At 23.7% G+C, this 110,321-nt stretch overlaps 14 protein-coding genes across 14 annotated transcripts; 8 read left to right on the plus strand and 6 right to left on the minus strand.

The window, feature by feature from the left end:
* Positions 1-2,612: 2,612 nt before the first annotated feature.
* Positions 2,613-3,058, plus strand: Bm17748 (Uncharacterized protein; the record flags this gene model as incomplete). The annotated part of the gene is made up of 2 exons (XM_001895771.2): positions 2,613-2,657; positions 2,909-3,058. The coding sequence occupies 2 exons, from the start codon at positions 2,613-2,615 to the stop codon at positions 3,056-3,058; spliced, it is 195 nt and encodes a 64-aa protein (XP_001895806.2).
* A 2,143-nt stretch (positions 3,059-5,201) lies between these two features.
* Bm1487 (Uncharacterized protein) lies at positions 5,202-6,925 on the minus strand (the record flags this gene model as incomplete). Its single annotated transcript, XM_001894632.2, has 5 exons — positions 5,202-5,417; positions 5,684-5,870; positions 6,044-6,237; positions 6,484-6,669; positions 6,824-6,925. 5 exons carry the CDS (start codon positions 6,923-6,925, stop codon positions 5,202-5,204), a joined length of 885 nt encoding a protein of 294 aa, XP_001894667.2.
* A 6,969-nt stretch (positions 6,926-13,894) lies between these two features.
* On the plus strand, positions 13,895-15,426 carry Bm17749 (Uncharacterized protein; the record flags this gene model as incomplete). Its single annotated transcript, XM_001894631.1, has 2 exons — positions 13,895-13,957; positions 14,224-15,426. The coding sequence occupies 2 exons, from the start codon at positions 13,895-13,897 to the stop codon at positions 15,424-15,426; spliced, it is 1,266 nt and encodes a 421-aa protein (XP_001894666.1).
* A 12,791-nt stretch (positions 15,427-28,217) lies between these two features.
* Positions 28,218-32,292, plus strand: Bm1861 (Aldose 1-epimerase family protein; the record flags this gene model as incomplete). The annotated part of the gene is made up of 8 exons (XM_001896829.2): positions 28,218-28,413; positions 29,179-29,336; positions 29,677-29,766; positions 30,157-30,282; positions 30,884-30,965; positions 31,234-31,333; positions 31,551-31,722; positions 32,209-32,292. The coding sequence occupies 8 exons, from the start codon at positions 28,218-28,220 to the stop codon at positions 32,290-32,292; spliced, it is 1,008 nt and encodes a 335-aa protein (XP_001896864.2).
* A 1,478-nt stretch (positions 32,293-33,770) lies between these two features.
* Positions 33,771-34,215, minus strand: Bm5916 (Uncharacterized protein; the record flags this gene model as incomplete). The annotated part of the gene is made up of 2 exons (XM_001896830.1): positions 33,771-33,932; positions 34,132-34,215. The coding sequence occupies 2 exons, from the start codon at positions 34,213-34,215 to the stop codon at positions 33,771-33,773; spliced, it is 246 nt and encodes an 81-aa protein (XP_001896865.1).
* A 1,313-nt stretch (positions 34,216-35,528) lies between these two features.
* Positions 35,529-36,312, plus strand: Bm10866 (Uncharacterized protein; the record flags this gene model as incomplete). Its single annotated transcript, XM_001896831.2, has 3 exons — positions 35,529-35,612; positions 35,814-36,011; positions 36,265-36,312. 3 exons carry the CDS (start codon positions 35,529-35,531, stop codon positions 36,310-36,312), a joined length of 330 nt encoding a protein of 109 aa, XP_001896866.1.
* Positions 36,313-37,949: 1,637 nt separating this feature from the next.
* Positions 37,950-43,862, minus strand: Bm10865 (Uncharacterized protein; the record flags this gene model as incomplete). Its single annotated transcript, XM_001896833.2, has 13 exons — positions 37,950-38,056; positions 38,303-38,352; positions 38,502-38,601; positions 39,305-39,413; positions 39,615-39,806; positions 40,058-40,192; positions 40,704-40,877; positions 41,454-41,523; positions 41,934-42,136; positions 42,486-42,641; positions 42,806-42,923; positions 43,015-43,105; positions 43,514-43,862. 13 exons carry the CDS (start codon positions 43,860-43,862, stop codon positions 37,950-37,952), a joined length of 1,854 nt encoding a protein of 617 aa, XP_001896868.2.
* A 1,397-nt stretch (positions 43,863-45,259) lies between these two features.
* Bm18175 (Uncharacterized protein) lies at positions 45,260-49,499 on the minus strand (the record flags this gene model as incomplete). Its single annotated transcript, XM_043081541.1, has 5 exons — positions 45,260-45,358; positions 45,612-45,732; positions 46,167-46,290; positions 48,938-49,044; positions 49,447-49,499. The coding sequence occupies 5 exons, from the start codon at positions 49,497-49,499 to the stop codon at positions 45,260-45,262; spliced, it is 504 nt and encodes a 167-aa protein (XP_042937475.1).
* Positions 49,500-51,068: 1,569 nt separating this feature from the next.
* Bma-try-4 (Uncharacterized protein) lies at positions 51,069-54,899 on the plus strand (the record flags this gene model as incomplete). Its single annotated transcript, XM_043081542.1, has 7 exons — positions 51,069-51,077; positions 51,741-51,794; positions 52,374-52,474; positions 53,093-53,225; positions 53,801-53,984; positions 54,316-54,473; positions 54,711-54,899. The coding sequence occupies 7 exons, from the start codon at positions 51,069-51,071 to the stop codon at positions 54,897-54,899; spliced, it is 828 nt and encodes a 275-aa protein (XP_042937476.1).
* Positions 54,900-57,388: 2,489 nt separating this feature from the next.
* Positions 57,389-58,966, minus strand: Bm13334 (Uncharacterized protein; the record flags this gene model as incomplete). The annotated part of the gene is made up of 3 exons (XM_043081543.1): positions 57,389-57,535; positions 58,238-58,356; positions 58,873-58,966. 3 exons carry the CDS (start codon positions 58,964-58,966, stop codon positions 57,389-57,391), a joined length of 360 nt encoding a protein of 119 aa, XP_042937477.1.
* Positions 58,967-61,213: 2,247 nt separating this feature from the next.
* Bm13579 (Uncharacterized protein) lies at positions 61,214-62,664 on the minus strand (the record flags this gene model as incomplete). Its single annotated transcript, XM_043081544.1, has 3 exons — positions 61,214-61,394; positions 61,646-61,758; positions 62,560-62,664. 3 exons carry the CDS (start codon positions 62,662-62,664, stop codon positions 61,214-61,216), a joined length of 399 nt encoding a protein of 132 aa, XP_042937478.1.
* Positions 62,665-68,865: 6,201 nt separating this feature from the next.
* Positions 68,866-73,702, plus strand: Bm7979 (Uncharacterized protein; the record flags this gene model as incomplete). Its single annotated transcript, XM_043081545.1, has 9 exons — positions 68,866-68,978; positions 69,550-69,673; positions 69,786-69,834; positions 70,130-70,171; positions 70,599-70,681; positions 71,431-71,516; positions 72,083-72,164; positions 72,343-72,441; positions 73,538-73,702. 9 exons carry the CDS (start codon positions 68,866-68,868, stop codon positions 73,700-73,702), a joined length of 843 nt encoding a protein of 280 aa, XP_042937479.1.
* An 11,237-nt stretch (positions 73,703-84,939) lies between these two features.
* On the plus strand, positions 84,940-88,847 carry Bm6399 (Uncharacterized protein; the record flags this gene model as incomplete). The annotated part of the gene is made up of 7 exons (XM_043081546.1): positions 84,940-85,121; positions 85,651-85,791; positions 85,963-86,170; positions 86,778-87,008; positions 87,428-87,583; positions 88,379-88,504; positions 88,749-88,847. The coding sequence occupies 7 exons, from the start codon at positions 84,940-84,942 to the stop codon at positions 88,845-88,847; spliced, it is 1,143 nt and encodes a 380-aa protein (XP_042937480.1).
* Positions 88,848-98,732: 9,885 nt separating this feature from the next.
* Bma-lgc-39 (Uncharacterized protein) lies at positions 98,733-108,109 on the plus strand (the record flags this gene model as incomplete). The annotated part of the gene is made up of 14 exons (XM_043081547.1): positions 98,733-98,873; positions 100,708-100,751; positions 101,137-101,247; positions 101,873-101,964; positions 102,184-102,251; positions 102,458-102,678; positions 103,295-103,377; positions 103,985-104,140; positions 104,647-104,861; positions 105,463-105,507; positions 106,210-106,332; positions 106,542-106,670; positions 107,095-107,212; positions 108,024-108,109. 14 exons carry the CDS (start codon positions 98,733-98,735, stop codon positions 108,107-108,109), a joined length of 1,632 nt encoding a protein of 543 aa, XP_042937481.1.
* Positions 108,110-110,321: the final 2,212 nt, after the last annotated feature.

The raw sequence follows: 110,321 nt of genomic DNA on the forward strand, positions 1-110,321 counted from the left end.
GACGGCAGAATAATAGATTTGCAGGATAAAAATTGTGAATTTTTGAATCGTTATAGAAGTATAAAATTCCATTTTCTTCAATCAAAGCAAATGATTAAAAACGTGGTAACTGCTCGCTTATACAAGCAAAGAGAAGCAATTATTTTACAAAACCAAACGCAGCTTTTCACTGCTAATTCTAGCACACACACACACACATACACACACACATACATACGTACATACACATACTCACACACACACATATACATACATACACATACTCACACACGCACATACATATACACAAGTATGACTTTGCAATTGTTTTGTCAGTGGAATAGAGAACATTTTCAAATACCAGAAGAGAATGTTTAGTCATTTTAATCATTAATAATTAAAACAACAAAATTTTATTCAATTTTACTACTGCAATGAGCAATAATTGTGATATTTCTGTGCTTCCTCTTAAATTCATCAATTAGACCAACAAATAATACTCAAAATAACTTACCTTAGTAATATGTAACACAATTTGCTGGCATTGGCGCATATACGTTCAATCTGCCAATTCAATATTTCAGACTATTCTCTTCACTTTTAATGCTGTTAAAAAAAATATATAGCATCTTGTATGTGTATCTGTGTCTGTCTGTGCATGTCTCTTTGTCGGCCTATATGTATGTATGTTGCCATAATTAATTACATATATAATCAATTGTAAGATCAGTTTGATATTTTCAATTAATTTCTAAACTAACTTTTTTTTACTATTGAAATCGTTAGTCGAGATTAATTAAAAAACTTTTCTGATAACAGAATTATCAGTTGAAATATTTATACAATATGATAATCTCTTTGCTTATCAATCATTTACATATACTGTCGCATGAAACCTATTTCTATTACTGTTACCTAGTAGATTTAAAAAAAAGAGAAAGAAACAAAATATATCAACTTATAAATAAGATTAATAATAAAGTATGATTATTTTGATATAGCATTTGAAATACTTTAATTAATAAAATATCAATCTCACAACTCCAACATTACATGCTTAAACATTTTTTATTTTAATATTTCCAGTTAAATTAAATGATTTAAAATGTTAGAACACGAATAATCAAGTAATTTAATTAAAAAAAGCATGAATAATAATAATAATTCTTAAAACATGAATAATAACAATTCTTCTTCCATTAACTTGCAAAAAGATGTTAGAGATGTTAGAAATGTCAAAGATGTTAGAAAAATATAATTCATTTAAAAATAAGTATATTTGGAACTTGATTGATAACTTTTATTTGCATTGTAGTTGATCAGCTTACATTCTCTGACATTTTATGGAAAAAAAAATTAATTTTTAAAACTTTTTTGAAGCAAATTTTCAATGTAGGAATTAAATGAATTTGCAATTATAAATTATTATAAATATATTTTAATATTGAAATTAATTTTAGTAACAGTTCTAGATACGAATATCTAAGAAATTTCAACAATTTTTAAGGGTTTTTATAAAACAAATATTAAAAAAAGTTCTAATTTTTCGAAATTCTGTTTTAATTAAGTTCTAAAAATGCTAAAAAAATATAATTCATTTAAAAATAAATATATTTGAAACTTAAATGATTACTTTTATCTGCATTATAGTTGATCTGCTTATATTTTGTCAACGATTTTTGACATTTTATGAAAAAGAAAAGTTTTAAAAATTAACTCTAAAGCAAACTTTCGATGCAGAAATTAATTAAATTTGCAATTACAAATGATTTCAATTATTTTTTAAACACTAAAATTAATTTTAATCACAATTCTAGATAGGGTTATTAAAGAAATTTCCACAATTTTTAAAAGTTTTTATAAATTAAATGTTATAAAAGTTTTATTTTTTCTTAATTCTGTTTCAATTAAATTCTACCAATGCTGGAAAAATATAATTCATTTAAAAATAAATATTTTTTGAACATAATTGATTACTTTTATTTGCATCTTGATTGATCTGCTCACATTTTATCGACTATTTTTAACATTTTATGCAAAAAAAAAGTTTTAAAAATTAACTCTAAAGCGAATTTTCAACGTAGAAATTAATTAAATTTGCAATTATAAATGATTATAAATATTTGATATTGAAATTAATTTTAATCACAGTTTTAGATACGGATATTTAATAAATTTCGACAATTCCTAAGAGAAATATTCAAATGTAATTTTTATTCATTAAAATTTACTCATCGAAAAATTTTTTGCAGGATATTTTTCTTATTTTTGTAATTATAGCAATACTTCCACAGTTTATTTCTTTTTCCACTGTAAAATATAATTTTTGTTACAGTGAAAATGGTAGTTGTTTAGATTAATACTTCAATACTTCGGTTCTGATTTAATGAAGCAGAAAATCACTGAATAAGTTCATGTGGAAATTTTGAGAAAGAAATTGCACTGGGTTTAGAGAAAATAAAAATGTAAAAATCAGATATGTCGTGAGAAAAAAAGAAAACATTTATTGAGAAACATTCATTTCTGGTGCTGGAGCAAATACTTCAATTGTTGTTTTAAATTTTGGAGAAGACTTTGTTTGCTTTTCAGAAGGTCTCTAAACATAGACTGTTGTTGTTGGAGGTACTGCTGAAATGAATGCTGCTTCTGCTGTAGTTGTTGGAGAAGTTGTTGTTGTTGTTGCATAAGTTGTTTGAATTGGATTCTGGCTTGCAAAGTTGTTCAAGGAAATTAGAAATTTGCTGAAGTTCTAGAAGTATTTATACAACAAGTTGTTTTTGATGCTCCATAAGCTGTACTAGAAGTTGTTGTTGTTGGAGGAGCTGCTGAACAAGTGGTTGTTGCTGTTGGTATTGTTGAAGAAGTTGTTGTTGCAGCTTTAGAAGTTGTTGGAGAAGAGCTTGCTGTTTTTGGAATTGTTGCTGGATAGAAGGATGTTGTTGTAGTAGCTGAAGCAGTTGCACTTGATGTTGAAGCTGCTGAAGCAGTTGTTGTCCCTGTTGTTGAAGTTTTGCAGATACATTATGGTGTTGCTGGAGCAGCTGAAGATGTTGTTCGTGTTTCTGAATTTGATTACTAAGATTATGTTGATCTTGATGTCGAGATTGCTCGTGATTTTGTTGCACTTGTTTTTGAAGGTCAAGCGCTTGTTGTTTTAGACTTTAGCTTATATTGGTGCTCAAAGGGAATACATTTTTATATTTTTTCAAATGTTAACCATTTACAGAAGTAATATGACTCATTTGTTTAGTTTTTTTAAATTTTCTTAAAAAAAAAAGAAAAAAAAAAACTTAATTTTACGTAAGGTATTGCTAACATTTTTAAATAACAAAAAGTAAATACAATCGCTTTCTATTAGAACTTTAGATACTACCTGTAGTGCAGTACAAATACTATTTTTAAGGCTTCTAATTTCTTCCTTCACATTTAACTCTATAAAATATCCTTTCTTCCTACATTAATTGGTAAACTTTTTTCTTGAATCACTTATTACTGAAACGATAATAAAATAATTTGATTAATTCCTCGATCTGATCTTTATTGATGTATTCTGCCAACCCTCTTTATCAGTTCTTTCCGCTCATCGCATCATTTTTTCTTTTCCTGGTTCATCTGTTCATTTCATATATACACAATATGTCACATGGCCATGTAATAAATTTCAATTATTTCTGTTTTTTGGTTTTTTTGATTTGATTTTTCGCTTAAATTTACTAATTCTATTCCATTTAAATTATTTCTGTTTTTGGGTTAAATTTATTAATTCTATTCCATTTCAATTGTTTCTGTTTTTGGGTTAAATTTATTAATTCTATTCCATTTCAATTGTTTCTGTTTTTGGGTTAAATTTATTAATTCTATTCCATTTTTCTCCATTTAAATTATTCCCGTGCGACAAATTTCCAGTTTTGGAAAATTTTCATTTCACCATTTGTGAGTGAAAAAACAATGACAAATGTTTTGCTAAACATTTACTTGAAATATATTTTTATTTCAATTATTACCAATACTTTTTTTAATTGTTTAAATAATCAGATATTATTTATTTTGTGCTCAATTAGTAAATATTAAAGATAATATTTTCCCATCATGGCATCAATTACTTATATACACATTTTGAAATGAAATGAAACGAATTATTTCGTATAATTTTCTTCTTTGTGGTAATTAAAATATTTTATTTAATATTTCAGTACAGTAATTAGTATCTTTGTAAAAATAATAACGCTTAAAGTATAAACTATGCAATATTCTCCTATGTACAACTCTATCTTTATGAATTATCAATCATATATCTTTGATTTAATGAAATTTTTCTTGAAATCAAATCAAATTTTTGAAATCATCGACTGATTGTAATTTTTTATGAGATTAAGTGTATGGCACTTTTTTTTGAAGCATATATATAAATTTATGTTTATAGTTGAAATGCATAGCTATTTTTTGAAATATTCGTGGAAAGTCTGAACTAAAATGACTAATTTAAAAAAGGTGTCGCCAATTTCTTTCTGATAGCAACAAAGATAGAAGATTGTTTCGCCTCTTTCATTCTTTTTCTTTGTATCTCAGACCTTTATTTATGAAATGGTTAATACAACTCAATTTCAATGACAATTTTAGTGACGATGTCAGTAATAGGAAGAGAAGTGTAGAGACTACATCGGTTATTCCAACTAACCGATCCGACCCTTAGGATCTTAGAAAAAGAATATGATGGATCCGACTGTACACTACACGATCACAAGTAATAGTATCTTTAGAAGGTACATCAGCGCTCTCTATTAACGCAATATGAAATGATAAAGCATTCTATGACTTAAAACAGTGATAATATCTGGCTGTAAGTAGGGGGAATTACTGTTTATTTGTTTCACTCGTAGTAAGCAAGCAAAGGTAAATTAAGCTGTACCGTTGGATATTTATTATGAGCCTATAAAACAATAAATCAAAGTTAATACGAAATATTTTAGTTGTTGAAAGCAATTTCTGATATTAGAATTTTATTCAAAGCGAGGAATAACTTCGCCATTGGAAAGAATGAGAAATATTGCAATGAAATGATAAAAATAAAAGATAAAAATTTTGTTGAAGCATTGGTACTTTCTCTCATATTAATTAAATTTGAATTAATAATTGAACATTCGAAAATTTTACAATTCACTGGGAGCACTACTAACAACCAAATATTGTCAACTGTTGAAAATTTTTGACAGCTCAAAATATCATTTGCGAATTTCTTTTTCCCACATTTGCTCGATAATTTCGATGTGTCGTGGGCCTACCAATGACTGACTCGTCTGTTCTCCTACTTTATTAGATGGACCGCATCCAAAATGAAGTAATCGTTTAATTGTCTTATTATGCATCTCTTCCACTCTGATGATCAACAGAATCGATATGGCATTGATAAATAATATAATTACAGAACTTAGGATTTCCTGTAATCAAATGACAAATATTTTAATCATAACTAAAAACTATAACGAAAGAAGTTAAATCGAATTTAATAACAATATAATTCATTATACAAAACTTTTTTTGGGTCCTTTGTTTGTTTTGTTTTGATAGAACAATAGCTATTGTTAAACAGAACTAGCCACTATTTACAAAGTAAGACAGTGAACCTCAGCACTGATGTTGAATACTTTACAGAATTATATACGTTTTTTTTTAAATTTAATTGTAATATCCAGCAATTATTTACTTTGAAAATTGCAAAATTCAAGATGTTAGACGGAGGAAAATATATCAGAAATAGCGTTCCAAACCGATTGAGGAAAGAACTTATGATAAACATTATTGTTGCTATAAACATTGTCTTCGACGTTTTCATATTTTCCCAGATTTGATATCGTGATGATAACGTATCAACTGATGCTCGCATTTGAAGACTAAATTAAAAGATAGTATGTGAAAAGAAGATATAACCACTAAGTTACAAATTCATAATTATAAACAAACTTGGAAAAAATCAAATTTGTTACATTATGCAATCTTTCTGCATTCTTTCTTTATTGCTGATTAGGTAACAGTTAAGATTTCAATTCGTAAAAATAATTCTAACATCATTTTTTTCTTGCTGATGAAACGTGTTAAAAGAAGCAACAGTAATATGCCGATTAATACTGGTATTTCCAACACAAATTTCAGATATGGAATAGGGCTGCTGGTGATCGATGAGCAGTAACTTTTATATGTGTTCTGGCTTTTGTAGAGTATCAACACTATACGTCTGATGCTTAATGCTATTTCGAACCACTAAAAAAGAAAGGATTAATTTTTAAAATTCAATTCAATGTCTATTTTGCGATTTCACTTAGTGCTCCATTCCACTGACACATTTTATAATTTTTTTTTGAAATGCAATTCATTTCTTTATATTATCTTATTTAACAAATTAATAGTTTTTCACAGAATTTATGTGTAATTTAACAACTCAGATGGTCACTTTAAAAAGTTAAAAACTTTGCAGATTTCAATATGAATATTTGAAAAAAAAAATACCGTAAGCGGTATAAAAGCAAGGGCAACTGGATATTTCCATTTTTCATAATATTGGTAGCAGCACATAGCAAGAAAACGCTCAATCGTAATCGCAAGAAATGCATATCGAAGGCACCTTAGAGGCGATGATCCAAAACTGCTCAGAATGAAGCATTTAACAGAATCCATCAAAAAGAGACATGGATCCTAAAAATTGTGTGGCTGATATGAGTTTTATCTGATTGATTTCTTGTTTGGAAATTTGTTTACGGAGCTAATTTGTCACAGAATTTTAAAGCAATTGAAGATAGAAGGCATAAATGCAAAATTTGATTCGTTTTAATTTCGAGATAAATGCAACCTTGTAAGCCAACATACGATAGATAAAAGATGAAGATCGAAAAATGGTTACAAACGATCGGAAAAGCAATAAAGCCAGCAAATTTATCAGTAAAATTCTCATATTTATATGAAATATCTGAAAGAACAAGTGAATCAAAATGATCAGTTTGAAATGTTCACGCTGCTGTTTTTTTTCTATTGCATGAAATCTTATTATTGCAGGTAATTCAATGTTAGCTCAAAATTATTGCTGGTTTAATCTTATAAATAATAATTGAAAGCTATAAAATTTTAATCTAATCAAACTGTAACTAATTAAATGTGGGATGAATCACAAATTAATAATGTGCAGAATAATTCACACATCATTCTGCCAAATTAAGATTACAGTTTAAATTTTTAGTGCCACAATTAAAAAAATGAGCCAATTGCAATCTAATTAGTTACAATGTAAAAATAAACTTTGTGTAAAAGTTTGACCTTTTTTGTGATCATATTGACAGAAATATATAGCATAAGAATAATTCCTGTAGTAGTGAAAAGGACGAAAAAAAACTGAATCGATTGGAAAAGAAAATTCGTTTGTAAATGGTATGCTTCAGCACAATATTCTCCATATGTTCTATTCATTTTCTGCAAAACCAAAACGTATCTTTATGAAGTGAGCAAAATTTGAAACACTGAAAGAAACAGAATCGTACAGGTAAATAAAGGTAAGCATTTGCAGCGCGTTGGAATGATTTTCAGATTCTGAAGTTGCATAGAATACAGTATTACAGAGGGTAAAAGCATAAAAACAAGCAAATAACGTTTTTGTTGAATTTATTGTGTTATTTAAGCAAAATCGTATATTGTCAAAAATTCATAAATTCGAAAGACTACCAGCAAACTATTTGACTATAAAAGGAACTTTTTGAAAAAATGATCAATTTCTCTTTAATTTTGTATATTAAAATTCCAAGTCAAATAGATTATCAGGGAAACTGAGTTGTTTAAAACGACATTTCTTACTTCAGTGTCACGTTATTAAGTGAGTATTGTTTATGGGATTGAAAAAAAAAAAATTAATTACCTCAACTATCAAATTAGAAGTTCAGCGATAGGGATTAAAAATTTAATTACCTAAATTATCAAATTAGAAGCTAATTTTTAATAAGCATGAAAGAGAAACTACATGGATGTTTTTGATATGGTTGCCACAGAAACATATGCTTTCAACGATATTAAAGGCATGGTAAGTGATAAGAGCGTTAAAATCTTATCATCAGTATCAAAATAGAATTATTTTATTGCGTCTAAGAATTAAGATGTAACTTCGACTTGCTTTTTCGCATATGAAAGTTTATAAGTGTGTCTACTGAAACTTCATTTCAAGCATCTATTTTACCAATCCAAATGGTTTCAAATTCTCAAAACGATCAGTCAGCCACAAGTCAAAGAAATAATTATTATTCTTTAAAATTCAGTGCTCAATTTTTGGGTTATTGAAAATTATAAGATTCTCGCATGAAAATTGATTGTTAAGTTATTAATCGCAACAAACAACTAAGTTGTCATATGGCTTCATAATAATCATAGTACAGTATAACAATAATGTGTCGATTATTATTATTACTATTATTATGTCTTACACTTAATCATCACAGTTTCCTGCTAAAACGACTATTTTTCCAAATCACAAATTGATTCTGCGAGAAAAAGAAGCGAAAGGAAAAAAAGCGATAGCTGTCGAACAATAGACTGAATGAAATTATAGGCTTATGAAGCTGTTATGGGTAAGCCATCAGTCGATCTGTTGAAATTCTCATTTGTTTTATTTTAACAAATTTATATGTTAAAAAAACTGTTAAAATATCTCCCCATATATATTTCTTTTTAATTTCAATTTACGCAAAGACGAAATTGCAAATTGATTGGAGTAAACACCTATAATTAGGGGACTCAGCATATTGTAAGGCAAGCAGCTAATTACTACAAAATATTGTGGGCAGCTAAGTTGATTTGCAAATGAGGTGTTTGAAGGATCAATTATAGCCTGTGACAATGACAAGAAATGCATAATTTGGTTAAGTCCTTGTTGCTGATTACATGGGCGGAGATAATGGGGAAATATCGGACGGAAATTTTATGACAATTCATCTCGATGACATAAATAACATTTTATTGATATAAAGTCACTAAGCACTTGTTAGATTACATTGAGTTATTTCCAAAAAAAGAAATTAACAAACCTATAAATCTTTTGAAAAAACAATCAACTTCACTGAACACAGTTTCTCTCAGTTTAATTTATTCTGAAATTGTAGTCACTAAGTAATAAATTGGTATATTTTTCGAGCTTGCGCAAAGGCTTTTTTAAGTCAATCGGAGAATGCTCGAAATGGTTCAGAAAGATTCAAAAAGATTGGACGACGGCAATGAAATCATCAGGTGTAGGTCTCTTTAGAATATCCTTTTTCGAATACCACTTCCACTGCCAGCATAACTAACAACTTCGCAAAGGCATGCAAACTCTTCTCCACCTCTGAAATTATAAGTCACTGCAAGTGATTACGGTATCAAGTGGCTACAACAGCAGTTGCTGTAAATGGATACAGTATCAAGTGGTTGCGAAGTGGTTACAGTGACAGGTGGTTGAAAGTGGTTATAGTAACAGGTGGTTCCAACTAAAAGTATTCACAAGTAGCAACGAGTGGCTGCAAATAATTGGAGATGAATAATATTAATAATATTTTTACTAATTTTACGTTTGTTGGAATTAGTCGTGCTTCAGAGTAAGCAGTTATAGTGTCGTTGTTTAATTTTGGTTTTTTCTTTTTTTTTTTTAAATTTGGTTATATAAAAATGTCACACTTGGGAAGAAGTAATAAAAAATGTGGGCCATAAGAAAAGACTGAACATTAGCGAAGAGACATGTTTTAAAATGAATTAAAAAAGGAAGGATTAAAAAGTGAAAAGAAGTAATGTTTAGAAAAAAAAACTTTCATGAATTAAGATTTAATCAACAAAAAGCATAAAATAAGTGAGCTTTATGAAAAATATAAAAAAGAGATTTTGCGAAATAACAAATATAATAAGCAAATGTAAAGTGGCATGAAAAAAGAATTTTTTCCGAGAAAAAAAGTCAGTGATAAAAAGGAAAAAGGTGAGTTGTAAACAAGAATTATATTAGTAATGTACAAAAAAAAGGTAAAAAGAAAGAACGAGAAGGAATGACACTGAAAGCTAAATAAGAAAATAAACCATAAAAACGAAAAGTAGATAATAAATGGGTTCCATAGACTATTTTGACACTAATATGCCATGGCACAAAAATATAAATACTAAGGAAAAGTTTTAGGTAAATAAGAATATGTTTAAATCATTGCCTTATAGCTTTAATTAAAACTTAGTTAAAACTTAAATATTATAGATAAAAATATCGATATAAAAGTTAGAAAATAGAAAAATGTCAAAGCATCAAAATCCCCGCCGAATATTTATTCAGTCAATAATACCCCTATAGTATTTGATAAGATTAAAGTATCCATAATATTCCAAGTGATCACCAATAATCACTCTTTTACTTTTGTCATTAAAATAATATTCGCTATATTCTCTTTCTGTATAGTATTTTTGTCGTTCACACAAAGTTATTTCGCATGTGAGATTTCTTTATTACCAATACCCACTTTAATCGCATAGCATTTTTAGTTTTTAGGTAAGAAATGAGTTACTCAATTTCTAACATTTTCTGTTTCTTAAAGTTTTATTCGATTAATCAGGTTTGTTGAGATGAATATTCGTTGAGACAGTTACGTGTGATCATCCTATATCGAATTGTGATAGTAATGTTTCGTTTCAATTTTCGGAACTTCTGGATTTATTATGCTAATTTTTTTCACAAAAGTAAAACTCTTTTATCTTTTGATCATCTTTAATCAGTTGCTATGCTATTCATTATTGCTTCCATTTTTTCTTTATTTAAGTTTTCAGGTGTTGGATGATAACTGGTATCGTTATTAAAATTATTGTTGAAATTCTGGATTCGTTGTTGTAACAAACATTTCATAAACAAAGATTTAATTACCTGAATTTGAGATAAGAAAAGAATCAAAGAGGAGAAACAGCCTTCTTCTATCTTTGTTGCTATCAGAAAGAAATTGGCGACACCTTTGATTGTAAATTCCTTCGCTATTTTTGTCGTTTGGTATCGATTTTGCGTGGAATTTGACTTTGTCGGTGCTTTCTTATAAATTTTTCTCAATTAACAGCGAAGATTCTACAGGTTAATATCCGAAAAATTGTGCATTATTATTCATTCGGAAAGAGCGACTGTAAGCGATGAATAATGGTTTGTTGAATTTCTCTGAAAGGTTGCACGAATTGGCGGTAAAAGGTAGTTGGAGTGGCGGTAATTTTTCATTGGTATAATACGGACATTTTTTTTTGAATTATTGCCTGCTTTTGTATTCTTAATTTTTGTTTCTTTCTTTGTACCGTATTACTGTTAGCTATTTTGTATTTTTTTGTTTTTCAACAGTCTTAGTTGTGATAGCATATCATATGATAATTTATATTACTAAATTTGTGTTCTTGATTTAGCTTTTTTTCTTGAATTACCCACTGCTCTTCTTTGTTTTACTTTCCGTTTGAAATGAACTTATATGTTTTGTTCTACAAAGATTTTGTTGCCAAAATTCTTTGAATTTAAAATTTCAATATCATATCCTACTGACATTTCAGCGCGAGCCGTATTGCTAATCAACAATTGTTTTCATAAGTGTTAGAACTCATTGACAGTTGAAAAATATATGAAAGGTATGTGCACTTTTTATGTATAACATTAGAGAATGAATAATTGAAGCATTGCTATAAATAAAATAAATTATTTTATGCAAAGTTAAAAATTATTATTTTTCCTTAAGTTCTATTTTAAATAAATTCCGTTTGTCTACTTTCTATTCCATTTATTATTGTTATTTTTTCTGCTTTTCATTCTTTTCATAATTATATATATATATGAATTGATTTTTGTACAAAACCTCACAATTTACTGAAATGATTTTCTTTTACATTTTCGATGTTACAAAAAATAATAATAATAATTCAAGCAGTGGCATTAATAATAGAAATTTTGATAATAGCAACTTGTGGATCTAATTTAATAAATATTTCCGGAATATACTATTAATGGAAAAGTTGCTCATATCAGAGCTTCAATTTTGTTCGTATCTTCATATGATTACTTTGGTCATATTTCTTAGCTTTGCTATAATTTCGTTCAGAATTAAATTTTTTCATTAAAAAAAATAAAAAATAAAAATTGGCAAATTAGCAATAAGCAACGACTGATAACATAATTTAGCAAAGAATAGTTAACAGAAACTTAGCGAATATTATGCATCGTTATTACTGATTAATTAATTTAAATCAGTTTCCATCAAATATTAACTCGAAAACTTATCATTTTTCAGTGCAAAAAATTACTTTCATTTGATGAAAATTAATTCAATTTCGTTGAAAGCAGTCGAATTGTTTGAAGAATTCACGCAAATTATATGTAATGATGAAATGTTTATTGTTGTATTTATAACAAAAATTTTTTATCAAGAAATTTTAATTGGAATCATTTTTCATTTAAACAAACTGAAGCAGATTAAATGGTTTATCTAGTGTTTTTATCACATTCAGATGAACTTATCATTAATTTCTTTCCACTTTATCATTAAAGCTTAAGCAATCGCCAACTAATACAAAAGTTATTTAGTTTGGCAAAGAATTCCTTAGAATTTCTCTTAAAAAATTGCCTGTATAAAGAGGGAAACTGTTTCATTCATATGTTACCTTTATATAATGTCATAAGCTGTTTGAAGAACTAAAATCATTTGTTAGATTGAAGAATTAAGTATGACGAGCATTAATTTAGAGGACCAATTACTTAGAGGATCTAAGTAATTAGTCCTCTAAAAAGTAATTCACCTCCTCTCTATCAACATATTAATCAGTGGAATGATTCAGCAAGTAGTAAGTATCGGTCATTGCAGCAAATGAACTGGAAAAAATGTTTCAAATGACAGTACATTAAGAAAGGAAAGAGTTTATTTTATCACTGATTAGAACTGATGGCTGAAGCTTCTCAAGGAAACAAATATTTTTTTTTTTCAAACTTTCAATTTGTGTAGAGCACATCGCCCATTTCATTTCCAAATCATTAGTGACTTACGCACAGTTTAATAAATCCCAACTGTCCGCAATAAATTTTAAATATTCAACTGCATGCAAGTATGCAAACACTTATGTAATGCTAATGTAATGTGTATGTGCAACACTACTTCAAAATTAGCAACCTTATTCCACCTTTAACAGTCGGTCGTTGAAGTGCCAAAATTGGTGTCTAATCGTTTTTGGTAATACCTTTAAAGAAAAGAAAGAGGCGGAAGCATTGAGTAAGGACAAAAACCGTTTTTCAATATCAGAAAAGTTTGTATTATAACAAAATAAGAAAACAACCATTCGTTTAATTTATTTTATTGTATCAAAATTCATCCATTGAAATAGAAAGAACAATAATAAGGTGAATCTTCTGAAAGCAATGCATGTTGTCCCCAAGTTTTGAATGAGAAATACAATTTCGAACACAAAGCTTTCAATTCAATTCAATTTCCATTTCAACTAGAAAATTCTGTAGAAGCAGAATGAAACAAGTAACACACAAATGTCTTTAAATTTTACAGCACAATTCAAACTGTTCAGTGTGGCAACAATTCCAGGGCTTTCCTAGTGGGCAAAAATTAGAAAACTTAATGCTTCTTCAAAGGTTGCATAAGGAGAAGGTTCTTTTGCAAAACGAAACCCTTTTAGAAATATTATGCGTTTCTGGAGGGAGGATTTCACTGCCATAGAAAGTAAGAAAAGAATTTAACTGAGATTTCCCGAATCATAAATTGCTTGATGCTTGATGCTTGGTAATCCATGTAGCACACTTGTATTGTTGATTGTCAATTAATGCTTAAAATTCTATACTCGATTAAAAAACTTTAAAAATGAAAGCATATAATTTTGATTCACATTCCATTACTTTCTTTTAGTTCAAATTTGATTAATCGAGATGGTGAAAATGAAGAAAGAAATTATTTTCCTTCTTATCATTGCTTTTTCATCCTTCACAAAGGTATTAAATTTGTTTCAATTTGATAGCACTCGCTATCAGTCTATGTTACTTGAAATAGCTTTAGTCAATCAGTAAAATTTCTACTAACATCTGAGTAGTTGTAAGAATGATTCGAATGAAATATTTCTTTATGGGAAACAATCTGCTTCTACTGAGATAGACTCTAATTTCAGTCGTTCTATAGGAGATCGAATTGCCTTTTTGTGAGTTTCTGTAAATTAACATTTTCACTATTACAAATTTTGTAATTTCTGGTTTTTTTTTAGGCAACAACTCCAGGAATTACGGTAGTAACAACAGCCTTTTTCACATTAGCTCAGACAATAATAGCAGTTTCTTCTTCAACAACAATGACAGCATTGTCAACCGAAAATAAGAAAAAATCCCCTTCTCAACCACTCCTCACACAACAGCAACTTGTCCAACAAATAGAAAAAGAACAGTCTCTTCTCGAGGAACTTCTAAAAAAACAAAACTCGACACCTTACCAACTTCAACTTCAACTTCAACAGCTGCTCGAACAACTACAACAAAACCAGTCACACTTTAAGCACCGTCTTGAACAGCAAGAGAATGCTCGTAAGGAACTTGAACGGAATCATAGCTGCGAAAATAAACAAAAACTTCTTCATAACCAGCAGCTTACCCTTAAACTTCTTCAAAAACAAGAACCACTTCTGAATCAATTTCAGCACCAACAAGGAGTTATTTTTCAGCAACTTCTTCAGCGACAACAGACTCTCGAATCTCTACTACAAAAACTGCCTTATCAACAACAACTATTTCAAGAACAACAACCTATTCTTCAACAACTTTTGCAGCAGCAACTGAATTCTCTAAAGCAAGCAACGCAGCCATCGACTGTGCAGCAACAAACGCTTCAAAAACAAATTCAACAAAATCGCGAGCAATCTCAAAATCAGAAGCAACAGCAACATCTTCAACTCCTTCAGCAACGCCATACTGCATTAAAGCAATTTCAGCTACAGAAACAACTACTTCTTCAGCAACTTCAACATCTAGTGCAACTGCTTCAGTTACAACAACAACAAAAGCTTTCTTATCAGCAACTACAAAAACAACCATCTCTTCTCCAACAACTTCTACAGCTACAACAACTTCTTCTTGAACAATACAAACAGCAACAACCACTTATTCAGCAGTTCCTCCAACAACAACAGCAACTTGTGAAACTTATGGAGCAACAACAACAACTTGTTGTACAAATGCTTCTAGAACCTCCGCAAATTTCTAATCTCCTTCAACAACTTAGCCAGCTACAAGTCCAATTCCAACAACTTGTGCAACAAGAACAACAACTTCTTCAACAACTACAGCAGAAGCAGCATTCATTTCAGCAGTACCTCCAACAACAACAGTCTATGTTTAGAGACCTTCTGAAAAGCAAACAAAGTCTTCTCCAAAGTTTAAAACAACAATTGAAGTATTTATTCCAGCACCAGAAATAAACGTTTCTCAAACAACTAAGCATCAACAATAAATGATTTCTTTTTCTTGTGAGAATCTGATTTCTACATTTTCATTTTCTCTAAATCAACATGTCAACACACCGCAATTCACAATTTCTTTTTCGAAATATTCATATGAACTTAATCAATGATTTCCTGTTTCACTAATTCCTAACATAGCATCAAACTGATCTAAAGAACCACTAATGTTTATTTGCTAATGGAAAGAAATAAGCAACGTGTGGAAATATGGAATTTTTTTGATGTAGAAAATATGGTGAAAGCAAAATTACTTTTGATTGTAATTTTTAGTGTGTTGTTTTACTTTAAATTTAAGTTTATGCTTTTGGAGCTGAGCAACAAACTTTGATGCCACAATTAACAATAACTGACAGTTTTATTCTATAACTGCAAAGATCATTTGTACAATTTAATTTGTTTATTTAATATCATTTTTGGTTCAGCAATTTCAGCACAATAATTTCATCTAATATCACAGTATCTCGAGCTGATATAATTGATGAGAAACTTTGACTATGAGTAAACCAACTAAAAATCAGTTTAATCCTAATAATATGAATATTGGAAATATACTAAGTAGTTTGGTTATAAAAGCAAAAAAGGAGTGTTTTTTGTTTATTACTCTTTAGTTAATCATTAAATAATGCAAGAGTTATTAAATAGTACAACAAATTAATAAATTAGTAAGGAATAGTTGGAAATAATTTCTTTTAAAGAATTTCTTTAAAATCATATGTACTGAGTACTTAGATGGCAAACAAAAACTAAGGGAAAAACAAAACCGATTTCAAACAGTTAGTTTAATTCTATAAGATAGAAGTGTACATGCTAATAACCAACAATTGTTCATTTTAATTTGTGCCATGAATAATACCAAACACTTTTAAACTTCAATGAATCCTAATGCATTGATGGAATACTCTAAGACTGTCATTACGACCAACAATCTATCATCTAAAGATCTGTTGGAACCACTATCTGCGGTCAGTCTTTAACAACAAAATCTTCCATTTGACTTGTCTTAGTACTTCCATTCTACCGAAATAATCTTTGACTTAGAACCACATTTCTCTATTATAAATTTGATACTGTGTAATAATCCTAACGTCGAACGATAAAGTTTTTTTTTCGAACATTCGTTTGTGTCAATCAACTAACTATACAAGGACTTTATCATTAACTTCGAAAAATCCAGACAAATTATTTGGTGTCACAAAGCGAAATATCTGTCAAAAGCCGCAACGCGCAAAAAAAAAAAGAGTTTGAGAAAACTTTTGGATGAAGTTAGTAACTGATACCCAAATAGTCAGCAGCATCTCCAAGAAAGTCCCTGACTTCTGTAAACCAAGAATTAGATTCGACTTCAAATTTGTCGCCAATTCCTGATAGCAGCAAAGACTGAGATGGTTATTTCTGCCTTTTTGTTTCTACTTCTTCTTTCATTCTCGGTATCTCAAAGTTGCAGGTAAACTTTATTTTGATAAGATGGTTAATACAACAACGAATTAAGCAATTAAAATTTCAATAAGACAATTTTAATGAAGATATCAGTAATGCAGAGGAATTCATTCTTTTTTTTTTTTCTTTAAGAAGAAAGAAACGAAACTGAAGTGGAAATGAAGAAATAAAATATATGAAAGAAGCAAGAAAACACCCAAATAATAATTACCATTCGTAATAGAATGGAAAATTGGAAATATGAAAAATTGAAGTGAAAAAAGCTAACCTAAAAAAATTGCTTAACGAATTTAATATTCAAGTTTTTATTCCTCAAACAGTTACCTGCAATATTCCAGTTTCACAAGCAATTACCTGTAATATTCCAGTTTCAGAGACAATTATCTGCCAATTCCAATTTTTCAATTTTGATTAGTTGGTATAATTAATAAATCATGTATCATTGCATGAAATGTGATCACATTATATTACATTGTATTACATTCATGCTAACTAATCAGTTCTTTATAATATTGAAAAGAAATAATCCTTCATTTCATTATGTCATTAATTAGTAGATCATCTTCAAATATTTCAGTTAATTAGGTGAAAAAAAAATTAAACTGTATCATAATCAATTCCATCTACGAATTTTATGAATTTTATTCAATCTATCATTTCAGTTTTCAAAAATTTGCCATCTTTCAGTTACTTTCATCATTTCCTTTCTATTATCGGAAATCTTCACGAATTTCTAAGTTTTTCCTGAAAATGTATTTACTAATTGAGCACAAAATAAATAATATCTGATTATTTAAGCAATTAAAAAAAGTATTGGTAATAATTGAAATAAAAATATATTTCAAGTAAATGTTTAGCAAAACATTTGTCATTGTTTTTTCACTCACAAATGGTGAAATGAAAATTTTCCAAAACTGGAAATTTGTCGCACGGGAATAATTTAAATGGAGAAAAATGGAATAGAATTAATAAATTTAACCCAAAAACAGAAACAATTGAAATGGAATAGAATTAATAAATTTAACCCAAAAACAGAAACAATTGAAATGGAATAGAATTAATAAATTTAACCCAAAAACAGAAACAATTGAAATGGAATAGAATTAATAAATTTAACCCAAAAACAGAAACAATTGAAATGGAATAGAATTAATAAATTTAACCCAAAAACAGAAATAATTTAAATGGAATAGAATTAGTAAATTTAAGCGAAAAATCAAATCAAAAAAACCAAAAAACAGAAATAATTGAAATTTATTACATGACCATGTGACATATTGCGTATATATGAAATGAACAGATGAACCAGGAAAAGAAAAAATGATGCGATGAGCGGAAAGAACTGATAAAGAGGGTTGGCAGAATACATCAATAAAGATCAGATCGAGGAATTAATCAAATTATTTTATTATCGTTTCAGTAATAAGTGATTCAAGAAAAAAGTTTACCAATTAATGTAGGAAGAAAGGATATTTTATAGAGTTAAATGTGAAGGAAGAAATTAGAAGCCTTAAAAATAGTATTTGTACTGCACTACAGGTAGTATCTAAAGTTCTAATAGAAAGCGATTGTATTTACTTTTTGTTATTTAAAAATGTTAGCAATACCTTACGTAAAATTAAGTTTTTTTTTTCTTTTTTTTTTAAAGAAAATTTAGAAAAATTAAGCAAATGAGTCATATTACTTCTGTAAATGGTTAACATTTGAAAAAATATAAAAATGTATTCCTTTTGAGCACCAATATAAGCTAAAGTTTTATTCAATTTAAAATTACATGAAATGAATTTAACAATGATTTATGTTATTTGCTCAAGTCTAAAATTAAATTAACTTAAATCTAAGCTTTAGTTCATACTTTAACTTTTAGTAAAAAAACATTTTTATTATATAAGGTGGTACAAATAAATAATTTAAATATATCAAAAAACTGTCCTACTTGAGCACATTTTAAATGAACAATAGGAATTGATAAATCCCTCGTAGCTAATGAATAATTCTAATACATTTATATTGCATACAGGTAATGTCTAAAAGAGTGAGGTTCAACAGATAAAGTCTTCTTGCGGTGAAAACATATTTAAGTGAACATTGGAGGTTGGCGCTATTGTCACTATTGAAGTAATAAAATAAAACATCAAACTGAAATAATAATTTAATGGAAATCAGATTTATCAATGAATTCGGAAAATCATTTATTTTGTATACTCAAAAGGTATCTCTCAAGGAGCATATCACAAAATTAAATAGGGATTTCAATCTTCCATAGATTAGCAGAATTTCACCTAAAAAATTGAACAGAAAAAAAGAAATTTATATGGAAATAGTAAATTTGAATAATTTTTTTCAGTTATGAAAAATAGAATAAAATTTTAATTCCCATTTTTCACATTGATATATTTTTTAGTTTTACACCAATTTGATATGATAATAGTGGAATGAATTTGATAAGAAAAACTCAAATAAAAAATGCTTGAATTTTATTCAAATTAAAAAGTGTTCATGAACAAGCTATAGCTGAAATTTTTGTAATAACAAAAAAGATTTGATGGTAAAAATGGTATTTGCAAATGACGTAGCGGTAATGTCACATTCTTTTTGTACTGCACACGTGTAATTTTACTGAAGCGAAAAAAAATAATTATTAAAATAAAATAAGGAAGGAATAGAGGGTGGATAAGATATTTGCGTATTTAGGAAGAAATATTTTATTGACTGATTTGATCTTCTCGTTCATATGTCATCGCGATCGGCTTTTCGGGACATTTCTCAATCTCTTTCTTATTTGAGTAAATCGATGAGTATCAAAGTTATAGGCCTTACTTATTTTACAAAATGTTAGCTGTTTGATAGGCTAACTTCAAATATTATCGATCGATTAGCAGTTGTATCAGTCTAAAACTTTATATTACTTTTACAGTTTAAGCTGTACGACTATACGAATCCTTAAATTTTGCTCTTTTCTTTTTTCCCATCTTCTGTACTTCAACTGAAATTTGGATATAATAATTAAAGAACATTCAATTGCATTACATAATTAAAATATGATAAAGTATTTTCATTATTTCATTATAAATCACAATAGACAATTCACTTTAGCTCATTGTCTCAATTCATTAGTGCAGTTTTCATCTATTTCAGTCCATTAAAATATTAATTTACTTCAATTTAATTCCAAAATTTCAAACATTATTTGATCACACTGCTGCATTCTCATCAAGACTGGTAGATTGTCTCGTCAAGACTGGTAGATTGTCTCGTCAAGAATGTGAGGACATTTCTTTAGTCAATCACATGTCATCGTGGCATGCATATGTGTGTCAATAATACGTCGTCGCGATGAATAATTAATTTCACAAATTGGGAAAATCTCCAAATGAAAGAAAAAGAGCCAAAATGAGTGGAAGGAGTAGTAAATTCCATCGCCCAATCCCAAATAATTTCATTTATACAAGCATACACACACATACGCCCGCGCACATACACAACCACGCACTCACATTCACAATATACATCACCATCACATACCTGCATACATCACACATACATAACCACCTACACACCCACACACTCACACACACACACACACACATTTGTCATTTTTTAATGGATTCAATTCATTTGTTATTTGTGTTTGTTCATTTTTTCTCTTCCATTTTCATTATTTATTATGAAATTGGCTAAAAATTGAACTCAAATAGCATTCCATACTGTGCTATGTTATTTTCAGCTTTTGTCTGATAATCTGTGCTTTATTTATTAGTGTAATTCAAAATTGTTTCTTCAAGTCAAAATGACGTATTTGTTTTTTTTTTTTTCTTACAAAAAAAAGCAAAGGAAAAAAAATAAAAAGAAGAGGATTTGAATTAATACTTTTAGATAAGTAAATTTATTTAATTCTTATTTAATTCGTAGAAAAAAAATTATAATTAAATTTAGTTCCTTAACCATTCAAGAAATGAAATTATTTAATTATAAATGCAAACGATATATGTTCTTCCTTTTTTTTTTAAACATATCAATTTTTCAGTTATATTTTCTGGTCATTATATTCTTCGACATTCTTTGACCATAATACTTTTTGATCATTACATTCCTTAATTATTTCATTCTCTAACCATTACATCCTGCATTTTTGTTTTCTTCATAAATAGATTCTTTGAATACTACAGTATGTGACAAAATTATCCAAAATTTTTTTGGTTTTTACTTTTATTTCTCTCAGTCCTTTCTATTTTTCCGCGTTTGCGAATAATTTTTCTGCGAATTTTCATTCTTTGACCATCACATTCTGTGACAATATCATTCTTTGACCATCACATTCTGTGACAATTTCATTCTTTGACCATCACATTCTGTCTGTGACAATTGCATTCTTTGACCATCACATTCTGTGACAATTGCATTCTTTGACCATCACATTCTGTGACAATATCATTCTTTGACCATCACATTCTGTGACAATTGCATTCTTTGACCATCACATTCTGTGACAATTGCATTCTTTGACCATCACATTCTGTGACAATTGCATTCTTTGACCATCACATTCTGTGACAGTTACATTCTTCAACAACCACATTGTTTAACCATTACACTGTCTAGCTGTCACATTAGTTATCCATTACATTGTTTGACTATTACACTCTTTATTGACCATTATACTCTCCAACTGTCACATTAGTTATCCATTACATTGTTTGACCATTACACTCTTTATTGACCATTATACTCTCCAACTGTCACATTAGTTATCCATTACACTCTCAACTGTCACATTAGTTATCCACAACATTGTTTGACCATTACACTCTTTACTGACCATTACACTCTCTAACCACTCCATTCCCTGACCATTGTATTTTTTTTCTTGCAGTCACTATTATTTTGTTTTTCCCAATCATTCCTGCTTTTTTTCCTCATTTATTGAATAATTTTCTCACGAATTCAATCTCTTTTATTTTTTATTTCTTGACGACAATGTTGACAGATTTTTATGTCTTTCTCCTTTTATTAAATGAAATTACTCATCAATAATTATTCCTCTCAAATGATATTTGCTTCTGTACAATGTTTGTTCGCTTCTTTTTATTCCTAATTATTTCAATAAGTAAAGAAATCCAAAAATTTACTTTTAGTCGAAGTAATTAAAAACCTAAATGAATAACAAAAATAATGATAACAATGATAATAATAACATCAATAATATGATAAAATGTGTTTGTTATATTCTGTTGACATTTCCTTTAGAAAATACTTACACAGTTTTTGTCATCTCAACAAATGTGATACTTTTTTAAAAAAAATATTATTTACTTGATATTAATCATTTTTATATGTATCCATTCTTTTATCATCGTACATTTCTTTTCCTTTTTATTTAATTCAATTCAAAAAATTTGTTTCTTTTTAGAATAATTTTGTGATTAATTTATGATAATCTTCACCTATGTATTAGCAAATAATCATATATAGTAATTAATCATTTATATTATTGCAATATTTGAAACAAACATTTTGCAATTATTATATTTAGATTTGGATATAAGATTTATTTTACTATCATGCAATTACATATATGTTTTTAAAATAAATTTGCCCGAATTTATTATGTATATAATCAATGAATGCAATTATTAAAATGAAAAAATTACCATAATTTTAGCAAATTACTTCAGCTTAAATACGAAAATTATGATTATGATAATGTCCCATTTTATTTAGTATTCTATCATCATATTATCATATCATTTTATTTTCGCTCCTACTGTATAATGAATAAATGATATGATTCTCACATGATAATGTAAATAATCATAAGGTTATGAGCTAATAAATTTAATTAAAAATAGTAATGTAAGGAGCAGGAAGCTAAGCATGGAAAAGTTGACATAATAGTAAATAAAATTGATTGAAATAATTTCGAAAAGATGAAAAAATTTCTTCTAAATAATTATTGGAGAATGGTAAGGGCAACGTTTTTGGAACTGACAAATTTGTTATCATGAAAATTTAATCTATAATTGTTTTTATTTCTATTTTTTTAGCATAATTACAAAAATCCATTTCTAACTTTTTTTTTTTAAACTGAAGCAGATTTGGCAAAAAAGGTTGGTTCAGTTTGCTAATTTGATTTTCTCTTTTTCGAAATTTTATAAATCAGTTTATGACAAATTTTAATTTAGATTGTATCTGAAGTTGATTTCATTTTTTTCTTTTTTTTTTTAAATAATCTTACGAATCATTTGATGTGAAGTTTCAATTTAGGAAGAAATATTTAGGACCAATGCCATAATTTCCCAGATTCTTATCAATAAATACTTCTCGTTGGCACCTGAACATCTGCTTGTTTATTTGTGTTGAACAATTTAGAAGTAGTAAAAAAGCATTGACTTAAAATATTTATTGTAATTTTATATCGATTTGGATATGCTTTGTCTTTTTTTAAAAAAATTTGAGGGATCAAATTTATTTAAAAAACTTTTTTTTATTAAAACTTGTTATTTTTACTTCAAAATTTCTTTTTACATTAACACAGAAATTAAATGGAAATTAACAATAATTAAACAAATTTTACAATAATTAATAATTTTGTAGTGTATTACTATTGAATAATAATAATAATAACAATAATTAATAACTTAGTTGAAATTTTGCTTGCATTTATATATTTTTTCCTTCATAATTATTTCATCAAAAGAAATAAGAAAATCAACTTTTCTTTTTGTTATTTTTGCAACTTTCAACATTCTTTATCACACTGTTTTATTTGTCTTTTTTTCTTCATATTAATAAATTTTAAAAATAATTGCAAGTGCTAAAATATTTTAAAATTTGAACTGAAATAAAAATAAAAAGAGGTAAGAAGTATGAAAAAATTTTGAGGAATGAAATTTGGAAGAAATTTTATGGAAGTGATTAATTGTAGGAAAGATTATTTGATAAGATATTACGTAAAATGTCATAGCATAAGCTTTTGAAAGCTATATGAAAGTTTGATAGTTTTGATAAATGATAGTTTCCATGTTTGTTTATTTTGATAACTATTTAATATTTTGCTTATTTTGATAAATTGTTGTTTTGCATTATTTGATTTATTTGAAATGTATCATATTCCAACTTTTAACCTAGTCATAAAAATCTTTTAAAATATTGAAATCTGTAAATAGTGGTGAGAAATGGAAAAAAATGAAATTGGAGATAAAAATTTTAAAAAGAATAATCTTTATTTTTATATCTTTATAAGCACTTTTTACTTCCCTATTTCTGAAATGACCGACATTTAATGTTAGGACTAATATCAAATAAAATTCAAATTAATTAAAAATACTTAAAGAACTGAAATCTAAAAATTAATGAAAATATTTAATGATAATAATATATTCGTGGTGAATATCAATGTTAGAAATATTTGAATCGATTGGAAAATGAATTTTTATCTTCGCAATTATTGCACTTTCATTGTACTTCGACATGATTTTCAATTTCTTTTTTTTTCCTTTTTTGCTCTTTTTTGTCAGTAAAATTCTTTCATAAACAAAAAAATAAAAAAAAAGAACGATAGACAATCAAAAAAATGCTAACAATTAATAACTATTCATATTTTAATTAGTTAAATAAAAAATATTCGGTGCAAAATTTTAGCAAATGAAATGAAAAAATCTGGTTTGGTAGGCAAATATATTTGTCAAATTTTGATTAGATAATTTTCAAATATGAGAAGAATTTTTTCCTTTCTTTCTTTCAACATGATTTAACTTTCTTGTTTTCAATAAAAAAAAAAAAAAAAGCTATAAATTTTCCGTTTTTCCTATTCCATTTTCTTTGTTCCAATTTTATCAATTAATATCTTATTGAATAATTGAGTAAATATTTGATTAGCATATTTTAATAATTAAATGAGTGAAATGTTACTAAGTGATAAATAAAATGTAAAAATTGATTGAATAAATTAGATTATATTCTTATTATCATTTTTGTTTAAATCACTAATTAATATATGCACTGATCAATATAACACACACTTTTATCAATATCAGTTCAATAATTTATTAATCCGCGCCTTATCACTTCACTTCTTTGCTCTGTGATAAATGAATAGTTCATTAGTTCATTGCTAATCTCTTAACAATTTGCAGTCTGCTTTATAGCAATTTGATTCACGTGCAATCACGTATGCTACGTGTACCCGTATCACTTAAACAATTTATCAGTTCCATCTTCCTGCCCGCCTCTTTTGTAAGAACATTCCACAATCAGTGATAAATGTTGAGCTCATTTGATAAGTGAATGAGTTCTCATCGATTTGCACTTTTCCCAAATATCATTCCCTCCCCGCCCAAATGTCATTTCCTCCCTGTCCAAATGTCATTTGCTCCCCGCCCAAATGTCGTATTCATGATCCTTTTGCTCCAAGCAGCTTTTGCTTCTCATAAAATGAATCCATTTTGCGCTCTTTTCCATTCCTTTTCTTTCGTCAAAAAGAAAGAAAAAAAATGTTATTTCTTAACAATTTTCTATTTTCAATTATTATTTATTCATTTATTGCATTATTACTTTGTTTGTTTATATTTTATAATTAAAGTTAATCAAAAACAAGAAGTAACCTTTCTTTTATCATTTTTAAATTTATCTTAAAATAACCAAACATTAATTATCATTTTGGAAATGGAAACAGTCTAAACTTTTTCACTCCATCACTATCATTATCATATCATCAGTGATTTTTCTCATATATCGTTTGATAATTCTTGCCAATAAATGTTGTGATGGGAATAAATTTAAAAAATGAATAATGTAAATCAAATGATTTTGAATAATTTATTAATAATTTGGAAATAATTCATGGGAAAAGAAATATATAAAGTGAGTACTGCATTACATGGTAACTAGAACTAACAACTTTTTGTAATTTAAATTTATTATAGAATAAAAAAATGCTCTAAAACATATTTATTATATGGCGTAAAAAAAAAAAAAAAAAAGAAATTTAGTGATAGCATAAAATTGAAAATATAGTAATTTTTAATTTGTTTAGGAGTAATTTAATAATTAATAAAATTTTGATACAAGGATTAAAATAGTGCAATAATAATTGAGAGGAATAAATATTAAAAATTAAAGGAAACAAGACAAATATTTTAATGATTAATTAAATTGATATCAAATTAACAATGCAAAATAAATATTTCGATGCATAATTAAATTAATACCAAATTAAGAATGAAAAATTCTCAGTTAAATTTATATCACTTATCATTAATGTGATAATTAATTATCATTTTTCCCACTGAACTAAACTATCTGATTGATTCTTTCGATCAATAAACGACGCTGTTAAAGTGTGTCAGTGCGTTGTATTTCTCAATGTGGTTGTTCAAATGTACAACTTATCCCACTTATATATATATATACTTGCAAGTTTGTGCTACTTTCGTATTCGTATTTATACGTACGTACGTGTATACGTGTGTGTGTGTGTGTGTGTGTGTGTGTGTGTGTGTGTGTGTGTGTGTTGTATGCTTGTAACGATATGCTTACAACCGTTGTTAAAAAAATAGCAGAAAACATTTTTTTTTTTCTAAGTAATTAAGTAAATTGTTGTCATCACAGATTGATTGAGTAAATATTATTATTTATTTAATAATAAGTAACGAATGTTTAATGTTTAATGAATTTAATTATCTATTAAAATGATTATTTCTAAAATAATGCACAGAAATTGAAACCAAGTGAATATCTGTCTAAATTTAACTTTTCGTACTTTTTTTTTTAAATGAGAAAATTGTAACTAAATGGTTATAATACATTAAAATTTCTTATTATGAAATTTTCCTTCTTAACATCGAATTTAAAACATTTAATCTTTTTTTATTGATTACTTCCTCTTTCATTTTTTACTTGTTGCATTTTTAAAATCATATTTTGATCTATTCAAGAGTATTACTGCTTAATTAATGATGTTTTGGTGTTGGGATTACATATTACTACAATATTGATTACTTTGAAATTAAGAAAAAATGTATACAGTGATAATATTCTCGACCACTATATAATTAATAATAGGAGAGTATATATAATTAATTAGCACAATATAATTAATTGATCTTGATGACATAATGATATTAGTGATTAAGAATATAAGATAAATATACCGGAGTCAATAATTGAAGACACTGATAAGCATAGCTGTGTTAATACTGTTAACACTGAGACTGTCATAACAACAATATTAATGATATATTCATATTGATAGATATGAATGACAGATAACTGTAATACTGATAAATGAGGATATCAGTTACTTTAATATTAACAATGTATTATTATCAGCAATTGGGAATATTAATAAAATTATATTGTATAAAGGAGTATATCACCGATGGCAATAGCATTTCTTCATGATTAGATTTATCAAATAATGATTGATAACGGTTAAAAAGAAACAAATGGAAAATGTGAAATAATTATTTTTGTAATATACTGTTTAAATTTCAATTATTTCTTCATCTTGAAGTAATTTTTTCGTTTAAATACAGATCGTTCAAATTAATTTTTCCTTTATTTCATCTTTTTTTTTTTGCTATTGAGTCCAGTAAGCAAGTTAAAAATTGCAAAACAATAAAACTTATTGAAAGTATTTCTAATAAGTTTTATATTTTATTTGATACTGCTTACTTATTCGATTTTATTACTTTGAAATTAAAAATTTTTTGATTTTTTATTTTGATTTCATTACTTTGATATTAAAAAAAAAATTCAAATAATATCAGCAATGGGATATTGAAATATAAAGTAACTTAATGGAGTTTCAGTACTTTTTTTCCATTCATTTCCTTCTTTTTTTACAATCCAAATAGTTTTAATTGATAGAAGAAACGAAAAGTATTTGATTACTTCTATTTATTGCTATTGATAGAAGTTTAAGTAAATATTATTTATGTATTTCCTTTCTTAATTTAATACTATTTTATAAATTTCTTCCTTTTTCCTAAGCATAAATCATTTATGCATTTCATTTTTTGTTGTCATTCAATTTTTTATTTTATATGGCACTTATTATAAAGTTGTATAATGTACTGTACACATTTTTGTTTATCAAATTTGTTCAAATTTTTTTTTTTTTTTTTTTTTTTTTTTTTTGCAAAATTAAACAGTTAATGAATTTTTGCTGAATTGAATTGAAATTGATTTTCAAATTTTTATTTTTTAATTACTTATAGAAATATAATTTTCTTCAATCGCTTAATTGTTTAGCAATTTTTTTTCTAAATTCAATGACCGATATAGTTAATTATTAATTAGAAATTGAAGCAATGCTACGACTAATTACAATTGAACAATTTGGTATGACAAAAGCAAGCGAAGAACGCGTGGTGAAAATTTCATTAACAAATAATAATGGAATGAAAATTGAATTATTAAATTATGGTGCAATATTAATGAGTGCTTTGGTGCCCGACCGTAATGATATTCTACGAGATATTGTGCTTGGATTTCGAACACTGCAAGGTTTCTTTTTAATTTTTAAAAAGTTGAATTAAGTGGAAAAAAAGAAATGAAACAGAAATTATTTAAAGCTACCTTTTAATAGCCTTTCAATATCATGTGCTATTATTATTTGTTTTATTATTTTTATTATTATATTATTAATTATCATTATTTTGATTTTCTTGTCTAGAAAGTATCCATTTATTTATTACCACTTTTTATATTCTAATATTTCATTGAAAATTTTCATTTTCTAGTTTGTAATTAGCAATAATTAAGCGGAAATAATTAATATTCATGCATTTCTATTAACCAGTTTTGCTAGCAAAAACAAAGGAAATATTTCGTTTAAAATCTCTAATTAAAAAAAAAAAAAGCTAGTTATGACATTAGTAAATAATTTCACAAATTGTTCTATTTTATAACCAATAGCTAATATAAATGGGAGAGAGATGACAGATAAGAGCCAAGTTGAAAGTGAAAAATAGTGACTAATTGTTATTGTAGCAAATAAGATATGTTAGCCTCTTTTTATTTGCTACTTTTGTTTTACTTTTATTTTCTTCAACAATATATAATACATAAATTTAAATTGAATAGGAATTCAAGTTTAATTTATTTCATTCGTTTTCTGATGCTATTAATTTGAACCAAATAATGAATTTTAATTTGAATTATTGTGTTCGTTTATTGGTGATGTAAATTTAAATAGAACAGACAACGAATCTAAATTTAAATTATTACATTTATTTACTTATAATATGAAATATAAATATAAATTTATAGAATATGAATCGGATGCTTACAATATTGGTGCAATAATTGGTCGTGTTGCTGGACATATAAGTAATGGAAAATTTGCAGTGGACAGTCGAGAATATGAACTTGGCCTAAATGCGCCACCACATCATATGAATGGCGGTAGACGAGGAAGTTTATCGAAAGTTAGCATTGAATTTCGGACTTTTTTTCCCAAATAATTTGTAAAAAACTTTTTTTGCTCAAAAACTTGAAGGCATTGAATTCAATAAATTAGAAAGAAAAAGAAAGAAAAGAAGAAAGCGTTACAGCAAATTTTGACAACTCATAGCTAAAAACTAAAAGCTTGGATTGGTTCTTTCTTTTCAAATTTCAAAAATTTTTCATTTTTTTTTTCTCAATTTTTTGACAACTTATAACAAGAACTGAAAATTTGAATTGATTTTTTTGCTTTATTTTCATTTTTCTCATTTTTTGAATTAGAAAAAATATAATAATATTTATAATTGGAGGAATAAATTATAGAAATTATGGAATTATGAATTATTAGATGAAGGAAATGGTGTATGTTTCACATGTATTAGCCATGATGGCGAAGGAGGATATCCAGGACAGGTTAACTTAAATTCATATCAATCTAACGAATGTAATAATTTAAATTAGTTATTTTTTTGGTCGAAATTTATGCTATCAGTAAATTAATGTAATAATTTAAATTTAAATTTATAGCATCAGTAAACAGTTTAATTATTTAAATTTAAATTCATTATTTGATTAATTGCCACATAAAATGTTCGAATAGCAGTTGTATTTCTAACAATTTATCATCCAACAATTGTTAGTTAATCTTTTATCAACAAAAAGGAAAAAGAATAGCTGACCTTTGATCTATTCAAATTAATAATAAAATTACTCTGAACAATGCATATATAATAATTTTATGATATTAATTTATTTAATTACTAATGTTTCTATTTTTTTTTTTCAGTTTTTACTTCTTTTCAGGTGCATTTAGAGGTTACATATATATTAACAAATGAAAATGAAATAATAATTGATTATCGAGCTTCAACTAATAAATCAACAATATTAAACATCGCAAACAATGCTTATTTCAACTTAAATGGCGAGGTATATTTGTCGTGCGCAATTTTATTGCTTTGCAAGAAAGCATTTTAATTTCAAGCTTAATTAGCTTGTAAACAAACAATTGCAAATTGACTTACTGGACGGTGCAGCATTAACAGGTATTAACTGGAATCCAGTACTAACTGAATATCATAAAAGTCAGTGCATTTTCTAATCTAATATATCTAATATATTCTAATATATTTTATAATATTAGCTAATTAACGTTTACTTCACTTATCTTTTATGCATGGTTGTTAGCAAATTAAACATTTTTATTTACGCATTAATAATTTAAATTTTATAACAACATGATGAATTGAAAATACAACATAACAAATTGTACATCAAAAATTAAATTATTAATTGAATGTTATTTAAAATTTCCAGTTAATGTTTAAATTAAATTTATGCTGATTTTTCATATTTGTTGGTCCGCACCCAATACAATAAAAGTTTAAATCACTGCTGATAATTTCCATTTTTTTCTTGATTTAATTTCCAAATTTTTAAAATGGTTTCCTAATTTCTATTCAGTATTTTTAGCAATTAAATCACTAATTAGTCATTAATGCAAAGTTTTGTTTATTTAATTCTTTTTTAGGGAAAGTCGTCATTAAACGATCACATTATACAATTGTGCACTCCAAATTATCTTCCAGCAGATGAGAATGGTTTTGCAACAGGTAATTTCATATGATAATGTTAAAACAAAGTTCAGCTGGAGAATATTTACTTATCTTGAAATTAAACCATAAGTTATTTGAAATTACTTTTGAAAAAAAATAATCCAGCTTTTAATAATAAAGTAATAAGCTAGCTTTAAATAATAAAATGCCTACCTTATAATTTGAAATAATTAAAAACCATTCTATATTATTTTTTTCTTTTCATGAACAATTACGAATGTTAATGATAGTCGATTTAATTTCCTTGTTGAACGTAAAATATCAGATTTATTGGATAATGATAACAATCAGTTAGATTACAATCACGATTTCTGTTTTGAAATAGATGAATTAAATACATCTCGGAAAATTCGACATATTGCCAGGTTTTTGAAATTTTTTTTTTTTAAATTATATTTTGCAACCTTCGTTTTCTTTTTTTTTTCTTTTTTTGCCATAACAGAAAAGAAAGAAAAAGAAAATTCTGTTTAATTACTAAATGGTTTTTTGGATTTTTACAATTTCTCTTTTTGCATTTTTTTTTTTTTTTTGTTTTGCGAGTGTTAATTAATTAGCACTAATTATGCCTATAAGTAATTATAGTGTCGCATCTACTTCAAGTGGCATTAAGATGACAGTTTCTACGACATATCCATGTGTACATGTTAATATGGGTTCCTGGTTGAATAATCTTACCGGTAAAGCGAATCACGTTTACGAACGTTATTCGGCTTTCACGTTACAATGTCGCGGTCTAAGTGATGCAATAAATCAAGTACGTTAATTTTGCAGTATAAATATTCATACAAACAATTAGAAGAAATAATTATATATGGAATAATTATATTAAAAAAGTTATATTAAATTAATTTATTGAAACACTTATCAATGTATAATAATTTCTAATTACTATAGCTTTAATTATTAAGGAAGTATTGTATTACATAATTTTAGAAATATTTTTTAATAAAATTTTATTTTAAGCAAATAATCTTTTACTTCTTTGATTTAAATTATTTAATCTAATTTGTTAATTAAGATTTGACATTTTTTCATGTTACATTTATTTTAACTTTATCTAATGTTAAAATGTTAAAAATAAAAATATACTTCTATTTATCATATAACAGTTTGTTATGTGAAATAAATTTTAACATTCTCACTACCATTATTCTATTATCACTACCATTGTTATCACGATCATTATCACTTAATATTATCACTAATATTATAACTAGAATATCATTGTTACATATTTCAGCCACACTTTCCCACAATTATTTTACGACCGGATGAACTGTACCAACATCTTACTGTTTATCGATTTGGACTTGTTGACGAATAATTTCTACGACCATATTAATTGATCTCATCATTGTTTATTTATCTTATATTCATAGATTATTAATAAAAAATATATGTTCAAAGTTTTACTAAATTTAGTATAAAATTGTAGTTTGAAATGAAAAGTTTAGATCAAAGTATACTTAATTTCGATTTCAGCTACAAGACTGGCAAGAAATTAACTGTCAACTAATTCATTAATTCGATTAAATCAACAAATTAAACAATTTTATAATTATTTTTAAGTCAAAATGCATAAAGAGTATTGTTATCGAAACCGAAATGTGATGTCACTAAATATGCATGCCGGAACCGGAATGATGTGTTGTTTGTTAAAGTTAAGTTGATATAGCGTAGTAATCGTGACATTCAATGCATTGCATTGATACATTAAGCATAGCTAAATTACTAATTCGGCAAACTTGTTGACATTGAGAAGAAAACATGTTATATCATTTGTTCTTTGATCATTTGGATAACTGATTTCAAGTTTTTAATTTTAAAGGATGAAAAAAAAGTTTAGAAATAAATAAAGCAGTTGAAGATTGATTTCCTTATTCAATATTTTCTTCATATTTAATTTCATAACAAGTGAAATATGAAAAAGAAGACACAAAATAAATAATAGAAAAATAAAAGATGAACTGTTTCAAATTTGTTTCCCATCTTTTACAATTGAAATTTAAATATTTTTCAACAAAAAAAAGTAAATCTATTTGAATTAAATTTTTTATCAGTTAATTACTAGAAATTTAATGTTTTTTAAAGAATACTTAAAATGTTCTGCATGAAAAGCAATTTAGGCGAAGTGCGATTTTGCATGCAGAGGAATTTTGCATGCAAGGCAGCAATTGAGCATAAAATCCCATTATTTTTGTTACGACGAATTTTGTTTATACTTTAAAATGAATTGCATCAAATCATTTGTTCTAATAAAAAAAAATTAGAATGATGAAATAAATTGACAAAATGAAGAATTCATATAATTTGAGCTATTTTTTTTAGGATTTTTACAAATGCTAACGCTATGATTTCTTATTTTATATTTACAACTATAATTATTGTTAAAAATTTAATCAAAATAATTTAATTTTATTATTTTGAGTAAATTTTAAGTTATGAAACTAATTTGGATTAATCACGTTGAAATTTATCTATTTATAATATCGTTTATACTAACGCTTGCATTTGAAATATCACAGTAACGTAAAAATCTCGTAATGGATTACTGCTATACGTTCTATCTAACACGTATGTATTCATAATAAAGTGTATATGAAAGAATAATGTACGTAAGTATAAAATTTAATACAACTTTGAATGTAACTTATTAAAAATTTAATACAACTTTGAATGTAACATATGAATGTAACTTATTAAAAATTTAATACAACTTTGAATGTAACTTATTAACTTTTTTTTTTAATACAATTGCTAGGCAAAGACATATACATTTAGGTACAAAATCATGACAATCAATCACACAGGCATTGGTCGAGCATGGAACTGAACTTTCTTACGAATCACAGCAGCAATTTGTGCAATTCCTTGGTTTTCAGCATCTCGTCCGAGTACAATCAGCGGATTTTGAAGTTTCACTTCTTTCCCTTCAATAATGTGATAGCCAATATGAAGTAAAGCCTGGAAAAGAAAAATATTCAATTGCTTACTTTATTCTACTTAAGTTGTAAGTGTTTAAGTCATGAGTGTAAATGTCCCATTATAGCTTTTTTTTTTTTTTTCAAAGATACAAATTCTGGTAGTGAGATAGTATAGAATTTAATACAACTTTGAATGTAACTTATACTCTTGAACTCATTTATTTGGAAAAAAGGAACACTTTTTTGTTTTCCCATTTTAAGCTACCAATTCGTTGTCTTACAAGTATACCAGCTGACTCTAAAGTCCCCTGTAATTCAATCATTGCCCATTCCGCGATGCCATCTCTGAAAAAAAAAGTTCTATTCTTGTTCCATTCATCTTTTATCTGTTTATTCTATTATAATTACTTTAGTCAACGTAAAAAAATTTGTACTATCACATTATTCGTGTAAAAAGATTTATTTTTGCTCATTATGCTTTAGCGGGAAATAAGTCATAGGCTGTCAGTATTGCAAACATGCTCCCTTGGAGAACGGTGAGCTGAGTTTTCCGCTCCCCTCTCCTCCTTCTCTCCCCTTTCTCCCCTCTTCTTCCCTCCCTCTCCTGTCTTCTTACTCCTGCTTCTCCCTCTTCTCCTCTCCCTCCCTCCTGTCCTCTTACTCCTCCTACATCGCCCTCTTATCCTTCCTCTTCCTCTTTCCTTCTTCTCATCCCTCCCCTCTTCTCCTCTTTCTTGCCCTCTCTGTCTCTTCCCTCTCCCTCCTCGTCTCTCACTCTTTCCTCTCCCTCTTTGCCTTCTCTCCCTTCTCTTTCTTCGCTACTCCCTTTTGTCCTCTCTCTCCTGTCTCTCTATCTGTCCCCTCTCCCTTTTCTATCCTCCCTGCCTCCTGTCCTCTCTCCCTCCTCTTCCTCACAAGGGAGAGGGAGAGGCGGGAGTAAGAGGACAGGAGAGAGCGGAGAAAGGAGAGGAGGGGAGAAAGAAAAGAGGGGGAAGGGGAGGGCAGGAGAGAGGACAGGAGGGAGAGGGGAGAAGAGGGAGTGAGACGAGGAGGGAGAGAGGACAGGAGGCAGGGAGGGTAGAAAAGGGAGAGGGGACAGATAGAGAAACAGGAGAGAGAGGACAAAAGGGGAGTAGCGAAGAAAGAGAAGGGAGAGAAGGCAAAGAGGGAGAGGAAAGAGTGAGAGACGAGGAGGGAGAGAGAAGAGACAGAGAGGGCAAGAAAGAGGAGAAGAGGGGAGGGATGAGAAGAAGGAAAGAGGAAGAGGAAGGATAAGAGGGCGATGTAGGAGGAGTAAGAGGACAGGAGGGAGGGAGAGGAGAAGAGGGAGAAGCAGGAGTAAGAAGACAGGAGAGGGAGGGAAGAAGAGGGGAGAAAGGGGAGAGAAGGAGGAGAGGGGAGCGGAAAACTCAGCTCACCGTTCTCCAAGGGAGCATGTTTGCAATACTGACAGCCTATGACTTATTTCCAGCTAAAGCATAATGAGCAAAAATAAATCTTTTTACACGAATGTGATAATGTGATAGTACAAATTTTTTTACGTTGACTAAAGTAATTATAATAGAATAAACAGATAAAAGATGAATGGAACAAGAATAGAACTTTTTTTTTCAGAGATGGCATCGCGGAATGGGCAATGATTGAATTACAGGGGACTTTAGAGTCAGCTGGTATACTTGTAAGACAACGAATTGGTAGCTTAAAATGGGAAAACAAAAAAGTGTTCCTTTTTTCCAAATAAATGAGTTCAAGAGTATAAGTTACATTCAAAGTTGTATTAAATTCTATACTATCTCACTACCAGAATTTGTATCTTTGAAAAAAAAAAAAAAAAAGCTATAATGGGACATTTACACTCATGACTTAAACACTTACAACTTAAGTAGAATAAAGTAAGCAATTGAATATTTTTCTTTTCCAGGCTTTACTTCATATTGGCTATCACATCATCGAAGGGAAAGAAGTGAAACTTCAAAATCCGCTGATTGTACTTGGACGAGATGAATCTTTGATCAATGAAAACAGGACATCAACAGTAGAAGCAATGCAAACCTCTTTCGATCCTAAAATGAATAGTGTTATTCAGAACGTTCGATCAAAAACTGCCGATAATTTTAAGGTTGGATTTTATAGTTCTGTTAAATTTGTAAAACATCTGGGCTTTTGATAAAAAATCATTGTTCAGGGGGGAAATTTAAAATAACCTTTTCAAATGCTATAGTGATATGTTGATTTTCAATATCAATTTATATTCTTTATTTTTTTTTAAATTTTTCAGAAACAAAAAAAAAGATTTTGGAGCTCGAATGTTTTTCACAGCACTGATTTGCCAATTCCATAGTTACTATTTGATTTTTTGCAAACTTTTACAGGTATATCGAAAATGTGTTAATGGTAAGGGATCCTACCATTGCTGGTAGCTACCGCTATGTTTTAAATCGATTACAATCATCTTTAATAGGTAAAGCAGGAGAATAATGCGTTGGTATTATTTGCTAGATATAAAAAGTTAGCAAGTGTGCGTGGTGAACTAAAATAAATTTTGTACAAATCTTGTCAGGTTTTGTAATTTCTATGTCATATTTTATTTTGTTCTAAAAACAGTAATGATATGTCAAAGATATCACTGTAACAAAGCAGTCCTGATCTATTGCTTTCGTTCTGGCTTTCCAGGTTTAAGCGTTGTATTTCCGTAAATAGGATTCTCTCATTCTCCTACATAAAGTTTATATATTTTTTGGGATAGTATGCGGGTTGAGATCCAGTCGGCCAAAAAATGTGTTAATTAACAATATGCTTGCCGTCTAAGTTTGAAACAATTTTCTTTATCATCGACAAGAATATTTTGAAAGACATTTTTTAATCGAATGTCTCAAAAAGTATATTTTATGTATGATTTTTTTACAGTCTGTATAAAAGGTAGGCAAAAATTTATGTGTGATTTCACTTTATTATATACTGAGGAAGTTTGGTACAGCAGAGAAACCAAATATAGAAGAAAATCAAGAAAACATCAAATAGAGAATACCCTTTCTAAATTATGATCGCATTTCAGTTTTCTGTTCGTAACGTATATACGTCATTAGTTGCGAACATATTTTTAATATTTTACAATATTTAAATGTAATATTTTCAAGAATTCATACTGAATAAAAGCCAAGAAAAAAAAATAAAATGAAAAAAATGAATTTTTATCAGTTAATAATTAAATATAATAAAAATTATAATTTTAAAAGATTTCTTTTTGTTTTTATATATTGGAAACACAGCAAATTGCAATATTAAATTTTGATGGAACAGAAATTAAAAAAAAAAAAAGAGAAAAACATTGTATTTCATAAATTGGATTAATTTTGATTCCCATCTCAGATCAATAATTTTTTGTTTTTCATTCAATTTTGTTTAATATATTTTTGTAATTTAGGTAGTTTAAATTTTGTAATTTAATATCATTATTTTACTTATCATAATAAAAAAATTAGTTTGTGCGAATGGCAAAGTGCACTCAATGCAATCATCAAAAGAATTTAAAAGGAATTCATAGAATATTTGTAACAAATTAATATATTTATTATACGAAATAAATTCAACACAAAATCAATTAAAATTAGCCAGCACAAACTTTTACTTAGAAAAATTTGTCATAGAATCATAGAAAACATTTTAGACATTTTCACTTACTCTAAATAAATTTATAATTTCATTTAAAAAATATTTTGTTGAATAGGAATGAAATTAAATGAAAGAAAAAAAGAAAAACAAAGGAGTTTGACGAAATAATTTCCTCCTTCTTAAATCTAATTATTCAGATAAATTTGAAAGTAATACCTCAAGATTAAGTCATAATCAAATAAATGCCAAATTTTTATTTTTAGTTTTATTATTTTTATTACTTTTCATCACTTTTAATTTCATATCGTCGATAATAGCATTAATTTGATTGCTGTCAAATTTTAATAAATATTTAATTAAATTAAGCTCAATGAACCAACAAAAACAACAACAATAAATTTATTGTTCATATCGAAAAGTTTTTCATTCGGATTTTTTGCGTAAGTTAAGCGGAACTTTCCTTACGTGGGATTTGTTTCAAATTGCCTCTTTTACGATTAAGTTGTTTCACATTAACAATGACAAGTATTACTGACAGAATTGTAAATATCGCTGAAATAATAATAATTTGTAGATTTACTCAAAGAAGATCATTGGTGTTTTGTAGGTTGTGAAAATTTAAATTATGTTTTAATCAGACTCCTTTATTCTTTCCCTCCTCTAAATTCTCTACTAATATTCAAATTGTAAATTTATGTTTTAACGGTAATGGAAAATCAAATTATCGCTGCAACCTGTGTATTAGTAAATTATGTGCAAATCAAATTTTTAAAGCAAGTCAAAATCTTTAAAATTAACCAAGAATAATAACTGCCCATGTTGTTGTCATTGGATCATCTTTTTCTAGCCTGAAATTCTACTTACTTTACAGTCAGAGTTATCAGTATGCTTTACTATATAATATTTATAATAAACTTAAGACTAATGCATCGAAAAGAATATTTGGAGAAAAAAAAAAAGAAATGAGCAAATAGTAAATAAGCCAATTTTTTGATACTTTGTAAATTTAAGTATAATTTTGAAATATGCATCGCTACCATCTTCAGCCATAGTTGCCATTCCAACATACGGCCATCGCGTATCATCCTTATGAGCGCCTTAAAATTGAAATCGATAATTATACTTATATGTATCCATATCTTTCATTAAAAAAAACATGTAATTACCACAACGGAAAGTAATCAAATATAAGTTAATTTGCAGTATATACGTGAATTTATACATGAATAGCAAATTTATAAGCAATGTGCTATGAATTCCCTCCGTAGATATTTCCTTTTACTAAAGAAACTTGCCTTTATGTTCTTGTAAATTGCGATCTGTTCTGGTAGTCGCATGGAACACCCTGCTTCAGGTGTATCTCAACCAAGAGTTAGACAGGTGTGCGTCTAAGAAATTATTAGCTTTATGTGTAAAGGACAGTTCTAAACTTGGTAGAAGCTCATCTAAGAGGATACCTCACACAGACGAACCTAGAATTTCGCCATCTCGGAGTTTTCTAGAGAATTAGTAATAACATAAAATAAGGTTGTATTCTCGCATGAGTCATATTGCATTATTTTCAATACATTTCTGCGAAGAGTAATGGCAGAACTCAATGAGGGAATCGTATCACGAGGGTATCGTAGCACGGAAGTGTATCGTATCACGAAGGTATCGTAGCACGAAGTGTCGTATCACGGAAGCCTATTCGATTTCAGATGATTCAAAAAACATATCAAAACTCTGCATCATCTTTTCCGAGAGCTACTAATTACTTACCACGAATTAGTTAGTACATATGTGTATAAATTAGCATACCAATAATCAATAAGCTTTTTTTATTTGGTGCAATAGCAACACGTTGTAATGAGCATGATAACTGATAGTTATAATCAGGTACTTGATAAGATCCTGATTTCCAAATCACCTAAAATAGATTTCTAAATCACCTGAAATACTTAACGCATACTACAATTTTTATTTATAATTTGTTTTTGTTTAATATGTAATAAATAATGAAAAAAAAAAAAAAAAAAAAAAAAAACGAAGCTGTAATAGTACAATAATTTACATATGATTATTTTAGATTGATATTTATTAAAGTATGAAATAAGTACTAGTTAAATACTTTGATAATTGTTCCAAAAATTGTTTCATTAATATTAATCAAATAATTATATCCAGATTTCAATGAACCATAATTTTCAAGAGCATTTATATAAATTTCTTCATTGAATAATTCCGTACTACATCCATCAAATTCGCTCTTCGATGATTGTGCAAATTTCAATGGACGCATTTTCCCAGTAGAAATTCGTACCTATAAGTTATTTTGATACAAAAAATTTATAAATTTATTCAGAACTATTTCTTGAAAATTTTCTTCCCCCCAAAAAAATTAAGAGCTTACTTTCTTACAATGTCATAAATATATGCTTGACTTAGACAATATTATTTGCTTAATGATAAATTTAATTTATCAGTTAAATAGCATTTTTAAAATAGTTGTTATTGTTTTATAAATATTAATTTAGCCAAATTTAGCAAAAACATGAACAGAAGAAAGTCCACTTTTTGTGCATCTTGGCGACATTTCTCGAGAATATTACAATCTAATTTTTGTGCTAGCTCATCACAACTTTCTGATTCCACAAATAATCCTAGTCGACCTTTCATTTTTTGTATTGCATCATTTTTTCCAATCATCTGCATTAGTCAGTATTATTTGTTGAAATTTTTTTTCTACAAAATAATAAAAGTTTCATGCTTGATAATTGTTTAAAAGATTTGCTTAATTCATTTAGCAATTAAGCAAAAAAAAAAAAAAAAAATTTGGAATTAAAATGTTAACTAAATTTTTTTTAAATTATAATCGCTATCATAATTTTTTTAAAAAAAATCAATTATAATAACAACTACAATTAGTGCTGTTTCATCCTGCTTATATCAACATTTTGCTAACAATAAAAGATTATAGTTAACAAAATGAAGAAAATAATTAAAATTTTTTCAAAAAAACTATAAAATTTAAAAATTAAAAAATAGTAACAATTCAATTAGTCTCGAATTTTTTTCCTGAATAATTATAAAAACTCTCATTTTCTCTTCCTGAATTTCACATTATTTCATTCCGATTTAAATTAGCTATTATATTTCATTTAAATTACTATCTATCAAGTTTCTATTTAGTATTAAGCGATATTTAGAAACACAATACCTTATCAATGAGATGCTGTCGTAATTTTCTCCAGTAAGCATCAGTGATCATTAAGGTAGAATGAATGGGAATACCTGTGGTGAAGTATGGATCTGAACTAAGGTATTTATCAAATGTCATTATCACTTCTTCCATGTATTTTTCATCTACTGAAACATTGAGTGACAATGTTACCTGTAATAATTTAATAATTATTGTTTTATAATATATAAATTTCATCAAGGATTTAATCAAAATTACCTATCTAAATATTTAAGCAATTAATTTTTTAATTTCAACAGACACATTCATTTATCTTCTCTCTGCTCATTTTACTATTTCAAATTTTTTAAATCCTTCTTTATTCTAATACAATATGTTTTAAGATTCGTTTTATTAGTTTGCTTTACTATTTTTAGCCTCCTACTTTTATTGTCCATGCAACACTTACATAAATTAATTTACAAAATTAAAGTATCAATCAAAAAATATTGAATTATAACATTAGAATTATAATCACTTCACCCTTAAAATCAATTATTTAAAAATAAGGCATAAACTGAAGCAATTTGAATCATAAAATTCAAAATCAATTGCATAGTCTAAGAAAACATCAAACTAAGTGAATGAATTAAATCAATTAAATTACATAAAGAAATCAAAGTAACGAACATTGATTTAAGCAAATGTAATAAACAGATAAATTCTTTGCGCATAAATTAATTTACAAATTTAGGATTAGTTGTTTGTGTTAAAAAATGAAATGATTACTTTTTTTAATGGATCGATTTTAAATAATGATAGATATGCTAAGCGAGAACGATAACTTTCTAACTTTCTGCTGCAAAAAGAGAAAAGGAAACAAATAGGAAATAGAAAAGTAAAATAAATATTTATACTGAAGCAATTATTTTTCACTTTAATTTCTTGCTTTAAAATAAATATATTCTAAATTTATGTTCCTATTTTAGGCATTTTGAAACCCAAATAAGCAATCTCAGCATTCCATAATTTTTATATTCTTGTTATCAAAGAGAACCAAAGGTTAAAGGTTATAGAGATCAGCTAAAGAAATATTAATGACTGAGTCACAATGATTATTAATCAATAAAAAATCGAACTATTTAGATAAATTTTTTTTAAGTAAAAAAACTTTTAAAATAATAACTTTTTCTAATTAACTATTTGTTTATTAATTTTTTTCTGGATGAAGAGAGAGTAATCAAGATTAGATGAATAAATTATAAATACCATTCATCTTTGTAGAGAGCAAATTCTCGACGACAAACACTTGCTGTACAACAGCATGCCGTGCAACATGACCATTGCTCATAACCGATATCAATTTTCAAATTATATTCCAATTTTAGGATAGGATGAAAATTTGTTGGTATCGATTGATAATCACGAATACGATAACGATAATCTAATTTACCAGAATCATCTTGGCGACGCTAACAAAATTTTATAATTAATTAATCTTGTCCTATACTTTACTTTACATTATTCTATTATATATATATATATATATATATATATTCAACAACTTTTTTTTTTTCACCAAATCTAAATTTATCACTTCGACTAGTGCATACATTTAGCCTAAACAGATGAAATTAGATAACAATTAATATAGCAAAATTATTTGGATTAATTAACAAAGTGATAGATATTTTAATATTGATATATCGGATAAGTATGGTATTAATAAACTAATTAAAAAATTTTTTGTCTGAAATCGTTAAACTTTTTAAGCTAATGGCTTTTCTTTTCATATTACTAATTAATAAAATTTGCATTAACCTCTTGAAAAGAATGATATTTTGTTGTGCATTCTTGTTTATGCTCATCAGAAAAATGTATACTGAATAGGCATTCCGGTTTTTCATCAACCGGATCTTCCACAAGCGTGTCTACGTTAACTATGACATCCGTTTCAATCAATGTACCATCAACTTGCTAAATTACAAAAATTAATTATAAAATTAGAGAAAAAATTTCATTCAAATTTTATAACAAAATAAAAAATAATTTGATTTTTAAAAATTTTTCAAATAATTAAGCGATAAATGATAATTTAATAAAATTGTACTTAATTTAACTGAAGGTTGCAAAATTAAAACCTGTGCACAAACAATACTCATACTATTGAAATGTGGATAGTATTGTCGAAGACGTCCCGGATCCGGATTGATTCGTAAACGACCATCAGGAATTGGTATTGCTACTTCAAAATCATCCCTTTAAAGCGATTTTAAATCTTTCATTAGTTGAATTATTTTTTAAATATAACATTTTTTTTTATATCAATGTAATACTAGTTTTGATTTACCCACTGGCAACCAATCGATTCCACCAACGATCAGCAAGAAATGGTCCACGGAATGTTGTTCGTCTCTCTTCAAAATTCGGATCCGTAAATTCTACAAATTCATTTGTTGAATGAAAAATTAATTAGTACTATAAAAATTTATAGCTAATTTTTTAATTTGAGAAAGAATTCAATTGTACAACCCATTGATAATGAACCAAATTATAGTTTATTGATATTGATAATCCAATTATATAACTTACTGATAACAATTTCAACTACAACTTATTAATAATAAATCGAACTACACAACTCACTGATAATAAATTAGTCAATCCCAATTATAACTGATATAAATTAAGATATTTTCTAAATTAATAGCTGAAGCAAAAAAAAAAAAAGTTGTCAACATATTTGAAAAAGAACTGTTAATAACTGTTAAAATTTAAATTTCAGAAATTTCTACTTAAGCTAGAAAGAATGAAAGAAAATAAATAATTGAAATGTATATAATACTAACTTTTAGTTGCAAAATTATATAAAAATGCAGCAAATGGTATTCGATGATATTGTCGTTTTTTCAATATTTTTTTCCTTTTAATTATTTTTATTTTAGTTGTTGTCGAATAATTGGTGACAGTTTGAGTGGTTGTCATATTGGTTCTGTTGACAAATAATGTTGAAATTGTTGAAGGATGTTTTGTAGTTTGTAATCGTTGATTATTATCATTATCATTGATATCTTTATATTCATCTTCATTTTGTATGTCAGTTTCATAGGCGGAAAAGGCTTCGACACGTTTATCAAGCGGAATTGACGCGAAAACATCTCTACAAAGAAAAATAATGCGTAAACAAAGCTTTGACATTTGCGAAAATGTAAATTATTTCGGAAACTCACAACAAAAGGAAAAAATTGTTTAGGAAAAAAAATCTTATGAACTTAATAATTTTATAAAATTCAAAAGCGATATTTGAAAGAATTAAAATATTATTATATGTTATAAGCTTTAACTGTCCGTTTTTAAAATTTCCTCTACAATAAATTATTTTATATGCAATGAAATTTTAGTAGAAATTTAAATTAATTAAAAATTGATGTAAATCTTAATTTATGTCAAAATTAAAACCTTCGTGGAAGCATATAAAAGGTATTAACAATATTGGCTGATGGTAGTTTCTTCAAGCAAGTAAAACATGGTATCTGTAAATAAATAAACAACTTATCATTTAAATCTAAAATTTATTAACTTCAATTTAATAAGTCTAAAACTTTTAACTTATGGCTTTAAAAATGAAAATTTGATATTAATTTCTGTTTGAAAAAAGAAGTTTTCAGTCAAACAGAATGATCATTAATCGATTATGTTAACCTAAATACTTAAAATTTAAAAGATTTTAAAATAAATGACTATTTTAAATGATGTTTTTGCTAATACCCCGCGATTGCTTTATTCTAGCAATTTATCCCGGTATTTCCTTAACAATATGAAATGCTCGCAGTATATTTTACACCGATAATTGTTATTTAGTTGCGGAAAAAAATCCAATTAAAAAAGAAGATTGGAAAAGTTTACTTCAAAAGGCATATTTCTTTCATGCATTAATGAAATGATCCGTTGATTGCCAAATACAAACGGTGCATTCTCTTTGTGGCAACTTGAAAAATTAAAATTAAAAATTTTTTAAAAAAATTTAGTAAAATCAGGTTATCCAAATTAGTTTACTTTTTAGATACAAAATTCAAATTAAATTTTACTTATAACATGATAGTATTTGGTTAAAGTCTATATTTAAAGAAAATTTAGCAAGCAAAATATATCAGTCAAATTGATAAAAATATGCCAAATTTTTCTTTGATTTCTTTTATTTCAAATTACACTTTGATTATAACATAATCAAAATTTTTTAAATAAAATTTATCGAACAAAATTATTTACATTAATTAATTTGAGTAAACGATGGAATTTGCTCGACATAATTAAATTAAATTACATTTTAAATGATATTTTAATTACATTTAGTTTATCCACTGGTTAAAAGAAATAAAGAAAGAAGTAAAATTTGCTTCAAAATTATTTTAAAAGAAAAATTTTAAAGCTTAAAGACTAAAACTATTGCATGTAAATTTTGGAAATTTAAAAACAAAAATCACAATTTTTGTACTTTTTTTTGTTTTTTCTTTCTTTTTTTTGGATAAATCTAATGAAAGCTGAAATATATAAATTAATTAATTAAAATATATAATAAATTTTTAAAAATTAACTTACTCATTACCTAGATGGACAAGATTTCTAAAGTATAATCGCTTATGAATGATATAGCCTGCACGTTGTTGCTCATTTGCTAAAACTTCCTTATATTGCTAAAATTTTAAACTTATGTTAAAATTTCTTATCGCAATTTAAAATTTAAATTGGTTAGTACTAATTGAAAATGTCTTAATTTTATTTCCATTCATTGACATAACCATCAATAATTTATTACAGATCAATGTTAACGTATGTTATTTACATTTTTCATCGAAATCACAAAATCAATGATATTTTGTGTTTCATATTTGATAAGAAAAAAAAAGAAAGAAAAAATTTTTATATTTTACAAAAAAAAGTACAAACGTTGATGTAATCTGGCATTATGGTAATTTTATCTTTTATAGGAATGGAAAAGTTCTGAATTGCTTGATTAATTCGAAATAATCCGAGTGGCATTGATGTTTCGTAGTAATCTGGGAAACTACTGAAATTTTCTGTAATTATTAAACTTTCTGTAATTATATAATTAATTTTTATAACTTTTTTTTTTAGTATTTTATCAATTATAATTACTGAAAACTTTTTTTTTTCTTTTTTGTTAGGGGTTTAATTGGCATTAAGTAAAGTGATAACTTTTAGGCTAACCTAGAAATCAGTTTTGATTTATCAAAATGTTTCAAATGAAATCCATTTAATACTGAAGACATAATTTATCAGTTCATTTACATGTTTCAGATCAGATCAATAAAGCTAGTGATCAATACATAACCTATCGATATATTCTAGAACGGGTTAACATATTAGCTAATGAATAACCCTTATCATCCTAATCAGTTTGACTCTATCAGTCTAATGTCCATCATACTGGCCAGTATTGACCACTTAACAAGAAAGAGACTTAATTAATGATTTGCTTACAGTTCAGAGAAATCAATTGTTGCGGTAGGATCATTAGCTCTTTCATCAGCTGGAAAGCAGTCGAGCAGGTATTGGCGAATCATTGTTGTCATCAATATATCGGACTTGAACCATGGTAGCAAGTCTTCAATCAATTATGATTAAAATATCGATTATCGATTATTGAATTTAATAGATACATTATTATTATTATTATTATTATTATTATTATTATTATTATTATTATTATTATTATTATTATTATTATTATTATTAATTATTATTATTATTATTATTATTATTATTATTATTATTATTATTATTATTATTATTATTATTATTATTATTATTATTATTATTATTATTATTATTATTATTATTATTATTATTATTATTATTATTATTATTATTATTATTATTATTATTATTATTATTATTATTATTATTATTATTATTATTATTATTATTATTATTATTATTATTATTATTATTATTATTATTATTATTATTATTATTATTATTATTATTATTATTATTATTATTATTATTATTATTATTATTATTATTATTATTATTATTATTATTATTATTATTATTATTATTATTATTATTATTATTATTATTATTATTATTATATATATTATTATTATTATTATTATTATTATTATTATTATTATTATTATTATTATTATTTATTATTATTATTATTATTATTATTATTATTATTATTATTATTATTATTATTATTATTATTATTATATTATTATTATTATTATTATTATTATTATTATTATTATTATTATTATTATTATTATTATTATTATTATTATTATTATTATTATTATTATTATTATTATTATTATTATTATTATTATTATTATTATTATTATTATTATTATTATTATTATTATTATTATTATTATTATTATTATTATTATTATTATTATTATTATTATTATTATTATTATTATTATTATTATTATTATTATTATTTATTATTATTATTATTATTATTATTATTATTATTATTATTATTATTATTATTTATTATTATTATTATTATTATTATTATTATTATTATTATTTATTATTATTATTATTATTATTATTATTATTATTATTATTATTATTATTATTATTATTATTATTATTATTATTATTATTATTATTATTATTATTATTATTATTATTATTATTATTATTATTATTATTATTATTATTATTATTATTATTATTATTATTATTATTATTATATTATTATTATTATTATTATTATTATTATTATTATTATTATTATTATTATTATTATTATTATTATTATTATTATTATTATTATTATTATTATATTATTATTATTATTATTATTATTATTATTATTATTATTATTATTATTATTATTATTATTATTATTATTATTATTATTATTATTATTATTATTATTTTTTTTTATATTATTATTATTATTATTATTATTATTATTATTATTATTATTATTATTATTATTATTATTATTATTATTATTATTATTATTATTATTATTATTATTATTATTATTATTATTATTATTATTATTATTATTATTATTATTATTATTATTATTATTATTATTATTATTATTATTATTATTATTATTATTATTATTATTATTATTATTATTATTATTATTATTATTATTATTATTATTATTATTATTATTATTATTATTATTATTATTATTATTATTATTATTATTATTATTATTATTATTATTATTATTATTATTATTATTATTATTATTATTATTATTATTATTATTATTATTATTATTATTATTATTATTATTATTATTATTATTATTATTATTATTATTATTATTATTATTATTATTATTATTATTATTATTATTATTATTATTATTATTATTATTATTATTATTATTATTATTATTATTATTATTATTATTATTATTATTATTATTATTATTATTATTATTATTATTATTATTATTATTATTATTATTATTATTATTATTATTATTATTATTATTATTATTATTATTATTATTATTATTATTATTATTATTATTATTATTATTATTATTATTATTATTATTATTATTATTATTATTATTATTATTATTATTATTATTATTATTATTATTATTATTATTATTATTATTATTATTATTATTATTATTATTATTATTATTATTATTATTATTATTATTATTATTATTATTATTATTATTATTATTATTATTATTATTATTATTATTATTATTATTATTATTATTATTATTATTATTATTATTATTATTATTATTATTATTATTATTATTATTATTATTATTATTATTATTATTATTATTATTATTATTATTATTATTATTATTATTATTATTATTATTATTATTATTATTATTATTATTATTATTATTATTATTATTATTATTATTATTATTATTATTATTATTATTATTATTATTATTATTATTATTATTATTATTATTATTATTATTATTATTATTATTATTATTATTATTATTATTATTATTATTATTATTATTATATCAATGATTTAATATAACAGATATGTTAGTGTGTATTCAATGAATAACTAATATATCAAATAATGCTGCTTACAATTTCATCTTACTTTAATCTAAGGTATTTAATTTATGCTTTAATTTAATATATTTCCATTTCAAGTAAGCATTTGATATAAATACTGAATTTCAGATTTACCATAAAGTGTAAATTTTTTGATTTATACCTAATATTTAATAAATAATTTCAATTTAGCAAAATTGATACCTTTAAATTTGCGGTAATAGCCTTGTTGTTGTTGTAAATAAGTTTCAAAGCTACATTTTTGCAAATAATCCTCTTCATTTTTGAACCAACTAATTGCAAATAATTTCCTGAAATCAATAAATGATTACTAATTCAAAGTTAAAAATTTTCAAATTAATTTTATAAATTATTTTTAATAAACAATTTGCAAATATTATCACAAATTCATCTACCGTATATTTTTCTACGATTATAATCAAATAAATTATTCACAATAAAATAATTACATTTTTTATTTTTTATTTTTTTGGTTAAAGCAAACTTAATTTTTTCTACCAAAAACTTTTATCACTTAAACGTTATTTGATTCATTTGAGAAAGAAATTAATTTTTATACCAATTTTCTTTTTTTTTTTTTGTCCATTTGTAAATATTTTTCTTTGGCAAAAAAAATAAGCAAAGTTTTGAGAGAAATAAATAAAATTAAAATAATTTCTAAAAATTAGATCAAACTTGATGCAAAATTTTACCGATTAAATTGACAAAAAATGAAAGTAACAATAATGACAGCCGCACGATTCATTGGATTTTTTGCAATTTGTTTATTATCAAATTATTTGTCCCTTTTTTCAATATATTATTTAGAAATATTTATGCAAATTTCTTTGAGTTTTATAAAACTTTGTCTTTTTTTTGCAAAATTTTTTATTTAATTCAAATTTATTTACTATCACTTTTTTTTCTATTCGATATTGTAAAAAATTTTGTTCGAATTTGATTGCTACCATTTCAATGATTTGTTTCTCTATTTTATCTATTTGCAAATTTTAATTTAATTAAATTTGTTTTAAACTTCTATATTTAATTAATTAACAGTTCATTAAGCGTATTAATTAGTGCTATTAATTATTTCAAATATACCATGCAAAATATGTTTTCCCGCAATAATCTTAGCATAAATTTTAGATTATCAATCATAAATTTCATTCTTTTACATTAGCCATTAATTATTAGTTCTATATTTAATTTCGTTTTATTTAATTTCATTGTATAAATAATTTTGTCATTATTAATTAGTATTTGCATATTTCATTTCTTTAATTTACATTTGTAATAATTAATTTCTCCATCTTTGCTATTAATTTATGATTTTTTATTTAATTTTAATTTACACTTTATTCATATTTTATATTATTTCTTTGCTTTTGTTTACTTAGATTTTTGAAATTTCATCTAATTCATTGGAAATGGAATAATTTATTAATGACTGTATCACTATTTATAATCTTTAATATATAAAATTGACAAAATTTAAAATGAAAATTTTTTAAAAATGATCTTTTTTCTTGATTAATTATTCTGTAAATGTTCAATTTAATCAATAATTTTGCTAACATACTTTTCTATTTATCATTTTAATTACCACCCATTATTACATTAAAAAAAAATTCTCTCATTAATTTAAAGAAAGTAAAAAAAGAATGAAAATTCATCGATTTTATCATTAATCATATCAAAAAACATTAATCACTCAGTAATTTTTAAGAGAAATTTGGTAAAAGAAAATAATATATAAATAAAAATAAAATAAAATAAAAAGAACAAAAAGCAACAAAAACAAACAAACAAATAAACAAATAGGCAAAGCAGGTTTAGACGACATGGATGCTGTATACATCATTGTCAACCATTTTCAGTTATTATTTTGTCGCCTTCTATTATTACTAACTTTCTTCACCAATTATTTATTTCAACAAATTGTTATTGGTAAATTTCGTTTTGCATATATTAGTGTTACAACAGGTAATCAATTCTATTATTAAATAAATTAATTTGATTTTTTCAAAAATCTCAGCAAAACATTTTTTTTTTCCTTTTATAGTTTACAATTTCAATACGTAATTCTTTTCTTTTTTTTTCATTTATGTATCAGATTTTAGTGAAATTTCTTTTTTCAGTAAACAATTATAACAAATTTAATTAACAATCACTTCTTTTCTTTTCTTTTTTGGCTCTATGTTTCACAATTTTAACAAAATATTTTATAAGTAATTTTATTTCATAAATTTTATACATTAATTCTTAAGTTTTAGTTGCCAAATTTGCATCTTATCCTTTGAATTTTAATTTAATTCCGATTAGGTGTTAAAATATGCTCCAGGTTTGTTAATCTTTTTAAAAAAAAAAAAACAGATTTGTTTACAAATATCATAAAAAAAAATGGTAAAATAACGAACTAAAATTAATTATTTATATCATTAAAAAAAAAAAGTCAACTCTTTTGCATAGAATTTAATTTCATTTCAATGCCGTTTAATTTTTTTATTTTTTTTTTTTAGAACCAAAAATACGTCAAATTGAAGCATGGCAGAATGAGCTACTATCAAATATTTGTGGCAAAATATGTCTTTCATTCAAATTTTTTTATTTTTTAAAATTTTTTATTTTGCAAAATCTATTTCTGCTAAGCTTATTTTAAAATGATAAATTCATTTTATTGATTATATGCAATAAATTACTGATTAAATCTGTTCATTTTATCATAAATAATTATATTAATTAACTAAATCAATTAATCTTAAATATATTGCTAATGAATAATTTTTTGTAATTATTATTTTTATTTTTTTAAATTTCCAACACAAATGTAACTAATAAAATAATACTAATATAACAAATTTAATACTAATAAAATAATCTAAAATTTTTTTTCTAAAATTTTTTTATTGTAAATTTTTATTGTAATAAAGTTTATTGTAATAATAAATAAATAATCTTTTGGCAATTTTCAATTAGTAATCGTTATTTTGACCATTTATTTTAGGTTTCATCAAATGGTTCACTTAGCTATCCATGGGCTATTTCTGTAGCATTAAATGTAAGAATTTCAAATGTCATAGATAAACATTTAATTATTAAAATAATTAATTTACATCAAAATTATTATACAGAAAATGTAAGTGAATAATTTGTTTAATTCTTTTTTTTTTTAAAAAAAAAAAAAAATTGCACTGTTTATATTTTATATTAAGGTAAAGAACCAGTTTGAAATTTCAAACATACTTCACTTTCTTTCATTGTTTCTTCTTCATCATTTCATTTTATGTCGTTTCAAATTTATGGTACAAAATTTTATTTCCATTGATCAATAAATAATGTAACAAAGAAATAAATCAATTTGAAAAAAAAAAAAAGACGGAAAACAAGAGATTAAGCAAAGATCATAAATTGCTAATTGGAATTTTACATAAAATCGAAATATTTTATATAGAGAAAAAAACGAGAAAAGTAGAAATTACGTAAATAATTTTTTTGTGTGATTTCAAAATCTCAAAATGTCTTAGAAAATATGTAAATTTTTAGTAAACAGTCAAGTTTTTAAGCGTTTATTTGAAAATTTCAAAAGTTCAATTTTAATAATTTTCTGTCTTCTTTTTCAAAAAAAGAAAATTTTTAGGGTACAAATAAACTTGGTGGTGTAATCATATCACCTTATCATATTCTTACTGCAGCACATCCATTTGTTAAATTCAACGGATATAGTATTATACCATGCAAGTAAGTAATAATATTCACCTTTGTCACCAAAATTTTTATGATTAATTATTCAAACAAAATTATTTTTATTAAAATTTTTGTGATTAATTATTAAATTAAAATTATTTTTAAAAAATTATTTTAAGTGCTAAATTAATATTACTTGGACTGACAAATGGAAATAAAACAAAAAGACGAAAGTGAAAAGTGTGAGGGAAAGAGAAAGAAAATAAAGATTAAATTTCAATTACAATAATTTTTAAACTTTAATTACGCATGATATTCTATCATTTAATCAATCAAAATGATTTTTTATTTTTTTTTTTTCATTTTTTTTTTTAATTAAATTATTTAATTTTTTACTTGAAATATAATCACTCTTCATTATCAATAATTTTACTGTGGTATATCATTTTCACATTTTTGTTTCATTTTTTTTTATAATAATTTCAATTCATCAATGAAAATTTCTAAAATTTTAATTTTAAATTATAAAACTATTTAAGATAACCAATTTTTCAACTCTTAAATTGTATGCATTATTATTTAATCTTTGTCAATGCCTTCAACTAATTTTTTCCTTAATTATTAATTAAAAAATTCATAATTGATTAGTCATTTGAATAAATAAAATTTAAGGACTGATACCTATCGTAGTATTACCGAATTATTAAATCGTAAAATTTTATTTGGTGGCAAATGCATCCGCGGTTTCACAGCTAATAGAACAAATCATCCAACATGTGAAGAAGCCGATGTATTCAATAATACGGTATAAAATCTCTTCATGAATAATAATTTTTTCTTTTTTTTTTTTTGAATAATTTCAAAAAGGAGAAAATGTTTGAATTTTAATGCTTAATTAATTAATTAATTAATTAAGTTATATGATTGTTTAATTTCCTATTTCCAATAATTTTTTATACATAAAAAAAGATAACATAAATCGAACAAAAACTTTTTTCTTCCTAATTTATTAATGAATTGATTAATTATTCTTAATCAAACTTCAAATATTCAAATATATATTATTTTTTTTTCGTTTTTTGCTATCAAAATATATAATTCGATTATCAAATTATCATTCAAAATTGAAATATTTGACATTTAATCGTAAGATTTTATTTTATCATCGATTTATATATAAATGTATTATTTGCTACTTTTTTTTTAATCGCACAGATTTGCAAGATAATTGTTGATAATGATTTTAGATTTCCAAAACAATTATTGATGATTCAAAATTTGGATTTAAATATAAATTTTGATAACATTTTAAATTAACACATAATTTGTTGATTGACAATGATTTCCATTCATAGTATATAATTATTGATAGCGATTTAGATTCGCACAATAATTGTTGACAATGATTTTATAAGTGAAAATTGTACAAATGGTCATGATTGGGCAATTATTGAAGTTGAACAACCATTTATATTTACGGATAAAGTGCAACCAATATGTTTACCATTGAAAAATGAAAAGTTGCAAAATATTTTAATGATCTTTGGATGGGGACGAAAAAATTGTAAGTATTACTAGAGATCATAGTAGTTGGATAATTATTGATAGCTTATAAATAGTTTAATATTTAATTCTTTCAATATAACCTATACAAAAAGATTTTTTTCTTATTTTGTGATGAATTAATTTGATAATACAATAAAATATATATCAACTTTTATTATACAGTAATAATTTTTTTTTAGATATTTTAATGGAAGTACATATTGAATCCAAAAAAAAAATTGCAATGTTTTAAAAAGTAAATGTTAAGAAAATAGCTTAAATTAGCATAATTATTGGGAATTTTATTAGAATTTATAATAAAATGTAACAAAATAATTTGTCACTTAAAGCATTCTCTGATGGCAGTCCATTAATTCATGAAATTCCAATGCAACTTGACATGAATTGTAAAGCATCATGGAGTGATATGATGCCAACAAAAGTTCATGATTATATATGCATGAAATCATTAAATCCAAAATATGTCAACACACCACGTATTTGTTATGTATGTATTATCTTTCATATTTTAATTATATAAATTTGAAATTTATTCAATCATTTTATATCTTAATATTTCTCTCATAAAAAAAAAAAAAAAAAAAACGTAATTCCTTTTTTTTAAAAAAATACTTTTTTCATTTCTTTTTTTTTCGTAATTCAGTTCAATACAATTTAAACTTAGTATTTTACTAGAAACTTAATTATCAATTCTTTTCAAAAAAAAATTAAAACAATTTTATAGGGTGATAGTGGCAGTGGCATGCAACAATTTAATGCTAATGGAAAAGCGACAGTTGTTGGTATTACATCGTATGGCTTAAAAGGATGTCCACCAAATGAACTTGCTCGATTTACACGAGTTGACTGCTACCTGAATGAAATATGTCAAATAACTGGTGTTTGTTATACAGTCAAAAATTTAATTATTTAAATGACAAAAAATGGAAGAGTGGTTTTAATTTTAATTGTAATAATCATGTTTATTTATTTTCTTTTTCTCATGAGACAGTAATTTTTCATTTCTTTATGTAAATCTAAAATTTGAGATTGCTTTTTCTACCTGAGATGTTTTGACATATCATTTCTTGCATAAATCCATAAAATTTAGATTTGTTTTTTACATTTTTTGTAAAATTGTAATTTATTATTTCTTGCAGTTCACTTTTTGAAATAATTCAAAGGTAAGAAAATAATGCACAATGTTTGATAAAAGATAAAATTTGCAAAAAGAACTAAAATAAATAAATTTATGATGAGCTTTAACATTTTCATATTTTTACAGCAAAATTTATAATTGTATTTATATGTAATATTTGTATATAGTATTTATCCATTTGATAATATTGCAAGCTAATAATGAATTATTCTAAAATTTATATTGTTTTTAAGCTAACACTGTTACAAGCTTTATATGAAATGCTTAATTAAATAAAGCGAATAAACAAATAATTGGTAGGTAATTAAGCTTATCAGCGTAATTCATAATTTAGTGATAATATGACACATTCTATTACTTTATTATCTATAATACTTAACAGTTTATTTACTAATAAAGTCAGACTAAATCTTCAAATTGAAATCCACCAGAAATCCCCAAAGGTCACAGAAAGACAACTCAGAAAGACTAATCGAATAGCTGCACCAAATGCTCCAAGGAACATTTCTTAGCTAACAAGTAGTTTCCACATCAATGTTGTCAGCTGATGACGGGGTGAGGAGTTGAACCTACCCACCATATGTTCACGAGTGCGTAGACCACTATACCAACAGTTCCACCAACTAACTCTTCACTAGACATAGATAAAGTAAAAATAATTGTAGTAGTTGGTAATAAGTAGTAAGTCAACAATTTAACACTGTAAGCTAATACTCGAACATCACTATAACACAATGAACATCATTACAGTATCACTATAACACAATGAACATCATTACAGTATCACTATAACGCAATGAACATCATTACAGTATCACTATAACACAATGAACATCATTACAGTATCACTATAACACAATGAACATCATTACAGTATCACTATAACACAATGAACATCATTACAGTATCACTATAACATCATTGTAACATTGCTGAAAAATACCTAAATAATGATTATTGATAAGTTATGTTTTAATCGCTGCTAATCAACAGTAACTACAAACAGCTATCACTAATGATAACTTTATAAAGCAGGATTATCAACTGCAATAATGGAAAAACTAAAAGGAAGCATTAATTAATTTGGATAAATTGAAATAGCAATTTGCAACTTCCGTGATGAGTTATTTTTAATTTCGATTTTAAAAAACATATTATTAATAACTACTTCAAGAAAAAATTAAGAAAAGTAAAAAACACTTTGCAGTTTTAAATTATGACAAATAAATACTTTTCCAGATGAATGCTAACAAGTTTCTGGAATAATATCGAACTAAACAGAACTTTTTCTTTTATGTCAGTTAATTATTACAGCTTAATGAGTAGCTAAAGTATCAAGTTCAATTGAAAAAATTTGAACAATGAACACTATATTCAATTTCTTGCATTAATTTTTGAAGGAGAACTTAATTCAATGTACTAAATAATTAATAAACGATAAAAATGCATTATTATCTAAATTTTACATTTAAATGTAAAAATCAATACTTGCATAACATTGAACAAATTGTTAGTTTAATCAAAATTTCAACCTTTAAATCTTAAACAGATTTATCGATGCAACCTTTTAGATAAGTTTTAAACAAGTTTTAGATAGATAACTTTTAAGATGATCGTAATCTCTCCCATAGATACTGTTGAATCACTTAGGATACTGTAAGCGTGAATCATTCTGGGTACTGTACGTGACAAAGTATTGATGGTTACTGTATATAGTTTACGTAGAGTAATATACTAAGAGAATAAATCAAAGTAAGATAAACTAGTGTAAATTTTAATAATTGATTAATAAATTTAGTAAATTTATAAGAATTGGCAAAAAATATTCTTCATAAGTGTAATATCACAATTTACTGCTTTATTTGTTCTATCGATGGTATATTTGTGAGCTATTAGCTTAGCGCAGTTGTCATTTGTCGTATGATTAGCTTACTGTTAGCTTATTTGTCATAGTGTTAAAATATTTGTTCGATTGTTTACAAATTTGATTGCCTTATTGACCTATTTGTCATATAGTTAACTTAGTTTTTAGGTGCTAATTTATTTATCATATTGTAGGCGCACTTATCATATTGTTAGTCATTTGTTTTATGAATTTTTTTTTTTTTTGTAAATTATCTTATTTATGACAAAATGGATGAATAAAATGTAATTGCTCAAAAATTTTATGTTAAATTAGATGCATAATTTCATAACACTGTGTAAGTAGTTATTTCTTATATTTAGCAAATTAAGTTTACGTATGTACGTGATTATAAATATTCTCAATTGTTATGATTATTCATCCATGAATAAGGATTTCGTAAAATTATTTGGTTCTTTTTTTTCATCATATATTGCCAGGAATATGGATTTAATGGTGCTGGCTTCTCTAAAACGATCAGCATATTACGTGGTTGTGATTTGATGGCCTGAAAAACGACAGTTGACAGCCAATTATAAGGTTAATTAATTAAATTATAAACGAAAAGAATTATGAAATTAAAAAAAAAAAAACTGGTGTAAATTGTTATTACAGTTTTCATTTACAAGTCATTTTTGACAATTAATCGAAATTTTATCTACTAAATAATGTAATTTATATTTAAAACCACTTTTCAAATAGGAAAGTTTTGTTTTGAAATTTCGTTTTATAAAAATTCTACCCAAAATTTAACCTTTTTTCTATTTTTAAGCTACAATTTAAAAGTTTTCCAAAAGCTAAAATATAGTTTTTATTTAGAATTAAATAGCTAGCATAAAGTTTTTTATGCAATATTTAAAAAAAAAAATATTTATTGAAAATATCCTGACACTTTTTCCTTCCTTTTTTCATTTAAAATGAAAAATGTTCCACAAAATTTTGTAACATTTGCAATTTTAACAATCCTTATTTTCTAATTCTAATTTCTTATTTGTTCAGAATTATTCAATAATAAATGATTATATCCATTAGACACAAAAAATTGAGAAAGAAAAAGTGCGAAAGAAAAAATTAATTTAATTTGACGTCATATGGAAAAGCTAAAGCTTTGATTAATTTCTTTGCTTTTGCTTTTTAATTTTAAACTGAATTAAATTTTATGAAGGAGTATGTTAATTTCATATTTATTTTATAATATGCAATAACTAACTGAATTACTCATCCATGAATAGGAATTCCTGGAACGTTTGGCCGTATTGAAATATTCTTCCGGCATAAAACCATAATTATCCGGTTCATTTTTATATGTGAAGTATTTGCTTGGTTTTTCTGAAAAGTTAATCAATAATCGGAGGAAATTTATAATTTCAATATCTAAAAATTTTATCTATGAGATTTAGTTAAGGACTTTTTTACAATCTTATATTATTTGATAAATAAAAATGTGCATTGTCAAAGTTTTATTATTAACAACTTATTTTGATAGGAAAATATTCATACATCGAACTAAACAGTATGTTTGTAGTGTCATCACATTTTAGAGTTAATAGATAAAATTATGGATTACACTCTTAAAATCGTTTAAAATCTTTGAACTTTGAAAATATTTGTTAATATGCACAAAAACTTTCGTTACTAACAATTTTAGCGTTTTTTTTTTTGTGTGTGTGTTCTAATAAATTAAATAAAACTTTGGATTTTTCTAAAAAAAAAGAAAACTATAAAAAATTTTTTTTTGTCCAAAAAAGCTGAAATGTGAATTAATGATTAATGAATTATAAAAAAAATGCAGAAATAATATGATAATGGTGCGATGAAGTTTGAAAGAATTTTAATAAAAAATACCATAAATATTGCCAATTGCTGGATTAGCTATAGTAGGAATAATAATTATAGAAATGATAATGAAATGATAGGATATAATGTGATAATGACACATTGCAGCAGCGTTATTGACAGTATTATTGGATTTCATTGAATAAACAATTTGATGATTGAAAAAAAAAAGAGAAATGAAATAAATTGTCGTTTGATTGCTTTGTTTTGTTTTTCTCAAATAATTTTTTTTGCAATTTCTTTTCGTCTTTATTTTACATCTTTTCTCGTTCTTAATTAAACTTTTATTTTTTTGCAAAACAAAAAACGAAGACAAAAAAAAAAAAAAAACAGAAAAAAAAGGATAGTGAAGAAAATGAATTGCTTATTTTATGGATGCTAAAGAATGTTTACATTTTTTTCTGAAGAGTTACTTGAAAAGCTAAAGGCTTAAAATTTGCTTAAAAAGCTTAAGGCTAATTTTTTTTTTTTTTTTTTTTTTAAACACATATATTTCTATGTGTGAGAAAAAGAAAACTTTGTTAAAAGTATTAGATTTATTGAAAAAGAAGCTCTAATTCCTCTCTTTTCCGCGTCCAATTTCTGTTCTCAGTTTCTGTTTTTAAAAATTGTAAATTTCACAAATTAGTAATTCAATATTCTTCTCATTGTCACTAATAAAAGTAGTACATTCGCTAAATCTATTTGGAGTAAAATAAATTTATTAAAAATTAAAATTTTTGAAAATTAGTGCAACATATTATTGCATGTTTGAAATTCATCCCATTTCTGTAATCAAAATAAAAAAAAATTATCTACTTTCTTGTTTGTATTTAAAAAAAAAATCCAAGAATTATGCTGTGATTACATAATTTGCAAATACTAAACAGAAAAAAATAATTTTATTCTTGCAAAATATTAATTGCGCGATAGCTTTGTCTGCCAATTTTATAAGTATGAAATTATGTAATTGGAATAATAATAAAATTAATAATAATAGTAGTAATAATAATAATAATAATGATAATGGAAAACGATAAAAATAATGATATTATTTTATCTACATCAAATGACAAGAATGATAATCGCCGTGATTTATGCTTGGAACTGGAATTTCTCAACACATAGTTATAATTTGTTAATTAAAAAAACTTTAATAATCAATTTGCTAATCTCCAAATGAATGGATTGTAATTTATGATATGAAATTAAATAACTTTAATAGTAATTAATAATTAACCACCATACTTTTATCATTTATATTTATTTAATATTGCCTAAATTATAATTTAACAGTATGTCAAAATAATCAATTATCTCAGTTTTTTTTTTTTTTTTTTTTTTGCTCATTAGTTATCAGAATTACCTATTATCCCTACAATATTCAATATCTGATAGAGATGATAATTCTATGAATGATTGAAATAATAGAAACATACTTTGCTAATCAAAAAAAAAAGAAAATGAATCCATGTGCTTTAAATTTAATTGTTTTTCATTTTTAGTTATCATTGATTAAAATGCTATATTTTGATGAAAGGCGGTAATTCTTTTTTGTCATTCAATTAACGAAGCTTATTTAATTGAACCATTCAAATAATTATTCTTTTTTTACCTCTATTTCACGTTATAATAAATGTTGATTATAAATCAGTAATTAATTTGAAATGAATAAATTGTAAAATCTGAAATGATTAAACTGCTGTCGATGCATCACTGAACTGATCAAGTACTAATTTTGGATGCTCAAATTATAATTTGAAGCTGAACAAAGTAATAGTTCAAAATGATCAAACTAGAAATTGAAAACTACCAAATTTAAAACCAACCAAATTACAAGCTTAGAATGATTAATTGTGAGTTTGAAATAAACAAATTATGATAATTGATAAATCTTTTTTTATCATTTATCATTGCTCAGTTGTTATTTGAATAAAACAAAATTTACTGATTAAAAAAAGCAAACAATAAATCTCACTTTTTGGCTTTTAGTTTTTCTTTTCCCTTTTTTTTTTTTGCTGAACAAAATATAATAAAGTGGATATATTTATAAAATGCGAAAAAAAACGATAGCGAAATTTTACTTTTTCTTCCTTTCTTACCAATGAAAGATTAATTGTTTAAAAAAGAAAAAAAAAAATTGTGAATTAATATGAGACAATCAATTCGAACCATATTATCATTCTCTTTGATTAATTCATTAATTATCACTTGTTAATCAAACATTCTATTATATTGCGTACGATAATGCAAAAATTATTGCTTCAAAAAAAAAAAAAAAAAAAGAGGAAAGAAATAAATAATTTGCTTAAATAAAAATGCGTACATATGCAATTATCTCTTTTCAAATTTATTCAAGAACAAAAATAATTTAATTGGAAAACATTTGTTGTTGTGCAAAATCTATCGGATGAATCATTTTTCCATCATTTTTCTCAACATATTTCACATTATGATTGTTATTGTTATTATTATTAGCCGGAATTGCACCACCGGAAATCTTTGTCATTCCACGTCCGTTTCCTTCTTCTGATAAATAATCCATCATCATACTAAAACCATATTAATATTGCTTAGAACAAAAATTTATTTTAAAATCAAATTTACATTTTTTTTTTTAAAATTGCAATATATATTTAAATAATAGCAATAAGATCCTTTCATATATATATATATATATTTTTTCGATAGGGAAAAAACACTTTAATTAACATTTGATGCAATCTTTTTTTTTTTTTTTTTTTTTTTGAAATAAAAATTTTTTAATTTAAAGTAATACTAATTATAGTAATGAAAGACATACGGTGACATAGGAGCAAGTATGTAATCTTGATTGTATAAATTTTCATGATATAATGGATCATTTGGGAAAAGTGCTTTCTTATTTCGATCCGAATAATGGCGTAAACCGGAATTCTAAAATTAAAATAAATTGGCAAACAAAAATAAAACAAGGAAAAGACTAATGCATCAGTTAATGCAAAATTGTTATTTTTTTTATTTTTGTAGTAAATAAAAGTTATTTACAAAAATTAATCAATAATGATTAATTAATAATGTTTACAAATTGATATTATTGAATGATAGAACAGCAAGGCGTGAAGATGTTGCCAATTAATTTTTATTCAGACAAATTTATTGTTTACAAATTATGCCAATAAAGTTAAATTACATTTATACTTCATTATTTACTATATTAGCTTTTTCTATTTGCTGTTTACGAATTTGCTTAGTTTTTTTTTTTTTTTTATTATATTATTTGCTCGAAAAGAAATCAATAAAGTGAGTAACTATGTAATTACTGCAATAGAATCAATCAATTCATTAATTCATTATCAGTTAAAAGTAGATAAACGTGCCATTTTAAGTAATCAAGTAATGATTTTGGGGTTATTATTTAAATAATTCAAGTAATATTCTTGCAAAATTAATGAAATATAGTGAAATCATAAAATATTAAATAAAATACTGAGGATTAAGCTTATCCAGCATTTCCAGTGTTAAAAAGGTACTAAATAGTTAATTATCATTAATTACCTCTAGTAATTAGCAAATTGCATGCTTTCCAAATTATCACCATGATGCTTAATTTGCTTAATTTCGGTAATTCATTAATTATGTGACTAATTATGAACATCATTCAACTAATTGTATTAAATAATTGTTTAATGAGAAATGATACTCAAAGACTTAAATTTTAAAATCATTTAAACAAACCATATCATTTCGAAGTTTGAATATTCCGCCAGGTCTTGCAATCATATAAAATGGAGAGCAAACATCAATTATTATTAATGCAACAAGAAGAGTAATTGCATTCATTGTTATTTCTATCTGAAATAAATTAACTGATAACCAATTTCAGGGCGCATAAACTTATATTAGGTCGCAAAATGATAAACGTATGATTTATTTATCATAGACTGATAAGCATGCAATTTGTCCATCATTACAAAGTGATAAGTGTATAATTTATTTATCAGTACAAAATAGTACTAATTTACTATTAAACATTTTATTCGAAATATATCAAAATGTATATAAAAGGACTGAAAATGGTTCTTTTTAATAACAGAACATTAACTTATAATAATACAAAATAAAAAAAAAACCTTTGGATAATTTTAAAAAAAAAAAATTTAATTCAAGTTTTACCACATAAATAAACTATGATCAAATGGAAAAAAATGAGAATTACTTATTTTCACAATTTCATATATTAAACAGTATTTTAATAAAATGTAAAAATACGACCAAAAAAAAAAAAATCAAAAAATGTTATTCAAAGGAAATTTGAAAAAATTTCAAATAATTTTCGAATTTGCTAATTTATTTTTTGAATTCTCCTTGGTCCTAATTTCAAATTTTCCAATTTATTTAAGTTTCAACACATAAAACAATGACAGTAATAAAAAAATTTTTGAAAAGTACATTTACATTTGGAGATTAAATTTCTTTTCTGATTTTTCATTTTATAATTTAAAAAGAACTTAAAAAATTTTTCTCATTTTTTCAATCTGATTAATTTTAAAAGAACTTCAAAAAAATAAAATTTCATTTTTTCAAATCTATATTTTGTTCCAATTTTTTATTTCAATAAATTCTGATAAATCTTTCTGAATAGGCTGATATAATTATAAGCTTCGACATATCTTTCATATGAGCAATTACTTTAGAAAAATATTCTCTTATTTTACAATTAAAAAAAATCAAATATTAAAATTGGAAATTTGATAAATAAAGTTTCTTGAAATATAGAATTGAAAATTCTAAAAAAAAAATCCATGAATATAAGACAAAGTGTTTTCTTGTAAAGCGAAATGTTTTTTAATTATTGATTTTGCATTCTATCATTATTTCGTTTTTTGTTTTAATTTTTTAAAATGAATTTTTCGAAAAAAAGAAAAAAATGCTAAAAAGAAACTTAAAATAAAGAAGAACATATAATTGAACTTATACTTTAACAAATCTTTATAAATATTTCTTCCACATTTTTTAGCAAATTCTTTTCTGAATTCATTTCATAGTTCAAATATTTTTTAATATTTTCATTTCAATTTCCAATTTTATTATCTTAAATAAATTATTTCATTTTTTTAATTATGTTCCATCAAATCCTTTGAAATTTTTCTTTACATATCAAATGAAAAAAAAAAAAAAGAAACGGTATTAATTAAAAGATCCATTGCACTAATAAATATTGATAATATATAATCGAATATTAGTGATAAAGAAATTTTGGAAATAAATAAATTAAATAAGAAAATATTGCAATTAAATGAGCAATTATTTAAATTTAAATGATGAAATTAACGAAATATTTTTTTGCTTTTAATAATTACCAAAATTTTTATTGCACTGCCAAATATTAGTAATATACAAATAATATTATAATCGATTACTCGAAAAAGTAACTACTTTACCTCGCAATTATCAAATTTTAATTTTGTTTTATTATTAATGCAATTAATTTTATCCATTTTAATGAGTAATACTAAAGGATTATTTAAAGGAATTGATTTAATTATGATTTGAGCAATTTTTAATAATTATTTAAAATGAAATTTTATTTTGGGAAAATTATTGTATATACATGAACCAACGTAAACAAAAATAATTTTTCATACAAAGAATACATTAAATTTTGTGTGTTACCTAAAATGATCTAAAAATTGCGATACTGATTATTGATTATTGATTATCGATTATTGATTACTGATTAATTTTCTCAAATAAAAATATTGCCAACAACTTAAAAATTAAACAGTGTGGTTTTATAATTACTTGTATTAGAAAAGACAAATCAAAATTTTTTTAAAAAAAAAAAAGAAGTTTCGGGAATAAACGAAATAAAAAATTTTTTCGAAAAAATAATTTAATTTTATTACTTTTTGTTTTTCTCTCTATCTTCTTTTTTTCAATCATATTTTTTGATAAACTTTTTGACAAAAAAAAAAACAGCTCATTAGCAAAAATATATAAGTGCTGAAAACATTACACATAGAAAATTGATTAATTAAAAAATTATATTAACAAAGTTTTCAACTAGTAAACGTATCAAATAATTATTAATTAGTAAAAAAGTACGCAAATTCTCTTTATGAAATTTTCTACAAAATTTTTGAAACGAAATAACAACTAAAATTATTTTTTTAAATCTTCATCCGCTTTGTACTAAAAGTTTGCTTGAAATTTCATAACATAATACTATCAATTCAAAATTAAAAATAATTTTTGACCGAAAATGTCGGAAATATGAAATTATTCAGTTTGCTCACTTATTTTCTTTCTTTTCCTTTCTTTTTTGTAAACTTTCAAAACACTTTTCAATTGAGATAATTTTATAATAATACAAAAAGATAAAAGTGAAAAACTCGTTCCTTCCAAAGACTCAAAAACTTCAAATGATTGATTCATACGTGAAAAAAACACGTGAAAAAACCCGAAAATGTCGAAAATATAAAATTATTCAGTTTGTTCACTGTCATAAATTTTCGCCGTTTTTTTGTGGGCAAATGAAAAATAAAATGAAAAAAAAAATAGAATTTGGAAACTGTACGGATTTTTCATCTAAACATTAAGCATCACTTAATGATTATAAATTTTTCTTCCGTTTTTTGAGTTTTATTATCTCTAATGCATTTAATACATTCGTTAGAACATTCTTTAATTAATTGCAGGTGTGTTAATTAAACAAATTACTGTGACAATGTCAAAATAAATATAAAATTGTTATTTTCAGTTAAGGTTATACAAATAAATTGTGAGTGGAAAAAATCGCCAGTTTTCATTTAATAATTTAATTAATATGTGGCTATCATTTAATTTAACTAATAATATTTAATTAACATTTATTAATTTAATTAATAAATTTAATTAATTATGTATACATGAAGATTGCTGTATATATTATTTATTTTATTTAAATTTTGTTTTATAATAACAAATATACTATTTTGAAAAAAAATGAAAAAAGAAATTGAAAAAAAAAAAGAATTACATATCAATTTCACGTCTGGTAATTACGTATAGAATATCACGCAATTATTAAACGTAAGTGTAAACAATAACTGTGAAATTGGAAAGAAACAAAATTTTTTTTTCTTTTCTTTGCAACAAATAATATTATAAATTATTCACTTATGTCATATGTCACCCAACAAAAAAAAAAAAAAAAAAAGAGGAAAAGCTTTTCGCATTTGTCAAAATGTTTAGCTTTAAATAGACTTAAATTTACATTTATGATAAATAGAATTTTTTATTGCTGAGAAATTCATACAACTATCTCAACTAGAAGAAATATTTTCTTTGTGACAACTAAAATGCAACACAAAAAATAGACTTAACTTTTCATTTACAAAATATAATTTTTCTTTTACGTCATTTTTTCAAAGCAAACATAATCAGAAATTTATAAACTTTGAAATTGGATTAGTCAAGAAGAAAAATCTTTTTTTTTTTTTATTAGTTAAAGTTAATTTATTGTGAAACAAAAGAGGAAACTGATTTAATTTATAAGTTGAGCTGTGATAAATTAAAAAAAAGAAACGAGAAACATTTCCAATGATCTATTCTAGTCTAAAAATTTTAAATCTAAGAAAGTTTGAATGAAAATCAACAGAAATAGCAGGAAATTACATTGGATTGGTTATCTGTAAAATTAAAATAAAATTTTCACTGCTAAAGTTTCTTTTTTTAAACACAATACTTTATCGAAGTGAAATGTAAAGGCTTACTTTATTGTTTATTAAATATTAAAAAATGATAAACACTTTTTTTTTAATATATAGTAAGAGGTTAATGTTAAATGGAAAAAGTAAGTGATATATTGGGAGATATTATTGATTTAATCTTCTTTATATCCTTAACAGTACTTATTAAAAGAAATAAATTATTAAATTAAATGTTTTAAATTCAATTTAAATATTTTGCATCATGAAAAGAACAAAAAAAAAAAACATAAAGATGAATAAATTTTGTGAGGTAAACAATGTTTTTTTTTTTTTTTTCAGACAATAAATCTTACAAATGATGAAATATGATATTTATAAATAATTAAAAAGGAAAAAAATGAACTGAAATATTTCTAATCCATATTTTTCCCATTCATTCTTTTCGTTTAATTAAAATTTTAGAATTAATTAATTGCTAACACTGCGTTCTTTATGAAAATATGCTTATTTATTGGCAAAAAATCAGAAATCCTTTCGATATCATTTTACTTATATTTTAATAATATGTGATATTTATCACTAATTTCTAATTTATTTATACGACAAAAGTATTTATAGAAAAGAAAACAAATTATTTTAACTAAACTTACAGATAAAAAGCATTGCTAATTATCACATACGTAAAAACATAATGACGTACGTGTACAATCATATACATTTCTGAGAATTACTTTTATTTAGGCAAATTGTTACGCTAAGAAAAAAAAAAGAAGCCAACAAAAGCATAAACATATTTCTTTAATTATAATTAAAGCATAGACAAAAGTAAAATTAGTATTTACGTTATTATCGTTAGAAGCAATAATACGCAAAATCATTAATTAACAAAAAATTTAGCTTCTTTAATTGCAGTTGCAAAGTGAGATTTAGCACCAAATATGCGTTTTAGGTAAAATAACTTTTTAAAAAGTTTATTTAAGCATTTCATTCTTTCTACCTTTCTCTTTCCTCTCATTTTGATGTGCCCTAAATTTTTATAATTTAAAATTTGTCAAGAAGTTTTTAAAATTAAAGAGAAATCCAACTGCAATGATAATAACAGCCTTAACGATAATAATAATAGTAATAACTAATAAAAATTGTGCACTTCACTGTTCTAAGAATAGTTACAATAATATAATAATAAACAATGATAATAATAATGCAATAATAATAATAGTAGTAGTAGTGATAATAGCAATAGTGATAATAATAATGATAATGGCCAATAATAATAAGCATAAAAGCTTAATAAAATAATACAAATTTGCAAATGGATGAATTTATTTCTTACTGTAATTCACTGCTAAATATAATTGTCACACAAACATAGCTAATTTGCTAATTTATTCAATATTTTATAAATTTTTACAGTTCATAACACTTTTTCCACAAAATTTTCATTTTCGTTTTTGTTTTTTTTTTTTAATTTTTAAAATTTTTATTTACTTTTTTTTCGTTATTTCTTTATTATTATTTTTATTATTGTTATTATTATCATTGTCACTACTATCATTAATATTATCGTTATTACCACTATCATTATTATATTATAATAATATTATTACTATCATTATTACTATTGCTATTATTAACTGTCCTTTTATTCTTTCTATTTCATTTGTTTATTTATTTTTAATTAATTAATTAATTTTATTTATTTATTGCACATGTTTTAATGGTTTTATTTAGTTATTTTGATTTGATAAATTAATTTGTTTATTTTACATTATTAATTTCTATTTATTGCTATGAAGCAATGAAAAATATTGTTGTTAGTTTATATTTATGAATGAATAAATTAGATTGAATCAATGAACTTACGAAAAAAGTGACAAATTATTATTAAATGACAATTTAACTGCAAAAACAATAAATAATATTGTTATTATTACTATTATTAGGTAATATTATTAGTGTTATAGGTAATATTATTAATGTTATAGGTAATATTATTAATGTTGTAGGTAGTATTGATGTTGGAGGTAATATTATTAATGTTGTAGGTAATATTATGAATGTTATAGGTAATATTATTAATTTTGTAAAGTATTAAATATTTGTAATTACTATAAAGAATAATTACTGATCCATGTTAAAAGGGATTAAAATTAATCTTACCTGAAGACAAACAGAAAGAGAGAGAAGCAAAAAACGGAAGAGAGAGAAAGAAAGAGAGAGTAGTTCTTAATTTATAATTGGTTGTTTAGTAGGATTAAACCAATCATTTCTGGATGACATAGGATCAATTCATTTTCGATATGACACAATCAATGTAATCGAACCGATTCATTCTGTCAATTAGTATTAGATGGTTTTTTTTAGTTTTTTTCTTTTTTTTTGCATTCTGTTATTAATATTATATAAAACGAAAATCATTGATGCGCTTCACATTATTGTATATCAAATTGATCAGTTGGTAAGGTTGGTTTATAAGTGATTTGTTGAAGTTTGAAAGTGTTAAGTTTAATAAATAAAAAAAATATATAAACAAGTGTGTATATATGTGAAAAGGAAGCAAAGATTGTGAGAAAAAATGATAAAGTGAGAAGAGTGAAGGAAAAGATTTATTACTTTTCATAGAATATATTCAAAGAAAAAAAGCTATTTTCAAACTCAAAAGTTTTAATTTGAAAATACACGTTTATATTCTTTAAAATTAGATTTAGCTTATATTGCAGTAATGGTAGTAATAGTAATGATAATAACAAATAATAATATAAATACTAATAAATATCAATGATAATTGCAATAATATTAATTATAAATACTGGTGACAGCAATAATAAATAATACTTTATATAATTTAAGCATTGTAAATGCCAAATTAAACAATTAAAATGATTGAAAAGGCTAAAATTTGATAAAAAAGACATTTAGCTATATCATATCAATAATAAATTGTTTATCATTTCTTTACCTTTTTAACTTCTATTTAAAAACTAATTTTCTACTATTCTTGAAAATAAAAAAAAAAAAAGAATAAAAAAATAAGGAATATGCCGGATGATGAATATCGGACAAAATATTCCGCAGCACAAAAGATGCAATTGTTGAAATCACAACAGGCAAAATTGGAAGTTCGAGCAATGCCTGCACATTCACAATTAAAACTTAAAGTAATACTAAAATTGAATTTAAAACAATTAAGTAAAAGAGTATAGAAATTCAATTGCAAATATTAATTTCGAGATTTTTAAATTCAATAAAATATTTACAATTAAATTAAAGGCACATGACAAGAAAACGAAAAAGAAACGAAGGAAGAAAATAGCAAAAAGTATGAGTATAAAAAAATTTATTTTTTTAGCTAAATTTAATTAATGAAATTTTAATGTTTGAATTTTATTATAATTGCTATTCAGTTCTTTTCCTCTTTTTTTGTTCATTTTTCTTATGTAAAGCATAATTGAAATGAATTTTGCCTTTTTATTCAAATAAAATTAAAAATAGCTATTCATTTACTTACCTTTGTATGTGTACCCAAACATATTTACAAAGATAACAAATATTATAAGCATAGTTATAACATAAACTTAATTAAATATCTTTTTTTATTTTTGTTTTCTTTGCAGAGAAATCTCGAAAAGTAAAACTATCATTGGATGCAGCTGATTGTAAACATTTTATTTACATTATTTTATTAGCAAATCCTTCCATCATTATTTGGAACTGTTTGTCATTTGTTTACTAATGTCAAAACTATCTAAATTTAAATTGTTATTACCTTACTATTATTATTAATATTATTTTATTATTATTATTTTTATTATTATCGGAAGGCCTTCTCTTATTGGTGACTGATAATAAGTAAATGCAAGCAATTCTATTAACAACTGCATGAACTATATTAATTCTTAATTAAATCCAAACAATAATTCGAAATTAATTTTGCATTTTAATAAATACTCATAAATTAGTTTTAATACGAATGTAAATGTTAGTTTTGAGATTAATATACATTAACAAATTAATTTACATTGAAAAATAAGGCTTAATTTTTTGAACAAAAGAAAAAATAAATAAAAAAAAAAAAACTTATAGCAAGCAGTTCGTCGAAATCAAAAATATCAACTGGTAGCAGTGCTGCTATACCACGTTCACCACTACTCAAAAGTGACGTGCAGGTGATAAAGTTAATTTGTGGACGTAAATTTTTACGTTTAGCTGTAAAACAGCTGCTTTTCAATTTTGCTCGTTAAACCGTATATTATACGTATCACACGTTTACGTTTACATATAACTATTGAGCACTGTTCTTTTTCCACTAAAAGTTTGTATAAATTTAATAATTAATCAATATTATCATCAGAAATGTACAGAAATATTAATTACGGGTAGTTATCATTGTTTAATTTTAACTAATCGATTAAATAAAATGTTTTAATAAGAAAAAATTACTGTAGTACAAACACATTGAAATAATACTTTAAAAATATGAAATTATTAGAAATTTAATTATGCATTAAATGATGCAAAATATAAAAATGCAATAATTAATATTCGTGCAACAATTGTCGCTAATATTTTTACCAAAGTGAAACGAATAAAAATATATAAATATTCCAAACTTAATTAAGGAATCACAAATGACAGATTTATCTGACTAACTTAAATGATACAATGCCTTGAATTATAAGCATGATGTTCTGATAAGTTATCATATCACACTGAGAAAGCACTGTGACAGCTTACCACTATGAATAATGTCATATCACACTGAGGACAATTTGATATCCAAGCGCAATATAAATGATATTAAATCAAATTTTGAGCAATCTGATAGGCTTACCAATATGAATGATATCATATCAAAATGGAAGCAATTATATGGCAAACGTCAAATTTTCAACAATTTATTTTATTTCCTTTTAAGCTGCCAGCATCAAAAGATGAAGAAGAAAATGCTCTGAAATGGAAACATCGAACGAAATACATTTATGAAACTGAACGCATTTCATTGTAAATCTTTTTTCTTTAAAAAAAAAAAAAGATAAAAAATTTATGGTATTTCTTTACTTTTCTTATCTTTTTACTTTTAATTAATTTTTCTTTTCGTTTCTTAATTCTAATCCATTTCATTCGATTTTTTTTTTTTCTTTCATTTCCTCATTTCACATTTTTGCTTCATTACTCTTTAATTTGAAAAGAAAAAAAAAAGAAATTAAACACACAAATAATTTTGAGTGCATTTTTACAATTAAAATTATCTTCTAGTTGTCTCCTTCATTTCTTTTTTTGAAAGAAAAAGTTTTTTTTTTTTTTAATTTTTACATTAAAACTTTGCTAGTTACAACTAAATCCTTTTGAAAATAGTACTAATATACTACTACTGTTACTACTACTAATAATAATAATAAATTATTTAAATGCACAAGAATTTGTTTCATTGAAATAATTTCAGGTGCCTTTTTCAAATTTTATATATTATTAATTTTGAGGTTAAATTTTAAGCAGTAAATGAATGAAATGTTAAATTTTGTAATTATTAAATTTAATATTTTATAATTATTTAAAATCATTTTTAGAAAGCTTAAAGAAATAGCTGCAGAATGTACGAAAGATATTGAATTACGAGCTGCAATGAATGATATTATTGCAAGAATAGATGTATGCATTGTAAATTTTAAAATTAAATAATATGTTGAAAAGGGCAGAAATATCGATTGATTTTAGTATATAATAAATTTAATCGATGTATTTTATATATTTTTTTAAAATATTTCCACAACAAATATATTTTTATCGAATTTATTCTATTAATTACTTTTTTTATCTTTTTTTAAAGACATTAAAAAAAGCTCGCGATGAATATTATCAATATGTGCAAGCACAAAATGATATATTTGATAAACAAATTAAATTACTGGATGAATTGCAAACAATGGTTTGTTTATTTTATATTGGTAAAATTTTTAATTATTTTTTCTTGTTCTGTTTATGGAATAAATGTAAATATTTTTTGAAAGATTTAAATTTGAAAAATTTTTTAAACTGATTTCTCACATTATTTTTTTTTTTTTTTTGTTTTCTCTTTTTATCTATACTTTTCAATTTTTTTTTTTTTTTTGCACTAAAATTTTTTTAAAGTTTTTGACTTATTATTAGTAAAGGTTATATCGAACCGAAAAAAAAAATCCAAAAAGGTTTTCGAGATTTGTATTTTATTGTTTTTAAAATTTTATTTGAATTTTTTCAATCGGAATTTCATTGTTTTAATATTTTAATATGAAAGCATACTTTCAAAAAATTCATTCTATAATTTTGAAAACGCAAATATTTTCTTTCAATAATTTGGTCGAGAAAAATGAGTAATTAAATGAAAGAAAACGAAAAAGAAAATGCAATAATTTGCTACGAAATAAGCAATTTTAATCTTTCAGTTATAATTTAATTCTTTGATTAAATGATTTAATTCACTTTTTTTTATTTTATTTTTGCAGAGTTTTTTACATTCACATTTTTCCATTCGTTTTTTGCACTTCTCAAAAATTTTTTTGTTTGCTTTCTTTATTTTTTTATCAATAAATAGCAAATAGTTTTTTTTTTTTGCAATTTTTTTTTTTGAAAAACTTTTCTAACTTTTCAAATTTCACATTTTTTTTTCAGTTTTAATCGTTTTGCAAAAGAATGCATAATTTCTTTTTTTGTTGCTTAATTTATCAAATTTTTTGATTATATTTCATTCTTCAAATAACAAAAACGTTAACGATTAATAATTGTGGTGAACAAGAGAAAAAAAAAAAGAAAAAAAAGAAAACTGAAAAGAAATATTTTGTTACAAAATGATTGAACTGTGTAAATGCATAAATGCTTTCATATATGGCTAAGTTTGAAATTTTTTAGTCCAAATGATGAATTTAGCTTAAAAAGCTTAAATAGAGCCATTTTTTTTCTTCAGTCTCTTTTTTAGGCTTTTAAAATATATCCATTAAGTCATTTTTCAAATTTTTAACAAACTTTTTGCGCTCTTTTTTTTGCAGCAAATAAGAGAACTAACCAATAAAGTACATCGATTAAGTGATACATTCAAGAATATTGATGCTAAGCTATCCGTCATTAAAGCAAAATTGCAAAATATTACCAATCATCGAGCTAAAAAAACATTAATACAAAGTTTCATTGAAGCATTTTATGCAATTTTTTAAATTTCAAATGTTAATGGTAGTAATTTAAAATGTAAATTAAGATTATTTCAAAAAATTGTATAATTATCATAATATCTGCTGTTACTATAATCATCTTTTAATCTTAAATATATCAATTTAATTTAACAGTATTCATTTAATAAATTGTTGTGTAAAAAATTTCGTTACAAATTGACGATTAAATATTTTTGCCTATAAATGTTGGTATTATTAGTAATGAAATGAAAAGTAAAAATTTCATTTTTCTTTTAATAATATAAAGTATTTTGATTTTTAGCGAAATCTAATTTTTTTTTTTTATCTTTTTCAGCATCTTTTTTTTTCAACATTAAATTTGTTATCAACAATTTTACTGTGAAAATTTAAAAATTTGAGTATAGAATTTCGATTCAAAAACTGGCTAACATGTTTTAGCGTACGCTGAATTATCGATTACGTGGAATTTATTACCTGTAATTTTATGTTTAATTTATTTGAATATTTCAGGTTAAAGGTTATTTGAATAAAATGATTTGTATGAATTAGATCGTTTGCAAGTTAATTTAGCTTCGATTAGTTTTACTTAATTTGTTTCTGTATCAAATGGATATAATAGTATCAGCTAAAATCAATTTATTCCTCAAATCTTGCAATAGTAGTGCATGAGAAGTTTTTATAAACAATAAACAAAGTATCAGTTATAAATATTTTCTAATAATATAGCAACTTTTTATTTTATTTTAAAGTTAATGAATTAATAAAGTTATTAACTCAATTTGAAACAATTATACATTTATGTGTATAATGCATACATCCGAATAAATTGCACTGAATATAAAATTGTTGTATAACAATAAATTATAATTAAACTGAATTTAACTTACTAATAAAATAATTTTAAATTAAATAATAGCGGCTAATTCGATTTAGCAAATGAATTGAATTTAAATATTGTTCAATTAACTGTTTATTGCTTTTTTTTTATATATAATTATGTGAATAAACTATATGAATTTATTTCTTTCTATTTTTTAAAATAAGGAAAAAAGAAAAAACTATTAAAATTTGTTTTATTTGCTTTCATTTATTTTTTTGCATAATTAATTTTAATTCTTTTTCAAAGAATTTTACGCTTTTTTTTTAAAGGAAGAACATAAATTCTTTTTTTTTTTTTCAAAGTTACATTAACATTTGCAATGTTTATAATTTCTCTTTGCATTTTTTTTTTAAATTAAATTTAATTGATTGCCATAAATTTGTGAAATTTTCATCATATCGTAGTAAAAAGATTGTATTAAATCAACAAATATACTACTGCAAAGAGAAAGAAAAACAAAAATTTAGAGATAAAAGCGAAAAGAAAAAGAAAGAAAAGCATTTGTAAACAGTTATCAGTGAAAAGTAATCATCAATCACTTTATCAAATAATCCTTTCAAATTTCAAATTGAACTCTTTTTTTTTTTTTTTTTGAAACACTTTTATTCGTTCTATTTTTCTGCTTCATACACTTTTTTCTTTTTTTAAATAAAAAAAAAATGATAAATTATTGTTTTCTTTCCGATATATTCAACTCTTCAAGCATTCTAATTGATCATTGGATTGTATCTTTTATTATTTATTTCACAGATTTAAAAATTTTCAATGCCAATATGTTTGTTTTACGTTTAAACATCTATGCGTGTAGTTTTGCGTGTGTGCTTGTATGTATGACTGTGCATGTTTACGTATGTTTACGTGGACATTCATGCGTCTGGTTGCCTTATGTGTGCAACTCAATCTGTACGCATGTATGTCTGTGTAGGTGTGTTCACGTGTTTATGCGGGTATGAATGTATGTGTTTACATTGCGTGGACACGTGTGTCCACACGTATATTTTGTATGTGTGGGTGTATCTCGGCGTGCGTATGTACGTGATTGTGCTTTCTGTTTATTTTTATTTTATTGTAAATATTTGTGTGGATCACAAGAATTGTACGATAAAGTTGGACACTAATTTAATTATATAATCAGAATAAATATTATAATCTTAGCAGAATTTGAAAGAAATTTAATACTTTTATATTTCATTGGAAAATAATTTCATATTTAAATTATTTAGCAATTTCTGCATAATTATTACTAATCAACCAAATACTTAGTATTAATTAATCAAAATAATTTGAACAGATTTGTTAGATTGTACGCCGTTTTAGTAAAATGAGTTAATAATTCCATTTTTATTTTGTTTCACTTTTCTAATAATTTTTCTCTTCAAATATTTAATTTTCATTCGCTTAAATAATTCTAATTAACAATTCATCAAATATAATTGGTCTAAAAATAGAACTTTCTAGCCTTCTTTCTTCTATTTATGTTTATCTCTTTCAAATTTTATCACAGTCCGTTTATCAATTTTGTCTTTCCTTTACTTTTTTTTGTTTTTGTTTTCGTTTTTTTTTTTTTTTTTTTTGATGTCTCATTCATCATTTTTTAACAATTGCTATCACTACACTGTCCGAACTAGCATATTCTGATAAGACAGTAATTTGAGAACGTTGATAATCTCAAATTTAAGAATGTTGAAAACATTAATTAATATTTTGAGACTTCAGCTGACTTAGGTATACTAAAATCATTGCGGGGTGCTTTGAATTTTGTGAATCCCAGAAATGACACAAAATAATTTTAAATATGAAAATAGTAATAAGTATGTAAAATAATTTTCATCAAATTACTTAAATAATGTCATAATTTAAAAGACAATAAATTAAGAGACATTATAATTTAAAGACAAAAATAGTTTGACAAAAATTATTTTCAACTTTATCTTTCGAATAGGTAGGCCAAATTATGTTTTTGACATATTTCTGCTTTGTCATATATTTATATTTGGCTCTCAGTAAAACTCAAATTTGAAATTGGCATTAAAGCCAGAAATTAAATTTGCAGCTAACATTTTAAAAAGGTCAAATAAATTAGTTTTCGATTATAAAACAGAAGTACGAGTTTGTAGGTGAAAGAAGGTTAATCTGGATGATTTCAAATTATTTCATTGGATCTTTAGTTTCAAATTGTTTTATTATATAATTTTTGTCTTCAAATCCTTTCATATTGCTTCATTTTTGGATTTTCAAATTTTTTCATTATTTATTTTTTAATTTCAAATTGATTCGTTTTGCTACATTTCGTCTTTATCATTTCATATTGCTAACATTTTGTTTATTTATGATTATAAGACAGTTAAACTGTGAATATCGTAAATTTAAGTGAATAATTAAGTAATAAAATAATTAATCTGAGTATATGTGAGTAAAGGTGACTAAGTATTGTAAGTAATAGCATAAAAGGTCATTTATTATCATTACCTAATTTTTAATTGCCTTAAATTGTTAAATCAATTGAAATTACTTAAGATTCCCTATTAAAATATGATTTTTTAAATTATTCATTAGTGATACTTTCTTCTTTTTCATATTTAGTCATATTTTTTAACTATTCATTAATAAAACCAAGATAATTTATCCAATTAATCTTTTAAAATTTTGCATTTCATGAAGTATTCTCATATTCTCTTCTAATCGTTTTCATATTCTAATTAACTTAATTTAAGCAAAAAATTCTTAAAAACATCATTCCTTTTTTAATATTTCAATTAGTTTTTATTTAATAATGATTAAATATAAAACTACTTAAACATTTCAAATAATATTGTCATTTGATTTTATTTATTATCTCAATAAATATTGTCATGATTTCAACTTTTTTTCTTTATCATTTTAATATTCCATTTAATATTGTTAGCTGAGTTATATATTTTTACTTCTATCAAACAGAACAATATTTATCTAATCTAAAAGCCTTTAAGGCTATTAATAAGCCATCCTCCTTCTTTCATCAAATTCAAAAAGCATTCATTTTATGATAGACAAATGATATTACATCCCACATTTCCTCCTCATTCTTATCACCAAGTGCGCTTCATTTCCGATATTTTTCTTAGAATTTGTTAGATATTCAATCAAACAAATATTCATATCATTAATTGATTGATTATATAAAAGTTTTCAATCAATAAAAAAAATTTCTTCAAGAATTATTTTCATATTTAATCTGATTATTTTTTTTTTTTTTTGAATTTCGTTTTTTTATTTATATTTTTTTTTCACTTTTCCTTAAAAAAAAATTTATTTAATTTTTTAAACTTAATCATTTTAAAAATGTATTTTTAATTTTCTTCCCGATATGCTAAATAAATTTCATTCATCCTTTTTTTTCTTTTTTTGCTTGAACTTGCTAATTTTATACGTTATAACTTAATATTTGCATTTATATTTATATAATATAATCGCTATTTTATATTTGTGGTAGAAAAATTATAATTAAAATTTTTCAAAAATCCACAAATATTGCCGTACATAATAATAAAAGATTCTGTTCAATGAATATTAATTTTAAAAAAGAATTATTTATAGTAATTAAGAAATTTTTTCGTTCAGAAATTTTTGTTTCGAATTTATTCAACTGTTATTGTACGTTTACTAATATTATATGCAATACATTTTTCCTCTTTTTTTTTCGATTCCTTTCTTATTCGTACACTTAAAATTTGCTACAACAATAAAGCAATGAAGCAAATGTATATTTGTAGTATTTGAAAATTTTGTTAAATTTTTTCAAAAACAATACACTTAATAATACTTCTTAGTTTATTGTTTAAATATATGAAATATTCATCATAATTACAATTATACTAATTGTTAAATGATATTTACGATAAGTGAAACGACTAAGTATTATATGGCTTCCTAAATTGTTTTTACTACTTTAGTGCACAGAAGAGAAAAGTATTGATCTTGGCCACTTTATCAGAATTTAAGTAGACAAAGTCCTACTTAAAAAAAAATTAAATTCATAGTTAAGTACGTCATTTAGAATAGCCACGTACGTTCAGCATTCTAGAATTCTTCTTTTTTTTTCTGCAAAATTTATTTCGATAATAAATAAATATTTTTTGCACAGTAGTAAGTATTTAGAAATTTTGTTAAATAAATTGTTAATTAACAACCTTCCAATTTGTTCAATTTTTACATTTGTTTCTTTAGTTTTTTTCATAAAAAAGAAATGAGGAAAATGACATATTGTAAAAAATTTTATTATTTAAGAAAATAATAAGATAGGAAAGCTTAATCAGAAAGATAATAATACAAAAAAAAAAAAAAAAAAAAAAGTTAATGAAAGCAAAGGAAAAAAATGAAAATTAAAAATGTCTACTGACAGCATAATTAGGCAAAAAGAAAGGTTTGTGAATTTTAAATCGAAATTCAAATTTTTACTCTGCCTATTTGTGTTTTTAGAATAAATATTTTGCTTTTGAGTTTTAATAAAGATTGAAAACAGAAATAGAAAAAAAAGATGCAAATATCAATATTAAAAAAGTAATAAATTATACAAAAAAAAGCAAATATATGATAATAATTGGTTGTTTGGAAATGAAATAAAAAAATTTGAAAAATAAAAGAAAACAAATTATGAAATTACAATAATTTACACAAATAATTTCTCAATTTGTATAATAATTACTGTACCAAAGAAGAATTCGTTGATAAATTATAATTTTGAAATATTACTACAAAGATAATAAAACAATGTTTGTCGTTTTTTTGTGAATGAGGAATTTAACTGAAATCAAATATAATTAATCAAAAAAAAAAATGAAAGATAATCATAAATAATATTATTTTTCAATGCAGTGAAAAGATTTGATTAAATTATAAAAAAAATATAAAAGAAAAAATATTTGATTATTTCATGCAAAAATTTTGACAACTGAAATCATTTTTTTTTCTCGGCTTTATATTCTGAAAACTTAATTTAATTCAATGAAATCAAATTTGGAATTCATAAATGATCCGAATTAACAAAAAAAAAGAAGACGAATAATCTAAGTGATGATAAAATAATCAAATAACAATTTAGAAAATGTGCAAACATTGCAGAGAAGAATGAGCAGTTCCAAAATTTTTTAATTTAAAATATTTATGAAAGACTAGAATTTGTCATAAAATATTTGTATAATTTAAAAATTCCAAATTCCTTCATAACGTATTCTTAGAAAGGGAAAAAAAAAATAAAAATCCTTTAGAAAATGGGAATACTGGAAAAAATACTGACAATAATGTATTTTGTATTAACATCTGTCATGTTTTCTTTATCATATCAGTGAATTATCAGTCATAGTTTGTTGTTAAAGTAAGTTCTTTTAAAATAATGAAATTCTTATTAAATAATTTAAAAAAATTATAGAAGAAAAAAAAAACAGGCAGTGGCAATATTTTGTAAATTCAATTGGAAATTACAATAAAATATATTTTTGAAATAATCAATAATTTTGAGAGAAAAAAAAAGTTTTTTTGTGCTATAAATTAAATTTAACAAAATTAATTATGAATGTTAGAAAAATTTTTTCATTTTAAATGAAAAATTCTCAAAAATATATCACAGATAATGACAGAGAGAGAGAGAGAGAGAGAGGGAAAAGGAGAGCGAAAAAGAAAGACAGAGGGAGAGAGAGAGTGAAGAAGAGAGAGAATTTGATGAGAAAAATCGATTTAAATATGCTTCTATTTAAGCCACTTCAGTTAGTCTTCTTCATATTATATTATAAAAAAAAATGAAAAAAATTGATAACCATCTGTATCTAAGAGTTAACTAAAGAATTCGATTAGCGTTAGATAAGATAAAAAATAAAAATTAGTTCCAAAAAAATATTATTTTTCCTTTCTCTTTGTTTTTTTCTCTCTCTCTCTCTTCTCGCTTACTCCTTTCCATGTTTTTTTTTGTAAACTTTTTCTTTTTAAACTTTTCATCCCATTGAACTTTTATCATTTGTCAATGCAACTGTCTAAGGATTTGTCAAATTGGATTATTGTCATTTTCGATCTTTTCACCTCAAAAAATGTCCTTTTCAAAATTTCATTTTCATTTAAACAAAATTAAATTTGACAAAATAACACCAAAAAAAAGAAAAAAAAGGAATAGCTTTCATATTTTTAAAGAATAAAAAAAAATGAAAATTTTGTTCCTTTTCTATTTTTTAAAAAAGAAGAAAATACTTCCATCTATAAAAATGGAAAGAAGGAATTGTACTTCTTTTTAAAAAAAAAAAAAATAGAAAAAAGGAACGAAAGAAGCAAATGGATGAATTTTGATTAAGAAATGAATTTTTTTTTTATGTATGAAATTCAACTCCTTTTTTCTTCTTTGTTTTTTTTTTCGTTTGATTATATACTATTATTTAATTTCATCTTCTCCTTCTTTGTCATATTTGGCGCTTTTGTCACTCATTAAAATATATTTCATTCAAATTATTTTTTTTGCTTTATAAAAAATCTTTTATAAATTGCATTTCATTTCCATTTTTCATTCATTTGTTTCATTTTACCAATATTTTTTCTTTCCTTTTTTTTTTTTGAAGTTTATAATATTTAAAATCAAGAAAGCCATACTAGATGTTAATTGCATAAAGTTTATTGATATTTTTTGTTTACTTATTTCATTTTAATCTCAATTTTGACAACGATCAATTTTTTCTATTATACTAATTTGTTGAAAATGATTTGATTTTTTTTTTTTTAATATTTTTCCACTTTTTTTCTAAAAAATAGAAGGTAACCTTTTGCGTTAGTTAAAATTTAAAATGATATAATAGTTGTTTTGGAATTTAAACTTCTTTGTTTATTTCAATTAAACATTACAAAGCAATTTGTTTTCTTTTCCAATAATGTAATTGTGTCCAAATTCAAAATTACTTGAAGTATTCGTTTTCAACCATTTCTTATCTTTTTTTTTTTTTAATTGGTTTTAAAGTTTGAACAACTTTTGGCTTAATTTACAGCAAGTTTGAGCTGTCGTTTGAAAATAAAATTTTAAAAATGAGAAATAAATATGATTCCTTTTTTTCAAAACTTAGTGTTAAATGATAGTTTAAGATTATTTAGCTCATCCAATTTGCATAAAATTTGGAATATTGCATTTTTTCAAATTGCATCAAAAAAAAATCTTAAATGTAATAAATATATCACAGTGCTGATAAAATAATACTAACTAACGGTCAAATAATACATTTCGAATTAAACTGTTAAATAAATCAATCCTTTTTATAAAATGAAATATTTTATTTAATTCGAATATACAAAATTACAAAATTTTTAAAAATTACATTAAAATTTTTTTGAATATATCAAATCTTTCAATTTTTTAAATATATCAAAATTTTATATATATATATATATATATATATATATATATATATATATATCAAATCTTGTTTAATTTGATTCATATTTTAATTTCTAATTAATCATATATTTTACATCTAAAAAAATTTTATTATTTTATACTACTTTTTTTTTGGAAATTAGTGCAATAAATAAATGAGCATTAATATAAATAATGAAAACGAAATTCAGTGCTTCAAATATTTTCTCGTTTCCTTAGTTAATGAATTAAACGAATAAATTATTACTTAATTATTTACTAATAATTGATTATTTAGTCTTTTAATTTTTATCTTTCAAAAAAAGAACTATGTATTAAGCAATAAAATAAATTATAAAACAATAAAAAACTATAAAAAAAAAATAAAGGTACAAATGAATAAAATAACAAAGTTATTTAGCAAATTAATTGGAATTTTAATCGAAAAATTAGTTCTATTTGAATTTTTTGGTTCATTTATTTAAAAATATTTTTCTTTCATGGCACTTAAATCATTTCTGCTTGTTTGTTGCATTGTTTTGCCATAAAATCTCAGAATAATAAAAACGAGAGTCATTTTTTTTTTTTTTTTTTTTTAGAATTTCGTTTTTAATTTATAAAAAAAAGAAAATTAATTGCTATATAATTTGTTTACGTCAGGCTGCAAAACTTTTTGCGCTTTTTTTTTTATTTGTTTGAAATCCAAAAAGATTTTTACTAATTTCATTTAATCTCTGTGATTAGGGAAAAATAAGATAATTAATTATTCATAATTAAAATTATTAGAAAATTTAATGTTCTATTAAAGGAATTTCTAAACTATCATATATACTTCATGAAAGATTGTTACTAATATTATAAATTTTCATTTTTCTTCTTTTTCTCCTTTCGTTTTGCTTTTATTTTCTAAAAGGAAAAAAAAGGATACATTAAATCTAATATCCGATTTTAGACAAATTTCAATTCCATTGAGAATTGCTAAAATAAATGAAAGTGATAATATTTCATTCCTTCCTTTTCTTCCTTTTTCATCTCTCTCTCTCTCTCTCTCTCTCTCTCCCATTTTTCTTGCTTTTATTTTCAAATTTTTAAAATTTGTCACAAAAATTTTTCTTTCTTTCTTACATTTTTTTATTTCTTTTTAAAAATTTTTTACGATTTTTTTTTTTTTCATTTATAATAACTTATTTAAACTTAACTAAAAGCATTTATTCGTCGTCTATGATTTGTAAAAAAGAGAAAAGAATAAAGACAGAACACTTCGTCGTTTTTTTTTTTTTTTCAAAATTTACATTTCAATTTGCAAAAATTTTGCTAAAAAAATGAAATATATGACAAAAAAAAGAAAGGAAAAATAGTCATTTTCGTTTTGTTGTAAATCAAAGAAAAAATTTTTCAATTTTTTATAGCTGAAAAGGAAAAAATTTTTGAAATGTTGAAAACTTTTTATGTTTTTTTTAACTTAACAGAAGAAATTATTTTAAAATATATTATTAAGTTAAATTTTTATACTTTTTCTCGCTTAATCTAATCAGATGGATAATTTTTTCAACATTTTTCTCTTTTTTTTTTCATATTTTTCTTTTTTTTTGAGGTTAGAGCTTAATTTTATGTAATATTATTTAGTTTAGCGTAATATTGGTTAGATTGAATTTTATTTGGTTCCAATTTTTAGCTTAGCTGAAAGTTTGTCATACGCATGATTAGATTGAGTGAAATGATAATTTGAATGTAATATAATGGATAATATTTTAGTATGCCATAAAAATATAATTCATTTCAAAAAAAAAAATTCTCTTTTTATATTTTCCAAAAATTATTTCATTCATCGCTTTTTTTTTATCAAATTTATACATGAAAAAATAATTTTTATACGTAAATATTATTTAATTTCAATTTCATTTTTTTTTTTCATATCTAAAAAAGATTTATTAATTTATTAGTGAATCATTTAATTAACCAAAAGCTTTTGGTTAGTGAAAAAATTGATGAGTAGAAAATAAAAAAGGCAAAAATGATCTATTTTGTTGTATTTTTTTGGATTATTGCAGAAAAAAATATTTTGTGATTAATTATTATTGTTTAATTTATGGCATCATTTTTTTTCTTGAATTATTTTTTTTTCCTTAAATTAAAATTATGAAGTAAACAATAATAATTAATCATAAAATGTCTCCAACTGCAACAATGAAAAATGAGAAAAAAAAGAAACTAAAAAAAGAAATTCAATTATTATTGTATTAATATAATTTCAAATTAAATTCACGCTAATTTTATTCAAAATTCTTATTTTTAAATTTATTAGAAAACGATTATATTTATTAATAGTTGCATATAATTACTACTGGTTGTCTTAATTTGGTAGCCCAAGTTCAAGCATTTTTGCTAGGCCACTTTATAAGCCTGGAAACCCTATCATATACCTTATCATTCATAAATCTTGATAGTTAACCTTAAATATCTTTTCAGGAAGTAGCTTTTTTTTTAAAATTATTTTATAAATTCCAAGAATTGAAAACTAATATTAAGAACATTACCGAAAGTAATATTTCGTTTGACTTGATCTGATCGATATTTCGATCAAATTTACTATATTACTTCATTCTTTTCCTCTTCATTTCGATTTTTTTTTTTTTTTTTTTTTTTTTGTACACCTAAAATTTTATGCAACAAGATGACAGTAAGGCAGTAGTAGTAAAATACTTTGAGTATTCGAAATTTTCTGATGATAAATTCTTTGGGTAATCGAAATTTCTGATAACAAAAATAGCAATCTCAATAATGCATTACTTGTTTTTATTCTTTGTTAATAATAGTAATAATATTAATATTAATAATAAGTTCATTATTGTTCTTTGCTAATAATATCTGACTTTTTGCTAATTTTTAAGCAGTAATGCTAAAATTTTGTAAATTATATAAAAAAAAAATTAATATTTCATATTTTGACGGAAGAAAATTAATGAAAATTATTATTACAGGAATTTATAAAACGAAATGATAGTTAAAGGAAGAAAGTAAATGGATAATAACCACTTGGACAATAACACCACTGCACTATCTGAGGATGACACAACGAATTGTAGTTATTATGCAACCGATTATCTTGAAGAGCGCTTTTGGCTTGTATCAGTTGTTGGTACTTCGGTTGCAACCTTATCTATCATACAAAATTCATTTTTGTTTGCTACACTGATTGCTAAGTAAGCTTATTTTAATTACTAATTTGAATATTTGAATTAATCGCATTACATTAAGTTTATTTAGAATTATTTGTTTAATTTTTGTTGTGAGAGACAAAATTGTATCTAATTTAAAATTATCATATTAATTAATTCGGATACAATAATATAGAATTGCAACAAAAAGCTATTTATTAGATTCATGTCAATGAACGATCAATTTCATAATGTATTTTTATTACTTTAATTATTTTACATAATAAGCTTACTTCTATAAAACATTCATAATTGATAGTTTAAAATTCTAAGTTTCTAGTCAATCTTTTTTACTAATGTTACCATAAAATTTGCAGCTGTTTTAATTTAATATAATACACAGCAGCTAATTTTTAATTTTTATGTAAAATAGATTTAATTATTTTCTGCAGTAATTATCATGTTTCCAATTACTTTTCTAATGATCGTATAAATAAATAAACAAAATATTTTTTTTGAAATAACTAAATAGTAATATTGTCAATAGTAATTTCATTTAAATAATTATTTGCAGAAAATCTCACCGTCAATCTTACGTACTATACTTTATCTTATTAGCATTTTTTGATATATTAATAGCTGGTGCTTACATTCCATTAATGTCGATATCACAGCTTGCTGATTACTTCATGTCACCGTTACTACTTCAAGCTTGGTATCATCCACATATTGTTATTTTAATTAAAATAATCACTGACATTCAATAATTCTCTGATAAAATGCTTGTTTATTAAATTAATTGTGATTAGCTCTTTTATTTTATTCTTTTTCTTTTTATGCCTTACATTATTTGTGCAGTAAAATGTACAGTAATTACCAAATTAAGGTATAGCTATATGATACCAATGATAACGATATCACATATAGCGATGACATCGTCGTCATTTCTTATACTTGCGGCAACATTTGAAAGATACTGTATGACAGTTGCGCCACGAATGATAGATTGTTTAAATCGCTATCGTGATTACATTGCTGCTTTCGATATAATAGTTGGTGTGATGACTAAATCATCACTTGCACTCGAATTTAAGGTTTGTTCAAGAAAAAAAAAAAAATTCGGTCTTTTTTGAAAAAAATTTTTATTAAAAATATATCATAAAATGAACTGATTTTTTTTTATTATTTAATGATATAAATATTATAGTTCTTTATTACTATAAACAAATTGTTTATTTTATGAAGGAAACAATCAAATAAAAAAATAAAAATTTTGAAAAATAATTCTTGTTGAAAAAAATTAATGTAACAATTGAGGTGAGAAAATAATGTAACAATTGAGGAGGTGTTTACAGATTGCTAATATTTACAGAATAGTATAGCAAGAGAAGTTATAAACGGACAGAAATAGTTACATCTAAATGTGATAATAGTGATTACATGCAAAGAAATACTGTAGCAATTGAGAGAAAAAAAAGAGTGATAAGAAATGATAATGTTTTTGTAATGATAAACTGACAGTGCGATGATTAATGATAGTTTTTTCATGAATAATGAGGCAATATAAGAGAGAATATCTTATTAATGATGAAAGCATCATTCCATAGTTAAGCTGTAATAAAGAAAAATTTGTATTAGTGATAAAAAGATAATCAATATGATAATTTTATTTGAAGTTTAAATTTGAAAACATTTTTCAAGATTAAACAAAATACTGCATGTGCGGGAAAAATGGCGGAATATATATTAGAACTTTCCTCTCTTGCACTTAATCCAACATATAATGTATTGTGGCGTTTTTGGTTCCGTAATATTATCACAATTTTGTTACCATTTTTTTTGCTTGCTTTTTTTAATGGTCAAATTGTAATTGTGCTACAACGAAATCAACATACTTCCCAAATCGATGAACTTGGTAAAAATCAAATAAAGGTTATATTTATATTTAAATTTATAACCGAGGTTATATTTATTTTAGAAGAACAAATTTATTTAATAGTAATAATTTGTTTGTTAGTAGTGTGAAATTTTGGTTTGAAAAAATTGCAATCAATTTCCTCTACTTTTTCTTCCAACAATAAAGTTAAATTACAGAAGATAATAATGAATAAAAGTGAAAATGAATGACAAAAAATAATAATCTTTTTTAGAAAAAAAAAATGATTTAAAACGGAACAAAAAGTCTTTTTCTTTTTTTTAAAAAAAAAAAAGAAATGAATCAATTTTTGTAATATTAAATAAGATTGAAAACACTAACAGTAAATAATTAACAAATAAATAAATAAATAGTTCTGGTTTTTTAATCTTTATATTAAATTTGTTTATTTCCTAACTTTTAAATAAATTTAAAGGGTCGTGTACGAACAGCCACAAGAACACTTGTATTTGTTGTTTTTACCTATCTTCTTTCCAACATATTAAATGTTATCGTTACAATTTGGGAGTATATTGATATGGAAGGTTTAATGACGGAACATACTGCATTGTATATATTTTGCACTGATTTAGTTTGTTTCATTTCTTTCACTTTTACTTATTATTAGTAGTATTTCTTTCATATCTCAATTTTTAATACGAAAAAGTATAAATGTAATAATAACGATACCAATATTAATAATAACACTAATAAATAATAATAATAACAATAAATGATAATAAGAAAAAGAGCGATAATAATATTTGGCAATTTGAATTAATAAGAAAAACAATAATAATGGATGAATAACTAAAATGATTCAATTTAACAATAAATATTTATTCGTTTTTTTGTATAGTTATAGTTTATGACACAAAAAATTCAATTCTACACATTTTGCATCAAATAATTACCATTAATTTGTTGATGTTCATTTTGAGATTAAGGAAATTCATATTTTACAATTCTTTATAGAAGGAAAAACGATACTAATTAATTTATCAGTATTATAAACATTATTAGTTATATAATTAAAATTTTTTCAAAACATATTAACTTCTACAGTAATAATCGAAGACTGAAAGCGATGTGCTGTATAATACAGTAACTAAACATATTTAAATTTTTTCTTTTTTTTTTTTGAATATAGTTCTAGTTTTAGAAATAAAAATTTGTAATTTCAAATTAGAAATAAATCATTTTTCGGCCTTATTAACAGCATTATAAGGATAACTAAAATTATTTAAAAATTAATAATTGGTAATTTTTCAGCTGATCAAATGTCAGATTCATTGTTTAATTAATATGAATGAAATCGTCATAATCTATTTTTATTTTTTAATAATTCATCAAAAAAAAAAGTAAAAAAATTTGAATGAAACTTTAGGTTTCACTATTCACTACTTTGGCTGGCTCACTACGTTTATCTATTTATGCGATGTGTAATCCACAATTACGGTTAGAATTTAAACAAGAAGCTGGGAAAATTTTGAAATTACCATCAAAATTTAAGGTAATTAATTCAAAAGATTATAATATTAATAATTTTTAAATATTAAATTTAAGCATAATTATAAAAAAAGTTGAGAAGATCTAAGCATAATAGTAATGTGATTAGTTCAGTTATTTTATTTCTGTTTTCTTCCTCATTTACTAACAATAATAATTTAATTTTATTCTTCTATTAAATTTTCCTTATTGTTTAATTTATTTTTTTTCGGTTTGTTATTTCTTATTTGTTCATTAATTTATTTTAGATTGTTACCTTTCAAGGGTTTACCTCAGCCAATAAGCGAAAGAATCGACGAAAACAATACAATGATTACGTTGCTACAATCACAGAGTGTTGCACTTAATATTATTCAAATCAAAAATCATTCCTTATCACTGTTTAACTACAAACAATATCTGATAAGGATTACAATGAAATTTTGATATTATATTCATTAATTAACTTATTTACTTGCTATTAATTAGTATAATTTTATTGCGGGTGTTATCATTACTATTACTATTATTGTTACTTATTGCTATCGGTATTATTGTCACTATTACTACTATTGTTATCATTATTATTATCACTGCTATTAGTATTGTTATCAGTGTACTGCTCATCAAATATTTGTATTTGCTTGTTTCGTAAAGAAAACAAAATTGCTTGCTAATATTTCTATGCTTTCTTTTCTTTTTTTTTTTTTTTTTTTTTTTTGTTTGTTTGTTAGAAAAGCAAAAGGAAATAAGAAAATGAAATAAGTAAATTTCTTGATTTGAATGCAAATGAATTAATTTAAAGTGGGTTTTTTGCTAAATTTAGTTGAAAGTATTTGAAGTCGCTCTCGAACTTTGTATGATATCGAGAATTTAATGATATGATAACTGAAATGAATTTTATTGAAATATTCAAAGATAATATGTGAAATTTCAATAAAAAATACTGCGAAAAGCAAATTAATAATATACTGAAAATAAATGAAATCATTAATTATTTTTCTTTATATATTGAATTAATTCCAGGAAGACTTTAAAAAAAAAAAACTCATCATAAAAGTTTAAATCAAATAAAGAAAAAGAAAACAAAATATTTATTAATTTTAGAAGAAAAAACGAATTTTGTGTAATTAATTTCAGTCATTATAATTATTTATAAATATTGTTTAAATCATAAATTTGACCTAATGATTTAATTTGAATTACATTTAAACAAAAAAAATTTCAATATCTTTCTTCTTTTTTTTATTTTTCAAAAATTCTTTTTTAATTAAAACAATAAAAATTCTTTTTACATTTTTTATATTATTTTTTCAATTTATTCCAAAAATTACAAAAATTCTCATATTTGTATTGGTTATAGTTTAATATAAATAACTTAGTATTTATAGATATACAATCTAATATTATTTAAATACAACCCAATATTATATAAATATATAATCTGATATTACATCGATATATAACCTAATATTAAACAAAACATATAATTTAATATAACCTAATATTATGGACATATGAATTCTGTCATCCGATTTTACATAAAACATTCAAATATATTAATGAAAAACGGATGCAAAGCAAATTTACCTAATGTTTTCATTCTTTTTTCCTTTTTTTTTTTTAAACTAAAATAAAGAAATATAAAAATTGGTAGCAAGAAATAGTCAATTTTTCATCACCTTAAGCTAATTTATGATATCGTTAACTACGGTATGCACTCCTTATTGCAATGTCTTTTTTTTTAATTTTCATTTCATTTTAATGCATTCATTATTTGATATGTAAATCCATTATTTATCTGTTATTTATTTCATTTTTTTGTGCATTTTCTATTTTTATTTCCTAAAAGATTTTTTATTTTCATTGATTTTTCTCTGTTTTTTGATCATTTCATGAATACTAGCATTTAGCATTTAGTTATTAGCTATTTTATCATTTCATTTTGTTATTTTTCTTTTTTCCTTTCAATAAATATCTAACATATTTTTTTTAAAAAAAAAGATCACTTATTGTAAGTAACTGAAATAATATATTAAGGAGAAATTGGAAAATATAAAATAGTTGAACAAAAGTTATGTTATAACTTTGATCGTTAACTTGTTTTATTATTATTCTTATTACTTAAGTGGTCATTTTTTAATAAAATAAAATAAAATTAGATTTTTTAAATAATACTTCTTATCATACATTATCTTATCACATTGCCTTTTATTACAATCGAAATCAAATATTCTTGAATTTTCAATAATTATATCAAAATTATCGGAACAATAAAAATTGAAATAGTGAATGATGAGACAATAAAATTTAAATTTCAGTGAAAACAAATGTATATTTTTATTTGTCTTAAATCTTATGCTTTTTTGCGAGTTTTAGATTTGAAATTATTCGGGATTATTTCTTACTTTTTAAATATCGCATTATCACTGAATGCTTTGCTATTGATTTTAGTTTAGTCAGAAAAAAATTATCAAAAATGCACAAAGAATTTTTAATATATAATTTTAAAATAATTTAATATATATTTTTGATCAAAATCAAATTATTTCTGGATTTCTAATAATAATTGTTCCAAGGTTATTGAAGCGATTAAAATTGAAAGCTCATGTGTAATTATAATCTGAAATCGAGGATTTGAAAAGAATTTCATATAACTAATTTTTTATACCAATTCGAAATATTTTTTTGATTTATTCAGTGTCACTAAAGCTTACCCATTTTTTTATAATTTAAATTTTCCTTACATTTTCTTCTATTTATTGTAATCAATTTTAAATTTGAAACTTTTAGTGATTAGAACAAAACATAAATAACCTATTCGAACAAATGTTTAATAGCAATATTTGCTGTCAATTTTAAAAATTTGTGAGCAATTTGAAATGATTTGGGTATTACACATTTTCTGCCCATTTTATTGCTTAGTTAAAGTTTCGCTATGAGTTAGACATTTTTTAAAGTTACTTTTTTATATTTTCCACTTATTTTTAATTGCTATTATTAAATGTTCTTATAAATATATTAAAATTGCTATAGTTTAAGCTTTGAAATATTCAAGTAAAATCTCTGTAAAATTTTATTACACCAATTTATCATTGGTTTAGAATCAGTGGTTGCTACCATAATTTCAGTTCAATTATAACTGTAAAACCAGCATCAGCGTTTCAGTCTATCGATATTATCAGCTGAATCTGCTGATGCTTTAAAATGAAATTCCGCTGGTGCTTCGAAAATTTTACTGGTTGAATCCATCAGTGCTTCAAGAAGAGATTCCAGTAGTTGAATCCATCAGTGCTTCAAGAAGAGATTCCAGTAGTTGAATCCATCAGTGCTTCAAGAAGAGATTCCAGTAGTTGAATCCATCAGTGCTTCAAGAAGAGATTCCAGTAGTTGAATCCATCAGTGCTTCAAGAAGAGATTCCAGTAGTTGAATCCATCAGTGCTTCAAGAAGAGATTCCAGTAGTTGAATCCACCAGTGCTTCAGGAAGAGATTCCAGTAGTTGAATCCATCAGTGCTTCAAGAAAAGATTCCAGTAGTTGAATCCGTCTGTGCCATATCAATTACTGCTTCATAATAGATTCCATCCATCAGTTAAATCTATTATTTTAAATTGACTAGAATTGATCAGTTTGGTTGGATAGAAATCGTCGCCAGAAATTTGTCGTATGCATTCAGATGGCTTAAAATAATGAATTATGGTATTAATAAATGATAGTTACCTCTTATACCTAATTTTTTTCATTTTTTGATTGTTAGTTAATTATTTTTAAATTACATAATGGTTGTTTTATTAATGAATGTTAATATAAACGATTTTATCATTGATTTAGAATTCAAAATTTGGAGGTAAATGAATACATTTTATTATCAAAATTCAATTGTCAAAATCAATAACTGTTAAAAATTCATAAACTAAAGTCTAAAATTTCAATAATTGTCTGATGCATAATCAATAAAAAGATGATTAATATATTTTATCTCACTTTTTACTTAATAACTATAAATAAAGATAAAAATTTTTATTTACAGTTATTATCATTATTTTTTTGCATTTTATCAATGTGATAATTATTATTATTTGTTTTATTTTAATCTTGATAACTAATAAAAATTGTTATTTATTATTTTTTTTTTTTTTTTTTTTTTTGATAACATAATTTAGTATTTTCAAATAAGAGCAAAAAAAAAAGAAAAACAAAATATGTCGTTTTAGTTTTGATATGTAATCTATCAAATTTTTTATTTTGAATAGTTGACTGAAGATCATGTATAACTTCAGCTAACTTACTTATTGCTAATTTGACCCCTGAGATTTCCTTGTATTGTCCTTCTATCTATCATCAATCAATAAATGTGATGCAAATTTAATGTCTCGTTATTATCAAAATACTGAAAGTATTTCTCTAGAGACAATATATGATTCAAATTTCCATAATGTTCACTTTTTATCATTTAGCTTTTCAAACTATTCTGTCATCTATTTAAAAAAAAAAGAGAAAAAAACTAAGCCTTCTAAAAAGGACTATTCGATTTTGTCTCTTTCCATCCACTCAATTATTCCCTCTCTCTCTCCCTCTCTCTCTCTCTCTTTCCCTCTCTTTCGCCCTCCCATCCCATCATCTTCAATAGATATCATTATCAGTAGGATTTTTCTCTCCTTCCGGTTTTTTTTTCCGTTTCATAGTTTTTTCTTTATTTCATTTTCATCCTCTTCCTACCTTTATTTCTTCTTTTGTCGCCATTTTCAAAACTAATTTTAACATTTCAACCAAATTTCATCAATTTTTTGATTTTTTTATTGTCCTTTTGAAAGAGAAAAAAGCACAAAAAAATGAAAAAAGAAAAAATATTGAACAATAAAATTTTGTTTGTGAAATTTTAATTTAAATTACCGAAAAAATTTCATTCGTTTTTTTTTTTTTACTCTCACTTTATTTTATAGTAAAATTAATTGCAAAATTATTAAATTTTTTCCGACTTTTTTTTTGGCTCATAAAATATTAGACGTGAACAAACGTGAGCAAAGTTTATTAGACGTGAACAAACGTGAGCAAAGTTTAATGTAAAAAAGTTAAAAATAAATTTAAAAAAAACGAAATGCAAAGTGAATTTTTGATTAATTGTTTTGATAATAAGCATCTTTTTTCATCCTCCTTTTTCTATTTCTTACTAACTTATGCAAGAAATGAGTAACAACTTTATACTTTTAAAATTTTAAACAAAGGCTAAATAAATTGTCTAAGATTTGACATAGTAAAAACGAAAAAGAAAAGATTAGATGATAAATAGTAATCCTAGGCTTATAATAATTGTTTTGTTGGCCCTAAAATTTAGTAATGAAAGAATATAATCTGAAGCAAATGACTATATCAAATGAGAAATTGTAGTAATTTTTAAAATATTTTTGTATAAAATTCTTAAATGACAATAGGAATGTAACACAATTTCAAAATTTCAATCTTATGAATATTCTCGCCTTTCTTTCTTTTTCTAATTAATTCGCATGGGAATTATTCGTTTTCTCATAAGAGAGAAATAAATTTAACAATTTCGCTTTAAACTATTATTATCATTTTTCATCACATATGAATATCTGCAAGATGTGATATATATATATATATATAATTTTAGTATTATTTAAATAAGTATTATTTTTTAATGGAATTAATATTTTATTGATTTCTCAAGCTTTAATGAATGAAATATTATTAATTTGTAATTTTAAAAAAATTACAAATTAATTAAATTCATATTGAATTGAATTAAAACAAAAAAATTAAAAAATAAAATGCAAATTATCATTTAAGTGAAATTTTTTTTTTCTTTTACGTTTTTCTTTATGGTAAAAAAAAATTATTTAATGTGACCAACGAGTAAACAGTAGACAGACGACAATAAGTGGCATTTATTAAAAAGAGAGAGAGAGAAGAAAGAGGAAGAAGAAAATGATTTGTTTTCGATGATAAGCAAATAAGTAAAGAAAGAAATTGAGTAAATTATCCGTCTTCTCAGCAATCAATTAATTCTTGTCGTATTTATATTTCATATAAGTATTTATCAATATTTTGTTTATAAAGTAACTTTGAAATTTAATATATATTTTATACTAATATTATCGATTTTTCATATTTAATATAAATCACTTTCATCTGATATTTGAAATAAGCTTTTTTTTTTTAAATTCTGATAATTTATATTAAATATATATTTCATATTAGTAAAAATATTTTAAAAATATTTTATATTTAGTAGTATCGAAATTTCATATTTAATATGTATATTAGTTATAACTCTATGCATGCTACATTATATAAATGTTAACAATATTACTTATTAAAAGTAAGTATCGGATTTTCTTAACAGTGCTATCAAAATTTTATATTTAATAAATATTTCAATGAATATTTCGTCGATATTGTAGTTAGCTTGAATACCAAACTTTTTTATCACTATTGTCGTCTTCAACAAATATCAACATTATCAAGACTTGAAACTTATTTTGGGATTGCTTGGTTTATATCATTTTTATCAAAATTTCATTTTATTGTTTTGCTAATTAATATGTAACATTTATTTTGGATTATCATGATTCTGTATTACTGATAATACTATGATTTTATATCTAATACAAATGCAACATACTTTATCGAGATTTTCATAATCAATGTATGTTCCATATTAGTAACAGCGATTAGTAATAATAATAAATTTTGATTATTTATTTTATATTATTTCTGCTCATTATTTGATATTTAACATTAATTTACATTTTATATTAGTACTTATATAGTATTATTTCATATTTAATAAACGCATTAAATTATTTAAAAATTTAACATTAACATTTTTTATTGTTTTCACAAAAATAATTTCAAAAGAATTTTTGTATGATAAGTTAGCTATAATTATTTATCAACTGTGTATTAGATGTTAATATGAATAATGAGTGAGTATTATGTAAATAAATGTTCAATCGTTTTCAATTAAAAAAGTAAATAGATAAATCATTTTTTTTTTTTTCAATACTTCTATTTATGATTATCAAGTATGATATGCAATAAATTAACTCAATATTCTTTTTTTTTTAAACATTTTCTTATATCTGAAAATTTCAACAAATGGTTGAATAAAAAAATATTTTAAAATCATTTTAAAAATATTTCCATATTTATTATAATTTAAGCTACGAAATAGGATATATTAGCAGAAAAAAGTGCAAGTAAGAAACAAAATAAAATTTTTAAATATTTATTTCATATTATCAAAATGTCTGTATTATTTATCATAAATAAAGTTTCTTGTCTTCTATTCATTAAATCTAAGTTCAAATTGTTGCCTATTTTTAGATAGGTGATAAGAAATAATTACTTTAAATTTAACATTTAAAAATATTTTAATATGTTAAGAATTTTAATTCAATATATATATATATATTCAAATTTAATATATTAAAAATTCACCAACTTTTCATTAGTGAATTTTTAGTCAGTTCTTTTTTTTTTGAAGTCATTTAACATTTTTTATTTCTATGTTTTTGTTTTTGAAGTTTTTTTTCTAACTTGCTATTCTCATATATAATTTACATCATATTTATTTACTTATGCTACTAATTAAGTATTTTAGAATTTTTTAATGCGTATATTTTATTTTTCATCCACTTTTCCTTTTGTAAACTTTTCATTAAAAAAAAAAATACTCCAATTTTAATGAAATTGAAAATGTCTGAAAACTTAATTTATTTTCAAGTCAAACAATTCGGAATTACTTTTTCTTACTGACTAATTTGCTAAATTATAACGCATTCCTTCCTTTTTTTTTTCTCAATTTGATAAACAAACATATTTTCTTGGCATAATCAAACATTTGTAACAATCAAATTTTTCAAAATTTTTGTTCTTCTTCTTTTTTTATTTTTTTGCTCTTTTTTTTTTAAATTGCATATATAAAAAGTATGAAAAATTTACATTGCAATTTGATAGTTATTGTGCTAAGTGAAATTTTAAACTAAATTTTCGTCTTTTTTTCTACCATTAAAAACTTCCAGACATCGTGACAAATTGCTTCAATTTTCTTTATTTTGAATTAACTAAAAGTTAAAAAAAAAAAAAATATTAGCTCGCAACTTTAAGCTATCACGAAAAAAACTGATCAAAAATCAAATTTAATTGATTTTTTGAGCGCAAATTTTGTTCAAATTTTCCCCAAATTTTACTTGACAAGTTTTTATTGAATAATGGCTAAAATAAAATATTTAATGCCATCAGGTGTACAGGAAACAAATATAAATGAAAAACAAACAAACAAAGAATAAATAAGACGACATTTGCGCATCGATTAGATTATGCAAGCAAATGACTGATTGAAAATAGCAATTTTTCAGAAATAATTTGAATTTGATTATTAATTTTGTAATTTGAATAAATCACATATATTAATTAATTCATTCTTTTTATTATATTATAATTATTTTAATCATTTACTATTGCTATTATTAATTAATCTCTTGTAATGCTATTAAATTATTAATCTATTTCTTGTCATTTATTATTTGCTTTGCTATATTAAGTAATCCTTTAAAATGTTGTCATTATTATATCTATCAAACATTTTAAATTAAATTGAATAAGTTAGAACTATCCTTTAATACTTCCAAAACTTGTTAGTTCTAACTGAAATAAATGTTTAATCCAAAATTATTTGTGTATATACACTTGGAATAAATTAAGTTACCAAATGCTATCGATCATCTTCAAATAACTATCCATTTTGAATTGACATTTAAAAAGTTCTAAATTTTTATCCTTATTCACTTTTCCATCCTCAAATTTTGACATTTTTGATTAATTTTATTTTACTGAAGTTTATTTAAAAAAATAAATTTATATGTAATATTTAAAAAAATGTCCTTTTCAGTTTTTTTTTTCTACTTCATGTAACAATGTTTACTCATTTGTTTTCAAAAATTTTACTAAATGATACTTTTGTTTTGTGTTTTACAGAATTTCTTAAAAAGAAAAAATGTAGCGATTTGTCTTTTTTTTTAGTTTGTTAAGTAAACAGAAAATTTAAAAGTTTGTTGCACAATTTTTTGATTAAACAATGTTTAATAATAATAATAATAGCAACTAGTGAGTAGTATCCAATTAGTGCTAGAAATTTACGGCCTAGATTTATCGCAGTATCATTAAAGAAGACTAGCTGGCCTAGCTAACTAATCCAGTCTTCTTTAACTTGGCTGATTTTTCTTCATCATTTTTGTCCATCATTTATTAGTTTCTATCAAAAAAAAATTTTTTTTTTTGATTTTAAATATAATGGAAGCTTATTATTTCTTGACTAAAATAAAACTTATTTGAAATAACCTGATTTTTTTATTTTTTCTTCATATATTTTAATTATTAAATAAAAATAATATGTTTTTATTCGCAAATGATAAGGTGATGTGATATTTTTCAAGCTAATATATTTTTTGCTAATTAATGATCATGATTTATTATTATTTTAGTACATTTGTTTGCTTAATGCATTTACTATAATTACAATTACCTTGAGGATTTAGTTTTTTATTAAAGCAAATACATTTATTCACATAGTATTAAATATTTATATACCATTTCGATTCAAATATTTCAAGCTAATAGAAAATTTCAAAACATAGCAGACAATGTTTATTATAGTAGAATATGAAATTTCATTAAGTTTATTCTATTTTATTCTTCTTCCTAAGCTTAAAAACACAAAAACGGTCTCGAATTTTTAAAATAATTTATAGAAACAATTTATTTTTTCTTTTTTTAAATATTTTATACAAATTTGTGATTCAAATTTACAATGTTACTTTTGAAATTACACTGCTAAACTGTTATAAATAATAAATAAAATAATAAAGATGCATTATTTAAATTATTGTTAATAAGAAAGAAAATTGCATTCACAAAATAAAAATATCTTATTTTTCTTACATTTAATTAACCAATTGTAATTAATATTTATTCTATTATTTTCAATATTACGCACAAAATATACATTATGCGACATTTTTGAAGCAGTAAAATAATTTATAATTTATTTTGCTATTTCAAACTTTTTATTATTAAAAATATGTTTAATTAATTTTTATATAATTCATTAGCTAATAATAATAATAATAATATTAAGTAGTGGTGGACACAAAGAAAAAAGAAAAAACAAAAAAGAAAGGAAAAAGCGAACGATGAATGATGTGTTTTTCTTAAAGCGCCTAAGGCGGTAATGGATCTTTTTCTTCTCCTTACAATACTTATGGCCAAATTTACGTTACGTCAAGCGCAACAACATTCTCTAAATAATCATCAATCAGATTTTACTAACGATCAACACTTCGACGTACATATTACAAGCAGTCAGCCTCAGGTAAACATTTCACAAATCCTTTTTACATTTCATTTCCAATTTAATCATTTCTTAATTAATTTTTAACTACTGTGAATTTTTCGTTTTTTTTTTTTTTTTTTTTTGTAACTGTGCTCAAAAATTGAAATGTCGTCTTTGTATTTATTAGCTATTTCGTATAAAAAATTTTAATGAGTATTAGAATGAATCAAACCATATCCAAATTATAGTATGAAAAAAAAATGAATGAGCATAGAATTGATATATTTTAAGAAATCAAATCAAATGACATAATTTCATCAGTTGTCTTTTTAAACTTTAAAAAAGTTTATTAACAAAAAAAGAGAGGAAAAAAATTTAAAAATAAAAATCAAAATACACAATAATTAATTGATTTTAGAAGTATATTACTTGCATGATCAAAAAATTTTTAATAATTATTCCTTACCAATTTTTTCAATGGAATAATAATTGCGATTATTAATGGATTTTTTTTTGACCAGAAAAAGAAATAAATAATATATCGGAATTGATTTTGCAATAATTAATTATATAATTCTTATCATTACGTCAATAAATAATATATCAGAACTTATTTGTAATGATGAATTATTATAATTGTTATCATTTTATCAACAAATCCTAATTAATCTTCAACTTTGCCAACTATTTTTTACTACATCTAACTTATGTGATTGATTTTTTAGAAAGTATTATGCAAAACTTTGTTATTTCATTTCAATTTGCCCAAGTAAAACTATTTTATAAAATCCATTAAATTCTTCCTCTCCCTCTCTCTTCCTTTCTGCTTGTCTCTTTCCTTTATTTTCCTTCTATGCTTCTCTTCTCTTCCATCTTCTTTTTCCTCACAATTAAATCAACATTGGAGGAAAGAAGGAAGAAAGCGAATGATAACATTTAAAGTGGCTCTAGGTATTGCATTCCAATGAACAGATGAAAAAGATAAGGAAAGAAGAGGAGGAGGAAGAGAAGGAAAAGGAGGAGAAATAGAAGGAAGAGGGGGAGGAAAAGGAGGAGGAAGAGAAGGAAGAGGAGGAGGGAAAGAAGGAAGAAAAGAAGGAGGAAGAGAAGGAAGAGGAGGAGAAAAAAAGAATTGGTGACAGGAATTAAAAAAAAAGGAGAGAGAGAGAAGGGATATTAAGTATTAATTAAGAAAGAAAAAATATGAAACATATTTAAATAAGTAAATAAATGAACAAATAAAAATTATGTATAAAAATTGAATAAATATAGCAATTAAAAAACAAATTTAAAGGAAAAATTTTTAAATTTTAATCTGACTAAACAAAAAAAAAATGAGAACTTTTTTCTTTTTTTTGATTAAAATTGAATCGTAAAATAGGTAAACACAATGAAGCTATTTGAGCTCATACTTCAAAACAAATTTCATGTCTTTGATAAGTATCAGTATAGGAAATTGCCATCTTTCGAGAGTGCATTGCATCATTTAATTTCATTTTCAACATACAGATGAGGTTGAGAGGGAACAGGAAAAAGCAAAGTGAAATGAAAAACAGAATTATTTTAAAATGGAATTTGTAAGCAAATGAAATAAAAAGCTTAAGTAAGATATGATGCTGCTCTATAACATTCTTTATAGCTCTTTAAATAGGACTGATTTAAGATGAAGCTTGAAAGCCTGAAGCTAAAGCCAAAAGCTTTTTCGTTTGATCCAGAAAAAAAAAGAGGGAAAGAAAAGAAAAAGGAAAAAAAAAAGGGGAAAAAAGAAAATGTATATTAAAAATTTGTAATAATTTTTGATGAAAATTCTTGATTTTATTATTCATTGTTTTCTTTATTTCTTTCTTCTTATTTCGTTCTTTTTTTTTTTCAGGAAAAGGACTTCCGTAATGCGGATGATAATTTTCCGGAAGGAAGGCTGGTTTTTTAAACATTTTCTTTTTTAATTTTATCTTGCAATCATACTCTTTTTGTCTAATTATTATGATATTCAGTGCCATTATAATTAAGTAAAGATTATAAAATTCACCTGAATCGTTTTTATCACCTCAGTATCACACATTATCATAATTTGTTATCACGTTAATAAAAATATCTGTGCATATCATTTATCTTAAAAAAAAAAAAAACACGTGTCATACGCATCATTTCACTACGCCATTATATTTATCAGAACGTAAAATTTTCTGCTTTTTCTAAAAATATGTAACAATAAGAAAATCTGTTTGTTAATTTAAATATAATTTTGTTTATTTTATAACTTCAGTTTCCACGAAAAAAATTTGAAAATAATCATTTGCAGTTCAAATCCGCCACACAATCCTTATATGAAAACTGCCTTCGATAGCAATTTCAAAACTCACACAATATGTGAATCGTGGAATTCCGGTAATCAACCGGATGATTTACTTTGGTTCGAATTTCTTCGAATTACATTTTTTCATCCTTTAGAAAGTTTTATTTTTAACTTAAGAAATTAAAGTTTGTATAAATTTATATGGAAATTTCTAGCATTAATTACACTATATAATGATAAATGAACAATTTGCGAATATTATACTCATTTCATGTTACGACAAAATTTAATTATCGTTATGTGTGCTAAAATTTTATTGTTGTATTACTTTAGTATTCTTGCAAAAATACTATTCCAACATTTTTATATTACATTTGTGTTACTTACTACAATGACACATTGTATTTGTATTATATTATTTTAGTAATTTTATACTGTATTACTCCAATTTTATTTTATAGTGTTTTAGAATTTTTTTCATTTTTGTTGTATTACTTCGGTAGCTTATAGAAAAGAAAAAGAAACTAATTTACGAATGAATATGTGCTAAAATGCTTATAAATAGCTTAGCTATTGAAACAAAGGTATTACTACAGGTTCCACTGTATAACTTCTTACTGTGCAGTAGCTATCGAATCCTACCGTATGACAGTAATACGGTACATCATATTATATCATACCGTATGACAAATCTACGGTACATCCTATCGTGAAACGGTTTATAATGTTTCTTATTTGACAGGACAGAACCGGCGGATCGTTTGTTACGAATCATTGGTAATGGCGTTGTCAAGGATGGATATAATATGTTTATGACACCAAGTCAAGCTGAAGGTCCATATTTTCCTATAAAATTTTAAGATTAAAGAGGAGAGACTTGCAATAATGATTTAAAAAAAATTCTCTTTCTAATTAATTCAAACTTTTGGCTTTATATATATATATTGTTCTCAATTTTTAGAAAAAAGCAAACAGAAAATAAATCTTTTGCATAAACATAGGAAGAAGACATCAATACATTAGAAATTATTTAAAATTTATAGTAATTTACAGGTAAAACAACGGTAGTATCGGTCGCTATATACATTGAGTCTATGTCATCGTTCAGAACACAAACAATGGTTAATAATTTCAAATTTGATTTTGAATTCTATACTATAGTTGTTTTCTTTTTACGTTAATTAAATATGATAATTACATATCGCTTTAAATATAGAAGAATACGAGTTAATTTCTTTTCTATTTTTCAAAAAGTTCAATAGAGTTGAACTGTTTTGCTTTTTTTTTTTTCAATTCTTTAAGTTTTTTTTTTTTTTTTTTTTTGCAGGATTTCGAAGTTGATATGTACCTTGCTCTGGGCTGGTATGATCGTCGTTTAGCTCATAACTGTACACATCCAGTACTTGTCACACATAAATTCATTGTTGATCGCTTGTGGCAGCCTGACCTTTACTTTGTTAATTCCAAATTTGCCTACCTCCAAGAAGTGACAACGCCAAATTTCATGGTCATCGTTTATCCTGATGGTTTAATTTTCAAATCTATGAGGTATGCTAACCTTACCATATTTCAGCTAGCAAATTTTATGTTCAAATTTTTAATGCTAGCGTTTGGGTATTGTTAATATTTTAGGTTCTAAATACAAGATGAAAAAAAAAAAAATGTGAATTGGCTAAGTTTTTTTTTTATTTTCATGTTTTAATTTTTATTTTTATGAATTTTTTATCACGATATGGTAAAAGAGATAATAATTTAGAGATTTTCATTTCACATTTTCTATCTTTACTTCGATAAAAATAATTAAAACAAAATAGTTTATGAATTTTAAAACTTTACCTTAAATCATAAGTATACATTACTAATGACACAGAAATTCCTTTACTGACATTAATGTGCTATCTTTTGCATACTGTTTTCTAATTTTATACTTTTTATTTATTTTTTGGCTTAAAAAAAAAAAAAAAAGAATGCTTAAGTTTTATTCTCAGACATTGTTTTTAGGAAATACGCGAAATCTTTGATAATTTTTTTTTTTTTTTTTTTTTTTTTTTTTTGCAAAATAAGCATTAGAAATTTGTAAATTTTCTCTTTATTTATCAACAATTTCTCATTTCTTCTTTTTTTTTTGGGCACATAAAAGAAAAATTAAAATTTAATCTTTCAGATTGGATGTGACATTATCTTGTATGATGGATTTACAACGTTTCCCCATGGATAAACAAGAATGCCCACTTATTATCCAAAGCTGTATGCTTTATCATTTTTTTTTTTGTTTTGTCTTCTCATGGGAACATTTAAACTGAGCATCAAAATGTTTTCTCTCTCTTCCTCTCTCTCTAAAAAATTGAAAATATTTCTTTGCTAAAATACTACGACTTAAAATTATCTCTATCTTAAATCTATGCAAATTTGCGCTTCTGTCGCATGTTAAAGTTTAAAAAGAAAAACGAAGTGAAATTGCGAAAATCAAAATCCAAAAAATTTTTCTTGCAAGAATGATTTATCATACAAAAATATGCATATATCCTTTACTTATATGCATATATTTTGAGAAAATAAATAAATAATATGTTTATTTATTTCTTTTTCTCTCTCTGGATAGAATTGATATACAATATCATAATGTATTCGAATTTCATTACTTATTACTACCTTGATTACATATACATTAATTTGAAATCTGGTATTATAATATGTTCATAGCTAATTACTTAATATTATATGTAACATAATGCGATATTCAATTCATATGTACTTCATAACAAAGTGAAATCTTTTTAATTTCCTCTAAATATTTTAATAGCAATCAGTCAACAACGATAATACAACTTATCAAATATAATAATATTTACAGATGCTTACGTAGAGAATTTAGTAAATCTAACATGGCATGAAGATCCACCGTATTTTCCATTCGGAAGTAATAGCGAAATTAAAACAAACGATATGGTTATCACAAATACAAGATTTGAGAAGTGCCTAACACCGTATCAAATGTTTCGCGGTTTTGGTAACTATTTTGGTTTGATTGCAACGACATTAAATTGTAAAAATCTTAGATTATGGAAATTATAAAAATATTAATTTATAAAAACTTTATTTTTGCATTTTTTTCTGGTTTTTATTAGCAAACTGTTTTTGTTATACAGTAAATTTAATAGTTTGAGGAAATAGTTTACTTAAAATTAAGACTATTAAAATAACCACATCAAAGCAATAAACTTTTAATCAATAAATTAGTATGCTAATAAAAAGTAAGCAAACGAAAAATGATGAGAATAAATTATGAGAAAAGTACATATGTATAGTGATGATTCGTTATCATATTATCATCTAGTCTTATCATCCCTCCTTCCGCTATTTCAATGAGTGAGTTTTTAAAATATTTGATTATTTTATCTAACAAATATATTTTACTATTATTATTTTTTTTTCCTTCGACAAGTTATTATAAACTTTTTTATTCGGTATTTTAATGAGGTAATTATCAATTAAATAAATTGCACCTGTTGTCAGGTAATTGGTCATGTATTCGGGGATTCATAATCATGAAACGATTAATGTTATTTCATGTAATACAAACATATTTTCCATCAGCAATGCTTGTTTCCATCTCGTGGATGAGCTTTTGGCTTGACCCACGTGCTTCACCAGCTCGTGTGACACTGACCATTACTACATTACTTACACTGACCACAATGAGTAATGGTGCAAGACAAGATTTGCCACAGGTTCGCTTCGTTTTTTTTTTTTTCGAATATTTTATTTAAATTAAAACATTTCAAAAAAGTGACATTTTTTTTTTTTCGAATATTTTATTTAAATTAAAACATTTCAAAAAAGTGACATTTTTTTTTTTTTTTTGCTTGATATTCTTCTTTATATTGTAGCATATATCTCGGCTAATTCAGTTTAAAATAAAGAAATGATAAAATTATTTTGTTAAATAAAAAATAAGTGATAAAAGTTGAAAGGAGAAATACTGAAAAGAAAATAAGAAGATTAGTTAAATAATGCAATGTAATGAAAGGTTTTTTTTTCTATTATTTGTTTTATCAAATATAGTTTCAGTAGAAAAATAAAAAAAAAAAAAAAAGTGAAAAAAGGAGTTATTCTTCAAATATATTAGAAATAACGAGGATATATTGTCTTATTATACTTAAGTACTCAAATTAATATTACACTTTTAATATACTTGCATATTAAAATTAGTTCATTATATTTCAAGTTAAATATTTTTAGTTCATATTTTCTTTCCTTATCAGTTCTTATTTTACACTGCTTCTTGTTCTCCTATTTTCATATTTTTATCAATTAAAATAAGAATTTCAGGTTAGCTATATCAAAGCATTGGATATTTGGTTGACATTCTCACAGGTTCCTTTCGATCTTTTCTTCTCTTTCACTACATATTATATTACTTACATTTATAATAATTTATGTTTCTATTCAACAATTTTTCATCTTTTATTTGATCATTTCTTAAAAATCTTTCGTTTGAAAAAAAAAAAATGAAAATTATCAATTTGTGAAGATTTGAAGTTTATTTTCATTAATTTAATTAATGTGCAGGCAAGTTTTCTCTTCAATCATAAATATGAAAACAATTTAATTTATAACATAACTCATTATTTATTTAATAAATTTTTATTTGTAAAATTAAGCTATTTCAAAGTCAAAAATTTCTATTATCATTATTAAATGTTAGTATCAGAATTTTATCGTACACTTAATTAACTTTTATCATACTATAATATTTGTATTGAATGATTATTAAGAATAGAAATGTTTCAACCATTCATACTTTAACAATTTATTTTTGATTTTGGAACGGCACTATAATTATTAAATGTCAATATTAGTATTTATAGATTTATTTTTATTAATCAGTTTATAAAATTGATAAATGAAAATAAAAAAATAATGAAGATTTTAAAAATGTGTAGATCTATAAAATTAATTAATGAAGATAAAAAAGCTTGATAGAGATTTAAAGAACTTTCAGATCTATAAAATTAATTAATAAAGATAATAGTAAAGATTAATTAATAAAAATTAACTAATAATGATCTTTTTTAGGCATTGATATTTCTCGTATTGTTGGAGTATTCATTTGTCAGCTATTATTTAACCAAGCGTGACTATAATTGCATACATCGTCGTGTTTTTGGTACCACTGAACTTTATCCTGAAATGGAAAAAGTAAAAAAAAAATTATTTTATTTATAAATAATAAATTTTAAGCAAATTTTAAATGGATTTTAATTGTATTTTAGCAGTGATTCTGGTAAAATCGTTTTGAAGTGATTTTTTAATTTCAATATTTCTCTCTTATTTATTTATCTTTTTTTTTTTTTTTGGTTCATATTTAAGCTTTTTATTTATTGATAATAAATTTTGAAGTGTTTTAGAAGAAATTAGGTGCGCAAAATCCATCATTGACCAGCACAAGGAGATATTCCATAGACAATGGTCACACAAATATAACAAATACATATTCATTGACCGCTGGACTAACACGATGTTTACGTAACACAGCAGTAAATAATTCAAATTTATAATTAAAAATACTAAAATAGATTGATCAATTGTTTTCATAATTAAATTGAATTAATTTTTCTGTTTTTTGTTGCTGAAGATAGAAAAAAAGTTAAAGTAATAATAATTGTTTAATACTAACTTTATAAATTTGTTTCAATTTAATAAAGTTAAATTTTTTAAAGTGAAATTTATTTATCTGTTTTCTTTACATTATAAAATATACGTATATATATTGACTTTAATAATTAAGTTTTTTTTTTTTGATTAATTAATAAATGCTTCCAAAATTATCTTTCCAATGTATAAAAAAGAATAAATGAATTTCTGTGTCGGATTGTATTATTATTTATTTAATTAAATCAAATTAATTTTAATCTATTAAAGATTAATTTGAAACAAAAAAAATTGAATATTTCTTTTTAGACATTAGTTGCTAAAACATACAATGAACATGATAAAATTTTCAATAATCTCGACATTTCAAAGCCATGTCAAAAATGTATGGCATCGAATGAATTTGTTGCACGACAAATTGATCATTGTAAGTCATTTTAAGTATTTGAATCAATATATGTAAGTTATTTCAAGTATTTAAATTAATACATGTAAGTTATTTTAATGTAATTCATATTAAAACATATAATAATTTAAGGAAAGTATTCCAGTTATACTTGTAATTTATATCAATTAATTTACAAATTTGAATTAACTGGAATGATTTTTTTTTTTTTGAATTAAAACTTTAAATTATTTTCAATTGCAACCAACAAAATTCATTTTATTTCCACAGCTATATTTTATTATTATTTATTCACTAATTTAGTATATTTCTTACTAAATATGCTAATATGTTATTTTAACTTGTTAAATAAAAATGAGAAATATGGTTTGCTTGAGATTATTGTCACAGATCGTATTAATTTTTACTATTCTACCTTTTTTTTTAGATTTATAATTGCTTAATTTCAATTAAGTATGACAGTAATATTTTTAAATTGTTTCCATTAATTTCAATTAATGAATTTTTTTTTTTTGAATAATAAAAATACATATTTGCAAAAATGACGAAGTTTTTAAAGCTAATTAATGCTAGCTTTGATCAAAATCATTTTTTATTATTATAATCAATCATTTAAAATACATTATAATCATCAAACTATTTTTAATTATAATTAAAGCTAGCAATAATTAGCTAAGATTAATTAAAACAGTTGTGTTTTCTGTTTGAAATTAATCAAAGTATCTTTGAAGAAAAAAAAATTTTTTTTTTTTTGAACAAATTTAATAAAAAAATTTATGTATTTATTTTGTAAATTTTAAGTGATAATGAAAATTTAATGAATATTTTATAGATAGTCGAGTCATATTTCCATCAGTATTTTTACTCTTTTCCACCTGTTATTGGTTATACTACAGTTGGTACACTAACGAAGATTAATTAAATTGCACTAAAACAATTTCAACCAGCAAAATTCATTTCACTTCCATAACTTTGCTCTACTATTAATTATTGCTAATTAATATAATTTATGTTGTTTTTCATCCATTGCAATTATTAATTTATTTTACAATAAATTTATGCATAATTTTCATATTTTCATGCAAATAATATCATAGTGTCATACGTGTAAAAAACATCGCTGCGTGTATCAATAATGAATATGGTAGACGTATGACGTAAGTGTTGTACGCTTACTTTGTTTTATTAGTTAATATTTGAAATGCTTCCTTTTCACTCTTCATAATTATTTTAAAGCGCTCTTACCATATGCAAATTTTAGACAATTTATCAAGAAATATTACAGACAAATTTTATTATACTTATTATAAAATATTATAATAGAAAATTTTATTTCAATTATGCTAAGTTTAAAAATTTGCAATCTCTAAAGTTTAATACGCCAAATTTAAGCAAGCAATAATGCAAACACAATTTTGCACTTAAAGTTAAATCATTTGAAATGTTTAATTTTGGAATATTTAAATCATTGAAATATTTGAATTATTTGAAGTATGTAATAGTGCAACTGAAATATTTAATTAAGAAAAAATTACAATTCTTACTGCCAAGGAGGACAGTAAAGTTGAAATCATATTTATGTTTCTTTTCAATAAACTTTTAAGCTATAGGATTCCGGAAGGTAATGTAATATAAGACGTAATGTAGGGATACTGTGCAATATGGGTGCTACAAGAAGTGAAGTTGAATTCCGGACAGGAATTTAATGCAGTGATTAGTGTAGGTACGGAAAAGAATGTGACGCAGAGTTGGTGCAAGAGGATTCCGGGCAATGTTTTCATTAGTAATACTTCAGGATCCGAGCACATATGCAATATGATGATGCTATAAGAGATAATATAGGATTCCGAAAATTAATTTATTAGTAAAATTTCAGGACCCGGAAGAAATATGCAGCATAATGATGGTATGAGATACAAAATTTCACTATCTGTGCACTTTTTCTGAGAAAAAATTTGTTTTAAATTCAAATATGCAAATTTTAGAACTGATAGCATTTTTTGCTTTCTATTTAGCATAAATATTTACAAAAATAGAATAACTTTTACTTACTTTCTTATCATATCACTGTGAAGCGGTTCAATTATCAGTTAGTAAGTCAATAAATCATTTTAGATGACGTTAGCACCTATAACTTTCCATTTCATTTCTATGCTATTTTGCCTTTTTCTTTTATTTCATTTTTCATTTTACTTAAACAGTCAACCAAATGATAAGCTATTAAGCGGTATAATGATAATACATGATAAAATTTTAGATTAGCAAAATTATTCCCAAATAATTCAATATTCTTTCTTAATAATTGAAAAATATAATTTTTAATAAATATATTTATAAATTTAGAAAACAAAAAAATACATATTACATTCAAGAATTTTACGGAAAGAGTGAAATATTTCATACAACAGTAATAGTAAAACATAGGTGTAGAATTTTAGTATTATTCGAGATTTGTGACATAATATTAAATCATAATCTTTTTATCAAAATGTTTTATATAATAAAGTTATATTAGAGAGGAAAGAAGGTAAAACATAAACTAAAGGGTGAAATATTCAATCAAAATAATATTTGAAATAAATTTTTATCCAAAAAAAAAGTGAATAAACGAATAAAAGTATTGTTAACAGCAACAAGGATTTTACAATAAGACAACGAAATGATAACAAAGATAAAAGATCATACAAAGGTTTAATTTTTAATTCATATCCTTTAATTAATTATTTTCATATATGTTTTATAACTCTTATACGTCAATAATACTTAAATATGAAGCTAATCAAGTATACGTAACGTTATGAAGGACATATTATAAAAAGTAGAGAAATGGAAGAAAAAATTTCTGATATAGAAGTTACGTCGTAAGCTTAGTAATAAGCGTTAATTAGTGGAGGCCCTATACTTGCACACGTACACGTCGAAAATATCATTTTAAAGGAAACACGGACCTATAATTATGCAAATAGTAGGAGAAATTGTATGGAAAAAATATATGCAACAAATAAATTAATATAATGTGCATAATTTCCTGAATTATTGAAACTTTTTTTTTTTGCATTAAATTAAATTATATAATATTTAATTCGAAAATAATTTAATTATTGCAATTCAGAAAAACGATAATATATAT

Source organism: Brugia malayi (assembly GCF_000002995.4).
Source record: "Brugia malayi strain FR3 genome assembly, contig: Bm_v4_Chr4_scaffold_001, whole genome shotgun sequence".
NCBI classification, from domain to species: Eukaryota; Metazoa; Nematoda; class Chromadorea; order Rhabditida; family Onchocercidae; genus Brugia; species Brugia malayi.